The 144,179-nt window shown below is 43.7% G+C and overlaps 1 protein-coding gene and 1 long non-coding RNA gene across 4 annotated transcripts; one reads left to right on the plus strand and one right to left on the minus strand.

Moving 5' to 3' along the window:
* Positions 1-29,718: 29,718 nt before the first annotated feature.
* TET2 (tet methylcytosine dioxygenase 2) lies at positions 29,719-102,855 on the minus strand. 2 transcript variants are annotated; one of them, XM_057404598.1, is made up of 10 exons: positions 102,698-102,855; positions 50,113-53,497; positions 47,746-47,836; positions 44,049-44,142; positions 42,711-42,919; positions 41,743-41,893; positions 39,131-39,220; positions 36,465-36,602; positions 35,114-35,474; positions 29,719-33,810 (listed from the first exon to the last, which is right to left on the minus strand). In XM_057404598.1, exons 1-10 carry the CDS (start codon positions 102,725-102,727, stop codon positions 32,396-32,398), a joined length of 5,964 nt encoding a protein of 1,987 aa, XP_057260581.1. In that variant the 5' UTR covers positions 102,728-102,855; the 3' UTR covers positions 29,719-32,395. The 2 variants fall into 2 exon arrangements, with proteins under 2 accessions (XP_057260581.1, XP_057260582.1); XM_057404599.1 differs by having other exon boundaries at positions 50,113-53,371; positions 102,698-102,820.
* LOC130596711 (uncharacterized) lies at positions 35,174-57,490 on the plus strand. 2 transcript variants are annotated; one of them, XR_008971586.1, is made up of 5 exons: positions 35,174-35,313; positions 38,097-38,186; positions 54,944-55,002; positions 55,703-55,779; positions 57,308-57,490. It is a non-coding gene; the product is annotated as an uncharacterized LOC130596711 (long non-coding RNA). The 2 variants fall into 2 exon arrangements; XR_008971587.1 differs by lacking the exons at positions 55,703-55,779; positions 57,308-57,490 and adding an exon at positions 55,780-56,114.
* Positions 102,856-144,179: the final 41,324 nt, after the last annotated feature.

The following is a 144,179-nucleotide window of genomic DNA, read 5'->3' on the forward strand; positions in this document are numbered from 1 at the left end:
TGCTTCATAGAGTTAGGAGCAGAGCATGTGTGCTTTAGAAAAACAAGTACAGCTTCACCCCAAAGACTAGTTCAACTAGGAAGGGCTGATGCTGTAACAATTGAACTAAGGATGCACGTGTGCTTTCTGTACTACATCCTGTTTTGTTAACTTGTGTATTTCATCACGCAGGAAAGTCTCTCCTTCTGGAAAGCTTCCATTTTTAGAATTGTGTATGCATGAAGATTTTTGACAGGTCCTCATTCAGTGAGACAAGATTAATAAAGTGTATGGAACTGAACTTTGTGCTTTCATAGTAAAAATAATCTGCCATTTTTTTCTAGTGCAGGATTGTATCTGGCCTGGCTATACTTAAAGTGCTCATGAAAAACAAAACCAAAAAAAAGCCAGCTGTTAAGTAAAAAGAGAGGAAATGGTAATATAGACAGACAGCTTTATCTCAGCTTGTTACTGAGTCCAGAGGTGAGCAAAACAAAAGGTTAATATTGCTGGCACATGATGGAAATGGAGGATAAAGAACAGAAAAAGTTAGGTTGTGGCTTACAATAGAGGACTAACTTTTCCTTACAAATAGTAAGTTATTAGTGAGAAAGCTTTTGTCTTTGGGAATGTTTCTTTGATTTTTTTTTTAGGCAATGATTTTCCTGGTTTAGAGACTTTCCTCTAGTGTACTGTCTAGTGTAGAAGCACCGGTCACTCCAGAGGTCTCAGTTTGGGCCTCAGCACTTGGAAGTAGATGGAGTACTCGCCTCTGCATAGAGTTTTGCATTCTTTTATACATAGAGTTTAGGTGTGGTATGAAAAATGCAACAGAAATCTCAGATGTCAAGGACTACTTTTTTTTTTTTTTAGTCAAGAGATACATTACATCCAACATACATTTACAGTACTGATTTCCCATGCTTCAGAAATCTGAGTACATGTAGCATTATGCCTAAGGATATAATGGCTAAATGTTTCCCTGGCATCTTGGGTTCATGTGCAGCCTCTCTAAGATATTACTTTGGTTAGAGCTGAGCTCTTGTGGAGGGCAGAACAGCTGCTGTATTTACCCCTATGGTGTAAATCTAGGAGGCTTACTCTTTTGTAGAGTGCTTAGGGACAGCTGCACAATGAAGGGCACTATGTAAAATCAAATTATCTTCCCTATACAGTGGTCACTGCTGTCCTGTTTTTTCTTTTTTTGGGGGCATAGAATGGAAAGCTGTATGCATTTGAAAAAGTATTGACTACAAATGTACCCATGCTGAACTATCATGAGCAGGCCAGATCAGATGAGACTTTGTGCAAGAAAATAACAAATAGTACTTGGGAAAGCTGAAAATTGGAGTGATTGGAAATGCCTACTACTATCGTAAATTGAAAACTGTGAAAATATTTCTCACCTCATGGAGTATATAAACAGATGACTCTTGTCTTTAAAAGGCAAGAGCTACTTTCAGCGTGTGTTTATGTACATTTTCTAAAGACTTCTCCCAGGTGGAATAAAAAGATGTACTGCTGTGTGTAGCCTTGCTGCTAAAATATACTGAATGCGACTGACGTGGATTTCAGAAATGAAGCGTAATAAAATATCTGTGGAGAGAATATCTGCAAATAAGAGGATTAGGGGGATGGGACAGAGAGAGTAGAATATATTTTTCAGATCTCCTCAGGAAAAAGAAGTCTGTGCAATAAACACTTTTTATTTTATTCTGGCTTTTCTTTTTCGCAGACTAGCTCTTCTGTTTGTATTATATGCCTATATTGGTTTTAAAATTGGTTTCATTTTAGTGGGAAGCTTAGTGTAGCAGTGTCCACTTCTCAATAGTTTTCTGAAAAGAACTTTTTTATATCTGATACTAATATTTCCTGGGAAGATGTTTTGAAGAGAAATATTTTTATTTCCCTGCCGAGGAAAGAATTCCATCTTAACTGTATTTGCTGTGTTGAATATGTAATACACATTTCTTTCAGGGGTAACTCTGCATCTCTGCTTCCTCTTTGTCTGCTTTGGAGTGAAAGGAGAGGTTACTTCCCTCTTCCTCCTCCCTCTATTGTGATGGTAAAGGCTATTTTTACATGCATAAATCATTAGCTGCTGCTCAAAATAGTACCTTTTATTGACAAGGAGTCTTCACTTCAGTCCCCCAGTTGGGGTTTGAGTTTTACTTATGTGGAAATAATGTTCATTATTCTTTCAAGGGTGGAAATAAAAGGACTGTGAAAATAGTATGCTGTTGTCACTGTTGGGATGTTATTTTCATGCTGTTAGTAACAACAGACATCCTCCGAAACCCCCCAAAAGAATATAAAGTAATTGTGAAGTGTGTTTGAGAGAATTGTTCATAGATGTCATGCAAGGAGAGTGCCTTATGATAACTAGCCTGTGGTTGACACTTCTATTAACACTTGAGAACTGTGGCATGAAGCAGTTGTAAACTGACCAAAGTATTATTTCATCATGATTCTCTTTGCTTTTACTGGGATTGAATCTTTTTAATGTGTTGTAGTTCAATTTTAGTCAAGTTAAAAGGCAAAACTAATGTTGAGTCAGTAGGGTGCACAATTTTTTCTGCCCTTGCTGTGAAGGTGATTTCTTAGCCAGGTTTAGTAACCTGGGTACTTTCTGCCCCCTGAGGATAAGAGATCTGGGATTTAGAGAACAAAAAAGTGAAAAGTTAGCTGGAAGAGAAAAGAAAGAATGGAAGACATCTCGGTGGTCCAGTCCAATAAAAGTAATGAATAGAATATGAAATAGGAGTGTCTTAAATACTTCAAAACAAAGTTGCCTAAATATTTCAGCAATATGTAACAATGCTGATTTCATGTGTCCATAGAGGTCAATGGGATGCATTTGCCAAGGAAGAACGTTTACCTACCACACAGCAGTTGGAATTGTAAGCATCTGTCTTGGGCTGAAGAGGCTTAAGTGTAGTCACCGAAAAGGCTGCACTTTATAGCTGTTACTAGCTTTATGCTCATTTATTGCTAGATATATCAGGACAGCAATATTGGAATGTTATGAAACTGGTTTGTCTACTCTGTATATCTGACTGCTGCTCTTACAGCTACATGTTCGGGGTGTTCTTTAAACATTTTGTATTTAACATTGCAAATATACTGAAGAGTAAACATCTACCTGGTGTCAAAAGCCCTAGGTTGGAATACAAAGAATTAACTTTAAATTCTACTTTCACATAGTGTACCTTGCAGGCTTAGGCCGTATACTCTTTATTCTACCTGTAACATCGGTAGAAAAGTTTCTTCTGTGAGTGGTCTGATTTCTTCCAGAGACCTGACACTTTCCCAGCACTGAGAAGGGAGCTCCTTTCAGTGTCTAGGAAAATGTAGGATACATTCAGCTTTGTTTACAGTAAGAAAGTTAGCTATACTGACAGGCTTTCTGAAGGATTTGACTGAAGATCCAGGCTTGCTAGTCAGACTGAGGGTTGTCTGATGGTGTAATTGTCTTATGAGTAAAAAGAGCATTGGCGGTGAAAGTTCAAGGTGTAAATTGGCATCTTCATCCTTGTGGGTTCTGCAGGAGACTAGACTCAATTCTTAAGCAGGTCTTTAGGTCCCCTAATGGCCTTTGTGTGTTGTTTCTGGAGTGCAGAAAAGCCAATTTCAAAGCATAACTCATGACGACCTGGGAGTTCTGAGCATCTTAACTCTAAATTGTAGAAGGCTTGGGAACAAAGCTGGTTTAAGAGTTCAGGTGAAAATGTCCTGCTATTTAGAAAGTCTACTATGTGCTAAAGAGTCATGTCTAGCTGAGCAGTATTTGGTAGCCTGCTGCCCCTGGAGAGCTGGCATGAGAGGGAAGCCACAGTCAGGTGAGGACAGAATTCCCCTGACGGCTGTCCACTGAAATACACTTTTGTTTCGTTATTGTTTTGCTTTAACTAGATTATTTATTCATTGTATGTGATGATTTGGGAATCAGGTATTCACAAGCCTTTACTTGGGCAGTTTTCTGACTTGGACAAACCATGTAAACCTCTCTCTTGCCTCTTTTGTATCTATAAATAGGGACAGTATGTTTATGTTACAGTAATGTTGTGGGCATTAGCTGATCAAAAACTTTATACATCAGGGAAGCCTCATTACTAACACACATCTCTCTAGGCAGCACAAAGCTTCTGAGTGTTCAGATGAGGAGTTCTGGAATTCTGTCAAAGTTCTATAGCTATGTGTGTGTGTAAGGGAAATCCTGCAAGAGAAAAGGAGTCAGGGTAAGAGCAGGGCAGCTGAGCAAGGGTCATTGTGAAGTGCATATGTAAGAAAGAAAACTGTAGCTTGTTGTGAGACTAACTGGGAGAACAAGAGGACACAAATGTGGAAAAGGAAATGGCATTGCCTTATCCTAATACGAGAGGAGATTTGAGTTTCATGTTTCTGTGAACCTAAGTTTCATCAGAACATCTTTGTTACCTACCAATCATGTAATGGTGTTGCTCCCAATTATGATAATCTGCTTTGTAAAAGTAGCTCTCTGATTCACTTAGCTCTCTATCTTGAGCTGGAATGGTTTGTGGGACCTCCAACTGAAATGCAAGTAAGCCCAACATGTGTCTTCAACTCACGCTTCTTGGAAGAAGTGACACAATTCTTGAAGATTTCACAACGTTTCTGTGACGTGCAAGCTCTTTGTTAGATACGTAGTATAGCTAATCTGAATCATACCAGTGTGCTTATGGGCTGCCTGAAAGTGCAATGTATGCAAGTTGCACAGCATGTGATCATTTTTCATAGAGTGTGTGATCTGGTGATCTCATGTAAAAACAAAAGTTGGGTTTTTTTTAAGATAAAGGAGAAAAAAAGGGGTATGCGGAAGTGCCCTTTACCAGGAAGGGAGAAGGCAAACTACAGCTGCTAATGAACATATGCATACCAGCTCCTAAAACTTGCAGATTTTATTCCTTTTAACTTAAAAGCCTAATCCCTTTCTAAATATAGGATTATTAAAATAAGTTTAGCGAGATGGTTTCTTTGTGTTAATTAGTTGTATAGTGAATAGAGGTAGCTGACTCATTTCCAGTTCTCTTCTGTAATAATTGGGTTTTGTTTTCTGAATGTTCAGATTGTAAATTTTCTTATTTAAAAAATGCCTATTTTAAAATTCTTCATCTTGAAACAATGTTGTATTGAAATGTTCTGACCCATCAAATGAAAGAGTATCCACAAAAATGGAATGCTTATTCTGCATAACAACTAGGAAGCTTTTTTTTTTTCTGATTTTAAAGATGCTATTTACAAGAATGTGAATGAAAAAAAAACCATCATTTTGCAGCCGTAACCATTTCTGCATCTATTAGAATTTGTAATCATGATTAAAAGCATTTTAGTAAGTATGTCGAAATACGCGTAGCACTTCAAAGAGCTAACATTCTGAAGAGAGAGTGTGTGTGTGTATATATATGTAAAAGAACTGGTAGAAGGATTTAATGCTATTCCTGTTCTGCTTTTGAGAGAACTTGTGGAGTCGTGAATGTTAGGGGATAGTCGGGGGCAGTGTATATGTGAAGGAAGTGAACTCTGCAGAGACTTATCCTGACCCCTCAACCTCTATACTGTAATATCATAGTGTTATTGTTTAACATTTATATATGGTATTGAGTGATAGTGGCTGCTTGTAACAAAAAACAGTCATGTAAGCAGGACTAAAGTTTAGGTGATAAATTTAGCATACCCTAAATAGTAAAGATACAGGATGTTGGGCCCTTAGATTCACACTGTTGTATCTCAGTGTCTTGCTGGCCTATGTTGCTGAGGCCCAGAAAAGAAAGCCTTGTGTTCACAAAGGAGATAAAAGTAAATGAAGTGCGACTTGCCTTGAGGAAGTACTTTTCCTTGGGCTGAAACCTGTCTGTTGTGTCCTTTTGCCAGATGAATCCTAGAGCTTCCTTGAATGACACCAACCAACATGTGTTTCTCTAATGTGCAACCAAACTGTAAAGAGTTATCAAGCTAATAATCACTTGAAAGGTTTTTCACAAATGCTTTGAGCTGGCATTTAGAGATTATTGACCTATGCTATATTACAGTAAAATACTTCTACAGCACTGGCAGAGAACTGCCATTTCACACCAGGTGGAGGAGCTTAAAATCTTTTATTGCATCAAGAAGCTTCTGCATTTAATGCAGGCCTACTGAGATGTCATCTTTCTTTTTACTTTCAATCTTGTCATGCTGATGAAAGTGTAAACTAAGGGCAAGTCCTTTAGCAGAGTGACTGAAAATATTCATGTGATAGGACTGCAGTTGAACTATTCATATTCCCAGTAATTAACTATATTTGTTAGTCGTTTTCCATTAATAAGACATTCTGGTGTAGGAGTCTGTGTATTTGACTTTTTATTCAAGCTGATGATGTTTGTTTCAGTAAAAGTGTAGTGTTTCTACCATATGCTCAAATGTTAATGTGTTTAATGCCAGCAGCAGAATATTTACATGAAAGGACATGGAGCCAAGTTAAACTCAATTGCAGATTTATTAATTGGATTACAGTATTATTGGCAAAACCCAGCTGTGATAATCAATTGAGTGATCTCTTGCTTTTTTTCCTCTAATTTTCTGAACAGGCTGAGGCAGATCTGCCCTTGTTGGAAGTTGTGCTCTAATTACTGTCTTAAGTCCTAGTGCAGCAGAGTAGAGGGTTCAAGAGACATTCTGCTTGGATCTGAAACCCTTGAGAGGGAGGGATAGGAAGGTAAGCATAACCAGGGTTTTATTCCGTAATTCCTCCATGGTGTCAGGGGACAAGAAAATGTTACATGCTTTGTTTTAACAATGCACAATTTAGCTATGTTAAATTAAGCAGTAGCTCTGGAAGAGAGATTTTACAGGTAGGACTGAGGCAGTTGAGTAGATTGTGCCCAAGATACTGTGCATGCACGATATCTAACTGTAGCAAATGCTCCATGAGTTTTCCATCTCTCAGATCAGGCTTGCAAAGATTTACAGTTTTGATTGTATAACTGAACCAAGGGCATTTTGATAGAGACAAAGGATAACCAGACTAAAGAAGTCAGCAGATTAGAGGAAATGATAACTCTGAGCAAGGCATGGTGTGAGAAGAGATGGACATCTCTTCTGCTCTGCTGCAGCCAGGGGAAATGGTCTGTTCGTAGATGGTGTCAGCACTGGGACTGCAATGCAGGAATGAAATCTCTGTGCTTTGTTTTAAACAGTAAAGAGCAAGTTGTTGCCTAGTGGAGTCACAGCTAGTGGTAGGATGATGTGACCATGAAGCTCAGAATTTGAATAAACATTCAGTCTTCAAAAAATCCCCCAACCAAACCCCTAAGAACAACCTCAAACCCTGGATGTTCATCATGCCAGTTTGGAAAGAGGATGAGAAGTCTTTCTTTTTGCAGTTCCCTTTTCCATCTGAAAAAGAGAACCATCTGAGGAGCACAGAAAGAAGTGCAACAACACTTTTATGGCTTGTTTGTTGGCAAACACTAGGCCATTTTCTCCCCTTTCTTTCTTTTCCCCTGCCTCCCCTTTCGCATTCCAAAGTTGTTAATTCTAGGTAGGCTCATTCCAGATGATCTTGGAGACAGCTGACAGGGACTTAGCATCATAGCATGATCCAACCATAAGTGATATCTGCAGAAGATGGACCTTTGGCACTCTTGTGTGTATTTTGTATGCAATATGGCTGCCCTCGGAGAACTTCTGCCTTTTTGTTGAGACAAGAAGGCAGCAGAAGGGGCGCACAGTGGAGAATGAAAAGCTGAGGGACTCACATAGAGGAAAAATTGATTGCCACAAGGGATTAGGCAGCAGTAGAGCTGTAAAGAGTTTTCTCCTTGCTGAGCTGATGTCTCTGAGGCTGGGGTTGGTGAGTGTTCAGGTGAGGTGGGGGCTTGTGCACTTGTTTTTGGAGAGCACAGATTTGTAAGAGTTCTGGAACTGGAGTTGTCTGGGTGCTCAAGGTGAGAGGTGATAGCACTGTGGGATAGATGAAAATGAGACATCAGGGTTCCAAGATGACTGTGGAGATGAAAGAAGTAAGTGGGATTTTTTTTGAGGGATCTTTTTCCTACCTGTTGTGTTACTGCTCTAGTTTTATACTTGTGAGCAGATGAGAGTAGACCCCTCTTCCCTTATTTGTTTCTCAGTGCTCATCAGTTTTTCTGTATCACTCACAAACCCCTGTGATGCACACTTTGACTACAGCAGCTTTTTTCTCATTCTGAGAACACGGTCAGACTCTGGTGATGCTTAGAAAGGGGCTGTGCAGGTGGTAGCTTCAACTTCCCCAGTTATTTTAGGCCCCAGCCACTTCTGAAAGGAGGATGAGCTAGGGGGAACAGTTGATTCATTCGCTCCTTAAAGGTATTAAGTTCTCAAGCTGTCTTGTGTTATTTCCCTAGTTATAGTGTCTTCTTGAGAAAAGATCCTGTACGATGAAGGCACTGGCCCAAGAAGGAAAGGAGTAGTTGGAAATGTCAGGAGGAATGGAAGAAGTACTTCCATGTTTGCCGAAACATTTCGTCATTCATTTACCATGGTTTTCCAAAAAAAAATTTTAATATTTTCCCCCACCCTTTATTCTGTGACTTTGTCCAATTCCTTGTAACATGTTAGAACAGACAGTGTTTTTTTCATTCAGGTGATCACATGTGGAATTTGGTTGGAAAGCATAGGTCATGGTGCAGGGAAATCAAAAGAAGCCCAAACCATAAGAAAATATGTATGTGTGTGGGAGGTGCATAAAGATTAATTCAAAACAAAAATGTTATCCAGAACAAACAGTGGGCTTAAGTCTGAGTTAATTTTTCCTCTTGAAGTAGTTGGAAAATTCTCTTGCATTCCAGATTCCAAATTTAAAAGTGCAGTCGTGCTTTCTGAAACTGCAGACCTATTACAGATGTTGATTCCTTTATGTGATTTAGTGGTTAGGCAAGTGGCAGATATATGGCATAGGGACTTCCAAGTTTTATTGGAGACTGAGTCATTTGGTGACCTTTGGGTGACTCTTGGTTAAACACCTACATATGGAGTTTGATCTTGGGCAGTGAGAAATGGCTTCCCTAAGCGGCCCTTGAGCTTGGCCAGGACCCACTCAGAGGGGCAGGGGTGGCAAACCCGGTGCCCCGCACTTCTGCCCGCCAGCAGCAGGGGTAGCTAAGCTGCTGCCTTCTCTGGCAGTCCTCTTCCTTCCCTTTCCTCACTCTTGCTTGCTTGGCAGAAGGGGCCAAGAGAGTAGCCACAGAGCTTCTCCCCCCTGCTGTCTGCTCCAGGACGGGGATGGGAAAGGGGAAGTGGTGCAGTGTGTCAGCTTGGAGAGCTGCTTTCCTGGAAGTGGGCTGCTTCCTATGGAGGTATGCATGGAGATGGGAGTTACTGTCCTTGCTTTTTCTTCCCCTACCCCAATACAAGACTCATGGCTGAATATCCTGAAGTTTGCTTTCTTGATGAGTTTGTAACAATTTTTTTAATACCCTGAGTGGAAAAATGTCATCTGAATCTCTAGGAGACTTACAGGAGGTGAGGGAAGAGAGAAGGTAAAATGAGGAAAAATGACAGCTTCATCCAGATTAGCTTCGGATTTATGTTCATGCCACATGGCAGTCAGATGGCTGAGCACAGCTACACATTATTTACATCCTCACCATGTAGTTTGTTGCTTATTTTGGAAGGACAAGTCAGGGAATGAAGGGGAGGGGACTACTGGGACCCACTGTCTTGCAGCACTGGGGAGTTTCTGGTGCCATGCTTTTGTGCTGGGATGTGAAAATAGTGAACAGTGCATGGAGCCTGATTCTGTCAAAACCCAGGCTTAGAGGGCAAAGCAGTGGAAAGACTTCTTGTGCAGAAGCGTAAATGCTCCAAAGTTGCTCACTTCTATCTTCAGCATGGACTTCTTTCATACAAAGAGACGTCGTGGCAGGTCTGGGACTGCTGGCAGGCACAGGAAGAAGCGTTCAGCTGCATGACCAGTATTTACTGTCCCCATTTCCTCCAGAGAAACAACTGTGGGTGGGTCTGGTTTTAGCGTGTATCTCTTCGGACTGGCTTTGCACATCATGCATACCACAGTTTGGGAAGTCCTGATCTAGATGAAGGGAAGCCAATTAATTACTGCTATCAGCCTGTTTGAAACTACAATGCAGTAAGAAAATGCTGCTTCTAAAAGGAGTTGTTACCAATAAGGTCCAGCAACCTGGTAGTGGGGTTACTTACCTGATTATTAGCGAAACTGCTGACCAGACCCACTGTTTGTATTCTCTAAACTTAGTTCAACAGTAAGTATAAAAATCAGGTGGAGGAGGGAAAAGCAGACAGGGAGGTGGCTAATTTATTTCTGTTGCTGTAATCCTTTGGCTTCACAGAACATAACAGAAAAGGATGGGGGAGGCATGTGTGGCTGGATTTGGTGATGGAGCAACTCCTGGAGAAAGTGTAAATCTGAAAGCTGTGGAGTTGTTGAGACATCAGCTTCACTTTCCATAATTACAGGGAAAGAGGAAACTGGAATATGGGATCAGATGCTGGCTAAAGGCGAGTCCGTCTTCTACAAGGCAAAGAGTATCCTAAAGGGATGATGAGACTGGGCTGGCAGTAGGGCAGAATGGTGCCTTACTGTGTCAGGGATGGCCATGGCTGCTTCTGTGGAAGGGCAGGAGAAGTGAGAGGCTCTTCACTTGTGGCTGCGTAATGTTTCTCTGCCATTCTAGAAATGCTCCAAGAATTCAGTACCTTATGCTGAATGAAAAGAGCCTTGGTTATTTAATGAGGCTGTTATGACATGCCTTCCCTGCTATTTTTCATGAAAGACTTCTATGTTTTGGTAAAACAGGAATGAGAGTATATGAATTTCAGTGATATTGAACACGTAGGTGAGCTCTGCAGTTTTATTCTTCTTTCTTGAAAAAACCCCACCAAACACAAAACACACAAATACCCCCCTGAAGACAAAGGTTATTTTTTTTCATTGGGGAATTTTGAAATGTTCAAGTTAAGCAGCTGTTTTTTCAGCTGTTGCAGGTATTAAACAACAGCAAGAAAATCCTCTGCTATGACCTGTCACAGGAAATAATCCTTTCTTGATCATGGTGAACAGCTGGGTTCATTGCTTCTCCTGCAGTAGTAATCCTCAGCTCCTCAACTTGTTACTGCACAATGGCTCGACAAAATTTTAAGCTAACAGTATAAAAAAATAAAATGATGAAATTGCAGATGTTTAAGTGCATCCTTGGGATTCATAAATCATGGGAGCTGTAGCAAAGTGCTGTTAGGAATGAATAAGGTGTTTGGAAGTGACCTATTTTGAGGATAGTCTTCCTTTTAAAAAAATGCTAAATGTTTTTGACCTTTTTCCCCATTGCAATGCAAGTGACCACCTAATAACACCACTTCAATTCTGTTGTTTTTTTTTGTGATAATAAATAACATTTACATTTCGGTGGTGATACTTGAGTTATGCAGATCAAATTCTCACTAATAGCTTTTTTCAGACCCCATGAAACTGCAGTGTAATTTGTTCTTTACAGGGTCAGGGGAAATGCAGCAATATCAGGGGTGGGTACCTTATATTCTGTATCCTCTGTTTAACTACATGTATACTGTGTAATCACTTAAAACCCAAAACCACCAAAAAGCCCCCAAAACTGGTGACCTGTATAAGATGTGGAAATTGTGATTGGAATTGGTGTGTTCTGCGTTGCAATTGTCAAGAAGGGAGGTGTTGCCAATTTACTTAACTTGACAAATATCAGTGGAACCAGCCCTGAAAACCTTACTCTGAGAATATCCCATAGGCTTCCTTTACATGGAGACCAACATGTTTATTTCTGGCTTGAATCTGCTTATTGTTTAGATGAAAATCTGCTTTGCATGGTCAACATAGTTGAAAGCAAGCAGAACACCTTCTGACTCCTCCATTATCAACACAAGAGTAATTGCAATCACAAATAAAAAGGCAGGAAATAACATGCATTACTTGAAAAAGAACACACAACTTTCACATTCAACAGATTTTAAAGGTTAGCAGTTAATTTCCCTTCTCTTTCTCCTTCTTTCAAAACAGAACCCTTTCCCTGAAAAGCCCCAAAAGCTCAGGAACATGCAAACTACCCAAAAAGCTGAGAAGAAGGCAGCAGTGATTTGTAATTGCTGGGACAAATAAAAATGGACCTTTGCTGTGTCATTGCTAGGATCATATTTGAGATTGGTACTGTGACTAAATTGTTGCTGCATTACAGAAATGAAAACCCAAGGTCACACTGAGGCAGAGTTGCCAGACCCAGCCACACCAGAAACTGAATGCACTGCAGCTATGCTTAAATTGGGTGGTTATGTAGCAATAACAGTAGTTTCTGGATGATGTTTGTACTCTCACATGTACACCAGACAAGGCCATTTCTGCTGGCTGACTGCATGGGATGGGAGTCTAGAAGATAATGTGAGGAGAAGTGAAGATAGCAGAGTCATGAGGAGTGACTTGGAGGGAAAATAGTGCTTTGCACCATCCCGTATACGTTGAGGGTGGCGTGATAGCCATGGCCAAAAAGGGTGCATTTTATCAGACAAGATAGGTGTTTTCCACATCATGCTTGTCCCTGCCCTTTACCTTCATTTTGACATTTTAAGTTTTTATAAAGAAAATTAGGGTGTGAGAGCATGAGACACCTTAAAGAATCAGTGGCTGAATGCCAGTTCTTTGAAGGTAAGCACAGTCTGTCTCAGAGGACTTGTTGATTATCCAACAGCAATTTGATCTCGTGCTCTGTTGGTTCAGTGATTTGACACACGGTGTTGGCATTGTTACTTAGGGCGTTTTATGTAAACCAGTGTGAGCTGGTTTATCCTGTTTAGAGTGTAAGCTAGTTCTACCCTTCACGACTGCATCCAACAATTTCATTACAGTGAATGCTTTCCTTATTTGTCTCTGAACAAAATTATGGTCATGAACAAAACACCTATGACCTCTGTCTTTGACTTAAGGTTGTCAGACTTTTCTTAATACAAGGCTTAATGCAATACTGCCTTGCCTCGCCTTGCCTTGCTTTGGATATCTGTTCCCCGTTATCTTTGGAAATGAAATCTTTTTTTAAAGATGTTATGAAGAGCCTTCATAACATCCATGTTTCTCAGGCTACAGTCCTGGATTGCAGGTCTATGTGTGTGCTGTCACACATGTCAGCAAATAACAAAGTGCGAGGAAATCGGTAAATAAAAATAGGCAGAGTTACAGCCTCAGTTTTTGTTGGAAAATTTTAATAAGTTTTAATAAGGAAAATTTAACAAGCATGGCCTTGGATATTATTTGTTTAATTTCCTGAAGGGGCGGATAGTCCTTTGATTTATTTGTTTCTCAGTTGTCAGGAAGCATTGTTCTTGGATTCTGTTCCAGTGGGTCTCATTATTGTGGACAAGAGATGCCATCTTCTTTGATGCCTCTGATGTGTAGCATTGGTGCCACAGGCACTGGTCTGCAGGAAGAACTAAGTGTATCTCCCATAACAGCCAGCTCATGGTCATCTAAACTTGGAAACTGTTTGATCCTAGCTTTTCACATGTAAATAGTCAGACATGGACGATCCTGCTATTGCTGTTTCCTGAAACGCCTCCCTTTTCTTCAGGGCTAAGTGGCATGGCATGTCTGTCTTGCCTGAGCTATAAATGCAGGCAGCTTTCAGAGCAGTCTTTTTACATGATAGCTCAGAGATTAGTGTTTAGTTCTCCAATTTCTGAGGAAATTCAGCCCTTGCGAAACTTAACAGATGGATCTGAGTTCCAGCAAGTAGACAGGGAAGTGCATTCAATTCCCACATCCTGAATGAGTGCTCTAACTGTTAAGGAAGGGCAAGGAAACTGCTGCTTCCTCTGGCTACACCATGTAGTAAAGATGTTGCCATTCCTCACCAGTGCAAAGGGGTAGGGAGGGCAGACCTCAATGTGCTGAACTGCAAATGAACAGAAAGGCCTCCCATTGCCCTGCACGAAAAGCCTGAGTCCCTGGAAGAAGTGGGTTTAAGATGCTTCTCTCTCCCTAGTGCTCTCTGGTGCTGGTTGAACCAGCTGATATGCAATAAGCTGTTTTGCATGGATCGTGTTCTGAAGCACCAAGCCCTTCCCTGCACATGGAGAACCTACTTGTAGAAGTCACAACTACTGCTTCTGGTACATAATCTAAAATAGTTAAGTGCTTTTTGTGCAGCACTGCTGTGCCAAATGCCTAGGTCCACAAACAGATTAGTAATTTGTTCCTTAGGGGGCATTAACATCACAATACTCTTGAAGTAAGTGCTTGTACAGAGAAAAGTAGCATTTGGTGCTACGTTCTTCCTAAACCCTCCTCCCAGCAGTCTGCATGTTAAATGTACATTAACCCCCTCCAATAACCATGCAATTATGACAGTTGAAACAGAGCTAGAGGAGCTGACATAAAGCCAGACACTGTGCCCCCCCCGCGCTGCAGGCTGCTGTCAGAGCACCTGTCAGTCATTATTTGCATCTGTGATGGTTCCTTTCCTGAAAAAAGGCAAAACAAAAAGCAGACTTCCTTCCAGTCTTCCACTCTGAGAAAGCTTATCAGTCAGAGCAACAGCGAAGGCACAGCGAGGACAGCTTATAGCGCCTGCACTGCTTTGCTCTTAGAAGAGTAGATGGTTCAGTGCTGAAAATCAGTTCCTTGCATCTCATTGCACCTCTGCTGCTGGTGGGGTCAGCTACCAGCAGTTACAACAAATTCCACTGTAGCATATACAAAGCCTGCGCTGATATTTCTGTGCACTGAGAACAAGTTCTCAGTGTCTGACTTATGTGTAAAATAGATAATATTTGTACAAGAGAAAAACAGTCCAGTTTGTCTAGAAAGCTCTAAGCTGCTGGCAGTGGTCTAACACCCACAGGCCTAGTGATCTGCCCATTACTATAACTGAAGAATAGATGGCATCTTTCTCTTGAATGAGCAGTATGCCTATCAGGAGAAATAACCAAAAAGCACCTTTCCAAATGGCTGGTATAACGTATAGGCATTTTCAAAGGCGGTTCTGGACTGTCAGCATTTACTCAGGTAGCCCTGAACTCCGAAATTTCACAATACTGCATTCATTGCAATGGTCTTAGCTTGCTTTCTAAGATAAGACCAGGCACCAAGGCAGCTGTAGTTTCAAGATAATAATGTCTTTAGTTAAATAAACCCAGGACTCAGCCATTTTTTTAAATGTAGTTCTAACTCATTTGTTGCAAATTATGGCTTTCTGCCTTTGCACTGCTGTGACTGTGCTGGTTCCTGATGTGGGCTCATTAACAGATTATTTCCTTGTTAGCTGTAGGTAAAGCTTTGACCTAAAGCTGATTAGGGAAAAGAACTTCTGTAACTATTATCTTTTCTCTCTCATAATTAGTATAATTATGTTTCTGTGCCCTAGACAGAAATCTCAGACAGTCTGCTGTGGAGCCACAGAAACCGTCTGGACTGCAGGAATGGGAGTTTGCTCTTGAGCAAGGGATGGCTGGGTTCTGTCGTGTCAGGGAGAAGCTGAATTACAGCCTTACACAGAAAGTAACCAAACCAGCAGTGAGAGAGAGAGTTCCCTTCCTCCCCACCCAGTGAAATCCAATTAACTGGGAGGAATGCAAAAGCAGGTTCTGTCTTTTCCACTTTTTTTAAGCTCAGCTGGCACGCCTGCCGGACAGACTCATTTAAGGGCACAGTGTTTCAATTAACGGGTAGAAATCACCCAGGTAAAACCACTCTGGCCTTGACACGATACTACAGCTTTTTTAGTGCTGTGTTCACCTGTTCTCTGCTGGTCTGGGCTGACTGAGAGTGTTCATGGCTGTGCGGAATGGGTGGGACTGGGGCTCATCCAGCACTGGGGTGGGAGCTCCTCAGGTGGAGGTAGGGTTTGACCTTCCCAGGGTGCCATGGTTATCTGGCTCTGCAGGAGGTTGCAAAGCAAAAGCAAAGCAGGGGAGGACTCTTCTCAAGGTAGAGCATAGCCTTTAGGGGGAAACAAGGTGAGTTCAGTTTAGTACCTGTGGTTTTCATAAAGCTTTGGTGTTTTTTGAGCGCAGTGTTCTGCTCTTGAGATCTCAAATCAGCCTGGTTTGAGTTAGGGCTTGCTTTAAAAAGAGCATGACTAAGCTGCTGGTGTGACTGGGAAGTGTTGAGTTGCTTAACTGGCAAGAAATCCTTAAGCTTAAACCTTAAAGGAGTTCAAATGTATGTTGAAGGGTATTAGCAGCCATCTTTTTGTTGACTCTTACCATTCCCAATACGTTTGTACCTCAGAGTATGTGTTGCTTTTCATTGTGCAACTGGATAGACAAGATTTAACAGGACTGTTACTCTTTGCAGCCATCTCGGGTATCACTGCTGTGGTACAATGGAAGTGTAATTCCCTTCATGAAATGGCAGCTGTACCTGTGTACTTCCCAGCAGGGCACAAATGCAAAGCTCAACAGAAAGTGAAAGGAGATTATAGTTGTAGGTAATTGTGAGGGTGCAGCAAGTGTAACTTCTTCCTGGGGCCTCAGGGCTTGGGGTTACTCAATTTGTGCCTTGCAATGGAGCTCTGTGGTCAGGTGGGAATGGGTTGTTTTTCAGTGGGAGTAGCCTTCATCCGTCCTTTGGAATTAATTTTGCAACCCAAGAGAGTTTTAATCTGAGCACTTGTATCTGAAGCGGAGAGGGAGGCTCTAGTGTCTTATGCTCCTCTCGATATAATGATAAATGCATGAGCGGCCCCTGGAAGAGAGAAGGGTCAGGCATACTGTTAGCTTAAGTGTTAGGATGCTTTCCTGGGAACTGAGAATTATAAATCTGGATCCACTCCAGAACAGAGGGGGCTTAAGGCCTAACCTGCCACGTCTCAGCTAAATGCCGAAGTAGTTGTGGTCTGAAGGAAATAGCTCCTTCTCTGAGAGTACGACTCGAGGTGCTTACTTTTAATTAGAGGATGCACATCATGAACCGGTGATGCAGCTTTGTAATAAACCCCTGAAGGCCTCAGGCAGGCTGTAGGAACTTTTGCCAGGGATCCTGGGCTGTGCCACTTGCCTGCCCTTACATCTCCTCTTGAGGTACCTGATTGCCCCTGGGCTTTGAGTAAGCTCAGTAGTTGCGTTAACACGGTCCCAGGTTCCACTTCCAGGCCTGGTGAGCAGTTAAATCTTGTAGTGCTACCCGTGGGGCTGCTTGAGTCCCTCTTTGGGCTGAAATCCTTGCCACCAGCCCTGCCAGGAAAGAAATCACTGAAATGCGTGAAAATACTTTGTGTAACAGGGTACCTGGCAACTGACAGGGGATAGTTGGGTTTCTTTGTTGCTGTTTGCTTGTTTTTAGTAGAGAACTTCTAAAAAAATAAAAAAATAAAAACCATTAAATGAAAAAATAATCCAGTTATAAACAGCAGAGCACCCTGGGTTCTGCTGCTGTGTCCTGTGATGTTACTATCCGTGTTCTTCCTGTGCTCCTCCACATGTGTTAAAATGACCTGGGAGAGAGTAGGGTGTCTGTAAGCCCATGTCCCCGGCTCCTAGCCTGGAGGTGTTCCATAAGCAAAACCCAAGATGAGCTGTGATGTTGGGCGTGTCATGTATTATGGTTTGAGGTGGCAGGGAAATGAATGTGAGGCTGTGATTAAGGCTGCTCTTTACTATCCCGTGAGAAAGGAAAAGGCTCCTGTGTTATTGGTGGAAACAGAAAAGGAGTTTGGTGAAGTATGGAGGAGTCTGCTCCTGCGTTGAGCTGTTTTCAGGCTGTGATTAAATGCTCTTACAGCTAATGATTGTCTGTTTTTTGACTACAGCATTGATAGGGCCATTTTATTAGTGCAATAATTAACACATTTGGGAAGTAAATATGCAGCCGAGCACAAGAGTTTGTATCTAAGCTAGGTTAGCGTCTTGAGGCCCAAGAAAATGGATAGGACCCCTTATCAAGGGGAATGATACTGTTTAATCCCAGGTTACCAAAGATAAATTTGAGCTAGTAAGCGAAGGAGACACTGCCTGCCTCTGGAAAGGCTTCAGCTGGATTTTTACTCTTTTTTCAAGAGACTGAATTCCAGCTAAGAATTGTGAATTGGTTTATTAACTGACCTTCCTCTCTGCTTACTTATGCTTCTAATGCTTTCTGAGCATTACAGCAAGAAATGAGGGCTTATGCTTTCTTCCTGTGGAGCTTGCAAGCACTTACTTTGCAGGGTGAAACCTCTCCCTTCTGCTGATAAGGAGCAAGCTGTGTTAGGAGTGTAGCTGTTCAAACAAGGCAGAGCTCCCAGCTGGGCTGGGCAGAAGTTTGGCAGCACTCACTCACAGTGGTGAAATGGGTGCACCTCTCAATGGGGACAAGACTCATGAGAGCAAGGCTGGCACGGAACAGGTGGAGGAACTAGATGATCTTAACCTGCTTAGATAACTTACTGACAGTTTACCAACCAACCAACTAAATGAACTTGCATGCTGACTGTATCCAGTCAGGTCACTTCACAAGATGTCTGTTTTGGTTACAGAAGTGTAGGTGTTTTCTTCTTGGGAAAGATGCTGAAGAAGGGTGAAACTGACTCTTCTAATGTGCATGGAAGTTCTGACATTCACGCCTGGGGTTTCCTTTCTTCCTGTTTAATTGTTACCTTGAAGTATATTACTTTTTCCTAGACTTCTGAATATAATTTCTTTCATTAGCAATCCAGTTATCATGCCATCTTTCAGCCTAAAGGGAATTAGTTGTCCCCAGCTCCTTTTACTTTTTCATTTTCAAGATGTCTTGAAATCAAATATAAACCCCCACGCTTTGGGTGCGGCTCCCATGTGAGAGTACTTGAAGTGATTGGATTGATATGCTGCTCACTGACTTGGCTTTGAAAGTATCCAAAAGTGAGGGGCTTTCATGTTCATATTTTGGTGCTTTTCTTTAATATGAAAGCGATAAAAGGGTCAAAATGCGTATCAATGAATTTTGACTTCTACACAGCATCTTGGTTGAGATCCCATTCCTGATAGATGATAAATAGAAGTCACCCAATAATTCTCACAAAGCCTTCCCTGCTCCCCCTCCCCGAAATCTCTTTGCCAGCTAATGCTGCTGCCTCAGTCAGGGGGATGAGGCTGGCAAAAGAGTGGAGAGCTCTGAAAGGGTGCTATGGCTTCTGCAAAGCTGCAGTCAGCATATGGTGAGGTTTAGACTGCTGAGACTACTGAGGGATCAGGAGAGCATTATTCCTTAGTAGAAGGAAGAGATCTTGTTATTGATGCGTGAGACTCTGGGTGTCCCACGCAGAAATAACAGCGTGGGTAGTGTTGCTGACTAAAAAAACTCTGGTGCCTCCTGTTTTAGGACGAACCTGTTTCTAGTATGTGGGGCAAATAGATCCCTTTGGCACCTGAAAACAGATGCAGAGAGTCCCTGGAGGAATTTGGAAGCTGCAGAAACTCGGGTGGCCCCAAAGAGGATTAAGCCTCTTTGTGATCTTTATTGATGTCTTAGTAGTCCCACACTGCATGTGGTGCCAGCTCTGAAAGCTGTATTCTGGCTGCCCAGATGGATTTCTCTGCCATTCCTGTGGATTCACTTTACACCTGCTCTCCTACTGTTCGCTCCCAGGCATGTGCTCTGTAGGTAATATTGTCTGGTCACGGTTTGCATTCAGGTCCCCGCTTGTGGAGATGATCAGCTGGAGGCCTATGGGATAAAGGAGAAACTGGACACTCAGTGGATTGCCTTCACTGTGTAAATGATCCTTGTGTCTCAGCCTGACTTCCTGCAGTATTGCAACAGACAACTGTAAAATTGCATCCACAGCAAGAAAGTGTTATGGTCTCTCCGCAGGCTTTTCTTCCTCTCCTCTCCCTTTCTGTTGTATGCCAGGATTAAACTAATTTTCATAAGTTCTGTTTCTTTCTTTAAGGAGGAAATTGAATGAGGTGGAGCTCTCTCCTTTTTCTCTCTCTCAAGCCAGTCTGTTGAGTCCTCTGTCACTTATGATCCATTCAGAAGTGCCCAATCCATGTTTCGCTTTGATTGGTAGCAGTTACAAGACGGTGCTTCTTGTTCGGTACAGCTTGTGTGCACCTTGGAGTAAAAACCATGGCCAGCCTGGCTGGAGTTGTGCAGAAATTACTTGGTGGTTGTAGTACTGACAAATGGGCAAGGGTGAGTGCAGGGTGCTTCTGTGTCTTTGCTTATACCTTCATGGTTATTCTGTAGTACTCTGAAGAGCGGCTGCTTTGTCTTGCTGTGAACTTTCCACAAGTCCTGTATCCAGTATAATCTTAGTGCTTTACAACTTTATGAATTGCCTTTTGGGAAGGACTTTTGAAGAACTAAGCTGTTGTGAGGGTTCTTGGATTTTGAAAGGGCGAGAGAGAAGGTCAAGGCAGCACTGTCTTTGAAAGTTCTCACAATCCGAGCTCAGCCTTTTAAGCAAGGCTCTGAGAAGACTGCATTTCATAAACCGTCTCGCAGAATCTGTACTACTTATCCCAGGTTTTGCAGTGTACCATAGACTATTGCTTCATAAGCAATCAGAAATTTTAGGAACAAGTCCTACATTTGTATATCTGTAATTGGAGGAAGAAAAAAGACGTTTTAATAAGTATGGAAATAGATGTTACTGTAGTCTGATCTAGTCTGTACTCAAATATACTTTGAAGTGGCTAGCTGAGCCACTTGGGTGTAAAGCTAAGCTATGGATGGTTAATGTGAGACATTAAAAGGAAGCTGTCTATATTCCAGTAATCAGGTGGCTTTAAAAGGTTTCACGCTACTCATTCTGAAAACATCGGAAGGCTCCAAGAACTTGTAATGTATTTGGCCATGTAGTTTCTACAGACTTCAAGGTGTTTCTTCATTCTTTCCCTTAAACCGTTGTGATAGGAGTGGGAGGGAGGGAAAGTAAGGGATTTGCTTTCTACATATAAAGTTAAACTAAAGGCAGAGAATTAAGTATCTTCACCTCAAATTGTCTTACCTCAATGGACTAGGGAGTGCATTTAAGTAGGAAATACCCTATGCCCCAGAGGCATCTGCAGCCCCTACCAGCTCTTTAGGCATCACTACTGGTTAGTTGGCACACAGCCCTCCTGCCTGCAGAGCTCTAAACCAGTGATAAGGTGCACTTCTTCACTTTACATTTGGGGCAGTTCAGTGAAGACAGCTTGGAGAAGTTTTGCATGGTGGGCAGTTCTGCTTAGCATTTGGTGCCCTTATATGCAAACACAGCAATACAGCACGCCTGTAATGCTGAAACCTGGTCCTTTTACATTGAACTTGCTCTCCGAGACATCTAGAAGCATCCTTGTTGAATTATGTGGCACTTCTCTAGCTGAAAGTTGATTATGACCAGCGGGCTTTGGGTTTTTTCCTCTTGCAGCTAGCCAGTGCTTCATGTGGTATGATTAGAATCAGAAAAGAATAATTCTGTATGGATTTTTACTGAAGAAAAGAAAAAAAGCAGTCAGCAGATCTGCATCTCTGGGAGGGTATTTATGTCCCAGACGTGACAGCATCTTTGCTGTCTCTTGATGATGCAGATAGGATTTTATGGGTCGTAATGAATTATTTTATTGATCATATTATGAAAAACCAATGAAAAAGTTGCCCTGGCTGTCAATTCTGTGCTACCCACGAGGTGTGCAGTGACAGGTTTGACTGTTCGCCATTGTGGCTGAGAAGAGAATACCTTGGGGTGCCCAATTACAGCAGCAGAGAGGGGAAATTCAGAAGAGTAATTTTGGCTTCCTTCATTGCCTTTGTGTTGGCCTCTGCATGAGTGGCCCTTCCACTCCTTTCAGATTTCACAGCAGCAAGAGCACTAATGGCAGCTCTGTGCAATTCTGACTTCTCGTGTCTGTGAGATTTGAATCAATGCTTTTCCTTCCACGTTTAATAAAACAATTTTACACACACGCTGAGCAGCTGTTCTTGTCTATACCTGCTTTGAGATGGGCTAGATGAACTGGAAGGTTTTATAGAAAACCATCTCTTTCATTCTTCTTCTCCCCCCACCCCACCTTTTCCTTTTTTTAAATACACTGCAGATTGACAGTGGAACAGTTCTTTAAAGGAGGTATTTTTAAGGCAAAGATGAGGAAAAGCCAAGTGTTTTAATAGGCCTCATCTCATAAGGGGTGGAATTGTAAAGCAAAACCGAAGAAGGTTAACATAAACAGAATAAGAAGCACTTGTGTTCTCCTAGTTCAAGGACATGTAGTTCAGGTGCTGTTACGATAGTCTCTGAACACTCAAATAGTTAATGTATTTATTGCTATAACATTCCTATGTGGTTTGGAGCAGTCTCTTCTGCAAGGGTACTGCATCTCAGAAACCCAGTTAAGGGGCTTGGGTACCTAAAGCAGGTTCTAAGCAGAGTTTAGATGCTGAAATCCCAAACTGTGGTCTGTGTTCCCTGTGCAGTCACTACTTATCCCTGGAGGTGATGCATCTCCCTGACATCTGTGAACGGCTGGATTTTGCTTCCATATTTGCCTAGGGCAGCTCAGAATGGCAGTCCCACAGCACTGCTGTGTATGTTACCTGACCCCAAAGCAAAGTGTTCCCCTGCCTGAGTTCTGATCAAAGTGGACTCATTGTTCAGGGGAGCCGAGCTCCTCACAAGCATCATGCCTCTGTTTTGGCTGCTTCTAAAGCGTAGCTGGAGAAGGAGGAAGCCTTCTGGGGAGGGTGCTTGCCTATGAAGAGGAAGGCAAGGGTCAAGTGAGCACCGTCTTTTAATGTGCTGTTTAATATTAACATCAGATCCATAAGCAGAAATGAGAGCAGGCAGCAGAGCTCTCCATTCCCATACTACAAAGCCATGCTTCCCCTTAGGCATCGTTCTCTCCCTCTGGCCCAACAAGTACGTTATTGTAATTTGGGTAGAGTGGCAGGAGGAATCTCCTTCCTAGAGGAGGAGCATGTCTTGGACTCACACTCTCACCTGCACTGAAGGCTTGGGTCTCTTCTGGCAGTCATTTAAAAATGGTGACCGTGCTGCCTTTCTGGGGGATGTTTGTGTGTGGTAGGCAAGAGGTCATGTCTCGTTTATAGTCTCTTCTTAACTATAATTGATTGATCAGAGTTAACTGAACAAGCAAGAACTTTGCTTGCCCTTTCCCAGGAACATTTGGGGAATGCTTGCTAGCAGCAGGGACCTCTATGGACCACACAGTGTCTGCTCACTGCTTAGTCCATGATCTAGAGGCAAGCAGGCAGATACCAAATACTCAGCAAATCCCTCTGGTTTGTTTTATCGGCACAAATATTACATGTAACACCCCCAAAAGGGGGCAGTGGCTTTCATAGAGCGATAGTCCATGCAGTGGCGATCTACCTGCAGAGAACCGTAACAGACATGTGTCACTGGTGACTATCAACTGGCAGCAAACCACTTTCTAGAAAGAAAACAGCTGCTAACAATCCCAGCTAGTCAGATGTCAGCTGTACCTGACTGTATGCGAGTTGTTCTATAGCGCCTTACAAGTGCATGAAAAGAGCGCATTGGAATACTTGACGGAGTCACAGAAACTTTGCAGGTTCTCTTCAGACTTCATGGAGTTTTCTTCTTTCCTTGGCACTTAAAGTATGGGGGTTTTGGGAGGGCCTATGTGTGTGTAAGTGAGCTGCCTGCTGCCTTTCCCAAGGAGCAGCTGCTGCGGTGCAGCAATAGTGAATGTGGAGGGGGCCGCGGAGGCAGCATTGCTTTCTTCGTGTAACAGGCACAGCTGCAGGAGCTCCAGAACCTCATGGCTACCCTTGACCTGATTTCCTTTCAAAAGCACATCTGGTTTTCAATTTGACTGAACCTGGAAACCATGCCTCTGCCTGCGCCGGGGCTGGGAATCCCGAGTACAAACCCTTGTGTAAAACACCAGTGTGTTGCTGGTGGGGAAACTGAAGAGAGCAGATCTAACACATTCCCTGTGTGCTCTTGGTAGTGCTGGGAGAGGCTTGCTTACATTGTGTGTCAGGATTCGCACCCGGCAATTGGAGTGCTGCAGGAACTGTCAAGACCCCTTTTCCTCCTTGTACTGCCTCTGTTTGGCTGGTATCACCCGGCACCTCCTCACAGTGTCGTTGTCTCAACACAGATGAGTTTCCTCCGTGCTACCATTAGATCGGCTGGTACTTGTTGCCTGGAGTGTGGGACAGGAGTGGCACAAAGTGTCCTCTGCGAGGTGTGCGTGTCTTGTGCCACAGCCTTGGTCCCTGTCTTCCCGGGACCAGCTCAGCCAAGGGATTCCTGGAGCTCACCCGAGGGTGCTGTGGCATCCTGGGATGAGATTGGAATAGAATGCCTTTGTTTTGCATCCTGTACCTGAGACATTGGAGTGCTTTGGGGCAAGCAAGCGGTTGTTTTCATCTTAAAAGCTAGGAGAACACATGCCTGCAAACTGCAGCCCTCTGACAAAACGCATGTGTGCTTCTGGGATGGAGAGTGTTAACAGCAGAGACAGAGGGGAGGTTTGCTGGGGTTACTGATTATAAGACTGTACAAGCTCTCGAGGAGCAGGCAAGCTGGAGGTTTTAAGTCTCCCGTCCTTCAGCCTGAGGAAGGCTGAGTGGGTGCTGCGAAGGTTCACATATGGACCCAGTGTGTGGAGTCTGGATGTTTTAAAGCCAGCCCTCAACTGCTGGGCTGTCATGCAAAACAAATGTGCTGGGGGCAGTGGGGGAGGAGGGAACAGCTAATAGATGTTTTCCCTTTGCTTGACATCTGTCACCTCCCCCCATGCCAACCCTTCCTCTGTTTATAGCAAACCATTTGCTCCCATTAATTAGAACTGGATTCCTGCCATCTGACCAGCTTTGTGCCTGTACAAATATCAAGAGAGCCAGCACTACACAGGTGGGGAGAAGGCTACTCAGAGGAGATCTATTGTGCCTGTTTGGGCAGGGATGGATGGAGGGACACCCTTCCTCCTTCCAAATCAGGCGCGTTAGCTACAACAGTAATTGAAATGTGGACTGGGAGCCCCAGGATGCCACTTTCCTGTTCCTTTTCAGAGCAGCTTGCACTCTAAGCCATCCCCTCCAGTTAAATCTCTTTACCAAAGAGGTCTGTATGGAGGCTTACATATGGGAAGATAATGGTGCTGTCATTTGTACAAATAATCACAACAGGAGCAGAAAAATAAGAGGAAGATGATTACACCTGAAAATCCAGTGAGGTTCCAGTTGCTAATGCAGTGAGAACTAAAAGAGAGCTGAACCGCAATCCCAAACTGCTCCCGCCAGGCATGGGGCTGGCTTTTGTGCCGTGATTTAGGAGTGTACAGCTGCGTTGCCATGACATTTGAAGGAAATGTGCTTACCCTGGGATGGTTTTCCTTGTGTAAAGTACTATGAAGACAGGGTACTTACTGTGCTAGTTAAACCAAATCCTGGGTGGGAGAAACAGGTTAACCTTGAATAGCTTGGCTGGACTGTGAAAGAGAACCTGCGAGCCCTTTCTTGGCCTTCTCCAGCAGCGAGCGCTGTGTTTCTGCTGGGATTATGAATCCAGAGAGTGGCACTTCTTTTACAGTGAGGATTAAACCTATAGTAAAAGGAAGTGGCACAGCAGGCTCTGCCTTCCCCCGCTCCTTCATATAGTGGTTGGAAGTATTTTTTACGTGACACGGGCAGGAGAGGTGATGCGATGTGCCTGTGTGTGCCCCAGGATATTTCAAACCTTTGACATCCTGTAGGGTGGTGCTCTGAATCTGTTCAGGCAGGGAGGACCTGAGTGGCCAGGTCATGAGTACTCAAACAGCTGAACTAAAGGCAAGATGGCCTCAGGGAGAAAGTAATGCCTTGATCCCGTGTCTGAAAGAAATGGGTGCAGGCTCCAAACCTGGAAGGAAGGAAGGAGACCCTTTGAAGTCAAGGATAAGGATGTTTCTCAACTGAAAGGCCTTGTGTGTGTTTTTAGGAAGTATCTCGTTCCCTTCTCCATGGCCTGGCATCTGGGGATCTCTTCCTTGTGTTCCTCTGTGAGGACAGGGCCACCAGCAGTAATCTCTGCTGCAGGACAGCTACAGGTTTCAATGTGCAGCTTCAGGCTCCATCTTTCTCTCTTGATTGGAAAAAGAGCAGAAAGGATAGCAGTAGATCCTTAATAGACTTTTTCCTCCTCCTTTCTCACTTTGTTACCCTAGTGCATGGTTTTTCTTCCCTCCAAACAGAAGGCTGTGTGTTTTTTCTTTAAATCAGTAACACTGTGTGCTAACTTCACCCATATCAGTTATTCCTTTTGCTGGTTAGAGGTGAGGCAAGTAAAACATGAAGCTGTCCGACTTGCAATAAGTTCTGCAGGAATCTCTCCTGGTACAATATTTGCCCTAATTAAACCAACTTAGGGAATCATTTACAGGTCAAAGTAAAAGGACCGATTTAATACATAAACTTAGTTGAAAACCTAAATGTCTCATAGAGAGTGATGGAGAGAGAGCTGTTGCTGTAGCTGATGTGATGGGGGGGGTAAAATTGTCAGTCCTCTGAGACAAAATGGTCATTTACTGAGTGCCTCAATTAGCTGTTCCTGCCTTAGGTAAAGATAGTTGAGTGTAACAGGAACTTGACAGACACATGGTTTTCAGGGAAACTCCCCGTGTCACTGTCAGTTAAACAGTAGGTATTAATTTACTGATGAGATGATATCTACCAGTTCTGATCTTGGTGCACAGTCAGCAAGCTCCAGTGAGTCTGGTGTGGTGCTGGTCACGCGAGTGTAGAAGTATCGGGGAGCGCTGCCTTGCGGGTCCACGCCAGGCGCTGTGCTGTGCTCTTCCGACAGCCTGCAGGCAAGAGAACGTGCATTTCTACATTATCTGCTTTGTAGCTAGGCTTAAACCATGGGCTTTGCGCTTGAATCCAAGGACTTGCTCGCTTGATTTGAGTTTTACTGGGGTGAAAAGATGGGAGACTTTTTAAATAACTTCTAGTTTGTATTTGAAAACAGCAGTGAAAACGTGCATACAGAGGCACCATCATCACCCTCTGCTTCTTGATCCCTGCTGCCTTCTCCAAAAGAAATCCTTTTGTTTAAGTGGGCTTTTTTCCCCCTTTCCTCACTCTTCCAGGCTGGATACTTTTCTGTATCTTTGAGCACAGTCATCTGTTACTCTTAAATGTTGGCTGGGGCTTGTTCACCCTGGCTTGGCTCGTTGTCACAGGCTTTTCAGTTATTCCCATAGAAAAACTGTATTGCTCTCTCTATGAGAAGTCTAAAGGCAGAAAGTGACAGAACAGATGGGTAAGAGAGGAGGAAGGTCAAGGCAGAAGCTGCCTCTGGGCACCCCCTGTTGTAACTACTTTATCAGGCCTGTGATTTGGGTGGCGATGGTCGGGGTGCCCCCGTCAGAGCCAATGAGGCACATCAGCAGCTTGGGGAGAGCCCGTGTTTGCGGGAGAAGTGTGGTCAGGAGGTGAGTTTGACTTCCCAGCCAGTGGCCTCGGCTGGGAGCACATTGTGCCCACAACTGAAGAGATCCACTGATGTTAAAAGGTGACCGGTGGGAATGTTCATCAGTGGCAGGAGCGTTTTCCAGGGATGGCTGAAGGGTGACAGACCTTTGTTACAGCTACTGCACCTGTTGGTTCCAGCTGCCTGTTCCATTAAAGCGCACCTGTGCACGGAAAAGAGCAACACTTGTCTGCTGCAGTGCGCTAGCCTGCCTGAGGACATTGCCATCTGGGAACACGCTGAGAGCCAAGGGGGAACATTACTGGATTCTTAAATCACTGCTTCCCCCAGACAATCACTCAAGTGAATGTACAGAGTAGGGCAGCCTTCCCAAGGTGTGGATATTGACAAGGAGGGTAATGAGGGCTGAGCACAAACTTGGGGTCTTCAGAGTTTAAAAGCTTTCAAGTACCAGTTGTTGCAGAAACACTTTGTGGCCGCAGAGAGAGCAATTTCTGTCTCTTCCTACAGAAGAGAATTTTCAGGATTCAGTCCTGGTATCTCTTGAAGTTAAAAGAAGGGACCATGAAAACAGGCTTTTGCTTGGTGCCTGCAAGAATGTATGTCCTCTTGTTGATTCAGACGCACTTTCCTGTTGCTTCTCCTTTTCTCTAGATTATGTGTGAGGTAGATAATACATGAGGTTCTAGCCTTTTTCATTTTGTTTTTTCTTATTAATCATTTCTGTTAGAGAAGACTCTTTAGGTCATGGAGTCCTGCTGTAAACCCAGCACTGCCAAGTTCACTACTAAATCACATCCCTAAGTGCCACATCTGTATGTCTTCTGAATACCTCCAGGGATGGTGACTCCACCACTTCCCTGGGCAGCCAGTTCCAGTGCTTGACAACCTTTTTGGTGAAGAAATTTTTGCTAATAGCCAATGTAACCCCTTCAGTGCAGTAATACTGTCTGTTGGAGCATCCCACTGCTTGGGAGTATTTGGGAGTATTTTGAAATCAACCAAAAACTGCCTAAAGAGTTGGAGATAAATACCTCAGACAAACCAATAAAGCCCTTGTCTTGCCTCTGCCAGGTGTGCATTTGTGGCTGTTACTCAAGCAGTGAGGAAATTCCAGTAGTGAATATGCCGTGTTCATCCGTGTCCACAAAAATCAGCAGGAAATGAGCAACGATGCTTTATACCCTCTTCCTGCCCATAAAAATGCCACCCTCCTTCAGTGTAAGCACAGGATTTATTGAGCCATGCACTGGGCTGGGTAGCTACTTTCCCAGCCCATTAGAGGCAAGAGTCAAAACAGAACTTGGAATGAACATGCTGTCAAGACTTCCCATCCCGAAGTTCCTAGTGATGTGTTTCTTTGTGTGATGCTTGAGCTAGGGAAGATAGAGGTGGGCTAAATCCATGTGGTATGTGGGCCTGCTTCCTGGAAAAGTTGGGTTATCCTGGTATGTCAGTGGATGCGTTCCATTTCAAAGTTGCTGGAGTATGCAGCTTCCTCTGAGTCTCAGAGTGCAGTTTCAGATTTAAGTTCACCAGGCTAGCAGCTTCCCCAGCCATAGAACTGCCGTCTTGTTCTGGGGCTCTGTGGCTGGTACTAGGACCACGTTTCACTGCGCTGGCTTTGTTGTTCACTGATACGAACGGCAGGGAAAGACAAGTTTCTGCAAGACAGACTTAGAGTGCATTAAATAAATATAAATTTTATTAAAAACACCCACATCTCAGCGTTATCAGGAATGATATAATAATAAACAGCTTTCAAATAACCTGCATTACATTACAATACTTACAGTATTTATAACCTTCCTCAGATTCTTTTTAGAGATATACCAAACATCTCAAAACAAGGAAACTAAAGTAAAAAAAAAAAAAAAAAAGTAGAACATAAGCATAGAAAATGCACACAGAAGTTCATTACCTTAGTGTCAAACTGCTAAAGTTTCCTACACAAGTTAACCGCTAGCTTTAGAAGTGAACTTTTTACCACTGTGCGTCAATCAAGATGAAAAATTCATTCAAGTAAAGTTGACACCACTCAGAAGCATCTTCAAGTATGGCTATAGTCAACCTGATAATCCTATACGAGCAATTTCATGTCTGCTTTGTCATTCGTTCCAACTGAGGCAGGGTTCTGTACACCAAAAATTACATCTCAGGTATTTACAATACAAAACTGATTCACCAGGTAAGCTTTCTGCTGCCAGCAGTTTGGCAAATGACGGTGCATGGCATAGTCACCAACATCCGCTATGGGTTACATGAACAATAGAGGACTTAAACACAATCACTGAAAGATGATGATTTATGATGATTTATAATGATTTAATCAATCTGACATATAACCATCGTTAATTTCTTCCTTTAAAAAAAGGTGAAACTTTTGTTTCAATGCAGTGGGTCAAGTCACAGACTGAGAATTCAAAACCAAAATTGCCACAATAAATATTTGACCATTAAACCCAAAGGCCTCCTTTGATTTACTCACGTTGTGATTCTGTTAGGTAAAATTTCTTTTGACCAAACTTAATCTTACAGTATATTGCACAAGATACATCTGGGACATGGAGGTTTGCATGTTTAGGGAAGCCCTTGTACAGACTGTACCTTCTTATATCTTATTTTATTCATTACAGTATCCAAGAAGCCTTGTTTAGAGAGCGACTTGAACAACTCTAGCAAACAGTCACTTGCCAAACCCCTGCCTTACATTTTTCCCTTTAATCAGCTCAGTGCATTCTACTTTCTTTTTGTTTATTCGTTTGAAACAGGCAAAACATTCTAAATCTCTGAAACGCTTTCATTACAATAAAAAGAGCTAACAAATTTACAAAATTAGTTACAGCAATACAATGTACAAGAAAACTTAGAGAAGGGATTCAAAAGGAAAGCATCAAATCCCTGAAGGAAAAAGAAACAAAACAAAACAAAAAAACCCAAGAATAATATATTTAACCTACAACAGCTTTACACACACACAGGTGACACGTTGGCATAGGAGAACATGAGCTGAAATATCCCTGAATTTTTAGAACCAACAAGATAAAACAAAAACCAAAGCTGAAGTTCAAGTGATACTTGCTAAAATGTCAAGTATTGAGAGAGTTTTTTTGTGTTTTGTTTTTTTTTTTATGCTTTTTCTTTTTTCAAAGGCTATTGGGGGAAAAAGATGGTGTACAATATATAAACTTTCACACTCAGTTCAATATCCTATTGCCAAACTAGTGTTGAGGTATATGACAAGTAGGAACATCACTCAAACCTTTTTAATGTGTTTTTTTAGCTCACATTATGATATATTTGTAGCAGGCTGAGTAGCACCATGATGTGAATTCAGCTCAAAACCCAAATATATATAGATTTAATATTTTTACAGTACTAAAATACTAAAGCATCGCGTTAAAAAAAGTTTTGTTTACAATTTAATTTACTATACAACTCTCCTGCTTTTTTCTTTTTTTAATAGAAATTAATGGTTAAAACCACCACAGCAAGCCAGCTGCCTATGTTTTATCTATTTAATCAACGGAATCACACAGAACTAACCCTGTTTCATTCAGCTTGTGTAGGCATTGGTCTGCTCGATCTTCCTGGAAAAAGAGGACACTTGCACCGAGAAATGACTTACACCACAATGTACATAATTATCAACACAAAAGCAATCTGCCATTCGATAGTTGAAGAGCATACAGATCTGTAGAAACAGCAGAAGCCCAAGCTAGCTAGTTGTAGTCTGTCACATGCTGCTAATTATTACCTGTGGTTAATATAAAATCCTTTCCTTAAAACTGTACATATTTGAGCAATGAACTTGTCATAATAATTGTAGAAAACGGTTTTACAGTATAGCTGTGTGAGATGAGCACCAGAAAAACATGTGTTTTGTGTACTAAAGTATTCCCTTATATCCAGTAAGCCCCGTTTTTACCATAACTGACTGTATTAAAAATGGATATGTAGCCCACTAGCAGATGCATGGCTAAAACAAAAAGTCTTTAAAAGCTTTTTTTGTTTAAAAAAATTATCTTTGCATTTTAAAATCAAAGTAAACTCTTTTTTTTTTCCTTCTTTTTTTAAGTTTTTTTTTTTTTAATGTCTTAGTACCTCAGCATTGTTCAAGTTGCCAAGCTTAGGTAGACAAAGTGCTTTTGAAACACTAGTTCAAAAAAATATCTCTCTATATATTTTATTGTCCTTTTCTAGGACTTGACTGGATGAGCAAAATCCAGAGGTCTTTGCAATTCTCGTATGTTAAAAAGTAAGCTTATTTTAACACCAGGTAAATTCAATACATACATGAATGAAAAGGTCGTCCCTGTTGCTGAAGAACATCTGACTACATCACTGACATTTTGTTATAAAGGCATTAACTGTTCGACTGTTAAAATAAAGACAACATTCTCATAGATAGCACCATGGGTTTAGAATATCCAAATAAATTCAGTGTTTTGCTGTCTGTTCATTATGTTTTATACTTAACTACTTAGTTAAATAAAATCAAGAGACTAATAAGTTTACAGTAAAAACTGCATGTTAAAAAGTCATAATTCCAGTATTTCAGTACATTATAGATTCAGCACCAGATGTTATTTTAAGATTCCTGCAGTTGTAATACTACAGTATTATTTTTTAGGGGATTTTTTTGCTCCTGTTCCATGACTATGCAAACTTGATGACATTAAAAGTGGCCACAGATGTGCAAAACTGTAAGGAAAAAAAAATCCATTTGCAGATTATCTCTTTCAGTAATGGAGCCAGTGTTTTCAAATGTAAATTGTGAAACACTTTCTTGTTTCGTTTTTGCATAGGATGCTTTGGTCTTGTTTCCTACGTGCCATCTGTGGCCACTTAAAAACCAGTGGAAAATAAGTGCGCTAGTGAGATTACCTCCTTTTGCTGGTGTGCTGAGGCTTTTTCCACTGAAGAGTTTTGTAAAAACACTGTTTCCTTCTCCACCCTTGCCTTCCCCAAAACCTAAAGAGGAACTACCCTACTGACAGGGTGTTTTTTCAAATGAGGTAACCAACAAAGGTGTGAAGTTAGATATATCGGTTGTAAGGCCCTGTAACCCGTGTAAAGGCATATGGAGATGTAGTTACTGTGGAGTCTGTGGTGACCGACAGTGTCCTTTGTGCAAGAGACTTGATGAAGCGCAAGTATGTTGGCTCAGAGGGTTCGTGTGGCTCAGCAGGCTCCCGCTTTGCCTTTTTGCCATAAGATTTCTGAGGCACGTAGTCTGGACCGTACTTTTCACATTCTTCCTCCTTCTCTCTCGCCTTCTCAGCCATCTTTGCCTCCCACAGAGCCAGACCATGTTTTGGCTCATTCATACTCTTGTGCTGGTAAAAGACAAGGGAAATTCTGGTGGGATGGTTCCTGTTGGGGTTTTTTAAGGGAGTTGTTGCGTGGAGCTCACGCTTTGCGCACTCTATGAGAATTGACCCATGCGATGGAGCAACTGCCACTCCTCCAATTTCTGGATCCAGAAAGTTCTGCTCGCTATCTGACCAGACATCATCGGGATCCTCTGCTTTTTCTGGATTCAGCACATCAGTTTTCTCTAAACCACCCTGGGGAGTAGTCCTATCATGGTTTTGACCTGGAAGCATGTTAGACAAACCGTTAACTGCATGTGAAATTATTTCACTATCCTTATTTTGGAGATGCAGTGAACTGGGAGGGCCACTGAACATACTTGGAGCAGAATGGTAGTCATGTGCTAAATGTGGAAGGGGTTGCATGTGATGATGTTCACTGGTTTTAGTCATGGAGGCATAATCCATGCTCTGATTACTCAGATTAGATTTTAACCTTGAGGTAACCTCCATAAAATGGCCATCAGCCTCGTGGGTGGAGTAAGAGGAGAAAGACCCTACATGGTGTGCATTTGGTCTAATGGTGCAATTACTGAAGGAGTCTACCTGCATGTTTTGGTTTCCGTAATTCAAGTACTTGGGACCAAAACTCTGGCTATTCCCAAACCTATGCTGGTATAATGTTTGTATGGGTGGCAGACTTAGTTTAGACATATGGTCTTGGCTCTGGCAACTATACAAGTCAATGTGCTGATGCTGGGAAGGGTAGGAGCCCAAGTAAGAGGGGCAGTTGTCCATAGGCATGCTTCCATTGCATTGGTAAGGTGGATATTGGTTATTCTGGCTTAATGATCCTGAATAAGGGTTAATGGGACTGGAAGAATTCAAATAAGACCCCGCAGGCTGTGATGAGGTTGTATAGAGGTTCATGGGACTGGACCCTCCATAGGGATCTGAAGTGTATGAAGAGCTTGAATAAGCATTGGCTGGATTAGGCAACCTTACATAGAGATTTGCAGAACCTGAACCCGAGTATGAGTTAATAGGATTTGACTGAGGGTTGTTAGGGAGAGTGCGCTGTGGATGTTGCTGCTGCTGCTGCTGTTGTTGTGTGGCTGGTCCTGAAAGACGTAAAAGATCTGTAGATGTGAAAAGAAAAAATCCACACAACAAACAAGCTTTAAAAAACCCGAGCAACCAAACAACCAACTCTGTACTTTATAGACCCTTCACTATACATATCCATGACATTTCTAAGAAACGTATATCATATGATAGGTTAACAGAGGTTCCCTTTCTCATATCTCAAATACCATCCTTAAGAAGCTGAATAAATACTAAGGCTACTCATCCTTTTTGGCATGTATCCAGTGAGATCAGATGCTAGTGGCAACAGGGAAAAAGAGGACAGTGCAAGCTGTTCAGAGTCACATGCATACAATCCAAAGAGTTGAATCATCATTTAAGTAGCCCATGAAATGCAGCATCAAAGTGCTTCCAAACAGCCGTGCACGAAGTGACCTTCTTTTTCCAAAAAATAAATAGTTCTTCTCATCTGTATTAATAGAACCGTCTCAAAAAAATGTTCTTAGCTTTATGTAAAAAACCAATGGTGGCATTCACTGACAGAAACTACAGTTTAGTAACAAGTGAGATGAATTGAAGACGTAAGAGCAGAACCATCATTTGTTAAAGTGAAATGGTTCATTCAATGGTTATGACCCTAGCCTGGGTCATGGGACAACTGGCTTCTATTCATAGGTATTTCAGTGACCTTCTGGGTGACCTTGGGTGCATTGCTGTTTTCCTCTCTGAGAAAGTTGCTGTAACAATAAAACAGACATGACGAACTCCTTTGCTCAGGATGCTCAAATCTACTGGTGAAACTGCCAGGGATTGTTAAGTGGATTTTAAAACTCTTCCTCCGCTATGGAAAAACCTACTCTGCTTTTGGTCTTGAAGCAGAGAGTACAAATAGTAGGAAAGAGGTTAAGCTTGAATCCCCTCAAATTAGGAGGTTCTCTAAGAGTGGCAGACAGTGAGTGATGCGTAGGTCATTTTTAATTTGGCAGCAGCATCACAAACTCCTTTTCATGGCTTCTAGCACTACTATTCTTTTAAAGATACTTTACATTACACTGGATGGCAAGAGTTTGCAGTTTGCAGAAGCACCAGCTTTCTACAGGTGTTAACTATTCAAAACTAAAGGGTTTCTCCTACAACTTTTTTTTACCCTGCTTCTCCAGAGTTGACCACAATTTGGCACTCTAGTATTTATAAACCTACAATATTGCCGTTACTTTGAAGAATTCTCTTTTCTTTTTACTTTAAAATGGTTTTGGGCTGAGAACAATGGTTTTCTTGAGATTTGTTATAAATGGCCCTGATTTCTAGGAAGCTTACCACTGCTGATAAATATCCCAATCAGATTCACGTGTTTACCTGCTAGCTGCTTTGCATGACCTGCCACCTCTGAGTTGCCTTGCTTGTTGCGTGCTGCAGCAGACTTTTCTCTTTCAGATTTGCTAGACCCATTCTCCAAGGAGGAAAGCTTTTCGGCAGCTGCTTTCTTTGCTTCTAGCTTCCTTTGCCGACACGTCTTAACGGGCTCTGCCAACATCCTTACTTTTCGGCGAAAGGAGGTAAGGACCTGGATGCTGCCATTCCTCTTCTTCTCCTCCTGGCCTTCCGTGCTTCCGAACTCATCCACATCAGAGACTTTGTATAACGGGAGTACATGGAGCTGCTCATCTTCTGGGGTTTGACCAATTTCACGATTGTCTTCTCTAGTTAGTGTGCAAACCTGTTGGAAAGGTGTGTTAGACTGTCTCTCAAACCACTCAAATGACTAATTTATGCATATCACCAGAAGCCTGCAATTTAATTTCTTCCACTGCTCTGTTAGACAGTGTTGGTAGAAACAGAAGGTGTACATATATCTATATCTATTTCTTGTTCTTGTGCTGAAATTAACAGTATAGTTAGGGATTAGCCTAATGTGAAATAAACTGTGTGATCCATTGTACTATGATCAGAGAGATAAACCAGTGTAACCTGGGACTTTATACTCACCTGAAGATTTTTTCACTATAATACATAGCTACCTACTGGAAATAGTGTGCAATGCAACATACTGCCATTGTATTTCCCACCCTCTTGCAATGGCAACTTCCAGGAGCTTGCAAAGGAGCAAGTCACTGTAATGTTAATAATAAGATTTAAGGAAATTACTGTTATGTCATGCAGTGTGCTCATTGTGTTAGCTGCAGCTAAAACAGGTATTGGGAAGATTTCAGTGAAAAAAAGATGCTGATACAGAATTCCTCTGTAGCAAAACTGTTGCATCAGCCAGTTTTAGGAAGAAAGATCAGTTAGGAATACGTATTGTATTGGTTGTGGTTGACTTGTCAGTTAAGGCATACCCTGGACTATTTTTGTTTTATTTAAAGTTATGATCCAAAGTTGTTACAAAAAAAGATGTTTCAAGAGGACAAACATAAACCATTTTGTGCCAGGAACACCACATTTCAGCCCTGCGGGGACCTTCTTTCCACTGTCTCCACAGTTTCTTTTACCAGCTCTATATTAAACCTTTCTTAAATACATCGTAAGTCTCATTCATTTGAATGAAAAATTGTGGGGGGGGTAGTAAGTTAGCTCAGTTACTGCTTAATGTTTCTTTTGTTAGCAATCTGTGTTAACGTAAGCGTAAATTTAAACAGAGGGGAGATAATGAATTAAATGTATGAAATTAGTGCTGGAGTAAGGAGGCTTACATGCATCTCAGACTTACCAGTGTACTCCCATTCTGCATATTGTGCAAGTCTCTGTGAGCATGAGCGCAAAAATCCAGGCAGGCAGTGACCCCTGAGAATGGGCGACCTTCTTTTAAACCCAGGCGACACTCAGGTGCTCTGTGTTCATACTCGATCTGGAAAGAGGTGACAGATATCATTGCAGCTGAGCTGTGTGTCCCAGTACACAGAATTAGCACTGAACACTCTACTGTGACAACATGCAAGTCTACTAACATCTTGGAGGTGGCAACATACAGATTTTGAAAGCAACTAAAATCAAGTAACTTGATGGCAATTTAGTACCCATACTTCATTCCTTGCTGCTTTGCTCCCTGTTACCTTATGTCTCTGGTTTGATTGTGAAATTGGCCAGTAATACTTTTCCTTGCATATTACTTTTGATACTCTGCCAGTGGTTGGTGTTTTTACATGACAAATGCAGTGCATGGTTTCAGAGTCTGGCACTGTAAGAGTGATGTGTTTGTGTAGACTGGAAATACACCAAGCTATTAAGGGAAAATGGCTTTAGAAAACTGACTTCAGAATGACTTCATGAAAAATAATAATTTGCTTTTTGATTTGTAATATTTTGGCACACTAAACGTATATTTCGTTAGCTAAAGTACAACTCTAACCCTAGACCAAAAAGACAGATAATTGAGTCAAGACAGTGCTTTCTACCCAAGCACTCATTATTGAGCTTTACAAAGAGTTCATAATGAAAAAATAAACCTTACACAAAAAGAAAGGATTTTGTAATAGAAGATCAAGCCTTAGACAAATGATGGGTTTGTATTTTGTCTAGAAAGTAAAAAATTAAACCATGTTTGTAAAATGCTTTGCTGAAATTCCTGAACCTTTCAAGTGAGTGCAAAAAAATCTAAACTTAATGGAACATAATGGAATTTAATGAATCCCATTTTAAGTTAAGTTGAAAGTAGAAGTTTTTCCCTAAAAAGATGCGTAGTTTGCTCATAGACCTTTATTTTTTAAAATTTGGAATGTTTATGTCCCTGGAATCTGAAAATAACCACAAACCAAAACTTGAAACATGTAAACTTCTTTAGAATGAAATGAGAGTGATCTGAAATGTTAGCCGGACTATAATTGTCTGCTTAAAGTATCCTGGTGCAACTGTTCTCTGAGATGGTGCTGTTGGGTCCAGTTAGAAAAACACACCCTTTCCAGTTCTAGATTTTAATCCAGTAGCAATCCAGACCTGGATTAGAATAAACCTGGGAATTTAGAATTTCTTTTCAGGCTTCAGAGGGGGATTGGTTTTCAGGCTTTCTGGGTTTAGAACCTTTCATATTACTGTTCAAATTTAGCCTCAGTCACCTCTCTTAAAAGCCACTAACAGTAGCTTGATCAGGGTTTCCCCACAAAGTCTGCATAAAACTCCTGACTTAAGCCAAGCCATGCACACACCTTATTACACAAGGTAGAAACTGAAACTTGTAAAAGCATGTATCTTCAACAAGTGTTGGGCAGGACCGTGGCTTACATGGAGAAAAGTTCTTTTGTGAAGTTTTGCAGTAATGGAGAAGCAGACCAAGCAAAGAACCATTTTATTGTTCACCACTCCCTCGCTTTTTTTTTCTTCTTCCTCTTCCTTTCCTCTCTTGCAGAATGTCTCTCAGATATGTGGACAGATAACCACAGCTCGTGGGCACACGGCCACAGTTTCCTCCGTGAGGCTCCAAACATTGTCTGATCAGGTAAGCGAAATTGGGCAAGTCTCCCCTGAATCTGCTTACCCTGCCTAGTTGATACTAAATATGTAGTAAAGGCGTGAGATTTAAATGTGTCTTGTGGTGGTTGCTACATCATAACACTGTCAGCAGGACAGAAAGATGTCATAGTTTGCAGTGACGCTAATAGTTTGGGGACTCGTAACTTCTGTTGCAATGTTGTAGCAAACCTGAGCAGCAAAAATGAAGGCCAATGGTTGTGCGCTTGCAACAGGTATTAAATTTTGTTAAATTTTGATGCAAATACCTGAAGGATGTTTGGTAGAGGAATGCAGGTGAGAGACAGCCATGATGGGAACCTCATACAGACTTTGAATGTGCTAGTATCTGTGGAGACTGCTTCACAGAAAATACGCGCACGTGATGCCCTCATGCTGGAAGACTGGTGCAGGCACTTGTGCGCATAGGCAGGGCTGAGTGTGTCCAAATGTGAAACCTCTTGTTAAAAGCATGTTTGAAATGGCTGTTTTGGTGAAAACTAAATTCACCTGCCACTTGAGAGGGCAGAACTGAAACTGTGGCTTCAGGACTCGAGTGCAATATTACACACTGCCTTCTGGCTCTGCCACCAATCTCACACCATCTTCATGGCTGTTTTCTAGTTTGGCTGGTTACTCACACTAAATCCAGAAATTTGTGTTGTGGGGCTGAAGAGTTCTGATCAAATCTGAAGTAGCTTTATTGTGTTGATGCAGGTGAAAAGTTCTACTTGATGCACCAAATTCTGCTGCTTTTACTTTTGAAAGCATTTTAAGTGGAATTGTTCTTTTCCATTCATCTTAACTCCAGTGTCAAAGGAATACTGGCCCAAAATGTATGTGATAATCTGGGGCAAGGTTGAAGCACTGGAAAGTGTGGTAAAGATCAGGTTATTTACATGACCGCTCCAATTCCCTTTTTCCCCAGCATACCTGGTTGTTATATGCATCAGGTGCAAGTTTCTTGTAGGTAGGTGCCATCAGGGTTGACAGGTTCTGCAAATGGGACTCTAGTTTTTCTTCCTGTTAGGAGATGAAATAGAGATTTCAATGCCAATGACATTTCCGTACTGCATGTATGGGATCTAGGAAGTTAGGGTCTGTACACAGTTATGTTTACACTGATAGTTGTATAAAGGCCTAGACCGTTATTCCTGTTTAGACAATAACTGTTGTGACTCTCCTTTCAATTTTATTGTTTCACTGCACTTAAAGTAATGAAGTAGTGAAATAGTGTAGTGTGACCCTTGCAAGAGGAAATCACATACTATATTAACTTGGTTAATATTAAGAAGAATCAGTCTTTCACACAGTAATGTCTTAGATCTAAGTGTGATGATCCTCATTGTTTTCCCTACTGGAGTTTTTGGAAAATAATACTCTTCAGAAACTTGGGAGAAATAGTATCAGAATGGTCCATAAAGTAGATGTGTCTAATTTGAGGGGTTTGCACATTGCAATGACAGCACTTCAACATCTTTTCATGCAGCAATTTAAAATGGTTTAAATATTTCAGATTTCAGAAAGTTCCCAGTTCTTAAGCAATGAAGAATTGTGGACATGCCTAGTAGTTGGTGATATGGAGGTAGGAATGACTACACTTTTTTCCTTTACAGAGAGGTACACACTCTCAAAATGAAAGGCTCTTTAAAAATGAAGTACCATAATAACATACTCCAGAGTTGTTCCCATCCTTTCAGGATGAGAATCCCAAATTCAAAACCTCGCTTATATGAGGCCCTTATATTTAATTACAAGCACATAAAGAACAGTAGCATACTGAAGTGGTATACTTGCGTATTTTAGGAATGTGTGAACAGCTGTGAAAAGCCTGCGGGTTTGAGAGAGATGTGTTTGGTGCATTAAGTTTTTATTTACTCCTATGGGACTATATCCTAGTTTGGGACTCCAAAATGACATTATAAAATTGTCAGAAATATCTTGCTGTGGCCTTGTGCTGTTGCCAGAACTTGGACCTTTTGCAGGTTGCCATTTTTAAGTGTTACTTCTATAATTTTATTGGTGAAGATCCTGTTTGGGTTGTCCGTAAGCTGTGTCTGTGCTATGGCACCCAGTCCCTGCTCTGGATGCATGCTTTGGTTGCCCCCAGTTTTGTGTAGGAGCAAGACTGGAGGGTAAAACCATCTTCCCAGCCCAGATCTGGCTTCCATGGGAAGTAAATCCAAGAATGCAAGTTGGAAGAGTGCCCTGGTGAGCTCTGGCCAGGTATCCAGCTTAGAAAATTTAGAGAAGTTAGGATTGCAAGCTCTGATAAAGAAGGCTTTGTGCCACAGCACGATTGAAGGAAAGCTATTCTGTAAATCTTGGGGCTGTAGAAGAGCAGTGGTGGGGAGGAAAAGCTGTATGCTAATTATGTGACCTCATAGCAGCTTTCCAATATCCAAAGGGGACCTGCAAGGATGCTGCAGAGGGGCTCTTCACCAGGGACTGTAGTGATAGGACAAGAGGTAATAGGTTCAAACTTCAACAGGGGAATTCAGGTTAGATATAAGGAAGAAACTCTTTACTGTGAGGGAAGTGAGGCACTGGCACAGGTTGCCCAACGAAGTGGTGAATGCCCCATCCCTGGCAATGTTCAAGACAGAGCCTTGGGCAACACGGTCCAGTGTGAGATGTCCCTGCCCAAGGCAGCGGGTTGGAATTAGATGATCTTAAGGTCCTTTCCAACCCAAACCATTTTAGGATTCTATGATATTCTAAACAGTGTGCTATTCTCAGCACAGGCACAGGCCGTAGGATGCAGAAGTACCTGGCTCCCTGATTAAAGATGAAATTATTTCTCTGGTGGAAGAAATGTCTGGATTTGTGTAAGACACCAGAATACAGTGAAAATTGTGGACTCATGCATCAGTACATAACCAAGGGATTTGTATGTGCTTGTCAAAAACCAGAGTAGGTCACTGGAACCTCCCAGACATGTGACTAGCTGGAAGTGTCCAGGAGTCACTGCAGTCATGACTTCAGTGGTATCTTGTGCCCAGGCTAAGGTCAGTGATTTTTTTTAATTACTCTGACTTGTTTTAAACAGTTGCCAGTTTGCTGTAACACAGAGACCAGTCTGGAAACATTCAGTGGGACAGGACTGTATGTAAAATGAATCTTCCTATTCTCTTCCTATTGTCATTTCACAGTTTCATCATGTTTGTCCCTATGCTGTTCTGACTCCTCGCTACGCTATTATGTGCCTTCAGCTGGTAAACCATCCACTCTGCCACTGGGGAATGCTCAACTGCAGGCCTCATGCAGTCACAATTATTCAGGCTGTGCCCTCCCCTCTAATTGTGAAAGCCTGCAAATGTGGTTTCAAGTCTCAGGCTTTTACCAGATGTCAGAATTTGGACAGTCAATTCAGCTGGCTCGGAGACTGGAATCAATCAGTTTTGTCTGGCAGTTATTTAATTACCCTACATGTATGCCATGCAGGCAGGACTCTGGCCCCTGGTCTCTTGTACTGTATCTCTATTTGCAGAGTGACAGAAAACATCTCCTTGCAAATGAGGCTCATTTTAGAAATGGACACCAACCTCTTTTGGGTCATCCCCCATCAGCTTAAACTTTCTTGGAATCTTGCTTCGGGCAAACTTACAACCATTGTAGTACATGCTCCAGGAGCAACCAAAGGAAAATGAAGCACCACAAGTTTCAGGGTCCAGCCCTTGACATGCGCAAGTCCGCCTGAAAAACAAGAGAATATGGCTGTTAGGAGCAGGTGGGTCACCCCGGGGCGCTCCCGCAGTGGGCATCGGCGTTCTGCCAGCGCTCTGGGGAGTCATGTGTCTTGGATCACCTGCCACCAGTAAATAATGAAGAAATGAAAGAGGGAGGCACTGTATGCATTAGAACAGGAGAATTTATTGGAGATAATAATTTCATGGTTGCAAAGCAAGGACTAAGGGGTTTCTACACTTCTGTGAGAAACCTGGCTTTGCTCGAAAGCAGGTATTTTCATGTGGTGCCTTGTTAGGTAGTGATATTCATGGTACCTGAAAGGGGCATATGCTCATGGCACTGCAATAATGTGGAAGCACTCTGACAGGGCCTAGGCAATAATTCCTGAAATATGACTCTACCCATGAAGCCAAAGTAACATACAATGATAGCTATGTTAATTTGGGTTTAAATGTTCTTTGCTGTCAGAAAGACACGGGAAACAATACAGTGCAGTTTCTTCAGGTTCAGGCTAGCTTCTGTAGGCTTCCAGCATGATTTTAGTGCATCTAGTTTTTATTTCAAGGTTGAGGTATTTGCTGTCCTGGGCTGAGATCTCTTCCTTTAAATACACTGAGATGCTTCACAGCTCTGGGAAGATGTTTTTCCCAGATCTATAAGAACATTTACTTTGCTTTGATCACAAGGTTTGTGGGTTTTCAGACTTCCTGCAGTAGTTGGAAAGGTTATGTGTATTTCAGGGCAATAGCACGAGTGGAGGTGAATGGTCTGAGGCCAAAGGTGGGCTTGCAAGTTTGGCAAGCATACCCTTTGTTCCACTTACTCTTCATTCAGGGCGCAACGCCGGTTCGTGAGCGTGCCGTACTTCCTCAGGGTCTCGGTGAGTTCAGAGTAGAGCTTGTCAGCCAGGCTTGTTGGGATTCCCTCCCAGACCAGGATGAGAATCACGATCACAGCTGTCTCACACGTGTGGCCCGCTCGCTCACGCACCAAGCAGAGTAGCTTTTCCTCCTGACTGCTTCTGCGGACTACCTGCATGCACAGCAACACACACCCCCAGAGCCCCAACACAAACAGTGTGTTTCTTAACGTGAAGAGCAAAAGAATAGGAAGCCTCAGCATTAGTGCGCATCCGGGACGGTTGCTTCTGTCATCATCTTTGTTTCTGACAACTCAGTCCAATTTTCTCATTTAGCGATATGGGCCAGGGCTACCCTTTTTAATGAAGCTGACTCTAAGGGGCTAAGCTTGGCTAGTGGCGTGGAAAGCCATAGTGGTGGAAAACAGCTTTGTGAAGGTATTCCCCATGCTCTGATTCAGCAGGAACCCTCCCCTGAATCTGCACTGTGGTACAAGTGGCCCAATTTGATTAGTGGGCAAAAAGACATGAACAGCGAGATGTCCCCCTGCACAGAGATGGATGGTGGACACCTGCACTTAAGGCAAGACCCATGCGGGGAAAGGTGGGCAGGTAAGGATGGGACTAAGTAACTGGACATGGGAGGTCGCTCTCCTTCTCTTCCAGCTAAACTCATAATCAGCCACTCAGTTCTGTGACCTGCCCTTACTACATACAAACATCACAGTGATGGAAGTGGTAATGTTCAAATAAAAGAGCATCCTTGCTTCTCAGTGCTTGTGCTTCTGTGGGTATTTCTGAAAAAAAGGTGCAGTCTAGCAAGCATACAGACTACAATCATGTATCATTTTTTCCTCATCCTGTCTTTCCCCAGCCTACCCAAACCACTTGGTAATTTGTGAGGAAGTACAGCAGTGTTTGCTAAGAGGGTGTCCTAATGCCTCTGTCTAACTGGGAGTGCATTTGAAAAACATCACTGTGGTGAACTTACTGGACTTATTTGTAAGCTAAAGTTAAAGAGCAATGAGAATGTCTGGTGTGTGAATCTTAGTCTAAGTGAAGCTGCTTTCCTTCTCAGGTTTTCATAGCTTTAAGCCAAATTTTATTCTTGCTGTTCTCCATGCAAAAGTAAATGGACTGTGAGGGACGGGGGTGTGAGCAGGCCTTGGGGTACTGCTGCTGTTGAGCTCTTTTAAGTTTCATAGTGTCAACTAAGAGGAGGACAGACATGTCAACTGCTCTCTGCTTACACGAACCATCATACTGAACTCATTAGTCTTAACATTTGTGTACAACACTTACCCATTTAGCAATTGGACATCCTTGAGAACTTTTGCCTTCTTTCCCAGTGTAGACAACCCTCTCAATCCTTATAGCTTTACCCTTCTGTCCAAATCTTAAACAAACAAAAATACGCACAGTAAGTGGATTCATTTGGTTCTGCGTGAACACTGAAAAGATGGAGCACATTTGCCAGTCTTATCTTAAAAAATAAACACTGAGTTACAGGGAGGGATTTGCAGTGTGGTTTATCTTGCTGATTTTATTATAGTGGTGGATTGATACGTTAAGAGAAGCAAATGTCTTTAATACATTACAGATGTCAAAATTATCCATATCATATAATATTCCCAAATCTTTCAGCTGTTTCTGTAAAGAATTTGTTATAGATGACATTTTGAAATGTGGACTTGAAGTCTCTTATTTTGGGAAGGAATTTTACATTTTTCTTTAATTTCTGGATTAAACTTAAAGTTATTACTCTGAAATTATACAATTAAGTTGTCAGGGAACAGCTGGCATGCAGTAGTCACTCTGACTTTGTTTTGTGTGACTTGTTTTTTTCTGTGCTTGTTTCTGGCTTAGATACAGTGTGAATCAGTTAAGTCATGATTAATAATTGCATCATATCTACTTCCTTTACTTTCTCATCTGCTCATGAATTGTTACTCATTTACTGACTTCTGTAATGAATGAGGATCACAAGCTGGCCTCAAATGAGGCTGTTTGTCTGTGCCTTTTTTAAACAAACCCGGGCAAGCTCAGCCCCTGCTGAAGTGTTTAATCAAGGTGATTATGCCATGTCAAGGCAGAATCTAGGCCCATGTGCAAGTAGTGCTGTTACCCAGAGCAAACAGGATCTGCTTTCCACATCCTCTGATGGACCAGGTGCAAATATGCAGCAAATGTTAAGAAAATCTTGAAGCAACACAAAGCATCAGACCTATAAAGCCATTTCCAACCATGTTCGCTTGGCCAGGCCTCTCCCAGGGCTGCTGCAGCTCAGGGCTGCTCACCTGCTGAGCCCTAGAGCACACCAGGTCACAGGTGAGGATATGCATTGTAAACCTCAGTGTCTCCAATGTTATAGATCCAGCCACAATGTTGATTTGGCTGCATTTGGCCAGCTGGGTAAACTGCACTTCATCACTAGTTCTTGAATTCTGCCACTCTCATTCGTGTTACTTTTTTTTATTAAATAACCAAGCGTGGGGACTAAATCACAATCTCCTTGTTCTTTGCCTGTTACCTATAGAGCAATCAAGATAGTTCCTTCCTGTTCTGCAGCCATTTACTCATGCCTTGAGAACTTTTGACCTTTCAGCCCTCTTGTTTTTGCACTAAAGTCTTGGTGACATATTTAAGAGCAAATGTTTGTATTTAAATGTCTGTCCTGTAAAGGAAATGAAAATGCTTATTTTTAGATGTGATCTCATTGTGAAATTTCAGTGTCACAGGAAATTAGACAAATAAAATCAAGTTGTACTACACATGTTCTGCAGGCAACTGTTAGGTCAGTTTTTCCTACTTAGGTCTGGATGTTAGTATGCATTTGTTTCTTTAATTAACCACATTAAAAAACATTCTTAAATCTTAATATTTTCTATCAATTTGCTAATCTGGATTGCAGGACAACTGTGCAGATGATGCTATAGTAATACGTTGTACGTTACACACTGGAAATGAAATGGACTTTGTCTCAAATCTTTTCCACTGTCACAAAGGGATTTGTGCCTGATGTTTGTCACTTTTGGCTTACTTTCAGGCCAAAGCAGATTGGCTTTAAAACCAGTGCAAAACTGACTGAGCATGAAGTAGGAATTGGGAGAAGGAAGAGGTAAAATGTGTATATATATATATATATATCCACCAGGGATTTTGCAAGAAATTTGTTCTGATATAGGTAAAACATTAACTGCAAGTCTAGATCCAAATCCTCGTTTGTTTGGAAGTGCTGATACCTTAGAAGTCAATCCATATTCCTGGAAAGCCAGTTTAAAAGTGCTTCAGTTGTGATTAGTGTCACCAACTGCACACATGTGCTTAAGAGTATCTTTAAGTGCCTTTTTTTTACTTAGGAAAACAGAATTAACTAGTGTGGAGGAGTTCTGGAGTTCTTCAGTGAGGGAATCATACAGCTCATACCATATGAACAGCTGAAAACTAGCCATTGTTCAAGTGGCTGCTGCTACACTCTGCTGAACCTGGCTGAGTAGATGCATGTTATCTATAATCTCTCAGGATTTCCTTCTGCCAACATGAAATGAAATCAAATGCAAAAAAAAAAAAAAAAACGAAAAAAAAAAGAAAAGATGAGAAGGTGAGTTCAATATTAAGGATGAAAAATTACATTCCAAAGTAAAGAAATGAAAGAAGTTGCATCTCTAATTATTGACATCATGACGTGAATAACTTTTCTCTTTTCTTTCTTATCAGTAAATACTAAAGAATTAACCAGATAGTGAGAGCTCTGGAGATAACAAATTGTAAGAAGCTTCTCGGGAGGGTCCGTGTTCACTCCCCCTTTGCAAGAAGCGGATTTATGTAGCTTACATGCATTTGAGCTGCTCACAAAGCTGAAAACAAGTATTGGGGCAAGCCCTGCACTGGAGTCACAGGAAAGAAGGTGCTAAGAAAGAGAAAGGACTTTAAGAGTTGGAGGTAATCTGAAGGGTTTAATACCCTCTAAGTGGCTCATAGTCGTGCAGTGGTGAGCACAAGCTACAGAATGTTACTCCTTAGCTCAGACACAGCACTGCAGTAATGCCCATTTGCTTTAGATTCTGCAACTAGCTGGAGCTTCTTTGCAGTTCTGGAGTCCAGACTTTTAAGGTATTAACAAATCAGATTCCCCTCCATCCCTGACTTACTGGGTGGCTTTTTGTTTGTTTGTTCAGAGGGGAACTAAATTCCCGGATACCTCTCAAAACCTGGCTATTAATGCCTATGCACACTACAAGTAATGCAGAAGTCACTTTTGTGACAGTATCAAATATTTTAGAAGGGCTGGCAGGTTTTGTGCTTCCACATATTTTTAAATAGCACAGATCGTGTACCCATTCTGTGCCATTTAAAATTCCCAGTTTGGATGGTTTTGACATAATATATACATCACAAGATGCAGCACAATACAGGGATTGTCCACCATCAGGATAAGGCTGGTTTTCTGCAGCACTCTTGGGGTAGTGGGATGTTTTTCACAGAACTACTTAATCAGTTCTTGGGCTGAAATCCTACCCAGCAATTCTGTGGCACTCCTTTTGACATGACTGAGTTAGATTTAGCCCTTTAGGATTGTACTATATGCTTAGTAATTTGGTGGGGGGAAGCTAATTTGGGGGTTTGGTATTCTGCTCTTCATCTTCCTTCTACCTCAGCATTCTTCTACCCAGAGGGGACACCAGGTCCATGCCTGCTTTTGCAGCCATTGCCAACCGTCTTGCTTGGCAGGCTGGTGAATACTCGTTCCTGCTTGGGTTTGCTGGCATCTGTCTCAAAGTGCTCAGCCTGTGCCAGCCAGCAGGCTATTAGCCCTGTCAAATATTGTGACTCTCTGGTGAATAGCACAGTGCGTAATGTTGGCAACACTGGAGTAGCTAAGCCTACAAGTAATCACTTGATTTGCAATTGTTTATTTCTTTATGTGCAAAAGCTGGAAAAATTCTGACATCCACAAAAGGATAAACGTTAATCTGCCCTGTGCCTTTGCACTAATTACCTTTCTTCCATGATTTCTCTAATAGCTGCCACATTAGGACCGGCTCCTAGATGGGTATAGAAAGGACCTTCATCTTTTTCAATAATTTGCTCTGTTTAAAACAAAATAAAAGTTATTACTTTGAAGCTTAATTCTTTAATGTAAAAATTCACATTGTAAAGCTTATGTCTCGCTTGTTAGAATACTGCTCTTTGGGTCGGGTCTGGGGTCGGAGTTTTCAAACACTTCTGTCTAAAGTATGCCCATGCCATTTGTACAAAACATGCAAAGCACGTGGCTAATCCTGCCAGTAGCCATGATACAGACTGTGTGCCTTGCGCTAGCACAAACAGTTGTTTCACATCTCGGGCTACAGTGAAATTCAAAAGGCATTTTCCTGTTATCACCAAACAGTTGCTTCTCCTTCTCCCACTTCCCCCTCTCCCAATATCTAGAAAGGAGGACAAATGGGATAACAATGGTAAATATTGACATTAGTGAGCTGTACAGTACTTGCTTTTCAGCAGACATGTTACAGTGTAGGGACCTACAGCTTGAGAAAGTGGCCAGTAGGTTACATAGAGAATTTCTGCCACCCACAGAAAGACTCTGTGAAATGAAAAACAAAAAAGCAAGTTTGCTGAAAGAAATCCTGCACAAGGCTTAGTCAAAATGTTTGTATGCTAAGAATGTGGCCTCAGTTTTCTGTGTGTAGGTAGTTCCATGTCGGCATTCACATTATACACTATTATGTCTGGCTTGATACCAGGAGGCAGGCTCCAGCAGTGAGCTGGCCAGGCTCTGCCTGGGTTCAGGAGGAGACAGTGGAGCTGTGCTGACTTATCTGAGGGCTGACTTAATCTGAGGACTGACTGTGCTTTCTGCCATGCTGACTCCAAAGGCTGGATGAGGTGATGCTGCTTTTGACGTACAGCCTGTGGAAGCATGATGAAAGCATTCTATAAACCTCAATGTGTCAGTGGGGGAATGGCTTAATTTAATCTTCCTAAGGAGAAGTCTTGGTGGGAAAGAGCAGTAAACCCTATTGAATTATGCTGTGGCACTGGGTTCTTCAAAGAGGACAGGAACTAAGTTTCAAGCTCCTTTATTTCCTAGAGGTTCTGCTAAGATTTCAGAATTAAAATGCAAGTGAAGAGAGAATAAGCTCTTTTGCTTAGTTAGCAGTTGCAATACTGGCTAAAAGAAATAGTGAGAATAATTGATTGCCAGAAAATCTTGTGCCAACTACATTGGCAAAATCTTCTCAAGCAAAAGAAATAACAAACAAAATTTAATTTTTTTCCAAACCCCCTACATTTTGTAGGTTGTTTCTTATAAAACTACAAGCAACAGTAAGGAACTGGCTTCCAGTTTTCTTCCTCGGAGCATCACAAATCTACTACCTGCTCTTTTTGCTCCCATGGATCTTCTCTGAGACTAGCCCCAAGAGTTTGAAAAGGCAAAAAGGTACATTTTGCAGTTCTGGAGGAGCACTGGGTCAACTCTCCTCCTTTATAGTTGGTATGAAATCCCAGTAAGTGAAACTATAACAAGGATTTCCCCCTGCATGCCCTTTTTGGTGCTGAACCTTTTGTCTCAGCCAAAATAGTTCATCCAGTAGATTCTGAAAGTGCCTGTTAGACCTGTCTCTGTGCAGTATCAGTGCTGTATGGAAGCTCAGGCTATGGGCCCATACCTGTCACGCTACTTTGCTTCCGTTTGCTCTATTCTTCCAGCTTTTGGAGATCGGGTATGCCATGAAGAAATACTGAGGGCCCCTCTCACTGCTTTTCTGTCACTGCTTTCATGGCTTCTCTAAGAAACTGCTGATCTCTTTAGCCTTGCAGGAGACAGGGTGTGAAAGGGAGGATAAACTCCCTCAACAAATGAGGAATAATCCATCATCGCTTCTTTGCTTAGGCTTTACTGATGGAAACGTCTGCAATTTCACTCTTAGAGCAAAAAATGGCATCAGGATCTTGAGTTTTGGAGAGTTATTTTACAAATGCTGTATCTAACCTTGATGAATAAATTAGATTGTACAGTTATGACCTACTTTTTATCAGCATGTTGTCATTACATGTCTGCTGCTGAAGGAGAATGGATGTGAGAGGATACATTACTGGCCATAAGCATTCTGACTGAAGAAAGCAAATAGGTAATTGCTTTATGAATTATTGAGAAAGGGCCTGTGTGTAGGGTTGGATAAGTGGACTAGGCATAAGTGCATAAAATTGCAATTTCATATCTTTACTAATTAATGTTCTAAAAAACCTCCAACCCCCCAAATCCTCCAACAAAAATACCCAACTAACTCCATGATCCTAACTTGGAGATTCTTTTCCTTCCTGTAAGTTAGTACATTTTTTAATACATCGCAGCACTTACCCACGCAGCTGCACGATGGGAAATCATACTGGGTTTTGGCAGGTGTGTCCAACAAGTTTTTTACAGGAGTATCCAATAACTTGGAAGGTGAGTCTAAAAAATTATTGAGAACAGTTCCAGCTGTTCTTTTGGTCGGGGTTTTCTCAGCAGACAAGTTTGTTTGTTGATCTAAGATCGGGGTCTGAGTGTCAAAATCTGCAGCACCAGTATTTCTTGAGAGGATGGTAATAGGACCTGCTGTTTCAACCTTCACATGTTTAGGTGATTTGATAGTAAAAGTCTTATGATCAAACAGTGATTTGACCTGTATCTGTTTCAGCTGCTGTTCCATTGTCTCGATGATGCTCTTTTGTTGCATGTTCTCGCAGCCAAAGTGCTGATTCTCTTGTTTAATTGTTTTTTTCCAAATTTTGTTTTCCAGCTGTCCAGCTGATGGACGCATGCAGACGTTAGGCTTTGTGCCAGCCTCGAGTTTTATAGGCTTACGCACTGCACTGGGACCAGTCTCAGGTTTGGGTTGCTGGTATGCTTGTTGCTCTTGTTTTTGCAAGAGATGCCACCTTAGAGCAGCATGCTTTTGAAAATCCTTAGGGGGCTGGGACTGCAAATGACAGCTTCTCTGGTCTTGGGTGTGTGGGGCAGTTTGCTGGCTGTGTGGTAAGTACTGCTGAGGAATCTGTGAAGCTTGTTGGCTCGGGAGATCTTGGTTCAGTCTACCACCGTAGCATTGTGTATGCTGGAGTGGTGGTAGCTGTATAACTGAAGCTTGTTGCGTCTGCTGCTCTTGTTCTGGAAAACAGTGATTCACATCTTGCTTTGCGGTCAAGTTATTTGAAAAATACTGCACATGTTGTAAGTCCTGCATTTTGTTGGCTCCAAAGTGTTCAATATTTGCGGCGTTTTCTTTCTTCTCAGAAATCAAGTGCACATTGTTTGGGCAGGGATGCTGCAGACTGGCGTTTGCCTTCTGAGTGTAAAGGGGAGCTTTGTTGTTCATGCCCTGTCCCTGCTCTAGGCCTAGCTGAGGGTTATACAGTGGGAATGCGGGTGATTTCATGTACTTATTCCCAGTTTGAAAACATTCATTTACTTTATGCTGATTGAAGGATGTCCTGTTTAGTGACTGTTCAGCACCACTTTGGGAGCGGGATATGGTTTGGGGCAGGTCTTTATTCTTCATTTGCAGAGCCTGTTGCTGGTTTGGGGTTAGCTGTGCACTACACGGCAGCTGCACCTGCTGTGAGGGTTTCTTAAGCATCTGTTGCAAGAGGTGTGAATGCAGGAATTGCTCCTTTTCCCCTGGCTTGGGATTCAAGTGCTGCTGTTTCAGCAGGGCCCCTAAAGGCTGTTCGGTTTGTTGTTCTGGTCTTGGCTGGAAATGGAGCTGCTGTGGAGGGTGCTGCTGCACTTGGGACTTCAGTAGGGAATCCATCTTTGTGAGCTGTGGCTGCGGTGAGTGTTTCTGGAACAGCAGCTGCTGGTCGGCTGTGGGATGCGGCTGCAGCTGGGAGGTCTCGCTTTTGTACAGCAGAGGAATTTGTTCCTGTTGCATTATCTTCTGGCTCTGGGGCTGCCCTGAAGGCCCCTTTAATGCACCAGGACTTCCAGCATACTGTTTTGTATAGGCTATTTTGGCTCTGTTTGCCTGGAACTGAAGAATTGATCGCAATAATGCTTCGCTGTTTTTTTTGGGAGGCTCTCCCTGGTGGAACTGGGTGGAAACCAGTTCTATCCAGGCTGGTTTTGAATAACATTGAGCCTGTTTCACAGGTTCTTTCACTTGGTCCTTTTCTTTGTCAGGAGGAATCTCGGGTTCTCTCTGTCCTGGGAAATGCTGATAGTGTTGCTGCAGCTCACCCTTGTTTCCACATGCTTGCAGGCTTTGGAGGGGAGGCTCTGACACCGGCGCCATGTCTTCGGGGTGCTGCTGAATTGAGGCGGCCACAGCAGCTTGCGGGTTGCTTTCACTGTCATCTTGTGATGTTTGTGCCTGCTGTTGAAGTCTCTGCTGAGGGTGAAGTTGTTGGCTGAGGCTGGGACTTTCTGACATTGGTCCCTGCTGTTGCCCTTCATTCTTTATCTCCCCAGGAAGAGTTTCATCACATCTGTTGTTATAGGAATGGTGTCCTTCTTGCACCACAACGGACAGTGCACTGTTCATTTCCGGAGCAGGAGGAGTGGAGGAATCTTTGTGAAAGGTTGAGTTCTGTTTAAAGAGAGCACCATTATTTTCTGCTTGCTCAGAATATCTTTCCAGCATGACACTCTGAGCTTGCAGGTTACTGCTGGAACTTAGAGAGAGGTCTTGGTTGGGAACCTGCCCTACACTTCCACAAACAGTACTGTTTCCTATGGGCAACTGGTGTGTATCATAGCCTGGAATCTGTTGCTGTAGCTGTAGTTCTGGTTTCTGAAGTGAACAGCTACCTGGCAATACAGGCGGGTTACTGGAGTCTTCTGCATTGTAGACCTCAGTAACCACTACAGCTGGCACTTGAGGCAGCTCAGAGTTTGAGGTCTGTGGGGAAGTGATCTGCCCTGAGGTATGGGATGAAGGCGTTGCCTCATAGGACAACTCGTTAGTAGCCTGACTTGTAATGGCATTGATATGAGATGTGTTCTTCTGCATTGCTATGGAAACATGTTCTGGATAATATCGAGACAGTGTTTTCTCCAGGAGTTCACCATGCATGCTTTCCATGGAAGAGGCAGAAACTGTAGCACCATTAGGCATTGGCACTGCCTTGTTCTTAAGTAGTAAGACAATGTCCCTGTTGTGGCAATGAACATTTTCCCGGTCCTGCTCATCCTGAATCAGGAGGTCATGAGGGTTTTCTGAACCACCACTGTTGCATCTTGTAGACTGTATCAAATCGGAAACTTCATTTTCTTGTCCTGTAAAACTCTCGGGTTTCTTCTCACTGTAGCAATTGGAGACGCTTGGTTTTTCGTTATTATCCTCTGGCTCAACTTTTCCTCCATTTACCTCTTTGTCTTGTTTTACTTTCTTGCTTTCATGAAGTCCATACAGAGAGGGCTCACTAAAAGTGCGTTTTATCCCACCATTTTGCATATATTTGGAATATACTTTCTTTTCTTGTAAAAGGTCAGGGCTAACACGGTTGTTTGGATTTCCCTTCAGGTGGGGCATGCCATAGTTGCTTTTAATGAATAGCTGCTTGTGGTCTCCATTTACTTCAACTTCAGGCCTCTCTGTTGCTGGACTTCCATTCTGTAGCTTCACCGCAGAAGGCTCTGCCTGGCAAACGTGAGAAGATTGCGGTATTAGAAATGGACTCAATCTATTGCCGTCAACATGGTTGGTTCTGTCCTGTTCCATCTGGCCTGCTCCGGGGCCATCCACAAGGCTACCCTCTGAACGTATCTGAAAGAGGAAAGAAACAGGAGAGAATCTTAGTCAATTTTAGTTTCCATTGATGGGAAACCAATTATGGACAATTCCTGCAGTGTTCAAGCACCTCTGTCCTGACCAGCTCCACCACACAATGCAAGCTCGCAGGCACACCTGAGGGGTGTTTCACTATCCTGTCATGTTTTGCAGCCCCATGTCTCCCTTTTTCTTGAAGGTTTGTTCTTCAAGATGAAAAGAGAGTGAAAATACAGAGTGGTTCCTTACCCTATTTAGCACACACAGATATTTTGCCAAAAAAAATCTCTCCTAATGGTGAAAAAAATAGTCTTTGCTTTTGAATGATTTATATATACTCCTCTGTCATCACTTCTTGTCTGTGGTAAGGCAGAAAGTCATGCCGAAACCATGGTTCCCAGACTTGGTGCTAATTCTGTTACTTGATTAAGTGTGCCAAACCTCTTTTGTGTGACTTGAAGGATTATTGCCACCAAGCTTGCCAATTAGAAGGGAAAACCTCCTTTTTTCTGTCTTCAGCTGTCTGACAAGGTCTTTTAAGACCAGCATTCCTAAAGACCATGCAAGTGGTGCGATACATGTGAGACAAAGCCATGCCTGACTGGTGTCCGTTGGAACTCTTACAGTCCATCAACACCTTGGTAACGTTGACAGAAACAAAGCTGAAAGGTTTGGTTTCTGAAATACCTAAAATTGAAATCTGATTTCTGAAAGGTTTGATGGAAGTGGTATTTTTTTCAGGTATTAATATCCTTTCAAATTTACATGTAGACATCAAACATGGCCTAAACTATGCATTCCGGGTTTGAACTGAGCCCCACAGCTGTGGAACTGGGATTCTTTTCCTCTTTGTTTGGATGGAAAATCCCATTCTCTCATATACTCTTTACATTTTATTTATAAAATGAAGTTTTTCATTGGATAAAGTACAGACAGTGTGCAGTGAACAAATTCCATATAATGACAAGCTGATCCTGTTCACATGGGTCTTCCCAGGATTCACAATCCCAGTTAACTCAGATAAAGCCCTTGTTTGACTCTGCTTGTAATTTATTCTTTGTTGGCTTTAAAGTTCTTAACCAGTCGCGAATGACAGAAGACAGACTGACAGAGGGTTTTACAGATGTGAGATTGCACAGAGAAAATCTGGACTCATGCATGTCTTTGTCCTGAAGCTTTTGTTTTCAGTTTGCATAAAGGGGAATCTGAAAGGTTTTCCATCACCAGGTCACCTCTGGTTGGGCGGCAGTCAGGAGAAGCACTACACATGGTTGCTATTGCTTACGTATTTATGCCACACTAATTTTTTCTATTTTTCTTTAAATGCAAAGGAACACGTAATTTATACAGCTTTCAGTGCAGTATCTCCTTACTAAGTTGCTTTTAAAAGTAATATTAATTCATGAGATTCATTACATCCAGCAGAATTCCCTCTGCTTGCAGCTCCAATTTCAGTACCAGGATGATTCAAACATACATTTTGACTGGCAGGCACCTATATGGTAAGTTGTACCCACTTCCTTCTTATTCCAAATTTGGGTTTAGATTTACTTTTGACCTCCTAAAGTTTTTTTCTTTTCTTTCTGTACCCAATTTATGTTTTGTATGACAGAAGTAGAGATGTTCTCTCTACAAGTAACAGTACTTTAAAAAAGAGTTTCTGAAGGGAAAGCTAAGAATAGGGAGACGGAAAAGATTGTTTGTCCATCTTACCTATTTTCTTGACAAGGTAAGGTAGGCTTCTTCCCTTCTAGATATATTTCAATGTATTTCCCAGCCTAGCTTTAAAGTACCACAAGACAAAAGCCTTTTCGGCTTTCCAGGGAGACGATATTCCACACTTAACAGAAAAGCAGCATGAAAAGGATTCCTCTGATGTGTCATTCTAGGCTGGGCAGCAGAATGATGCTCTCGGAGTGTCTCAGAAATAAAATGTCAGCCTAATTTGGAAACCATTCTTTGCCTTCACACTTTTCATACCTAGAAACTACAGCTGAACCACAACTCAGACATGAGTGTGTAGGCAATACTTGTGTGTATTTCACAAGTATGAAATGAAATAAAAGACCCCACAGTAATTAACACTGTGCTGCCAAGCAGCTTCTAAAGCATTTATTTAAAAAAGTTTTAGTCTGCATGAATTAGCTGTGAGAAACTCTGGCTTTCAGAATCTGCCTTGCTGCTTGTGTTCTGGTGTACCAGAACCAACCATATAGGTTGCAACTAAATCCCTTCTGAGAGTTGCCAGCTAATCTTTCTTCTCAGCTCCTTACTGATAGGTAAAAACACTTTTCTGTTTAGAAGTGGGGGCTGCCTGACCTCTCTCAGCTTGGCTTGCAAACCCCTCAAAGGAGCACATCTGTGCTGCAGAAAAGAGTCTTAGGTTCATGCGGTCCTTGGAAATCACAAGGTGAAGTTTGCTGTGTGACATGGATTGTTATTCACAGTATTCTCAAACACCTCATGGTATTGGTCAACCAGTTCCCCCAAATTCTGATCACCTCCAGTGTAAAAGGCACCAGTGTTAGACATTGCAAAGGATGTAGTAATCATTTGGTTCTTTAAAATACAAAGTGAATCCATTGATTAAAAGGGGCAGATTTGCATTCTTTGAAATTCATCTGGGATTACGGTGACTTGATGTTATACTTCCTTCTCAGTCTACACTCAGTTATTCACAATCCTCAAGTCACACCTCAGTACAAATCTTGCTCCAGCAGCTACAAATCACAATGATTATTTGCAATTTAAAACTGGAAAAAAACAAATGGCAGCAGTACCTTACTACTGGTTTCAACTGGGACACCAGGAAGATATTCTTGATGCTACTACTAAGTAGACCTGGTTGTGCTTTACGAAGTTTCTGTGCTCTTCTTTGTAATTGTTGTGGGGTGAACTGTCTGCCTCTCAACGTAAATCTACCTTTCCCTAAGCGTAGCAGTTAGACTTTTTTCTCTTTTCCATAACTGAATTTTATTCAGGCCATTTAGAAGCTCCATGTATTTTTCTTCAGCTATAATTCATTAGATATTCAAGTCACATCAGCAGCATCTGTGAAACAATTACTGCATCTAGGACTGACTCTGCAGTCTAATCCATCATAATTATGACTGGCCTCTTTGAAGATGCCACAATGCATGACTTAAATATAGCACATTACTGTGCAAATGGATCAGCATCTCATCCCACCAATATGCATCAAGTTGTAATTCAGCCCACCACCATCTGACTTTTTCAGATGCAATCAATGTATATGCCTTTATTTCTTGCCACATGTGGGGCACAAATTGGAAACAAGGTACTGAGAAACAGTTTGAGATTTCTTCCTTTTTTTTTTTTTGTTTTGTTTTGTTTTATGGGCAAGTTTGGCTTATTCCTGCCATCTCTATCAATAAAGGAATACCAAAAGACTGCAGAAGGTGGTGTTACAAGTGTAACAAACATTTCTGTGGCAGCAAAAGTACTCTTAATTATGTCACTTTCTTTCACAGAAAATCTTTCTTTACTTTTAGCCAGTTCTAGAGGTTCATACCTTATTTTATATAACAACATATCTGGGGAGTTTGTGAATGCAAAGCAGCTCAGATGAATGAATGAATGAAATGGACAAATACACCCACTGCAGGGGAGTACAATCTCCTGCAAAGCTGGGCAGGATTCCCAGTAGAAAAACTAGGTGGGAGATGCTGTGTCAGAGTACTTGTAGCCCTAAAAGGACCAAAAGGTGGCATGTCAGATGAGTTGTTTCCCCCTCTGAGATTGGCTATGAGAGAAATGTATCTCCTCGGAGATTTTTCTCCCTGGCAGAAATATCCTCAGATCATGACCTCAACTGACTTGTGCTCAATCATTTACCAGGATGAGACTTAAGAAAGCAGAAGTCAGATACCTGGGAGCTTGTAGATAGCTCACTGGGTTGTTCCTGGCGTGCTGCCACAGCCTCCATCCTGCTGGCACCCTTCTGCCACCGCTAGATGACACAGAGGTCTAAATTGCTCCCAGACTTGTAGCACTTTTGAGACAGGAGGTGAGTTTACCTATATGTCTTGCTAAACTCCAGTTTGGTAAGTTGTACTTTGTGCTTACACTCTCCTGCTCCTGTTGCCTGGCTACAGTAGTTGGCTTCACTTCTGGCATAATTTGCTATGTATTTTTATGTGCCATTGTGCAGTTGCTTCTCTCCTCTGAACCTCATGCTGCCAACTTTCAACAAGTGAAAAAGCTCCTAAAGTGAAGGGATTTTCTTTCTTAATTCAAGAATGAATGAAAATTTGAGAAAAGGCATGAGTAGTTATTCCTAAGTAAGGACACTCATACATGGAAGTATCAGAAAGCTCAATTTCTGCACTAAACCAAATCTCCTGGATTTACATAGACGTGAAACTGTTTCTGATTAACTCTATACCAAAGTCTTCTCTTTTTTAACTTTGGGGAACAAGAAGTGCAAGCAGTTATGACACTCAATACCATGATTTATAGCCAGGTGGTCATTTTCCCTTGGCCTGTCTAACTAGTAGTTGCTTCAGCTGTGCCTTGGGTTTACATCTGTAAGGGAGCTGCGAATGTCACTAGAGGAGAAAAGATGTGCAGTTAACTCAGATGGCTAATGGGTGAGGCAACACATGAAAGCTCCTTATTAGTGAGATATTTCCATTCTTGCTGAGATAAAATGTTGCATGCATGAAAACTGTCGTATAGTTTAAGGATTACCTGTATGTTTTGTGCTTAAGGTGCACCGTGTCTATACACTGAGAAATAAAGCAAGCTTCCACACAGAAGCTAATGGGAGAGGCAAGACTGGGACTACACCTGTCCAGACTCTGGGTGATTTGCCATTAGCAGGACAGCTCCTTCCCAAGCCAGGGTTGCTGGCAGTTTGTAATAAATACAATACCATCAGAAACAAACCCCTGTGTGGGCCTGCTGTTTAAATATGGGTTCAATGTGCTTTTCTAAAGCCAAGGCACCCATGAGAAAATATTTAAACCCTGTTGTCCAAAGCAGATTTGAAAGAGAGGTTGCATTCATGTTCAAGTTGAACTGAGGCTCTGAACCCCACAACAGGCCCTAAGGGGTTTGCTCTGCTCTCTACCAGCATCACTGCTGCCCTCTGCAACGGTTGTAGCTGAGGAAAACACTGCAAAACTTCAAGGCAGATGTAAAGTAGGCCTCAGAAGGACAATAATACTCTGTTGTTAGTTGGGCTCCATGCCTTACAATGGGATCCTTTTGCACTACATTCAGCTGTCTCTTCATTTGGATAGTATATTTATTCAGTGCATTCATAATTCTTTGGGAAAAACTTGCATAAGGATGCCCCAACTTCACTGTCCCGTGAGGTTTTTTAAGTCTATATTTCTAATTGTATCGCTTTCTCATTGTAGCTTTAAGTAGCAGTTAAGGGTTAATCTAGAAACTACTGCATGAGACTGTATTCTGCAGGAGGTCATATTAAATGAATATAATTGTCTTCTTTGGCATTTAGATCTACGAATAATCTGTGTCAAACAGAAAAGAAAATGTGGAATAGCTAAAATTTGTGACCTGATTTATAGCTAACTTATCCTTAATTTACAGGGAAATGGTGACTAGCAAATATAGTTATAAGCAGACATAAGGGAATGAAGAGCACAGGATTTGTGAAATATGCAGATTAATAATTCATTAAATCTTACCCAAGCCAGAAGCCTTATAATTCATGCGTTTTTAAATCAACTAATGCTAAGGCCCCCCCTCAATTTATTGACACCAGTTCTTGCATTTCAGTGATGTGATGATCTAATCGCAAAAGCACTTGAATCAGTTTGATTTTTTGACCTTAATAGAGAAGGCAAGAGAGTAAAGCTGAAGTCTGCACAGTGATTTCCCCTTGCTACATTATATAACCATCAACAAGACTGGATACTGCATAATATATACCCAGACATGAATACTGCACTATTTTAACAATTGCATAAAATGAACAGGAGTGAAAATTAAATGCCTTAACGACACAGGTGGAAAAAAACCCAAGTATGTGAAGGAAATTAATTCAGGGAGCAGAGCATCTAAGTAGGAATTATTAATGTATCATCACACAGCTCTCCAGTTCCTATTTTTTTGTGATTTATGTCCTATGCAAACTTTGCACCTAACTGTACCATGTAGCACTTCTAACAGAATAACACAACTCTTCAAGTCACTTGTAATGCCACCCTATTATGACTAGATTAGAAATGTTTCCCAAACCATTGAACTTTAGAACCAGGTTGGATTTAAGGACCTTCCTGCTGTAATAACCAGAACATTCAAGATGAGGTTGGCACCTGTGCTTTTTCTTGCTGGTGGTGAGCTTGTTTCTGTGGTTTAGATGTGGAGTGTGGTGGATCTGGCTGGTTTATACTGACAAGCCACACCACAGAGCTGTATCACTTGTCAAGGTAGCCTATTTGGCATTAGACCGGGTGTTGGTATGCCAACACTGTTAAGATGAGGATTGCTCAATTTCTTGAGCACCACTTTGACTATTAAACATCTTTCAAGAATACAAGGAAGCTGCACTAAAACAACCTTTCACCTGGTTTTGAGAGTCTCTGCAGTTGATAATTGTAATAGGAAGGCTACAGGGATGGAAGGCATAGTCTGAAACACTGGGAAAGCTCAAATAAGCACAGGCTTAGTGAGATGCTTCTGTGCCTGGGTATAATGAGACACTTTTCCATGTGACTGTTAAGTCTGGACTAGCAGTATTTCAAATTGTGACCCCACAGGGCATCATTCAGGTAATTCACCACACTGAGGTAGGATCCAGGTAGACCACCTAGTCTCTTTTTTTCTTCATCTGAGCCAGTTTCCAGGCTAGGTTAAGCGTGTTGAGCAAAGGCTGGCAAGGTAGGGTGAGTGGTGTTACCAGGTACACAACTGGTGCTCAGACCTGGTTTTAGATTTCTGGAGAGATGCTGTAACTTGAGGGATGATTTTCCTCTCAGTACTTCCACTACCCCATGTGTCAGATGGTAATGTGACACTGGTCTCTGATTAAAATCAGCTACTGGAAAGCAGTAGCCAAGTGCTCATGCTACTTTGACTGATCTCTATAGTACAGCCTGCCTCTGTATGAGCATGCCAGAGTAAGCAAGTATTGGTGACTGAACCATTCTTTAAGACACACTTGATGTTATCAACCTGCTGTTTAGGGAAGGTTACTCAGAGGTCAGTGTCATCATTATCTTCCCATTTCTGTGATCTTTGTCCATCTGGCTTCAGACCTGGATATAGCACAGATTTATTGGGTTGGTGACTTCCTAACACCAGTCAAAGGTTAGTTATACATAATGATTTCATCACAGCTGTTGGTAAAGTTATTCTCTATCTAGTACATCTCTCTTAAGAACTAGAACCAGTGGAAGATATTCTCCTGGCTCTCTTCACCACATTAATAAAGAAGAAAGGGAGAACCCAAACAAAAAAACACTGGCAAGTTAAAGATTTCAGGGTTTCATTGTGTTGGGACACTAACATTAGAAAATAGGAACAAAAACAGTCCTGTTTGGTATGTGGGTGGGAGAACTGATAGAAAAGAGTAAAACACTGTGGGCTGTAGCATCCTCAGAAAGCGTCTTTATGCATCTCTGTTTTCCATTATCCTTTGAACTTCACAGTAGGAAGTCCTGTTAGTCTCCCAGTTCTGTTTAAAACAGAAGAGGGGAAAATGCAGAGACAAGGGTTGATGGCTCTGAGGATTACTATGACTGTTGCTCCCATGTGTGATACAGCATAGCTTTCAGCCCCTTCACTAGCCTCACTACAGTATCATTCATACCCCTCTACACATTTCTACTCTATTTTTTTTTACACCTCAATCACACCTAGGCTGGGATGCTGTAGTGAACTACAGGTTCTGCATGGTTTCCTACACCCTTCTGGGGATTTACTTCCAGGTGGTGAAGTTGGAGGAGTTGAGCCAAACCAAGGGTACTTGCTTTGGAAAGATCTTGTGCTGTTTTGTTGTGTGATTCATGTGTGTTTTCATGCCCACTTGCCTTTTTTTTTAATTCTTCCTTCCTTCCAGTTTGTGCCTTGTACAACTTACAAGTCAAACCAATTGCTCATAAATACATGGGAAAAACAGGTTTGTCAGGGGCCTGAGGATGTGAGTGCCCTGTTTCTCAGCTCTAGGGCAGCAGCAGCCAGACCTGTACCAGTCCACTCCAACTTGGTTTCGAAGGTCTGTAATGATGAGGGTTGTATAATAACACATACAGTGCTTCATTAGCCTTACTTATTAGAAAGCTTCTACCATTTAAAATATAACCCTAGATTGTCTCTTCCCATTTACCACAGACTCGCAGAGCAGCCTTTTTTCTTTGTGCTATGCCTCCTTTCTCCCTATGTAACTGAAGACTGTTATCAATGCTCCCCCTCTAAGACAAAATAAACAACCCAGTTCATGACATCTGATCTCCTCCCTGGGTAGATCTGTATCCATACCATTTGTTCCCTGACCAGATGCATGGAGGTCACAAAGCAAATGCAACAGTCTGTTCTTTGGAGACCTTAATGCACATGCCACATTCTGCCAGATTTTCCCTGGGTTCAGATATTTGATATACAAGCAGCTATAACATGTGCCTACATAATATTTCAAATACCTGTATGAATTAGCTTGGCTTTACCCCAGTAATTAAAATCAGTTTTATTCTGCCAGTGTGAGAGGGACTGTATAAATCACATTTAAATCAGCAGAACAAGCTTGTTACTTTACACTGCTTTACGGAGGAAGTTGTTTCCTTAAAACCTGACTTTGGCATGTTTAAGTCTGTGAGCCACTGGCACAAACACCTCAGAGGCACCACAGAAGATAAGAATCTAATGCATTTTTAGAGATCCATTAGAAGATGCTCCCTGGAGCTATGGTTGCCATTCAGCTTCTTTCTGCATTCGTGTGTGGTCTTCAGGAGCAGTTTTCATGTGGGTTATTGCAATCTACATGCAACAATGGCATGGATTATCGTGCTGAAATCTACATCTGAGAAAACAGTTACAATTGCCTCTCCAGATGTACAAGAGATGAAAGAGAAGGTGTTTTTGATGACCAGAGCCAGCTGACAATTTAAGAGCAGTCGAGATCTAACCTTGATAAAAGCACAGCTCTGGGAGAGAAATGAAAAGTGAGAGCCAGTGCTGCCTTACTATGGTTCTAAGCACAGAAGAGAGCCTAGCATGGGTACTGTTGTTGGCCGCCCCCTTCAGTTTTAGGTTGGAGATGAAGATGTGGGACTACATGTTCATTTTGAATGCTCAACAAACGAGCTTGAAAGAATTTGGTCATTGACTAATCTTGGATAAAATGACCCAGAGCCCAAATAAATTGTGAGTTAAGAGATGCTCACTTCACATCATGCCAGCATTTATCAAGGAGTTACAGCCTAGCTTCTTACGCTTGGCCTGAAAAACAGATTTCTATAGTTACTATCACGGCTACAGTCACTCCCCCCCCCCCCCCTTCTAATTTCAGGCTTTTATTACTTGGCAAGAGAGTTTTAAGTTTCTTTCTTTAGAAGGCCACTATTAATCCTGTTCTGACAACCAAGCGACAGGCTCCAGTTTGTGCTTCCATACAACTGAGGCCATTTCTGAGCTCCTTCTTATCTTGTTACATCCTTGCTTACATAGAATGCATTTTTTCTGTACAGCCATTTAAAGCATCTTCACATTTAAGCAAAAATGGGCAGTATAGGAGGAATTGTATGTATTTTGTGGCAAGAAACACTTTGTTAGAGAGCTAATAGAGAAAAAATCTTACTACAGGGAGACACACATTTGCTCTCCTGTGGGATCTCCTTTTGGTGTTTCAGGTTAACTGGAAACTAGTAAAAAGTCTAGATTTTGTGAACAAAATGTTTGTCTTAAAACACAGCTCTAACATGAAGGTTTCTCCCTTTAACCAAATTACAAGACTGGATAGTTAGGATTGTTGTGCAGAGAAAGGGTTGGGATCCCAGAATGAGCTGGCATTCCTGCTTTCCTTTAATTTCCAATAATTCAAAGCACATTCTTTCTCCTGTTTAAATTTTCCTCTTTATGGCGAGATGCAACATGAAGAGACAGAAAATTCACTGCCGCCAAGCTAAAAGAGGAGGGGGGTAAAAACTGGCAGATTGTGTTTTAGCTCTCACTAAGACTCTGAGACTCCTGCAGCTGACACTTGGAAGAGTGGTATTTGAGGAGTCCTGAAGGGAACTGCAACACTCCTCTCTCTGTCCTTCCTTTTCAAATATTTTCAAAGCTTTGAAAACAGTCGGTTATTCTTCATTCTGGCAAGTCGCCAGTTGCTGCCGGCTCACTTCAGTTCCTAGTCTTCCGAGGTATCCAGTGGCCCATGTGGATTTGAGAGAGTTTGAAGCTCTAATGAAAGACCTTTGATATTTTGGGATATTTAAGAGACATACAGAAAGGGATGAGTTAAAAGAGCTGTTGTCAGTCCCTGCAAAGCGCACTTCACATTCTCAGTCACAAGATATCATTTCACTAATTGATTATTGTCTGCCCATAACACAGTCACGCTCTCAGTGCACAAAGAAGCAGTGTGGATAAAAAGCTCACCATTGTAAAATACACACTCAACTGGATTTAGAAAGCTGGGAACTACAGACAAATCTAAGCCAAGGGAGTACTTTGTATGAAACTCATAAATCATAGCTGAGACTTCTTTTCAGCTTAAGTAAACATCTTCACTACAGATGGTGAAAATTAATGGAAGCATTTTAAACGCCCCTCTTCACCCTCCCTTGGGAGGGGGCAGGTGAGCTCTCCTCAAAAGGGTCAGGTGACTTTTCGTTAACTTAAATCCACACCTCCAGCAACGAGGACTTGAGTCCTGCAGAGCTGCTCCGAGCTGGCAAGGTTACGCCAAGTGTTTGCCAGGCGAGTCCTTCAGCCAGAAGTCTAATAGCTGTGGTGGTCTTGAGCTCAGGAATGCAGGTGAAGGGATGAACGCCTTGCATTGTGCTGGGCAGGTTCCCGTAAGCCTATACGTGAAGTGTGCTTGTGCAGCACAGTCGCTGCTTTTCTTGCCAACACAAACCTTCACTTCCTCTTCCCCTCCCCTCCCCTAAAACACATCAGGGGGAGAATAAGGTTGGGGGCAAAGCAAGGATGATAGGCATAAAGCTTCTGACATGCAACCGGTTTTGCTCAGAAGAAAATACACAGTGTGCACTTGGTAGTGTTACTTCCATACAGCCTTTGGGGGCAGTGAAAGCTGCTATTCCTTTAAAAAGAGAAAGGGGGGACCGTGTGGGATAAGAAAGGAGACAGCTATCAGGATACTAAATGTCTAGTGCAGTCATTTAAGCTAGCATGCATGCCACTGTGGAATGCATATAAGGACACTTTAGTTTTGGTTTGTTAACAATTTGAGGGTCAGCCAGGTTGATTATGAGAAAACGAGCTAATAATTTTACTGTGGGAAGAGTGGGAGACAATGATGAATGGCAAAGTTTATCTGCTTATTGTACTCCCCAGCAAACAACCCTTCCTAACAGCCTCATCTAGCTCACAAAAGCTTGCGTGTAATGGATGTGTAATAAATCAGAAGCTCCCCAAACTAATATAATCTTAAAAGTTTATGTTAAGTATTGATGATTAAGCAAACGTTCTGAAAAGTTAGTTGCACCCAAACTTAGAATTAAAAATGAGATGAGCAGAAACAGCTGTTCTGGAGTACCTGCAGTTACTCTTTAAAAAAGCATGTGAAGGACTAAAGCAAGTAAGGTGAGCACTAGAGACTGCTGTGATTCACCTCTGCAGCGTACCACATCCTTCAGAGAAATTACAGCATGAAGCTCTTTAGAGTCCACGTTTACAGTGCTCATGCCTCCCAGTCCATCCCATTTCCCATCTTCTCCCTTTGGCAACAGTACATTCCTTTCACTGGCCAGTCCCAACAAACCCGTGCTCCTCTCTTCAAGCAGAGGGGCCAGCCTTATATGAGGGCATTGGGCACACGAGTGGTACGGAGCATGTGTCAGCACCACCAGCAGGGACACTGAGGAGTAACAGAAAGTACTTCAAGTGCTTACAGAATATGTTTCCTAAATTTTGTATGTTGCTATGGATTGGTTACTGTAATTCTCTGTGAATCTGTATCTGCAGTTGTGGCCTGTATAAGCAAAGTAACTGGAGAAGGCTGATGCCCTGTTTCAGCTGTGATGTAAAATGAAGGCTAAGTGGTGTCTCGTGCAAGCCCTGGTATCATACAGTAACTCACTGCTCACTGTAGGGAGTGGAAGGGCTCTCCAGAGACAGCCTCAAAGGCTAACTATGAAGCTCAAAGGCTTCATAAATCCTACAGTTAGTATCTCAGTTCACATGAGCATGTCTCCTGGTACCAGGCTAGATTGGAGGAAGGATTTCAGTGCAAGTTGTTAGGATCAGGGAAACATAGAGAGTTGCTCTGCACTGGAAGATACAGAGGGCCATGTGGAGCATGGTTGATGGTTTCTCATGGCTGATTTTAATCAAAGTTATTTCAGTTACTTGTAAATGAGTGCCATAGTTTCAAAGCACAAGCTTAAACTTTTAATTAAGAAGGAAGGCTTTTCTCAACAGCCATATCTGGAGGAATTAGCTTGATTCTCCCGCCTTTTTCATCTCCTTAAATCACTATTGTAATTCTAAGCAACAGACAAACAGATAACACAGAAGATAAAATGCTGCAATCATTTCAGCCAGAATTTCATTTCAGTCCTTCTCTGAGTTCTTTGTACACACAGGTATTCTGTATGTATGCATTTGCTGTTTTTTAAGCAAAAGCCTGTTATAGCCAGTGAAAACAGTGATACCTTCTAGTTCCACAGCCTGTGCAAACTACACAGTAAGTTCCTAGCTGACCTGAGCAAGTGGGAAGCCTTGTGTAATAAACACCCAACAAAGGTCACCGCCTGCCAGTCCCTGAGGGACGAGCTAATGCTGGCAGGTGCCACAGGAGCATCCCAACAAAGAGAGACCTGAAGACCAGGTCAGTTGGCAGTGCTTCATAACTTAATCTCCAAAAACTGCTGTTGGTGTTTGTACTCAGCAAACTTTTTAGCTCCAGTCTCTAGCTGCTGTGCTGCCTTCCTCCAGCTTCAACTTCCTGCAGCTCTGTGGAGCACATTTCCCCATCCACTTCCTCTTCTTAACCTTGCCATGGAAAATCCCTCTTGAAGCCTCTCTCTCTTTTCCTTGCTGATATCTGAAGCACACCGATCTTCCCTCCAACACAAATACAATCTCAGACAATAAACAGAGGGAGAGTTATTACTGCTGACCACGTATTTTAATCTTTTATAGCAATTTCCTTTGTAATCCTGATGGAGCTTTTCAGTATTCAGTAGATACAGGCTCTTCCCAATGAGTCTCTTGTAAAAGGGACTGCAAATCCTTGAGCTTTGTATTTCCCTCCTCACAATCTAAAGCAATATAATGCTTACTAGAATCTAGTTATTTGCATGATGGCTTGTTTGAGTAAATCAGGATTTAAAACCTAACATCAAAGAAGCATTTCTTGTATCACAGAAATGTTATTCATTTGCAAGACTGTGCGCATTGTTAGAAAGTAGTTCTTCAGCCATCAGCCCACACTACCAGACAGGTTTTAGCATAATCTCAGGATATTTTCTTGAACTCACTGGCAGCAGTACCACTAGAGTTAAAGTGTTTTGGTTTTGTGTTTTAGTTTTAACATCTTTTTGCTGATTTCTGAGTATCTTGGTTTACAATAGCCTCCTCCAGGCAATGAAGTCCAGAGCAAAATTTAATCTTCAGAGAGCATAACAAAAGAAATCAGTCTTAGTTACCAAAAGATCATTAAGTAGTACCAGATGGTTTTAAGACATTGAATTTTTTCAATGAAGCCAGAAAAACTGAAGCATGGACTAAGACTTTGTGCTGCCTGGTTATATGCAGTATAGGAGGAAGTGGGACAGGAGGAAAAAGAGCAAACAAATATTTAACATCAGAGTAGCCAGCATCCTGATCATACAGGTCATCTGTCATAAGCTTCTGACAGCTCTGAAGGTATCCCTGCCTTCATGCCTTCAGGAACAAGGGCTGGGGCAGGGAGCTCAAGAGCTGCTGGGATCCCCATTGGTTTCCAGGTACTTTGGACCTAACCTGAGAAGTGGGAGGCTGTGCATCTGCCTTTTCAAATCACAGCTCGCCTCTCTGTGAAACAGTGGCTGCGGGCCACACACCGTGTACAGCTTGGCACGGAAAAATGTAGAGCACACAGTACAGGATATTTTCTCTGACCAGAAGTTCAGGGATGAACTATTCATAGACACTGGAAAAGAAATAGCTGTACTTTTAAGTTTTAAATCAACTGTGTTGACGAGATTTAGCTAGTTTTCAATAAGTAGACTGAAAAGAGGAGCAGCCATAACATCTGTCATTAACTTTTGTACTATTTGTGGCCTTGTCATTTATTTAGTTTTAGGTACAACTACTTAAGTAAGTGCAAAGTGATTTGTTACTTTATTTACACTTATGTGTGCTATACACGGAAAAGAGGAGCATAAACTTTTGCATCCATTGCGATGGACAGGAAAACTGGCACTGACTAGACCAGAGGCCAGATTGTACACAGAAACACTACAGACTCTAGTAAATTATAGGTGCTACTTTCAATAACAGGAAAAGTTGTCAGTGGTGGTATTTTTCATATTGGTCATGCCCCAGTAGCTCCCACAGTACTCTTCTTTTGTAAAACGGAGTCTTTCATTGCTTCACAATGTTTATTTGCATTCTTTGTATTTTTTGCTTGAAGGGAAATTCTTCTATGAGACTTAATTTTTTTTAACCCCACTTTAATTTGAAATCTGGTTTCTGTATTTCTCATCTTCTCAAAGGGAAAAAATAGATTTATAATATCTGAATAAAGAAAAGAATATGGATATTATTAAGTATATGACACCTCCAAAGAGCAAAGATCATCAGCTTTGCCTTTCAGTATTACAGATAGAAAGTGCATTTGACAACATTACGCTGTCAAATAGAACTTCTGCTGGGAAGATTTACACAGCTCTTTCATTTGTTATCTTCTAGTCATGATACAAAACTTAGTTAAATCAAGTCACCACAGGTGACAAACAAGAAACTGTGTTTCTTCACTTAAAAACATGGGTGACTTTAAAAGGCACAAAGTAGTTGCATTAGTTTCCTGCCCTGTACAATGTTGCTCTTGAGTGTGTATTCCAAAATCCCACTCATCTGTGTTGCTGCATTTCTGCTCATGCCATTTTAGTATCTTAGCATTTGAGTCAAAGCCCAGGGAAGTCAAAATGATATTGCAAGGTGTCAGATAAGAGGTATATTCCTAAAAGACACCCCATACCAAGAAATGTGTGTACTTTTGTATCCTGTATTACTTCAGCCCATGGTCAATGTCTGTCTTACAGGCACAATTGCAAAATGCTTTACAGCAGGAAACTGAATCAGTAACGGATGGTCAGAAATCTCTTTCTTCCCTCAGTTCCACAGTCCTCACAGTTGGTTGTTTTATTGTTTTCATTTCAACATTAGTTGTATTTGAGAGTTGCTGAAGAAGGAGGAAAAACTAGGCAAATCTCATGCTGATATTTTTTGCCCTACAGAAAAAGTTCTATGTTCCTTTTTATTTTATTATTCCCAGGTTTAGGGAAAAAAAAAAAAAAAAAAAGACTTTTCTTGGCTATCTTTAGGGGTGAAGAAAAAAGACCATTTCTTAATTTTAAATGGTATTTTAACATTCCAGAAAAACAAACCTCTCTCATAATGAAAAGCAGTATCTTCACCTTGTAGCAGATGATACATGTGGTGTAGCAAGATTATTGTTCTTGCAAGGGTTTTTCAGTTCAGATGTAAATATGAATCTTTCTAGATTAGGAGAAAAAGGAGTTACAGAAACACACAATCCTTGTCACAGTTGACCTTTTCTCTCCTTGAGCTTATGGGTGTTTTCTCAAGAAGAAGAAATTCTTGTTCTTGCTGTGTATGGAGGAGATAAGGACAGTATCACAGAGGGAGGCATTTGTGTTGTCCTAAAAGGTAAGTTACTATGTAAGAAGGGAGGGAAAGAACAGACAGAAACTGCATGGGGGAGAGGTTTTGCCCAGAGGAAGAAGAAAATACATAGTATCACAGCTGCCATCAATTACACTGAGAGGACAGTAAAAAGACATGGAGAGACTAGTGGGGGATCCAAAGTTTGCACAAGGAAAATGCACCCACCCAGGGTGGAATGGCAGAGATCAGAATTCAGATTTGAAACTCTTGGTTTTTAGAGATATAGAGGACTTTATGAGGATTTTTTTAATCATCATCTGATGAAATGTTTGTTCAACAGAGAAGAAACAAAAAATGCAAATACAGGAAATCTTCCTGTGCCTGGGTTAAGAAAACCCTCAGAGTCACTAATGCATTGAACAAATCCTATTTGGGGCAGGTAATGACTTGAAACTCCCTGCTGAAAACAAAGGTGGTTCACAATGATGCATGACAGATGCCGAAGCAATGTGACTGTGAGATGGTACAGTTATTCAGGTTTCAGGGACGATGGGAGTTTATCTAAGGATAAAGGAGGGAGGGATTCCCCATGCAAGGTCAGTCAGTGCAGGGGAGAAATCCATGGGGAGACCAGCTGTCTGTACTTACTAACCTCTAATCTAGGAGGATGGCTTTGCTGTGCTGCTCCGATACAGAACAGGTTAGGCTAAATGCCGATGAGGTACTAGCCATCTAGGAAGTAATTTTCTGTTTCACTGACTTTGGTTCTTGTTGTTTTGTTTTCCCCTCTTTTCCTATGTCAAATAAGCACTCAAGGAGATCCTGAACAGAGGTCACCCTGCTCCTCTGTGATAGCAGCACTTCAAGCAACGTGGCTGCTGCGGCTAGCTGAAGGGCTCACCAGCACATTGCAGGAAGCCCCAGCAGTACACAGATTCAGATCTTCACCAGATAGATAATTTTATGTGGTCTGCAGAAGAATAAGGCTTTGTCAGAATGAGATGATAGCTGACTTTGTTTGGGAGGGGGAGAGGAGGGAGAAGGGTGTTTTCTCAATTTCTGTGTATTTCTATTCAGCTGCTGCAGAAACATCCCCATCTGCTTTGAATCTACATTTTCATTCCAAACCCAAGCAAGAAATGAAGCAAGCTGGTTTGCTCTGCCTGGCAAAGTACACGCATAGCAAGTTGCTGAGCTGAAAGCTGTTCCAAAATCCAGGAATGTAACAGACTTAAAAGCCAAGTTACCTGGCTTTGTGCTCTGCTTAACTGTATGATGATGATAATCAGAAAATGAGTTTCATCAGTATGACCTTCACATGTTGTCACTTACTGAGGAGTACAAGAGTACGTGCTTTCTTTGTTATCTGCTGTCTGGACAAATTGGTTTGAGGAAGTGACAGCATAAATAAGAAAACCCAACCCCATTTAATTTCTCTGGTGAAAGCACTCAGTGGAGCTTTGCCTGCTTTCCTGCATGATTAATGGGTAGTGAAACAGAGGGTGCAAATTAAACTGCTGGTTACCCTCATTTATAACACCTATATCTGAAGTCATGTAGTATGACGTGATTTTTACCACTAACAGTAGAATCTTACATAGTATATATATGAATGCTCAAGGGCTTATTTTAGCTTTATGATCTGCACAGTCTGAGTCTTTGCTTGCCTTCCCTAGTGCAGGAAATTTTATCCCTAACTGTCAACAGGTGTCAGAAACAGAAGCAGCTGGAGCCAGAGCTGAACAACATTTCTGTGCTGATCTGATAAACTTGCAAATAAACCACATTTAACTTCTGTTATGGATGCCCAGCAAAAGCTGATCATGATGCAGACCCTAAGTTAATTTCTGTGCCTCTTTCACAAATTGTAATGGGGGATAGTGTGATACACACACTAACTTGCAGGCTGATAAGAAGCAGAACTGCCTCTTAAATTGTTTCTGGCTGAAAGAAATCATAGAAATGTAAGTTATTTGCATTCTATTCTGGAGAGAGTGTAATTTAGGGATTTTGTGTGTGTGTGTGTGTCTGTGTGTGATGGAAAGAAAACAGACAAGCAAAACTGTTGAAGCAAACTTAAGCTGTTGTGAGAAAAGACAGAAGAGGGTTTACTGTGAGCTGAAAGAGAAAAGAATTGAAAGATGTCCATTCAAATGCTTCATCTGTCTGCTAATTTTAATGAAGGCTCCTCCTTTGTAACTATGCCACAGAGCCTGAGCCTTTAAAAAAAAAAGAAAGTTGTCACTAGGCAGATTTCTGAGAGTCTCCTGATTGAATCATCATTTTAATCTCGTCACTGCCACCCCTCTCTCCTGAGCAGAAGCTACTGGCTGCATTATGTGACAATTAACATGCTGCAAAATGCTACTGCGCTCCTCGGGGAGTTTCAGTGATGCAAAACACTGGTGTTTTTGTTGTGTGACAAAATGCCAAAACCTTTCATACATTCTCTGTGGTAAAATAGCCTGTGTTTTCTGAAGCCTGGGTGCACACCTTGTTTTCACCAGGAAAAATATATTCCTTTCCTTCAGTTCTTCTCCTTTCTCCCTTCCAACCCCCAGTATCCCCTCCAAGTTTAGAGAACTTGATAAATACCAGTCAGTGACAAAAACTGCTGTCTGGCTATGTATGTCTTTGCTCAGTGTCCTTGTGCTTTCTCATATCCTTCCTTGTCCTTGTCTTCCCAATTCATGTTTCCCCTCTCTTCCCTTACAAAGCACTAGTAGCAGCTTCATGCTCTGTGCCTGGTGGGGTCCCAGCTGGCTCCTCAGTACCACCTCACTTCAGTCCCACAGAATCCAAGCCAGGTTTGCTGAACTGGGTCACTGCTCCCACACCACCCACTGTACCAGTCTCCTCTCCTAGCAACACAAAAAGGGGAGGAGGGGGAATAAAAGAAAGCAAACAAATCCTTTTTGCATCTTCTCCCTCTGACACCTTTGTAAGCCACAGATCAGCCCAAGCAATGTCTGCCCACAGGGACATGCTAATTGAGATGCTGTTTGGCAGCAAACTCTGTCCTTGCACAAATGATCATGAAATGACTAATTAAAAACAAGCCTCTTGCCCTGCTTCCTTCCCTTGACAAGTTAACATAGGCATGTTTTTCCTTTCATTATTTTATGGGCAACAATAACGAACACACTGAGGAAGGAGCACTTCAGGAACAGTTTTGTCTGGAGAAAATACCAAGGGTGGTTGTCCCTTTGTTTCCCCACACCCTGATAGCTGCCTGTTTTGCTGGCAAGGTACAAACCAGGAGCAAGTCGAGCAAGAGGGGATGTCTGGGGAAAGGGAGGTAATTTCAGGGGACTTTTAATTATAGTGAAAGAGGAGGAAATATGCTTAAGTGTTAGAGTTCTGTTTCTGTTGTCCCAAAGTACTTTGGGTGTTCAATATGAGAATAAAGAGGTTTCTGTGAAGCCAGGAAGGTTAGGTCTTGACGAGGAAGCCCTTTGAGTTCTGCTGCTCAGCTGAGTGTCTGTCCTCCCACGGCCCTGCTTGGAAACCAGAAGACACCAAGAAGGAGTGCAGAGTGCTGTGGTACTCCAGAAAGCACACATGATGCCAAATGGGCAGAGCTCTTAATTACATCATAGATAATCATGGTGTAATCACGGAAACATGCAAGGAATGGGAGTAACTTTAATTCAGGAAAAATAGCTAAGTGGGTTGTGTAATGGGGAAAACCAGCAAATGCAGGAGAAGAATGCAATGAGGAGGTGACTGCTGCAAAGTGAGCAACCGAATGATTTCCACAGTGATGGGAGACTGTGAAGCAACAGGCTGGATTTGTATGTGACTAACACGAGCTCTGTGCGTACGTGAAATGCCGAGGAACTGCTTTCACTGTTACTCCACTGCATGCGTGTTCATTGTTGTCTGAACTTGGGAATAACTGGTGTGAAACTTTCAAGCACATAAGAGTTTTCCTGTAGGCAGAGTGGACAAATCCCTAAGGGAGAAATGAGTTGGCTCCTTGTGAGGACCTTGATCTCTAGACTCAGAGAGGAACAGCTCTGCTGTGCTGGAAAAAGCTGCATGTGCATTCACGTGCTTTGGAGGTAGCCTCCTAGCTGGGTCTCTGCCAGCTGCCCGATAGGAACATGCTGAGGAAGCAGCTCTCTGCTCCATGTGCAGCCAGGCTGCTGGTCGAGTGCCCGCAATCACAGGGACATGGAGGGGAAGCCGTGTTTATTCCTGCCGAGGCTAGAAGGCATGACAGTGTGGCACAGGGCCCACCCTCCAGGTGGCTGGTGAGCCTTGTTCTTCCCAGCTCAGGAAACCTTAACAAAACTTAAGTGCGTGACTGAAGAAGTGGGCAGAAGATGAGCAAAAACTGCAGTGGTGTTTATGCACACAGACATGCAGATGGGCACCTCATGGGGCATTAGAAAATTATTTTGGTAGCTAATGTAATTAGAAACTCCATGGGAATTACAGAGGTACACATCTGACTCTCTAGATATTTAAATGTCTCTCTGGAGAGACGGTCCTTAGGGCCTGTTTCCCCAGAAGTCAGGTATGCAGGTTTGGTGACTACAGTACGTGTGGATCAGATGCTTGTGCATGCAACTGTCCTGCATGGTAACCTGAGCTCTGCTGTGTGCTGCTGGTGTTTTGGTGGGCACCCCTCTGAAATGCCTGCCTCTGGCATTTGATCAGCAGTCCTGTAGGAAGCTTATGGAACTGCTGCTGACCTCCGTGAGAAGTCAGTATGTGGACAGTTGCCAGAATCAGCCTCATGAAGCCGAGGTCAAAGTGTCAACGCGAAGAAAGAAAAGTGCAGTAGCATTTCACCTTGGGCTGTGACACTGGGCCTCCTTCACTAAGCAGGTAAATTAACTCAGTTACAAGGGAAAGCCAAATGCTGCAGGAAGCAGGGCTCATATTTCCATACGTAAACTCACCTTCCACTTACATTAGCACCAAACCTTCAACACAGAAAGAAAAAGTAGATTGACATACAGGCACAAAAATCTGTCTTCCTCTGAAATAGTTAACAACTGTTTTGTTCAGAGTAAGGAGAAGGCAGGGAGTGAAAGGGTTGGAGTTTTATTTATATAAACTATACAGAACACCTTGACGATCTTTGGGATACACAGAGCTATATATAGACATGTGAGTAACTTTATTAGTGAGCGTGACACTGTGTGCAAGCCAGAATATTCCCAAGTGATTACAGCCATGTGCTTTCCTTCCTCCCCTCTAGCCTGCATAGGTTATTCTAAATCACTTTAGCATTATCTAAAATAGGGTGGGTTTGCCTTTTACGGTAGTTATTTCTGCATGAATAGTACGCAGTCTGAAACTTCCTCAATACCTCCCAGTTTGTCTTGCAGTTTCTACTAAATAAATACCTTTATTAGGGTCTTGCAAAGCTCTACCTCTGTCCCATTAGAGTAGGTTATTCTGCAGTGAGCAGATTATATAAAAAATCATTGCTGCAAAAGCAGAAATGCTATGAGTCAATAGATCAATAACCCCACCTTATAATTCCTCCAGAGTTGGTACATACCTGTGATTTTCCTGAATTTTAGACCTTTTTAGACTTCTTTGAGCTTTTTTTAGACCTGAATGCTAACCTTAGAAATAATGTCTTTCCAGGCCATGCAATCACACAAAGGGTTTCAGTGCTGTTACTTGTATTTTGAGGTTTAAGAACACAATGCTATGAACTGGTATTTGTTACTCCTCAGCTGAAATGCAAATGCTAAAATGATTCTGATTGGAGTGGGAACTATTCCTCATTTGGGACCCATGCAATGCTTTCCAAGCAGGGAGCTCAGGGAGCAGCATGCTTCGGGAAGCTTAAGAGTCCCATGGGTTTGCTTTTCTCAGGCGACTGTGAGTCTCAGCAGAAGCTTTTCCTGTGGCTGGCACATATATAAGAACTCTCTCCCATGAGGATTCTCTGGTGTTTAATAACATGTGAAGTTACGCACTTGTTCCTTCACTTGGGATGTTTACAGGGTTTTTCTCCTTTACCCAGCTTCTGGTCTTCCCAACAGTTGGAGCACTGAATTGATTACACATGGCTGAAACCAGCCAGTTGACTCAGACACTCTTTGTGGGGGATGGACAGGCACGTATACATGGTACCATTCCGTATCATTCATTTTGCTGGGAAACTAGTTTAATACATATTTTTCTACTCACAAGATGGATGTATAACAGCAGTAGCTTGTGGTAGTGAGCAGAATGGTTGCTGGTCTTAATGGGTAAGGGAAATATGTTTAAACCAAAGAGTAAAAAGCTGTCAGATATACCACCTAAACCGCAAGTCACAGGACAGCGGGGAACACTACCTGTAAAGTAGAGAGAAGACAGCAGAGAAGAGCAATTTTTTAACAATCCTGGACAGTAGTTGACTTCTGCACCCTGCAAGGTCAATGGGGATTATGTGAGGAGATCATCTGGATGCAACTGGAACAGGTTCATGGAAGATACTGACCACTCATGTTCACAGAAAGAGGTGAGAAGGTAAGAGGTAAAACCAAGCAAGCTTTTTTAAAGCAACAAACTTACTGTAATTTGGGACTGTCTGGAGGACAGTACTTAGGATTGATAGCTTGCTTGTCTTCTATGGAGAGAAACTTGGTAACTGATATTTTGGGGAAAGCAAATCAGAGTTTAACAGTGTACCTGGAGCAGTGCTTCAGAAAGGGGAAAGGCAGAAAGGTGGTGCAGTTTAGAGAAATTTTGGTTTTTTTTAATGCATGTTAAGTCATGCAACTGCAGGGTAGGAATTTTATGCAGGTCAACAAGTTTTCCCAGTGAACAATTTCACACACATTCAAGTGACACACATGAGAAAGGCTGGAGAGCCTCCAAACCAAAAGTAACAGGAAGCTGGGAGTCCCTTCCTAATTTTTAGTTTAGGGAAGAAACTGTTTTGCAAACAGTTTGAAGGTAGTAGAAGGTAGTTGCAAAGTTTAGTGGTGGTAACTGAAGAGACAAGTTTGAAGGATGTGAAGGGAAGCAGGGTAATCAGACAAGCAGAAAGTGTGTAGGTGTTTTAGGAGCAAGCAGGCTGCAAAGAATTAAGTAAACAGAGTGCTGTTATGTACCCAGATACAGATGCTGACCTTGGTTAGATTAAAGAAATCAGATGTCTGGCCTTCTTCGGGGGAAAAAAAAAGGAGTAAGATAAAAGGAAGGATCTTGAAGGAGGGCAAGAATAGATGAGTGAGAATGGGAAATGAGAAAGAACAGATATGAAAAAAGAGGTTCTGAATACAGTGGAAGAAAAAAGCTTATGAAAAGTTTTGGAATAAAGCAGTGATGCTTTTCAGCTTGTAGAAAGCGAACAGAGCAAGTGAGAGGTGAAAGTTTATATAGCCAAGAAAGGAGTCAATAAAGAAATGAGACCGTTTTCTTCTTTTTAAAACAACGTTATTAACAAAAACCATGCGGTTTGGCTTTCTGTGAATGGCAGTTGTTGCTTTTACTGACTTCTAGAGCTACCATGGTGTGCCCAAATGGTAACAGTGATGGACATGACAGAAAGGTCTCTAGTAACTACACAGGCAAAAATACATGTGAGGAAGAATTTACCTGTCTAGCTAATTTGTAATAGCTGCTATGAACGTCCCATTCAAAATGATCAAGTGGCTGATACAATATCTTTCCTGTGACCCATGGAACCAAATCCATGTCACAGAGTAAGGTCACTACACTGTCAGCTGGGTGACAAACCTAGTTTGAGCATTGACTTGGGATTGCAGGCCATGGGCCTCGGGCCAAGGGATGTCAAGCGTGCCACAGAGGTGACGCGCGTAGTCCCGGTGGAAGGCTTCCAGCCGATCGGCATGCCGCCACGCCATCCCCACGCCAATTCATGGAAAGGCAACCAGGCTGCCTCCGAAAGGAGCAACTTGTCTGCCTGTCCAGATGGATGTGGCACAGTGCTGGCAGCAGTGAAAACCTGGCGGACAGGAGGGAGGGAGTCTGTTGCGTAGTTGTTGGCCATTCATGACCAGCTTTCTAAGGAGACTGAACACTTGCCGAAGATGCTTTGTTTACTTTGGCAAAAAAAAAACCAAACTATTAATTTTGCAAGAAATGGAGGAGACGGGGCAGATGTTGCACAGCTGTATATCGGAGTAGCGCCACTGATTTCACCGGATTCATACTGGTTGAGTTTTGGTTCAAGGTCTGAGCAATGGCATTAGCACAATGAGACTGTGTTAGATATGCAGCTGTAAAACGGTGCCATTCCAGCTATTTCTGGTATAATGTAGATGTAAGCCTGTCCCCTTGTGCATTACTGCTAAGACACGTTGGTGCTTAGAGTTTGTTTGGGGTTTCTGCGTCGGTTTGAACAGCAACCTCTTTGCTGCAGTTTAATCCTTCAAACAGTGCCATGACAACTGTACCACACAGTGCCTGCCAGGTTCAAGCAAGGACACAGAGGAGCGCGCGTCAACGGTGGAGCTGCAAATGAGGTAATGTGTTATCAGCAGACAGGTCAGAGCTCTGTGTATCGACTCCTGGAGCACAGGGTGACTAAAAATAACTTTCTATTGCAAGTACCCATTTCCCGAAGAAGGAAATGCCCTTGTTTAACACCTCCCACCCCAAACAAACCAGGAATGACTTATCACAGTTCCTGCATCCCTTGATATGCCAGTGGTCTAGCTGGATGACTGGCTCAAGTGCTCTGCTTTCATCTCCAGAAGGTGACCAGAAGTCAAGAGTAATATGAAGACCTGAGCAATCCCAGCCACATCCCCATCACCTGACTGTCACCCTGGGTACTATTACAGTTACGCACCAGACTCTCCCTTTCAGGAATGTGTCTGGAGCAAGTATGGGACTGAACTGCTCCTCGTGCCTTTTGAGGCACACATCACCAGATCAGGATCTAGATTACTAAATAACCTCACACGTCAACTTCCCACTTGCATCTGAACTGTGAACACAGAAGCCTCTGGCTTCTGTTATTGAGCCAGACTTTATACCTGTACACAGTCACCAGAGAGATCCAAGCAAACAATATTTCTATTCTTAAAAAAAAACCAAAATTATAAATTACTATTCATTTGTAGCTTATAGTGTGCTGTAAGAGGTTTATTTTACCCAATAAACTGTAGTGGATGTCTTGGGCCTTGCCATGTATGGTGAAGTCTAAGCACAACACTTCAGTGTGAAGGTTGTGAGTCTGTTCTCTGTGGCACTGTGGAGTGGCATGGGTTCAAGTCAAGGAGAGAACTGAGTGAAGTCCAGTTTGCATCAGGCAAAAGAAGTTTTGCACTTAGGTACTCGTATTTATGCATCTTCACAAAAAAAGTTTGTCTGATTTCTGTTGGCAGCATGTTTCATCACCTTCTCCAACAATTCTGAGGCTTTTAGTGCTGGCCAGGCAACTTCTATTCCCCCTGCCTCCTACTTCTTACTTCTCCAGATGTTTACACTAATAAGTCATAGAGTATGCTAATCCCGTCTAACAAGAGTGGCAGATTTACAGCTGTCCCACTACAGGCCAATGCAGTCTTCTCCAGAAGTATTTCTTTTTGGAGAACCCAAATAGCCTTTGCAATAGAGAGCAAAAGTCCACAATAAATAAATAAAGCAAGCCTCAAATGCTACTTGCATTAATATGAGGGGAGGAATCCTCTTCAATGTAAAAGCAAAAGTGTCTTGCAAAGGCATGCACTAATAGATACGCCAGCCACAAGCTTTCTCTGAAGTCAGTAATCCATGGCACATTTCCTAGTGACTGAAACCACAGGTGTTTTATTAACACACATGAGCAATGAGCTTAAGTACGGACATTGGATCAGGCAGGCCAAAACTCCTCTGTGTTTGCATTAGTTGACTCAGGACTGGGCTTTTTTCTTTTTGCCTGACTACAGACAGTGCAGCGAATATAAAAAGGACAATTAAGCACCACTGCTGAGCATGTCTCTTCTTCCCATGTTGCACACCCTGGCAACAAATCAATTTTGTCTCTTGCTGTGAGACTCTCTCTCTCTCTGCTAGTCAAAATTACTCTCCCAGAATCCTCTAAAGCAACTTTTCTTCCCTCCCCCACTTTCAATAGTTCATCCTGCTAGTTGCCACTTCAGTAAATTACATATAGCAAGCAATAGCTTTATTTTTTCCATTCCCTCTAAAGGTTAACTGTAGGTGAATGTTTTATTCTTTATAACAAGTAATTGACATGCATGAGCCAACTTTCTGTTCAGAACATAATCTGTATTCTTGAGAGATCTGTGCATATTCTTGCTCATATTGCTTCTTCCCTGAAGGGATCTGGGAGGGGAAGGAGAAAGAGAAGCTTTTAAAGTTTGGCTCACAAAAGTTACAGAGAAAGATCTAGGCTTTCAGCTCCATCAGATAAATGGTAACGTAACTGCACAGTGTACAGTACAGTGGCACGTACTGATAGGAAAAGAACAGAGTAAATAAGGGGGAGGGAGAAGGGAAGTCAGCAGACAAACAGAATATGCGGTGTCCAGGAAAGCTTGCTGCTAAAATATAAATCATCAGAAACTTTGATTCTGAAGGTTGGTGGGCTCATTAGAAACACAATTCAGGTGGGATTTTAACAGGAGTTTTCTAATGAAAAGTCAATGTAATTCTTCATATCCTTGCACTTTGGTGGCATTTGCTTAATCAAACTTAATTATTTGATCCCAAGACCACTGAAATCAGATTTGTTTCAGTCTCTTGACTGGGTTTAGGATTAAGTTTGAAAAAGCACTGGTTTCATGGAGGTGCAGCAGGAGTGTTTCAGAAGCATACTTTTTTCTTTTAGTTTTATAAATCAAGAGTCTTCTCATGTGGTTTCAGCTTCTTGTGAGAAGGTCTTTTCAGAATTTATGTGTAAAAAGAGTGTCAGCACGTATGCAACACCTATCATTTAGAGCATAGCTTGTGGGTTGTGGTCTTTTTGGTCAGGCTGGAAGGTGTGGTGGGTTCAGCTGCGTAAACCTTGCAATCCCCTAATCTGTCAGCTGCCACTTCTGGCTTTTAATTTTACCACATAACAGTGAAGGGGTTTTTTGTATTAAGGATCTTCAGCCCCCTTGCATTTAGTTGTTGTATTGTGAAATTACTGTGAAATTGCATTTAGACTTGATATTTACACTTTCATCTATGAGGGTAGGTCCTTCCTATCAGAAGTAACTCCCTTTGCTTGTAACATTCAAACTTGTGGTTTTAGAAGAGCTAAGTGTATTTTTACTGAAAAAAAAAAACAAACAAAACTTTACAGACAGAACTGGGACAGGATTACACATTAGTTGCACATTATCAGGCAATTTATGGGACTTCAGCTAGTGGAGAGTCTTCAGGCTACTTAGGTTATGGTATCCTCTTGTAGCTCCTTGCAGTTGCCTGCTGCAGCTACTAACAAGCATTCTGTGCACACAGATCCCAGTTGTCTAGTAAAAAGTCACTCTAAATACTAAGCAACTAAGAGAACTTAGCCAGACACAGACACCTATCTTGTACAGTGAAAGGCTGAAGGAGCACCATGAGGTTATACTTTCCACTCACACTTTATTTCAAACAGGTGTGCAAAGGGAACATATCAGAGAGATTTAAATAGAAGGCTAAGCAAACTGTAAATTTCCATCTACACTTGCTCTAATTAAAGCTATGAACATGCTTCAGACTGAGAATTTTGTTTAGAGTAATCCCCTTATCAAAACTGTCATATGCCAGGAAATGTTAGAAACAGAGTTTCTTATTCCCCATGTTCTTGAGCTACTGTGTCTGCCATTTAAATACCAACATTTCTCAACAGCTTTCCGTTTAACCCACAGAGGTTTCCCACAGTAACTACTGGCTGACTTATGAGCCCCTTACTCATACTGGTGAGTAGTTAATTCCATAAATAGCTGCACTGACTGTAATGGGATCTCATTTAATTATGACTAGCATCAACGTAAAAGATTTGCAGCCCTGTAGGACTAAGGCAGATAGTGCTATGAGATAATCACAACAGCAGTACTCCCAGAGGCTGTGATCACCAGACTGTTTTGCCACTTCTGCTCATGTGAATGATAAGCCACTGCACCACAGACAAGTGGCAAAATGTCACTATTGCAAGCTGTGCTAAAGCTGGGTTTGTTTTTTTTTCCTTTGTTACCTTCCTACAAAGAGCTTTCTGACTCCTGTATTCTCCCATAAAAGCAGTATTTAAAGTTCTATGGTGAAAGGATTTTCACAACTTTAGAATGTCTCACTCGGTGGGGTCCTGAGTTTTGCACCTCTGCTTTGCACTTACAAATAATTAACAGATTTTACAGAAAAAAAGTATTTATGTGCTATTTATGTGTCACAGCAATGTCTTCAGGCCTCAGCTCAGCTAGGGACATCCTTCTGTTAGACACTGTAAAGACATAAAATGTGCTTTTTTTTTTTTATTTTCCTCACTGATGGCTGTTTCTTCCCAGAGGGCTATATTGTGAGTTTCTTACATGGATGCAGTTAAAACCATAGTGATCTCATGGCAGTCAACAACATTATTTGTGAGGTTAACTAATCATTGCTGTGCAGAAGTGCTCATGTTCAGGTCTATAGTCAAGGAAGGGAAAAGTATAAAAGAGCTTTTCTGTTCAGGGACTACAATCCTACATGGAGCAGCAGTCAGAGTCAAAGCAGTCAAGGACTGGAAATAGGTGCTCGTGCATCAAGCAAGCCCTCCTGAGACCACCAAGGGCCTGAGGCTAAATCCACATATAGACCACAGGGTTACCCATTCCCCTAGGGCTCCTACTGCTGGAGTCCCAGGAACAGATTTCCCTGCTCAGCTTTCGCCTGCATGCTACAAAGCTTTCTTTTTTGAGAACTGCTATGTAATAACCTAAAATAACCTGCCCCATCCATCCTGAGTGCAGCTGGGCAGAGTTCCTTCATAATATCTGTCATGCCTAAAAATATTCCTGTTGTGAAAATAGAGACAGAGATACTATGTCTGGTTTAGTGTTTAGTGTACATGTAAGTGCATGCATAGTAAGTCTGAGGGTGAGCTTCCTCATCCACAGAGCATCAGTGCTGTGCTGAAGAGTTATCTAAAACAGTGAGCACCATGAAGAAGGGCCTGATGTTTGTTTCAGAGTATCTGTCTGTAGCTCTACTGCTGCACTATAAATACATCTAAACCAAGGCAGATAGTATGCAAAGCAGGGCAGGGAATACCTCCGACTTCTAGACTTGCTAAAGTTGCAAAGCTGTGGGCAGTGCTGCTCACCGTAATTCTCTGCAGTGGTGAGAGAGAGAAAAACACAACCAGGAATGAGGCAAGCTAAGCCTCAAGTGTAAGATAAGGTATAATATTTGAATGTTTCCAAGGGAAGAGACAGAAGGACCGTCAAAGTAGGCAAGATGTACTTTGACTGGTGTGTAGAGGATGATAGTGGTGAGGACCATAGTGACAAAGCAGAAAGGTGGGAGGCATTTTAGATCATGTGTGGTTTTCCTCCTCTGAAAGTTTTAAGTCACAGAAAAAGTCCAGGAGGAATCAGATATGACCATACAGAAACAGGAACCACAGAAACAAGTTCATTCTTAGGGTAGAGGAAAGCCCTATTAGTTGAGTGTTCTCACAGCTTTTTTCCCTTCTGTCTTTTTATTTAAATGATGATGTGTTCAGCTTCCTAAGAGGCAAGCCCTTCAACTGGGCCTGCCCAGCTTAGGTGCTTTAAAGTACAAAGAAAAGCAAAAACACATAAGCACAAACACCTGCGAAGTTCAGGAGAACCAAAGGAAGCATGAGAAAGCAAAGAAAATGCCCAGGTTGTCTTCAGCTGCCTCTGAACCTAGTCCAGGTCAGCACTGTTGCTGGCTACACCACAAGACATGAGTTCCAGCAGGATGCCCAGATTTTATGAAAGGATGGGTATTTCTCACAAGTGCTATCTCTACATCAGGTTACTGTTGCTTCGAAACCTTCTTTGCTTCATAGTTTCTGTGGTTCTACAACCAATATCTCCATGAATTCATTCTCTGTGACTGCTGAAAACTACTTCATTCCCTGGAGGGAGAGACACAGGTAGATGAGGCAGCACTTTCCTACCCAGTTCTGCAAAGGAGAAACAGTAACGCCTCCAAAAAGACTGCCATTTACCCCCCTGAATATCCTGATTTAGGGTGAACTCATACTCATGTATATAATTAACATTTAAAGGGATTTCCAAAGTCTGTGTCATAGCCTGTAAAATTCTTTGGCACATGCAGAGGAATTTAGGTACTTTCAGGTTAAAACAGTTTTGGCATAATAAAGAAAACTAGAAGCAGTAATAAAAAGCCCAAGTCCCTGAAAGTACATGTTGTGTCCTTCCTCATGTATTAGGCTGCAACAAGTGTGTTGATAGGCAACATTAGATATGCAAGGATGAAGTAAACAAGAAGCCTGAGGATTGCAAAGTAAATATCTGGGTGTTTAAACTGATTGTCTGTGGGTGTTTTGTGCTTTTAAATTTGTTTGTATTAATGTTTGAGTCCAACTCACCTTCCAAAAAAAAAGGTAACAGAAATGATCTGTCTCCTGCCCACAGTTGTCTCCTCCATCGATATTTTTGCTTATCTCTCTTCTCATGTTTCATGTTGTTTCAAGCAGCTATTTAGCGAGCCACAAAAATGTTAGCTATCCAGCTAGGTTTAAGTGGACCTCAGCTGAAGCAAATACTCCATGCAGGCATCCTAGCTTTTCTATTTCTTGGTTAGTTCTCTTTGAGCCTGCTACATGTAGATCAAGAGTCTTAAAAATGCTTAGTGAGGATACCATGCATTATAGAAACTATTGCCTTCACAGTGCTATGTTTCTATAGTAACCATCTTATTAAAGCACTGCAGCCATCTGCTTTAAATACTAACTTCACAAGACCATCAGGACTAGCTAAAAACAATATCACATGTTCATTAAATATCGAAACTAGAAACAAAAGGAGAGAACTACACGAGAGAGCTTTTTCCTCTTCCTTCAATCTAATCTTTATAAAACAAACACAACAGTGGTTTGCTCTTCTTAGAACAATTTCATGCCACTGCTTTAGAAAGAACTGTTTAAGTGACCACACTAGCTGCTGGTGGCATAAACTGCAACTTTCTGGGTGTTGCAAAAAAACAAACAAATGAAGAAAATAAGTTCTTTGGGTAGGTGGTCACTATGTGTATATTGCTCCAGTAACAGCTTTTCTTGACCCTGTTTTCATAACAGGACTCCCAAGCATACTGTGGAAAGTCTTTAGAGGAGGGAGGACACAGGGAAACAGCCAGCAGCACCTGGGAAGTGCCACACCGGAGCAAACAAGTGTCTGGTTTTATCATAGTCTGCTAAAGGGCAGATGCCTCAGAGAAAGGTATAAACATTCAGTAATACATTCAGCCAACCTCCAGCTTACAGCCAAAGCCATGAGACATATTTCCCCCCACCCCTGCATAGAGGGAGGTGTGTCCTAAGGAGCTGGAGCCTAATTCACAGAAATGGCCGCTACTTACAAAAGAATCTGCATTGGCAACAGGTTGACAGCAAGGTCCTTAGGTTAACCACACCCAATTGTATTTGTTTCCTTTCAGCAATGTGAAATATGTTGGCTGTTACTTCTTCAAATACTCTTGTTCTTCAAAACTGTGCTAGAGAGCCGAGGGTAAGCTCTTGAGAGCCCGCCCTTCTCTGCCTTTAATGTATGGTATCCAGCCCACCCTCCAGTGTTACTTTCACTATGCTCAACTTCCTCCTCCCTTGTTCTGTGCTGCTCATTTTGAGGCCCTGACCCAGCCCAGGAGTACCTGGAGTCAGAATACCCTAGCAGTGCTCATAATCTGCGAATTTCATACAAAAATTTCACTAGAACAAAAGGAGGAGAATTCAGATCTTCCCTTACATGCTTCTGGCTTTTGTAGCTCATGAGAAACCTCTTCTAGTGTTTTGCATTCTCTGAAACATGCTTCTATCTCCATCCACTACAAAACCAGCTTAACAAAATCATACATACTATTAAGTACTGCGCTGCATCTGGTTTTGCCACTTCTCTTTAGTGCCACATTGAGCAAGTACCCACACTAAGCTGTATGTGACATGGTCCAAATCTTCCTTGGGGGAGCGCTCTTCACATTATGCATGGGATACCAGCAGTGTGCCTGCACAGACATGGTCCTTCTCTGAGAAATGTGGAGTCTAGAGTATCACGGACTCTCACAAAAATGCGTAATTAGTTATTTTAAGATTCCCACAGTATGCATTTCCTCCTCCTTGATGATAGCAACTTCTCTGTTTTCACACACTAGCCTTTTTCCTGAAGTTGCTCTGGGGTTTCTCGTATGCAATGTCTCAGAAGGCAGGAATAATCATGAGTACAATCACTGAATGAGGAACAGCAGTTCCCGGAGTTACAGTGAATATCAATCTCAACAGTTGATGTCAATCCTTTTAAGAAAAAGGGCACTTTTTGCAGAGGTTGTAGCTGCTTGTATGGCTTTCTTGGGAATTAAGTTACTTTTCTTCTCAGCCTTGGCAAAGCCTCAGCTGGAATTCTATATCTATCCTAAAAGAAACAAAGTTGAACAAAACGAGAAGACTTGGAAGGACACAGGATCTGCGCTAGCAAAGGTCTTCTAGAGCAGATTATCCAAGTATTTGTCAAAACTGAAAGTTACAATTTATCAGTCTTGGAAGAAGAAAATGGATTAAATGCTCTCTTCCATGGCTATTCCATAGAACTTTTAGGAACAACATGTCCACCTTTCTCATCACTCTGCACTGGTACATGGAAACTCCATTTAGTTTCCTGGTAAAAATTTTCCTGGATGAGGGTGCAAGCAAATCTGAACAGGCCATAACGGGCTCACAAAGAGAAGACACTGACTATCCTTCCCCAAAAAATGAAACAAACCCCAGTTTTCTGTATCAGAACTTTACATTACATTCTTTTACATGGAGTTTCATGATACTTACCATGCTTGAGACACCCATTCTCTCCATACTCATGGACTTATGGCAAGGAAAAATAATTAGGAAAGAAAAAAAAAAAAGCTGCCAGTACAGTGAAACATGAGGAGAAGATTTTGCTCTGCTGGTGTATCTCTACTGAATTCATAAATCAGGGTTTCTTCTGTTTGCCTGTTACTTTATAAATGCTGTTCTCTTTCACTGATGTATAATTTGGCTTTTAGAAATAGGGGGTAATCTTACACTGTATTTTGAAACTTTGGAGGTTGGCCATGGCCAAAGGCAGGCTGGTGGGCAAAGCACAGTAGTGTTTCTTGTACTGGAAGACGTGGGAAGAAATGTCAGCACCTCAGTGGTATAATACCATGAAAATTAAGAGCCTTTGCTGTCATGGCTCAGAAAATTTTTATGTTTTTTAAACTTACTCTAGAATGTGGGATTTCCTTGCTTTCCTAAGAACATCTCTGGGCATTTGCCTGCATGCATTCCCTAGTACTTTGTTTCTTTCATTAGTTTTGTTCTCTTTTGCACACATTGTAGTTCTTGTGACTCTCAAATTAACAGGACTTGTCTTAAGTAGGGTGCTGGGAAGCATTTTCTGCCTGTGGCTGGTGCTGAGCAGATATTCTGCAGGCCTGTTGCATGTTCCTACCTTGCCTTTGAGTGCTGTGGGCAGTTGTTAATGTAACTTAATGTAGTGTCAAGCAGGTGTTCTGTATGTTTTCTTCTCTGTGCACAAAAAGAATAAGTAGTTGGTCTGTTAAGGAACTGTTTTCTGCTGAGAAAGCAATGAGTAAGAGAGACCGAGGAACAATGTGGTCCCTGTCTGTCTACCTTCTGGGTCAGGGAGTCCTCCCACTGCCTCATTCAGTGCTGCGAATTTTGGTAGCACAATTCAGATCCCAGCCAAGATTCCCAGCTCCAAGAGACATTAATGAAAAATCCCTCTGGCAAATACCACAGGCACTATTTCATCTCCATCTTCCCCTGCTTTTTTTGCAGATTGGCTTTTGAAGGGAGTGGGGGGCAAAGGGGATTGGCAGAAAACTACAAATTGGTGAATAATCTCTTGCTCTCTCTCACACACACGTTGCAGAAAAACCTATGACTGGGGATAGTTGTTTATTATGCTAAAGGATTCTTTTCCCAGACTATGCACCACTGACATGACTACTGATCAGCATATGTTCTAAGTATAAGAAAAATCAGAAGTGCCAAGCCTGTTCTCAGGTAGTTGGGTAAAACTCTTTAGTAAGAATTGCACCCATGCATCAAGACATAATTAAACTTTAGGTGTGCCTTTGTTGAACTTGTTAAACAAGATTTCCATTACTTTTTTACCTAGAGGACAAACCCATGACAGAGTCTGTATTTATTTTGAGATACTCATCTAAACTGACACAATGGCGGTATTCACCCTGTAGCATCCAATGGTAATCTTACATTATTTGCTTCTATCCTGCCCCCAACTAAAAGTGTTGAATAAAACAATCTTCATCATAAGCAGCATTTCTTTCCTTTTATTCTCTTCATTGGATGACTAAAAGAAGCTCTTTGTGTAACAAAAGAAAATGTCAACAAAAGAAAATGTCCAACAGTAAGAAGATTCTCTGAATCAAAGATTGTCCTGGGTTCAGCAGTAGCCAACAAGGTTTAAACCACGACAAAGACGTACCAGACAGAATTTGTATATATGCATAGATCTGGTTAACTTAAATGTACTGGTAAAGCCCACAGACAACATAAATACTAATACACTAGTCCTTGTAAACCTCAGTCCTTACTGATTCAGAACATTTTTTAAAGTTCTTCAGGGCTTCTGGAGGAGTCCAGATGATGTACGACGATGTACCCATGAGAAAAGCTTTATACACTTAGAGAAGATTTTATAGTAAGGCTCTAGTTCTCCTTTCTCAAAGTTTGCCCATACTTGTACAGTTTTACATTATGGTGGATTTGGTTTCTTCAGGCAGGAGAAATGCCACAAAGAACTCTTAAAATAACACACAAAAGTGGCCTATTTCTCCATTCTTATTTCTAGGTCTATTGCACACAGTCTAATGAACACTGTAATGAACATTCAGTAGTGAAAAGATATCAATAACTGATGCAAGCACATTTGCTCACATCCCAAATGCACTGTTAAAAATCAGCTGGGAGACTGGGCAAACCCAGCAAGGAGCCAGGGGCCGGCCTGCAGAGAGAGCACACCACCTGCTCAGGTTAGAGCTATCTGACCACATGGCATGAGTTAATGACCAGGCCAGAGTGGACATGTGTTGGCCTCTCCTGTTTTGTTTACACAGTGAAAAACTCTGCAGGAGCCTCGACACTCTGACGCAGAGCTGCCATGGGTATGGACGGGAAAGGTGAAGACTACGGACTGGCTTTATACCTACAAAACTTTTATTTAGTAATGAGATTGAATTGCTTTGGAGAAGAGGCATGGAGAAGCTTGTAGTGTACCTTTCCTAACGGCTTTGTCATTATGATAATTACAAATGCTGTGATGTATCATAGTAACTAATATAAAACAGAACTACCATCTTTCTACCATCTCATCTGCTTCTGAAAGGTCAATCTTTCTGTTTGGGAGGCAAAAGAAAAATCCTTCACCATTCAGGAGGCTTTTGCAAAGCTGGGATTAAATTCCTTGATTCCAAAAGTAAAAACTGGAAGTGATTTATTAACAAGCATGGGTTATTTCTGCTAGCTTAGCAGCTTTTTCAAGAAAGCTCTGTTTATCTTTGGCAGCCACTCACAGTTACATAGCCTGTCTTCCTCCACATATGGGTAATTCTGAGAAAACTTCAAGAACGCTAGAATCTGACAAAAAGTAATTTTCTGACCACGTACTTCAATTTTACAATAAACTGCTAACTTCCAGGAAAGAAGCTGCTTTAAAGTAATTTGGGGTACAATGCAAACTTCTTTGAAGAACTTCATGGGTGAGGAAGAACACTTTTCAAAAGTATGTATCTACTGCATCCAAAAGTGATTTAAGAAAAAGATATATGAAGATAGAATGAGGACATTTGACAGTTGAGCATAGAGTGCCTGGTTTGCTAAAGGGGCATTTCTATGCATTTTTCTCTTAAGGCTCATGTCAAAAAATCTGGTCAGCCATATAGTGGTATTCATATTTTGTAGATGGAGGTATGTCATTTGAAACTACTAAGGCATCTATTTCCTAAATGGATGGTCACAACCTGACTACACAGCATTCATTAGTGCCCAAGTGTTAATAAAGGAATAAAAAAAGGAACTGTCAATCAGGAACCACATGATTACAGAGTGTTCTTTTCCTTTAGCTAAAGTAAGTCAGCTTTGCAGTTCCTTCCCACTTTGAAAATTCTACATGCTTTCTGAGTCAGTTCAACACAGAAACAGACTTACGGAGCTGAAGAACACAGTCACTTCTATCCCTGAGCTGCTGAATCACTTACCCACCACTCCTGCTAGTTAATAGTAGCTATATTTAGATTACGGTGGAAAACTCTCTCATGGTGGCAATGATATTTCAAAACAGTTTGGGAGCAATATCATCTGCCTTGAACACCCTATGTGCTCTCAGAGCCTGCGTTCAGTCCGAGCGCTCCGCTATTCACTCCCAGCACCGGCGATCTCGGTCACCCTTGCACGCGGGATGTGGCATTCGCTGACTCTTTCATAACTGCCCGTAAGAGTTCTGGGGTCATGTTTGTAAACACTGCCGCCACGTGCGTGGGAACACGTGGTGAGACACCAGCATGACCTAGAGTGCTGAGCCGAGAGGTAAACCTTGGCGCCAGTGTCGATGTCACTAAGCCAACTAGCGCCAACACTCCCGGCACTGGCGTGCACCCCTTGCAGCCCTGTGAAACACCACGGTGAGTTGTCTGAAGGGCAAATGGGAACCTTTCTCTGTATGTGGCACACATGTGCAAAAGTTGATGGTGTCCAGGCAGGTTCCTTCTCTCAGCTCTAAGTAAAGGGCAGTGCTGAATTGCTCTCAAGAAAAATAAAACTCATTTCTGCCCTAAGTCACTGAAGTTGGAGCCAGTGTGGTCCCACAACACAATGAAAAACTATAGCTATTAGGAAAAATAATTGTATAAGGGCACATAGCCAGTTTCCAAAATGACTTCAGAAGCAGATAACTGAGACTTCGTGCCTGTAACAGCTTTCTGCTGGCTTTGCACTGATGAAATTAAGATCACGTTTCAGCCATTTGAGGAAGTAACTCCTAAATTATTTCTGTTTGTATCAGTAGAGGTTGCGTGAAGCTAGATATGGCCGGTACAAACAGAAGTCCCAAGTCTTTCATTTCCTCTTAACGAGAAATTAGCAGATACAGCCACCCAAAGCCTATAGAAAGTTTCGTCTCACCCTAGCCATGTACTTTATATGCTTCAGGAAAAAGAAAAAAAAAAATGGTGGGGTGCAACAGCCTGTGGTTGCTGTCCCTCCCTCCTATAGTGGCTCTGTTTCAAGTGCAGCTGTAAGTCTCGTTTCCTTTGACCTTTGCTGGGAAAGCTGAGAATAGGACAAAGAGTTAAAGTGTTACCAGTCCCTGCTGAGTCTGCACTTCTCAGCCAGGCAAGCCAGAGAGGCGGCTGGAAGATGGTGTGCAAGCAGCAGAGAGTGAGCGGGAGGGTTGTGGGGAGGGAGAGTAAAACAAAAGCAGAAAAATAAACAGCGCACACCCCGAAACAAAACAGGGGAGCAAGCACAGAAAAATGCTTGTCTTTGAAGAACAGGAACTTTGCTGTTTGGTTCCCTCCATGTAGCTGTATATTGTTATCTGAACTCAAGGTACAGTAGATACATGAGTCCTTGAACTCTGAACTCATGAGGGGAGTGGCAAAAAGTAAGTCAATACAATTTTAGCTGAGTGGCTGGAAAGAAGCATGCTTTGTCTTTTTGTGCCTCAGCTATGGGAAGCCATTTAATGCAGCAATACACAGCTGTTCAAGCCTCTTTTCTTGCTGGAAGCCAACGGCCTGCTGAAACAAAGCAAAACCAAGACAGTCTTCTCCCAGTGGTAATGCAACTGCAGTTTCAAATACTAAGTGCTCCAAGCTACTTGTGTTCCATTGAGACCCATCAACAACCTGGACAAAAAAGTGATCCTCCCCAGTTTGTTAGTGGGAAATTAAAAAAAAAGGGCCCATTCATTCCCACAGACTTTCTGAAATCCTGCCGTACTGTAAATGTTACCCAATTCCCTAACAGCATCTCTGGAAAGCAGAAAAGCACCTTCCTCGCTGGTGTGTGTCTAGCTAGTGCTTTCCAGTGCTACTACTCTATCAAGCAATGAAGTTTCTATTTTTGACTCAGCGTGGACAGCCTTGCTCTAAACCCCTGGCCTGAATTTTGCTTAAGTGTAAACTGAGCAAACCCATGTGAGCTAGTAGACTCCACCAGCCCACCGCAGCCCTGCCTTTGGCCACAATTGCTATGAGCAGCCATGAATGTGGGTGAAAACCAGGGTGTCTCACAAGCTACGTGAAGGGAGCTGGGTCCCACAGCGTGGCACCCTCTCGCCCTGGGGACACCTGGGATGGTGTTTGTAAACAGCGCAGCCACGTGCACGCAAGCCACGTGGGGACACGGCCGGCTGAGCCTCCAAACCGACATGGGGAGAACAGCAACTGCAGGAAGAAAGTCTGAGTGCTCCCGCTACATCTTTTCCAAAGCAGTTTGCAGCACTATTGAATCTCGAAACATGGCAGGGAAAAATCCATCTGTTCTTCACAGTCAGCTGCCTCTGTCAGTATCCAGAGATGCTGCATGAGCTAAATTACCCGTTGGATTTTATTTCCAAATGCATTTCATCGGGGATTGTATCACGAACCTGTGAATGTGCTGAAGTTACTTAGGGTAGGCTCCCAGTTAAATGCACTATGTACCAAAACAGGCGGGCTGAGCTATGACTACCCACAGCAAAAGAACTCTCAAATACCAGAGAGAGACAGTAAAGTTTCCTGTCTTCGATTCAGGACTAGGATAACAGGTGACTGTTGCACAGAAAGCTATGAATACTGTTACGGTTGTGTCACATCCCATCTCCGGCAGAAATTTCTGACAACAAATTAAAGTTGGTTTTGGCGGTGGTTCACTTCTTCTCCCTTGAGTTCTGCTACTGAGTATGATGTTAGTGTTAGGGTTTGTGAACCCTTAACAAACCTTCAATTGATAAAACAGATCAAAACAGGAGTTGTGTAGTAGGTTGGAGCTGATGTGCAGGAACAGTTTGCAGACTGTGGGAAATCTTGCCTGAATGAATAGGAGGATCAAGGGTATTAAAGGTTAATGAGAGTTATTGGAGTACCTACTTATTGAAATGACATTTCACAACTCTGTTTCACACACTGCAATTAACCAGCACAACAAACTATTTTTAATTATAATTAGCTCATTGTGACATTTTGCTTATTTATTTGGAGGCACCCAGAGACATCTGCAGCACTAGTAAAACTGAGATAACATCCTTTCCTGCACCCTTTCTCACTTGGGAGCGGAGGGTTTCAACAGTGCTGCAGTCAAAGCAGTGCACAAAAAGCCATCCTCTTTCCTAAGGAGATAAGTGACAGTAATTCATTTGCTGGGTTGTTTTGGATGAGCATTACTGGTTTAAAGGTCTGAAGCTTGATGCAGCAAAACCCAAGAACATGCTGTCAATCAACAGAAAATTCTACTGAAAACCAACTTGTGAAAGAAGTGAAAAGCTGCTGCTTTCTGAGTCTAGTTTCTGTTTCTTAAAATTGATACTTCTGTTATCTTAGTAAGCAGAGAAAACTATCTGTAAACCTCTGAATGAGCAGGAAAGAGAGTGTCATGGGTAAAGCACTCGGGCTTAGGAGATACGGGTTCAGTTCCCATCTACACCACAGCTTTCCTGTATGTCTTTTAGGGTTAAAAAAAAAAAAAAAAAAAAAAAGGCGCTTGAAACGAATGGCTTCAGCAGGGTTTGTGCCATGTTGCGTGATCTGTGTGTGCTTTGGCTCTCAGTTGTTGCTTATTAATTTTGTATCCTGTCTCTTACTCTTTGGATGTTTTGGCTGCTCATTAATATTGGCACCCTAGGGAAAAGACTGTAGCAATGCTGAGTAGGAACTCTGCAACACTCAGACAGAGAAGGTAGCAATAGCAGCTTTGCCTTATTTACTGCAAATATTTTGGGTTTTGGAAGGGAGCTGCCTGCCTCTGCTTTGCGTTATAAACAAGAGTTACTAACACTCTGGCCTCTTGTGCACTTCCAGACCCCTTTTCTTTGTCTACTGAATTAAACAGCAAACTGGGACAAAAATGCTATGTTTGTACAGCCCCAAGCACAGCAGGATTCTGTTTTGTGCCTGGGATATGAGGTGCCTCCTAACGTGCAATAATTAATTTCACTCTATCCACTCTCTTTATATTTAGAAGCATAAGAGTTGCCATCCTGAATTAAACTCATGCTCTATCTTGTCCAACCAGCTAGTAGCAGTTGTTTCAAGAAGAAAACAGCTATTCGGTAGGTAGTTACAGACTCACTCTTCCAGAGGCAAAACTTATTTTCAATCCATTAGCCAGAGCTTATATTTTAAAGCAAAAAAGCCATGTTAACTTGCAACTATTTTGAAAAGGTTGGGTTTTTCAAAAGCAAAAATTAGCTCGGAGGTTCTATACCTGCATCTTTCCGTCCATTTCCTCCCTGCTCAAAGAAGAAATATGTGACTAGGTGCCTCACTCCTGCAAGCGCCTCCACACAAGCAGGTTGTTGCAGCTCTGTGAGCCCAAGGAAAATGAACAGAGCTTTGTGAATATGGCAAGGACTGCCATCAGTTTGCAGGATCACAAGTCAGCTGACACCATTTGGGGGCGGGAGGGAAGCCACCTATACTTGACATCTTGTCAACTGTACAACATAGGCACAGTGGAAAAATGCATAGAAATCTGCTTTCCTACTTGGTTTCTCACTTCTTGGGCATTACATATGGTAACAGAGAAAGAAAATAGATTAGCACAATTTTTATTTTTTCTACTATTTTCTCACACTGACAAAAGCTTCTTCTCTGCAGTGAGGATTACAGGGAAACAGAAAAGTACAGGTCCAAACTTATCTGAAGAGAAAAAAATGTTCTGTGGAAAGTATGGAGAGTACCATAGAAAAAACAAGGAACTGAAACGCTGTATTTTTCTGTGTTGTGCATTTTTCATGTTTATGAATATTGAGAGTGCTCTTCATTCTTTGGTCAATATTTTCACTTGCTCCTGGGTATTGACGTGTACACTCACAAACTGATTGCATGTTGAATGGAGAATCACTAGCATAGGTTTTCTTTCCCCCAAAATGTCTACTGGTTATGTGTGTTAAATAAGTGTTAAGTCTGACCCTTTTCGGTTGTTCAACTTTCGTGGTTTTGATTTTTACCGTTGCCATTTTAGTAATACCTCAGACCTTTTTGGTTTGAAGTCAAACAGACAAATAAGCAAAGGAGTGCTAGGGGAACAGAAAGCTTGTCATTTGAAAAGACAATATGTGAAGGTCTGTAACACATACATACACACACGCCCACTTCTCCATGTTTCAGGGAGAGGTGAGTCCAATGTATTTTCCAGCTTTCATATGTTCTCTTTCAGGGACAAATTGCACTCCTTTTATGTTCTCTTTCAGGGACAAATTGCATTCCTTTTGTTAAGGTATACATAGACTTCAAGCTTCAAGGAAATATCTATCTCACTTCTGCGAACTTTAGTAACTTTGGGAGAAGGGGAGCAACTCCTGCTTTACTGCAACAATACATTTTCCTGATTTTACCATGAACAGGACAATAATGCTACTTGCACACAAGAGGAAATATGCAATCATTCTTTTCTCCTTTTTGCTTACATAAGAGCTGAAAGAGTTTTGTGTCCTTTGGCAAGTATAAAAATTGTATAACTTCAAAGTATGTGACTTCAAACACAAGTGAAGTAGTACTGAAAGAACAAATTGATTAAACAAAGATGGAAAAAAAAGTATCAGGGGCATGAAATGGGAGAGAGTATTGCACAAACAGCATGTCTCTCATGCTAAGGGACAAATATGGGAAGTTTTACTAAAGGACACTGAAGTTGAAGGCAAAACTCTTCTGTCAGCATTAGGCCCAGGGTTAACATTTGCCCTTTGATCTCTCTAACAGCACTAAAAGTGGCCAGAGAAGGAACAAGCAGTCAATGCAAACTCAGAAATGCCTTTGTCACATATTTTTTCATATATTATTTATTCTTGCCTTCTACCTTCTGCTAGCCAGCTGCTGCAAGAGTAATTGAAACTGTGGGTCAAAAAGAAGTCAGAAAACAAAACAAAAGGAGGTGAAGAGCTTAGTGAAACAGAAGCAGGTTCTGGATGTGACCCAAATAATTGTGTCTCATAAATGACAGGTGAGAACCACTGTAGTGTAATAACAAAAATACAGTGATGTAATCAACATAAACATAACATGAAAGCAGCCAATGTGAACATACAATTAATAGCAGAAGTTATGTGTATAACAAGGTCTGTGGACTGGCCTTCATACTGTGTTGTGTGATGGTGAATACCATGACTCATCTAGACAAATTCAGAATATGGAAGAGACACTTGGACCAACTGCTTAGGAAAGAACAGTTCTTGGGATTCTTTTTACATGGCAAGCAATGCACTTTGCACACCATCCCAAGCACTTGCTGCAAAACTGCATGAGAAAGTCTGAAAACTGTGCATGGGACTGGAAAATAATGTTTCTGGATAAGGAGCAGAATCTCTGCCCACAGTGCACGCACCGTACAGGCTTTACGTGTCTTTGGAGATGAGAACCTGTCTGACAGCTTTGGTTTAGGTCCACAGGGGAGGGCATGAAACATATTGTCAGTTGGGTGCTTCTGACCAGCTACCATGTATTTTCATCTGTGCTTCCTGAAACCATCTTGGCAACACAACCCAAATAATTTCCACCACTTTTCCCCCCTCCTTTTTCCCTCCCCCCCCCCCTTTAAACAACACATTCGTGGCATTATTCATTTGGTTGAGTAAATGCAGAAATCTTCACCAAGCTTCTCACGTCTAATGGAGATCCAAAACTTGCCTTGCAGTGGTATTAGCTTTCGTAACAGCAACGCCTCTTTGTGTCAACATGTCTCATTAAGTAATAAAGACTTTCAGCTATTTGATTTTACTTATAAAGTTAGTAGGATTCACTGTCTCTTTTTTTGTTCTTTAAAAAGGGAATTGTTCTAGTATGCTAACAGGCAGTGAGTCATGCCTCATTAAGGAAAAATATATACCCATTTACAGTGGGATTCTTGTATTGCAAGAGCTGTTTTGTCATGAAAACTTTCAGGGATTGAATTCCTTATAATTTTTTTAAGAGGGTAGGGGGAGGCACAGAAATCATTTGAAACCTTTGCAGCAATTCCCTTAACCCCCCATCTCATACTTAGGGTCAATCTGTTCCAGGCAAACATGTCAACAGAGCCCGCGTTGCGCTCGAGCGGGGGTAAAAAAACAGCAGCATCTGACAAAGGACCCAAGGATCTAGAATGCAACACAGATGCAGAAAGCTCAGCCAAAATCCAAAATGCGATACGTTTTCTTAAACTGTGAGGTTTTAGTTTTTCCTCTCCTCCACCGCCCGTGAGGACCAGGGACATTCCTAGAACTCTGTCCTCACTGGCTGCGTCGAGGCAGCTGCCGAGGATGCTGGGACACTGTTTGTAAACACTCTAGCCACGTGCGTGCAACCGCATGGAGAGTCATCCTCCTGACCTAAACATCTACCCGCTTGGTAAGCCAGACTATTACTGCAGTGGAGCCAAATCACTTTCCAACATGATGTGACCTAAAGCAGCTCACGCCAGGACATTAGAAGACAAAGCTTGGACTGTTTATGCATTATTAGAAAGGAGATTAAGCAGAGAAGTTGTTTAAATTTTTATCATCAAAATGTAACTTTAAGGATAGGGTAGCTCACGTAAAGTCATGATCTTCTTTACAGGCCTCCAAAAAATTTGACTTAAACCTGGGAACTTTTCCTCCCCTATGCATACACCTGGTGAAACCAATCTTCATATGCTGAGAACCCACACGGAGTATATTTGAGGTCAGAGGTAATGCTGTAGAGTATGTTATTTCATGTTGTCTACGTTGCATCACAGTAATTAACCAGAAAGTGCCTGGGCTACTGCCCTGTACCCATGGAAGACACTTCCAAGGGGTATTTGGTTATTTAGCTATTCCTGGATATCTTATCTAGCTGACCAGTCACTTGCTCACTTCTTTGAAATTGTCTTAAAAGAAATGGCATCCTTGATTAGGATTAAGATGCTGAATTTTCCTTTCTTGCTGAACTTTAGCATAGAACAAGCCTATTCCATCATGCACTGCAACAGAAATACTGCCTTTATTTTTTCTATTATTATTTTTAATAAGAGGAATACAACACACTGAGAATTAGGTCAAATTGAAGCCTCCATACTGCAAGTCTTTATTTCTCTGTAAGAATACTCCTGCTGGGGTTTCTTGTGATATGTATGCTGCATGACAATAACACTCCAACTTGAAATCCACACCTCCATGGAAAACTTTGGTTTTGAAGGACAGCCTGAATTTTGTTCAGGTTGCTGAGATGATTCAGCTTTTTGTAAGGTGTTTGACAGAGAAGAACAAGCCTGCTTGAAATGACAGACAGGAATCTAAATCTTTATGGCTTTTAATTGTTAAAATGTTTTTCTAAGTATAGCAGCTTTATTTAAATTGTCCCCAGATTTTAGTCCTCTACCATGAACAACTTGTAAAACACTCTTTCTGAGCCTCTTGTAAGGCAGGGCTTTAATTTTTTTTTTTTTTTTTTCCCAAGAACAGAGAGAGATACATGGGTGAAATTAGTTAGCCATTCTTCCTACTTCTCCTTCTGTTACTCCCTGCTACATAATGAGAGGCACACTCCCAGTATTTTAACCCAAACAACCTTTTGGGGTCAGTCATCAGCTTTCCTCGGGATTAGTCCATCTGATGCTAACGGTTCAGAATTTTATTCCTTCACCCACCACCTTTGTCTCCACCCACAGAGCAATTCCTTGGGAAATGGGTGGATTTTTCTTTTAAGATACTTGTCTACCCTAAGGGAAGGCAGAAGTGACTTCTTTCAATGGATGACTGAGAAGATGATTACTCATGGTACTTTCCATTTGTAACATTTTATTAACTAGGATATTGGGACAAGCTATGCAAATCGAACACGCAAGCAGTAATGATCTGAAACTGTACCAACTGGAACTATGGCAACTTGTTACTAGCTACTTGTTCAGTGTTCAAAAGGATATTTTTCCAGCAGAATATCATTAAATGAGTAAGAAGGTATTCACTGCCTTACAGAGTATGGGATTGGAATAATGCTACAAGTGTGATTGATTCATATAATTCCCTTTCTGGCATTCAGCCATGATGCAGTCATATGCCTTATCTCTGTTCAGACTACAGCTTTTATTTTTATTTTTTTTTAATAATGAATCATAGTACATCCCACTCCATTTCAGAACCAGCACATTGCCTTTCAGAATGATGTCACAACACTTACTGCTGCTGGCTGACTGCCTTAACAGCAATCAGAGAGCTGGACTACATAAATACTGTATATTATTTGGCAAAATCATCTGTCGTTGTGTTCTCCAGCACAGTTTCCAAAAGAACCACCAACTCTACTTGAAACTTGGCAACTTTGTCCTACCACTTTCAGGCTCGAATTGTGGAGCTGGCTTACAGATGCTGCTACCAAGCTTAGAGCTACTGTGTGGCAGTCAAGTGAGAGAGGCAGTAGGGTCACTGTCTGTGACAAGCCAAATTTGACAGCTCATCTGAAATTCCACCTTGAAAAATGGACAGTTTTTTAAAGAAGAACCTTACTTGTGGAAACACACAACACATCTCCTACTCAGAACGAAAGAGAGCAAAGGATTTAAAGTCACTGTTTAGGCACACTCTGAGAAAACCACTCTACTGCCCATGCAAGTAACTTAAAAGTGAAGCACTCTCTGTAATCCCAAACAGTGTCAGTAACATTAGTCCAGTCCCAACTTTGTGTTTTTCAACACCTGAACAGTAGATTTATACAATCATGGAATAGTTAGGATTGGAAGGGACCTTAAGATCATCAACTTCCAACCCCCCTGCCATGGGCAGGGACAGCTCACACTAAACCTTGTCACCCAAGGCTCTGTCCAACCTGGCCTTGAACACTGCCAGGGATGGAGCATTCACAACATGATGAGGTGGGGGGTGGGGAGTTGTTTTTTCTCTTCCTTTAGGAGACACAATACCAGCAGCATCTGGAGTGCTCTGGGCGAGAGGGAACAACGGTTCCTTCAACTCTGGCTGCTGAAATCTCTGTTCCAGCAACAACTTCAGGGTCTCCTGATTCTGCACCCACAAACCAAAACATTTACAACCTCCCATTTCTGCTACCCAGCACAGCACTGGTGCCAACAAGGGACCTTGGAAATCTGTCCGTCATAATAACTCCTCAGTGGGCACACGTTTCTTGTTCTTTAAACAATGTTGACATGCCAAAGTCTAGGACCATGCGCACTATATCAAAACAATACCAGTTTCCCTGGCTAAAAGCCAGAAATCAGTACAATGCCAAAGTCCTTGTTAAAAGCCTTAATATGAACAGTGATAGTTCGGCAAATTCGGGAGGCTCAGTGCCTCCCATTAAACTTTTTCTTCTTTTGAAAGTTTGTTAGTAATTAGTTCTGAAATGGGCAATACCTAGCCACTTTCTGAGGTTGCCTGAATGCCGTCAGGAAGGTTTTTTTATGTCACTTTCCAAAATGAAAGAACTATTTACACCAAAAGATGACTTTTGACTTCTTTATTTCATGTAAACAGCAGTTTAGTCCCACTACTGAAGCACTGTTATTTTTCACACCTTTGCCTTCCCTTTCTTTCCTCCTCCCTACCCCCTGTTTGATAAGTTTAAATGTTTTCTGACTTCAGTGGCAGGGTTCACACTATGTTTTCCATGACTCTGAGGAAGAGATAAAATATTGCCCAACACTGATTTATTTACATTGATTCCAAATTGTTGGTTTTCTCTAGGATAAAATCCAAGACATCCACGTTCTGTCAAAGTGTTAACAGCAGCAGATCCGGCAAACTAGAATTCCTGACTTGCTAGATTTACCGATGTTTTCATGACATAAGGGACTTACACATAATAGAAAGACTATAAATTGAGAGCCGGAAAAGAACTACACAGAACTGTCTAATGAAGATGCAACAAAGTATCAGTGTTTGTATCCAGTTTTGAGTCTTTTTTTTTTTTTTTTAAAACAGACCAGACAGATATGTAGCAAGTGAGAACAGAAAATGTCAAAGGACTGTAGCAGCTAAAGAGCCATGCGTTTGAGACAGAAAGAGCTCAGAGAAGTAGCGTTTCTGTGTGGCAGTCTATTAAAGACTGTTACATGGCCATTTTTAGTCACAGACCTTTAGCAATGAGATACAAACTATAATCTATATAGAAACTGCATAGGATTACCTTTACGTGGAGGGGTGCAAAAAATTAAGGCATATAGGAAAAGAAAAAAAAACACTAAGAATGAAAGAAGTTTTGGGAAATGTAACAGTAGTTGAGGGGCAGGCACCCTAAGAGCTCAGAGAAACGTGCTCATTTTCCGTGGCTACTGGTAAGAGGAACCAATATGTTCATCACACACCACTTAAGGAAATTTGTCTAACTCCCAGAAGAAGAGATGATTTATAATCTACGGTCAGCCTGACACGCCAAGGGCATCTCTTAAAAGGACACCACATCTACTACTGTGTTGTTTTCCCCCTCCTTTTAACTCTGTCAGATCCCCCCCATCATCAGTTTATACGCGACTCTTGACCATTAACATCTCCCTGTTGAATATCTTCGGCAACCACGTCCTGTTTTGCACTTTACAACCACAAGAGAAAGTGCCGTAGTGGAATACACACGCAGATACACATGTAAATGTACACGTTACTACACTCACCCCCTGCTGCAGTAAGTCAACCTGCCATTAACATGCAAATGGAACGGCCTCATTAGCCGACAAACAACACCCACTGACCTGCTTTCACTGGAGGGACACTACCTCCTAATCTCTGAAACTCCTAAACTTCACATTCAAAAAGGAAAAAAATAATAAAAAGAATAACGCTGAACCGATATTCAGAGCTGCTGATCACTGCTCAAAGCCCGCACGTTTCCATGCCGCTCATCATGGAAAACAAATCTTACGATGAGATCTTTGGTTGCAACATTTCGATGGAAGCAGCACACGCTAGACCACATCACTTCTCCCTTCACCTCACCCTCCGAAAAGGAAAATTACTTAGCAGAAAGGGGTCTGCTAGATTACCAAGACTCAGACCGCGAGCCGAAAAGCCTTCTTTTAACTAAGGGCACGAGAACGATTGCTAGTATCCGAGGGGGTGATTTAACGCCAATAAATGCCACGATGCGAGCGCACAGTGCCGCGCGTCCGGCTCGCCAATGTGGTCAGGTTCCTGCTCTTGTCTGTCATCTGGCGGGGAACAAGCCTGACCTCGCCGAAAGCGTTATTTTAGGGGAACATACACGAGAAACTAACTCTTTTTTTCCCCCTTCCCGTGGCCACATTGTGCAAGCGGCTCCGACGGCAGGATTTAGCAACGCGGACAAAACGCGCGTGTAGATCGCACGGCAAAACGAAGGCCCCGCAGCGAGGCCCCCTCCTCCCCGCCGCACACACTTCTCCCGAGCCCCCCAGCACCGCGTTTCGCCTGTCCCCCCGCTCCCGTCCTCCCCAAACTCCGCAAGTCCCCCCTCTCTTCCCCCTTCCCCGAGGCTGCGCCCGCCTTTGTGTCCGACCGGGGCCGGGGAGCGGCACAAAGCCGGGACCCGCCGCCGCTGCTGTCGCTCGGGACCCGGGAACCCGCGGGTTGGGGATGGGAAAGCCGGTCCCAGCGGGGCAGTCCCGCGGCAGGGAGCCGCCGGCCGGCCGGCCGACCGGAGCGGGCTCAAGCAGCGGGGCGCCTGCCGCCGCCGTCCCCCGCCGCCGCCGCCGCGCAGACAAAGGCGCGGGGAGGGGCGGCGAGGCAAAGTTGGGGGCCGGCCCCGCGGGGAGGGGGCGGCTGTGGCCCGCGGCGCCCCCCGCCGCCTCTGTCAGTCAGCCATGTTGGGGGAACCGCGGCGGCGCCCACCCCCCAAAACGACGCCCGGCAGCGCGGCGCGGCCCCGCGGACAGCCCGTGGTGCCGCGGGGAAAGCGGGCGGTGGGGGGGGGTCCCGCTCTGACCTCTGCCGCGTCCCTCAGCCTTGCCGACATCCAGCACGCACAGCCGGGCGCCGCGCTCCCCGCTCCTATAGGGCCGCCATCTTGCTTCCTTCTGCTCCTTGACGAAAGCGGCCGGGCCCCCGCATCAATATGCACGCGGCGCCCTGACGTCGGTGCCCGCCCCGCGCGCCGCACCGCCCAGCGCGCGATGCACACCCCCACCTTTCCCCCCGCCACCACCCCCCACATGGCACCCCTTCCCTTCACGTGGCGCCCCCGTGCAGCCGGTGCGGGAGCGCCCCCGTCACCGCTCCCGCGGCACCGCCTGACGGGGGGTGTCCGGTTGCTGCCGTTCTTTGCCCTTTCGGGGGTCCCCGTCCCCCCCCTTTTGCCCTCTCCTCCCTCTCCCCTTTCTCTTCTGCTCGCACCGCTTTGCGCCGCGCGGGAGCCGGGTCCGCGGGGCACCCCGTCCCGCATCCCTCCCCATCGCCATTCTCTTCCCCCGGGGGCCGGCGGCGCTTTCCCACGCCGCGGGAACCCGCCTGCTTGTCCCCCTGGCTCGGCGGGGGCTGGGAGCCGGTAACGCCGCTCGGTAGCCGGCGGGCAGCGTGAAAGAAAAGCTCCCGTCCAGAAGAGACAGAAAACAATCTAAAATAATAAAATCTGCCCAGGTTTCCCCAGAATGAAGTCCCGTGTCCGCAGGCAGCCGGGCCCGTGAGCGGGGATGTCCCACCGCAGGACAGCGGGACACACAGAGGGCTATAACAGCCCGCAGCGCCGTGTGAGCGGGACTGATGGCACCGCTCCGAACTTCGCTCCCGCTGTTCTCCGCAGGAGAAGCGGTTCCGTGCGTACCGCGCGCAGGAGGTCTGGCTGCTGGTGTCAGGGAGCGGAGTTCGGTGCCCTCCCCGGTGTGCCAGACCTCGCCCCAGGGGAGCGACAGGTAGCCGCTGCCGTCCCCGCCCTGCGCCGCCCCGCTTCACCGGAGGAGCTGGACCCCTTCCAGCCGGGAGGCTGCGGGGAGCAGAGTGAGCAAACCCGCCTCTCCGGGAACCGGCGCTGGGGTTTCACACCGACGAACCCCGGAGCCCTGAGCGCGTACTGACCCGCTCGCCTCCCCTTCGCCGCGCAGACCCCGAGCTGCTTTACTCCGGCCTGTCCGGAAGGCGTTGCGAGGCCAGGGGGGGAATTTTAGGAGAGCATTAGGTTACCGGACAGACCCTCTCCCACCCGCAGATGTGTCCTTCACCCCAGGAGGAGCAGGAGGAGGTCTGCAGCCTCTGTGCTCATCATTCCCGGGATCCCCGGCTGTCCCCTGGGCTGGTGAGCAAGAGCTTTAGCAAGATGCCAAACCCTGCACACTCGGTGCATATCAGAGTGACTTCTAGGGAGGTCAGATCATCGCGGGTATTAGTTTTTCGCATCGCAGGTTGTTCTCCGGCTTTTGGTTTTGCTTTAATTTTGGTGAAACATTTCAGGAGCGGACTGGAGACCGAAGGTTGCCAATACCACTTGCTGAAACAGCCGTGCACTGGTGGCAGTGTCATTCCTGCCACACCTGCACTGGGCAGCCCATGCTCCCCGGCCCTTGGAAAGGTGCTGATCTGGCTAGCCCTGTCCCATAGGAAAATACGTGGGGTTTCTAGGCAAAGGTCCTTGTGTTTGCCTCCACAGAATTGGCTTCAGAGTGTCTTGTGCAGCCTTAAACCTGTACAAATAGGCTCAGCCTCTGCCTCTGGAAGAGTAAATGATGCTAATAACCGTCAAAGACTGTCTCAACTTTGCCAGATTTTTTTTGTGCTTTTACAGCTCTTGCTTGATTTCCATCAGGCTTTAATCAGTATTTGAAACTCTTTCAAGTCTGCTTTTAAAGCTTAGGGTTGCGTTTTCCACTGGTGTGACACATCCAGCTGACACTGCCGAGATCGAGCGCATTTAGCGATGTGAAGCGCTGTCTACTCCTGAGACACTCCTGGAGCACCTGCAGACCCCTCTATCCTGTGCATGTCTTGTTCTGCCTAACCAGGGCAGGGCACCAAGGGGGTTTGGCTGGGCCTCTGCCTCTGTGCTGCTCTCCCTTATTTGCGCTGTGCTGAGTGAGGTGACCCTCCTTTGCATGGCTCAGATCCGTCCATGCCCGCACTCCCGTCGCTGCTGGGAAAAGCAGGTGGCTGGTTTTGGCAGGACTCTGCCAGACCAGCTCCCTACTCCAGTGAGAGCACAGCCCTCTCTTCCCTTTGCCCCAGCAAGCAGCTTGCAAACCTGGCTGACTGGGTGTGTAAAGTGGCAAAAAGAAAGAAATAAAACGAAAAACAAACACCAATTCCAAAGCCACAAGCAGGAGTTTCACACTGGGCTGCGATTCTTTTCTTTTCCGGCTGTGCTCCTGTGCTGAGCATAAGAAAGCGGCAGCTCATGCGTGTCTGACCTGCACGTATGAATGTGAGAGAAGCGAGCATTTTTGAAATGCTTCCTGCCATAGGTGTGGTTCACTTCTCTGTTCTTTTCTTTCTCTTTTTTTTACCTTTTTAACTTTACTGCCCTAATGACAGCCTGTTGCAATCACCAGGCTCAATAAACACGGGATCCATCCTGCTGAACCAGCAGTGCTGTCTTCCCTCCCGGAGCACAAGGCTCATTTACCAGAGCCTCTCCTGCTCGCCTGGGGTTGTGCTCAGCTATCTTGACCTACAAGCCTCCTAATTGACCCGGTGCCATCCCATAGTCCTGCCGCATTTCAACAAACCACAGGATCTTTTGGCTCCCGAATCAACACCTTTCTGTTACGCATGCCTCTGTCAAATGCATCTTGCTCTACAGTGCACGTTTCCGGGTATCTGTTAGCAGCCTAATGAGAGAGACAGGGATCTGGTTTCTCCCTTGGAGTTCTGTCGGCCTCAATGTGTTTATTGAATGAAAAAAATTTGGTCCGTTTTGCTTTGCCGTACCTTTACTTATCAAATGGGCAGAAAAAAAATGCCTGAACTTGACCAATAGTGAAGAGGGACTTGAAAAACCCTCTCATGCTCTCATCCTTAGAGAGTTGAGGGGGGGAAAGCCTTTTACTGCCCAAACGTGCTGCTCCCAGCCAGAAGTTGCAGGCATTTTTGAAACAAGTGTCTGCTGTAAAGAATGGGTATGCAGCTTCCTTGGAAATGTGCTGAAATGCACTTAGCTCTTGTGGTATTTTGGAGCTATTTCTAGGGCTAATCCAGAGACATTTCTTCTTGTTTGGACTTTGTGAGAAATGGAAAGCAAAAACAAACAAAATATCTCTACAGATTAAGTGCATGGAGTTGGGAATCTTATCAAAAAACCTCACTCCAGACTGAGTGTCTGCTGCTATCCTGGGCAGGAACAGCTTTTGCTGTCCTTTGAGATCTGCTGGGAACAGAATGATGTGTTTCAATCTCTTTGAGCAGGGAATTAATAGCGATAAAGCCCAGAGGTCTGATGGTCACTGTGCGACCGCAGGACAGGCACTTGGGGGTGTCCTTGCAGTGAGGCAAAATGTCAGGTGAAAAGCATCCTGCCCCTTGGCAATTAGATCATTTGTGAGTACAACGCATAATTACATGCAATTATAGCAATGGTTTAGAAGAGTGTGGGCCTTGCCCCTTTGCTAGAGGGAAAGCTCATTCACCACGAAGGATGTTGGGGCAGCCAGGGTATGAGCCACAGCCAAAGGTTCCTCCTAACTCTAGAGCTGCAACAAGCAAGCCTGATTTACTGAAGGAATGTGATTGCCCCCCTCCCAGACCTCTGCACAAAACATTAGGGAAGACGTACAGGGCAAATAATTTCTCACTCTTTACCCTGCAGTGAAGAATCAGGGGGGTTATATTAACTACCTGCTCCGCATAGGTTGCTGGGCCTAATTCAGCTGTAGCTTAAGATTTCTGTGCAAAACCCAGTTCAGGGACACAGTTAAATTTGTGTTGTTTTAATCATGGCTCTGAAGGTGACTGTAGCCTTGTGACTGCTTGGGCATTTGTGGCTGAAAAGCCTGGGCAGCACCCAGTGGGCCGTACCTGCCTTCAGGGCTGTGGCTGGGACACATGCCCTGGTGTGAGGAAGACCCTGGCCCTGGAGCAAGGGTAACGGAGACGAGAGGTGAAGCAGGAAGACCTCCTCCAGATTTGAAGGTAGAGCTTGTCCTTTTGGGGGCCCAGGCTTGCTTTTCCATGGCTGTGGGAGTAAAATCTTGAATCCTTCACACAAGAGAAGCAGAGACCCCTCTCATGGGCCTGTAGGAGAAGGTGCAGGCTGAGGAATGAAGACCTGGTCTCTGGTTTCTCCTGAGGGGTGGCACTTTACGGTTGACTTCTGGTGTCTTTTTGGAAACTGAATCCGGCCCTAAATGGCAGTAGAAGATGAAGAGTGACTGAGCACTTATTTCCTGCAACCACACTTTCAAACTGGGCGTCTGAAGACATGCTCTCTGTGTCTATAGTTAGGCACTGAGGAAAGGTGGCTTTGTTTCAGGTAAGCTTGGTGTCTGTTGGTGTCTCCAGTGACAGTCTCAGGGAATCAGTACTGGTCATTTATAGTTAGATACTTTCCAGTGTGTAAACATGCACCTTTAGATGTGAGAAATGTGGTCGTTTTCTACAGTTCATCTACCAAGTAGGTGGAAGAGGTCTCGCCGTTGACTTGGAGAAGCCAGGGAGATGTGCCACTTCTTGCAGTGCAGCCTGCCATTTCCTGGCAGATATGTCCTGAAGACAGTCTGAGTTGAGGTGATTTAGCCTGGAGAAGAGAAGACTCTGGGGAGACTTTATAGCAGCCTTCTGGTATCTAAAGGGAGCCTTCAAGAAAGCTGGAGAGGGGCTTTTTACAAGAGCATGTTAAGAAGAAGTTCTTCACTGTGAGAGTGGTGAGACCCTGGCACAGGTTCCCAGAGAAGCTGTGGCTGCCCCATTCCTAGCAGTGTTCAAGGCCAGGTTGAACAGGGTTTGGAGCAACCTGTTCTAGTAGAAGGTGTCCCTGCCTGTTTCAGGTGGGTTGGAACTGGGTAATCCTTAAGGTGCCTTTTTATCCACCTTAAGGTGTCTGGATCAGAATCATCGTAGAATCACCATTCTATGGTTCTGTGATTCTGTGAAAGCTGACTGCTGAGAAAGTTCTGCAAGGGGAAAAGGGCTGAGGAAAAACCAGCAGGGGTTGATGAAACAGCTAAACTGGGTGACACACAGAGAGTTGGGTGTGATACAGTAAATGCTGCCCTTTGGAAGGAGCCTTAGCTGTGTGTCTGGACAGGAGTGTGAAAAGGCAGGGGTTGCATGGCTGTGAGACTCATAAAGAGCTTTACCTTTTCATTTCTAATCATCAAACTTTTTAACAAATTCAGTGGCACTCTCCTTGTTGGTTCCCTTTCTCCCAGCACACCCAAATGAGAAGCCTAAATATAATCGTGGGGTTGTCATTGCCCCCACGATTAAGAAACTCTCAGCCCCTGAGCAGAAGCAACTGTGTCATATTTGTTCATACCCTTAGTGCAGGCACAACTGTGTTGAGTTAAATACTCCTTAAATCAATTTTGCCCCATAAATAAAAGCTATGTGCAAAGCTAACATCTTTGCAGTGTTCATTTAAGCAGCTAAATGTAAATTCAAAAGCGATGTAAATGTGTGCATACCTGTGATATCATTAGTGCAGATTTTCTAATCTAGAAGCAATGTATAAAGAAGGTAAATGTTATACCTGCCTCTGTCTCTTTTGATTTCTTTCCCTGGTAGAGCAGTTTGTCTGTGGTCCTAGCTGAGCTATCAGCTTCTCAGGAGCAAGACACGAAGCTCCTTGGCAATAGCCTGAGGTTTTGCAACTGGATAAGGAGCTGTGCATTTGATCCTTTTTTCTTGGGTGAATGTGGGGCTGTTCTATACGGTCTCTTTCTACTTTCTTCAAAAAGTTGTAGAAAAGAGTGTGGTTTAACCCCAACCGGCAGCTAAGCCCCACAGAGCTGCTCGCTTACTGTGCCCCGGTGGGATGGGGGAGAGAATCGAAAGGGTAAAAGGTAAAACTCGTGGTTTGAGATAAAGACAGTTCAAGGTAAAGCAAAAGCCACTCATGCAGAGGAAAACAAGGAATTCATTCACCACTTCCCATGGACAGACAGATGTTAAGCCACTTGAAGGAGAGCAGCACTCTGCCACATGTAATGGTTACTTGGGAAGGCAAACCCCATCACTCCAAACATCCCCCTCTTTCCTTCTCCCCCCAGCTTCATATGCCGAGCATGACATCATATGGTATGAGTATCCCTTTGGTCAGTTTGGGTCAGCTGTCCTGGCTGTGTCCCCCCCAACTTCTTGTGCACCCCTAGCCACTCACTGGTGGTGTGTGAAGCAGAAAAAGGCCTTCACTCTGTGTAAGCACTGCTCAGCAGTGAGGAAAACATCCCTGAGTTATCAACACTGTTTCCAGCACAAACCCCAAACATAGCCCCATGCTAGCCTCTATGAAGATAATTAGCTCTGTCACAGACAAAACCAGCACAGAAAGCTTTACTGAAAGATGCAGACGTACATCAGACACACCATCACCACATTATAACTATTTAAAAGTACATTTTTGTCTGAGGATTTGAAGAACGAGAGGAATAGGCTGGCAGTGCTCCACAGCTACAAGGTACCAGCAAAAGTACTTGCCACACTGAGCAACTTAAAAAGAAAATCCCAAATTCTCCCTTCTTTTGGGATATTTGGACAGTGGGGAAAAGCTGGCTGGCTCATAGGCACAGCTTTCATTCTTGCCAGCCTTTCTCTGTGGACAAAACATACTATCTCACTTCCCTTTTTGGTGGGCAGTGGGGCAATGCAGTAGCAGATGGGACTTGCTTTTGGTCAGTGGGTGCCTCGGGGCATGGCTGGGGACCAAAGCATGGCCTGTGGTCAGCCTTAACCCAGCATCGTGCACTTTTCCACACAGCTGGTGCCTCCAATGTAAAATGCCACTGGCTGTCAAAATGAAAAATAGCTGCAGTGCTTCTCGGCAATGACAACCTGCCCTGTCTTCTCCTTACCTTAATGGGGAGTTGGGAGACAGTGGAAAAATGATTTTATGAAGCTAGTAAAAAGTAAAAAAAAAAAATAAATAAAAAAAAAATTGGAACAATCTCTGCCTTGCTAATTCCATCTCTGGAAAATTAGGAGATGTATTAAAAGTGATTGCTGTAAGAGAAAGAGATTGTCTGTGGCTGCAGACACCGATTGCCATGTAGTCTGCAATGTGTTCATTTAATTTCCATCCAGAAAAAGCTGTGGATGCCTGCATGACAGCATCCTTAGTTTTCTGCTGTGTTAAGCAAGTGGGGGTGCTACTGACCAGAGGTCCCTAAACTGAAACAGCTTAAGGGGCAGGGGTTTTAGAGGGCAGTTCTTTGGCATCTTCAGAAAATTCAGCTGCTGGATGCTTTTAGGGCCACCTTGAATTAGGGACCTGCTTTATGAGATTTTTACTTCTATACAGACTTTGCTTTGCTTTTCTGTTTGTAAATAAGACCCTTATCAGCAGAGGAATTTAGCAAAGATAAACAGATTTGTTATTAAATCCCTCAGAAATCATGCCAGAAGTACAGAAAATAAACAGGAAGTATTTGGGCACTCCGCAGAGGAGCAAAGCAGGATTTAATAGACACCATGGAGACTCTGGGGGACAGACTGCAGCTTGGAAGGACAGATAGGAAAGGGCACAGGAAAACTAAGCTGAGAAAACAGGAGTTAAATTTTGCAGCAAATACCAAGGAAGGCTGTTCTTCATCTGACGTTCAGGAGGAAGCAAGGCGAAGATTTATTGAATGAGTTTGGAGGTAGATAAAGAGGGAAAAGAGGAGGGTGTCAAGAGGAAGGTTGTTACAGCCCACTTGGTAGGAAGGGGGATGCTTGGGAAGGTACTGTGTGAACATCTGCTAAGCAGTCACCCACTGGCAGTGAAGGACTTCACCTACCCCCTGCCCATGGGGGGATCAGTCCCCAAGAGGGGCACAGGCTCAGTGTGCCCAGGGACACCAGGGACATACAGCAGAAAAGAATCCAAAGGCACTGGTGGCTGCTGTGCTGGAGCCAGAAGCTGGACAGTGCTGTCTGAGGGCAAACTGCGCCCCACAGTGTATTTGCTTCTGATGTTCACAGCTTGGCGAAGCGTCAGATGGATAAATGCAGCCAGCTGGAGAGCCGTGTGTCCAGTTAATATATTAGATGCAGGAGTTCAGAGGTGGCCTGCAGGAATGACAGTTTATACAGCAAAGGTCTCCCCCAAGCAGAAGGGTTTGGGACTTCTGAATTGTGATTTGGCAGCCAGACATGGTATGTCATCTGCTCTGTATTGAATTCCATTAAAATGCTGATCATCAACTGCCCTTCATATCCACGGGAAATAAAGCAAGAAAAACCTGGGATAATGGGCAACAAGGCACATCTATTGCCAATATAATAGTTTCTGACTGTAAAGAGAGTTTTGCACTGAAACAAGTTACCTAGAGAAGATGCTGCATGGGGAGCTCAGTAGGACGGAGCCTGTCAGGATACATCCACCCATGCAGGACAAGGGTGGACTAGGAAATGAGCTGCAGCCCTTCTAGGATCCATGTTTCCATCACACCAACAAGTTATGGACTTTTCTAAGTGTCTCAGGAAGAACAGCAGCATCCCAGTTGGAGACCATGCAGAAAATAAAACCTGGGTGCTGAAAGTGAGATAAATCGTGCAGATGTCCTGTTTGCTGGGCTGTCTGCACTCACAGAGTTACAGGCCACGTTGTCACAGGTGAAGGAGGTGGCACAATTTAAGTTACTTTTTTCTGGGATGCTGGGGCTTGGACTGAACCTGGAATATTAAAATATGCATTGAGAAAATATGGTTATCTGTAAACTGAGGAGCGAATTGAATGGACAGCGTTCTTTGATTTATAAAGATGGTAGTCCGATAAAGCCAAGATTCATCTTTAAATGACTTAAATATGATAAAAATATGTAAATGTGAGATTAAGGAGATAAAATTCTGATGGGAAATACATAGGGGAACAGGGATATTCAAAGTGATTACTGGAAGGCTATATGCATTTGGGAGTGGGGGATGCACATCTGAGTGATGTTGACAGGTTGGAAAGGGTTCAAAGAGGTTGCTGTCAGTTCCTGACCTTTTTCCTGAGGTCAAAAAATCTTGTCTCCCTCTGAAAGATGTGAAGAAATTCAACCTATTTGTTTTAGGAAAGGCAAGGTTGAAATCACAGTCCTCAAATGGAAAGGGAAATGTTCTCAGTAGCTGCAAGTTTGGGCAGACAAAGGCAAAACAAAACACAGTGGACAGGGCCTAAAGCTAAGGAAAATCCAGTCCAAAAGGTTCTTGTTTTCAAAAGCACGTGGCATTCTTTTCCTAAATTGTGAAACAACTTAGCAGGGGAAGTGACAGAGTCTTTCCATCAAGGGTTTGTCTAGAAGACACACTGTGGTTCTTCAGCTGGTTACCTAAAGGCTGTGCTGTATGACAGGTCAGGCAAGACAATTGTGTGGTCTGATCTAGTCTGTGGATCATGATTTTATGTCATTTGTGTTGTTACTGTGATTAAAGCACAACATGAGCGGTTAAGCTCAGGATGTCTGCCCTGTCACTGGATGTCATTGCAGTGAGCAAACATCTGGTGTTCAAGAGCAAAGATGTGAAGTGCACAATGCTCCATGCAGAACAATTGTAATGGTATTAATTGCACACTCCTTCCAGGGCTTTTGAAGCTAGGGATTGCTGAAGGAGTCAAGAGAGGTGGCTGTTAGCTCACCAGTGAGCCTGTGAAGCTCCCACCTGTGTCTTGCTTCGTAAAAGAAACTCTGTGGGCTATTGTTGCAAGGCTCCCGTGGCTTAGACCATTTCAGCTGGCCGTCCCTCCCTGCCAGAGCTCTTCTTAATCTTCTAGCAACAAAAAAAGGGGTGCTCCATCTGAGGGAGGTCAAGAGAGCAGCAACTTTGTGATAAGGGCAGGACTCAAATTAATAAATGAAGATGGTGAGGTGCATTTGTCTTTCACATCTAGTCACCCATGTTAATTTGTTCTAATTGCATTAGAGGGAATGAACAGGCAACAGAGCTGACGTTTGCCGAGGCCAGTGCTTGTAGCAGCTCTGAGCATCGGCTGGGAGAATTCACAGGGTCAGCTGTGCTGAAGGCAAGGCACCTCTCTCAAGCGAAAGCAGACACCGTATATACACATGTGCGTATTAGGTTAGTGACAGGATATGTACACATACACATGTATTCATAAATGCTTTCAGGAAAGCCCCTGTGAACTGGTCAGCAAAGGCCTGTGAGATTGGTTTAAAAAAGGTGACTTTTAACTTTTGTGATAACTTTTGTGTTCTCTGCATTGAACCACTGGGGTTTGAGCAGGTAATGACTCCAAAACTGGAGCCTTGAGCAGCAGCTTTCTGGATCCCCCTTCAAAGGTGAGGGTGCTGGGAAAACAGGCAACTCCAGAGCCCAGTTCTTGGGGTGAGTGTGGGTCATGGGTGCATTAGGGTTGGTCCTGGGGTGACTCAGGCACGCTGACCTGTGTATAAAGGGTGAGGTGTAATGAAATCTGACAGAAGAAGAGCTTGTCCTGGCCTCATCTTCCTCTGGTCCTCCCTCCCTCCCCTCCCATGCTCCCTTTTTCAGCCACCTTCCTGTTCCACGCTCTGGTCCCACAGAAAAGCATCAGCCTTTTCTTTCTGGGGGAGCTTGTTGGCAGCCCCAACACTGCAGCTGCAGCAGTATCCACAGGCTGCAGCCGTGGAAGCCTTCTTTTTTAAGGCATGGCTCCCCCAGAGGAATTGCAGAAGTGGGAGACCTACATCTGTCTCCTTTTCCCAGCTCTGTTTTAAGGGGTCCCAAATTTTGCCCAGCCTGAGTGTGGGGCAAGCAGGACGCTGTTGATGTTACCGTCCAGTGAGGGGAGGAAAAGCGAACCAGGTGCCACAGGTGGGATGTTGCAGACTCCTGAGGCAATGGGGTTGTCCCTCCGAATAGATTTATTGCTTGCCACTATCGTGTTGTTTTCCAGGTTGTTGTTGTGGGCTTTTTTTCCACTATTCCCCACTTAACTTTTAGGCTTCCCTTCTGCCAGTGGATTTTGAAAATATACTTACCGTATGCCAAGCCTCATCCCGAGGGAAGCGCTAAATGGGAATTAACAATTAACATCTATTTCCAAGCCCCTGATAAAAAAGCATTGACACTCTGCCTGCTGTTAGGTGCCACACAATAGGCACGGAGCTGTCATTACTTACCTCCCGCTCACTAATTAGTCTCCTACATGTGACTGGAGTGTACACGCACGTGGTGGCCATCCCCACGTGCCTGCTCTGTTTGGTGCTGCTCCTCCCAGGATGAGGGTTTGGAACCTCTTTCCAAAGTGCCTCTGCGCTGGCAAAGGATGAATCATGAGGGCAGAGCATCCTGAAGAAGGACAGGCACCCACTAGCACAGCTCAACAAGCAACAAAGCTCACATCCCAAGCACAGAGAAATGCTTTTAATTTAAACGTACAGATCTTTAGTCAGAAGAGAAATCTCAGAGAGTTCATTTCCTCAACATATTTATTTAACATTGAAGTGTTGGAGATATATATCTCAGAGAAGGCATCCATTCGACAGTCAGTAAAATCCCTGATGGTCTCCCCCAGTGTTGAACAGAAAGTGTTGCTCTCTGTGCATCGAAGCCAACACAAATCAGTGCAAACAATTGTTAAGTCATTAGCAAAGGCTGAGAATGACAGTAGTCCCAGTATTAAGCCTTCTGGTGCTCTCCCTTGAATTGCATCCTGTTACACTTGCAATCTGCTTTCTGCTATCAGCAGATAGGCTGGCAGCCACTTAAGTTTTCATTTAGAAACATCCAAGAGTGGTTGGGTTTTGGATTTATTTTTTTTTATCCTGGCTTATTCTCTTGCTCCAGCAAGAGCATTGTGGTTCCCAGAGGGCAGTCTGGGGAAAGGCTTCATCGCTCGTGGGGCTGAGCACTGGCAGCCTGATTTTGGGCTGGTGTAATCCACAGCAAGGGCAGCCAGGATGGACGTGAGCCTTGCTGTGTGCTGGGGACATCAGCCTGCTGGTCCCACCCGTCTCTTCATCCTCATCCTCTGTTCCTGTCCCTTATTGGGTTTGTTTTCCAAGGAGACATGGGTGAAGGTGATGCTGGTGTTCCCATAGCCTGTGGAGGCTCAAGCCTGTTTTGAGGGGTTGCCTGGCCTGAGGGAGCAGCATGAGGGACACAGGAAGAGCTCACTGTCATGGAGCTGAAGTTTGGGTCAGGCAGGAAGATAATCCTTTTGGAAAAGAGAGATGAAGACAAGGTGTTGTTTAACATGAACAGGGAGGTTGTTCCCACTCAAACCCTTCCACTCTCAACACAGAAAAAGGGAGAATGGGAGAGCCCCCTCTTCCTGGCAGCCTCTCCTTCATGCAGCCCTGGCCCTCGTTGGCGCATCCCAGAGCTATGCTAGCCAAGCAGAGAGGAAATTCTCCTGAGCCTCCCTGCCCTCCTCCTCATCCCCTCCAGCTTGCGAGGGCAGCCTGGAGGAAACACTGTGTTCTGGAGACGCTTCAAAGAGCCAGCTCCTGGCGCTGCTGTTTGTCCTTATGGAAGATTTCCCTTCGCAAGCCTCCCCTGGCTGTCCGAGGTGTGAAGCTGCTGGCTGCTGCCTGCACTGCTCAGCGCCTGCCATTTCGGCATCCTCAGGCATGAAACGCTGTTGGGGGTGTCAGCTACTGCTGCAGCCTGTGGTAGTGTTAAGCATTAATTCATTTACGCCATTTAACTATAGGCAAGGCAGTTTAAAAGGCTTTAAAATGCGCAGGGACATAAATTCTGCCCCCCTGGTGCTTGTGCGTAAGTGTCTCTCTCTCTCATTTGCACAGCTATGAAGATGTCAGGAGGTTTCCTGTAGAGATTTGGCTGGGATGCTGGCCCTGAGGCCAACTTTTGCATCCCTATATCTGCTTTGCAGGAGGGATCTGCATTCATGGGCAACCTTCATACGAACGCCATCTGCCTGAGTCTTGCTTTTGGGAAAGCTTGTCCCAAGGGAATGTTTCTTGATTTTCGGTCATGGCTTCAAAATGTGGTGGACTGTAACCACCTCCTCTGAAAGTGTCTTGTCAGCATGGAAAACCTGGCATAACTATCTGTGTACAAATCGTTAACCCAGTGTGAGGAAAATAATTTGCCCAGCAAAGTTGAGCTCCTTGGTGTTACTTTACACACCAAAATCGATGTAAGCAAATAAAACCTGACAGCTCCACTTTTGTCTGTAATAAACCACAGTAATCCTATTGACTGCCTCCTGAGAGAGGGCTGCACACACCCCTAGCCAAGGAGAGTCATTGGATGTGGCTGGCTCCTGCTCCAGGACTTGAGGGATGCTTTGGTGAACACATTTCCTCCATGGAAGACACCTTTTCTTGGAGGGGTCTGAGAAGTGACAGAGGCAGATACACCCAGGTAGCAGCGCATCCTTTGGTGTGAGAACCATCCTCCCCTGCTCCTTCAGCTCTGTGCGCTGGTTGGACTTGGCCTGGTGGCTGGTCCCCATGTACATGATGGGATGGAGAACTGTGGGGTGGTTTGGACTAATCTCATCTGCCAAAGATGATTTCAAGGGAGGCTGAGTGAATAAATAAGTTGGGCTTGCTTAGTCATAGAATTATAGAATAGTTAGGGCTGGAAAGGACCTTAAGATCATCAAGTTCCAACACCCCTGCCATGGGCAGGGACACCTCACGCTAAATCATATCACCCAAGGCTCTGTTCAACCTGGCCTTGAACACTGCCAGGGATGGAGCATTCACAGCTTCCCTGGGCAACCCCTTCCACTGCCTCACCACCCTAACAGGAAAGAACTTCTTCCTTATATCCAATCTAAACTTCCCCTGTTGAAGTTTTAACCCGTTACCCCTTGTCCTATCACTACAGTCCCTAATGAAGAGTCCCTCTCCAGCATCCCTATAGGCCCCCTTCAGATGCTGGAAGGCTGCTATGAGGTCTCCACGCAACCTTCTCTTCTCCAGGCTGAACAGCCCCAACTTTCTCAGCCTGTCTTCATATGGGAGGTGCTCCAGTCCCCTGATCATCCTCGTGGCCCTCCTCTGGACTTGTTCCAACAGTTCCATGTCCTTTTTATGTTGAGGACACCAGAACTGCACACAATACTCCAGGTGAGGTCTCAGGAGAGCAGAATAGAGGGGCAGGATCACCTCCTTCGACCTGCTGGTCACACTCCTTTTGATGCAGCCCAGGATACGGTTGGCTTTCTGGGCTGCAAGCGCACACTGAAGCTGGTTCATGTTCATTTTCTCATCAACCAACACCCCCAAGTCCTTCTCCAGAGGGCTGCTCTGAATCTCTTCTCTGCCCAACCTGTAGCTGTGCCTGGGATTGCTCCGACCCAGGTGTAGGACCTTGCACTTGGCATGGTTAAACTTCATGAGGTTGGCATCAGCCCACTTCACAAGCGTGTCGAGGTCCCACTGGATGGCATTCCTTCCCTCCAGCGTATCAGCTGAACCACACAGTTTGGTGTCATCGGCAAACTTGCTGAGGCGCACTCAATCCCACTGTCCATGTCAGCGACAAAGATGTTGAACAAGACCGGTCCCAACACTGATCCCTGAGGGACACCACTCGTTACTGGTCTCCAGCTGGACATTGAGCCATTGACCACAACTCTTTGTGTGCAGCCATCCAGCCAGTTCTTTATCCACCGAGTGGTCCATCCATCAAATTGATGTCTCTCCAATTTAGAGACAAGGATGTCGTGTGGGACAGTGTCGAACACTTTGCACAAGTCCAGGTAGATGACATCAACTGCTCTACCCCTGTCCATCAGTTCTGTAGCCCCATCACAGAAGGCCACCAAATTGGTCAGGCAGGATTTCCCCTTAGTGAAGCCCTGCTGGCTGTCACCAAGCACCTTGTTGTTTTTCGTGTGCCTTAGCATGCCTTCCAGGAGAATCTGCTCCAAGATTTTGCCAGGCACAGAGGTGAGACTGACTGCTCTGTAATTCCCCGGGTCATCCATTTTCCCCTTCTTGAAAATGGGGGTTATATTTCCCTTTTTCCAGTCATCAGGAACTTCACCTGACTGCCATGATTTCTCAAATATGATGGACAGCGGCTTAGCAACTTCATTCACCAGCTCCTTCAGGACCCGTGGATGGATTTCATCAGGTCCCATGGACTTGTGTACATTCAGGTTCTTAAGATGGTCTCGAACCAGATCTCTCCTACAGTGGGCCTAAGGTCTTCATTCTCACAATCCCTGCGTCTGCCTTCCAAGACTTGGGTGGTGTGGTCAGAGCCTTTGCCACTGAAGATCGAGGCAAAGAAGTCATTCAGAACCTCAGCCTTCTCCAAATCCAGGGTAGCCAGTTCTCCCCATAGCTTCTGGAGAGGGCCCAAGTTGTCCCTAGTCTGTTTTTTATTTGCTATGTACCTGTAGAATCCCTTCCTGCTATCTTTCACATCCCTAGACAAGTTTAGTTCTAACTGGGCCTTAACTTTCCTAACCTGGTCCCTAGCTTCTCGGACAACATCCCTCTACTCTTCCCATGCCGCCTGTCCTTGCTTCAACCTTTTATAAGCCTCTTTTTTCCTTTGAATTTTCCTCAGGAGCTCCTTATCCATCCAAGGAGGTCTCCTGGCCCTCCTGCTGCCTTTCCTTCTGATTGGGATGCAACACTCCTGAGCTTGTAGTAGGGGATCCTTGAATATCAACCAAGAGTCTTGAGCCCCCCTGCCCTCTAGGGCTATATCCCATGGAGCCTTACTAAACAGGTTCCTGAAGAGGCCAAAGTCTGCTCTCTTGCAGTCCAGGGCAGTGAGCTTGCTGCACGCTCTTCTCACTGTCCTGAGGATCTCAAATTCGAGCATCTCCTGAGCGCTGCATCCAAGGCTGCCCTGGAGCGTCACATTTCCAATGAGCCCTTCCCTGTTGGTGAGCACGAGGTCAAGCATGGCACCTCTCCTTGTCAGCTCCTCTATTACTTGCAGAAGGAAGTTGTCTTCCACACAATCGAGGAACCTCCTGGATTGCTTGTGCCGGGCCATACCGTCCTTCCAACAGATGTCAGGGTGGTTGAAGTCCCCCATGAGAACAAGGGCCTGCGAGCGTGAGGCTTTTCCTATCTGTCTGTAGAGTGCTTCATCTACAGAGTCCTCTTGATCAGGCGGTCTGTAACAGATCCCCACAGTAATGTCCCCCATCGCTGTTCTCCCTTTAACCCTGACCCACAAACTCTCTTGACTGCTCACCTGTCCCCAGACAGAGTTCCATATTCTCCAGCCTATCCCTAACATAAAGGGCAACTCGCCATCTGCTGGGCCTGTCTTTCCTAAAGAGCCTGTAACCTTCCATTCCAACACTCCAGTCACAGCAGCCATCCCACCATGTTTCTGTGATATCAAAGACCATAATCCCAGGGAGACACCCCCTAAAAATCCTCCTGCAGATATAGGGAGAACAAAAGGGCATTTTGGTAGATGCTCTGAGATGCTCCGAGATGCTCCAGGACAAAGTCAAGGCCACCAGTTAAAACGAGGCTGGAGACTTCAAAATACAGCCTCAACATGGTTTTCCTTGATCAGCCCACAAACCTCCTGCAGGGTAAGCCTCCTCATCCCTCTGGTACATGGAAACATGGGAGGTAGTTTTGATCTACAGCTTCAATCAGTTGGGGTGGCAGTGTACAGGGAGGCTGGTCCTGCCTGGAACCAGCAGAGCCCCCATCCTTATGAGTGGGACTACGTTGCTTTTGCCCGAAGCAGAAGCTGGCATGAGATGTAGGCATTCCTTGCCCCATCTGATACCAACAAGCCCAGCCATTGGTGACATCGAGGAATAAATGCCTGCTATTTTTAGGAAGGCAGCGTAAGGAGGGGAAACTGGAGAGGAAAAGGAAAAGCTGCAGAAGGGCCTGCCCATGGCAGGGGGGTTGGAACTGGATGATCTTAAGGTTGTTTCCAACCCAAACCATTCTGTGATTCTAGGTTAGGTGACTTTCCTCCAGGAAAGCAGCAACGGGCACCGCCACCTGGGAAAGAGGCAGCAAAACCCCTTTTGCTGTCGGTACTGCAGCACCCCAGTGCCAGCAGGAGAGATGTGGGCCCAGGGATGTGCTCCAGGGAGGGGCTCCCTTTCCTTGCCTCCCTCCCCCAGTTTTGCAGGAGGACAACAGCAGTGACAGCAGCACCTGCTTGTCCTTCCTGCAGCAGCTCTTTTGGGAGGAGAATGTGATTGAGCCATCAGGAGGGAAGGGTTGCATGCTTGGAGCCTTGGCAATGGGTAACCTGAAGCAAGAACAGTGTACATACAGATGTATATAAAAAAATATGTGTGTATGTATGTGCACAATTTTAGCTGGAACAGTGAGTCGGGGGGGATGGGATGGGGGGTGGGAGGGGCTGATGGTTGTTGCCTGGATCCCCTCTCAGTGTTTCCCTTTCCCTGCTCTCTGGGCTTCCTTGCCCTGCCCTGTGAGGGACCAGAGCAAAACAGTGGCTCCTGCACCTCTCTCCCCACTCCCTTCCCATTGCCTTGTGCTTTTGCTGGGGTGAGAGAGGTGTTGATGGTTCTCCCCCGCTGCAGCTGAGCATCTGGCTATGTGGGCAGGTGGGGGGCTTCGCACCTGCAGCTGTTCCTAGAGGCCAGGTTTGTTCCTTGCAGCATCTGTTTGGGGAGGAAATGGCACGCGTATATACAGAGAGATAAACACACACACATGTGTATGCAGCATTTATACACCAAAACATTTATTGGTGAACAAGGTCTGAGTCAGTGACATCAGGAGATGAAGTGGGCACATCCCCCACCATCCCTGGCTCCTTCTCTCCAGCAGGTTCATGGTGGTCCCATCCGGTGTGCAGGCTCAGGGGTTCAGCAGCATTGTTGGTTGTCACTGACTGCTTCCCATGGCATGTGGCTGCCACTCCTGTGAGTCAGTGCAGGTGGCAGATGATTCATCTGCATCATCAGTACAATGCTCGTCTGCACGGTCTCACATTCAATGGGGGTTTTTCTATTTTTATGGTTTTCTTCAATGCCCAGATGATTCATCTCCTCGTGCCGGCACTTCAAAAGCTTCAGTCCCAGGGGTACTGTCTTCCGTGGTTGGTCTTCTAGGAAAATCATGCCACCACTTCCCTCCCACCATGCTGATCAGCGCCGACTGGGCTGTTTGTACTCTTTGCTTTTTGCTTTCTTTTTGTCTTACAGATGAGGTTATGTGGTATCCAGATAGCATTAGCTATTCATGAATAACCATCTTCCTTGCTATCTCATCCCTAATATTTTAGGAGGGCAGTGATTGCCACAGCATCTTCCAGTCTCACTCATGTAGGATTTGGCTGAAGCTGGTGAGATGGTTTGCTTGCAAATGCCATACTACTGGAAGAGTCTCCCCAGATGCCTCTCCTTGGAGTGAGTGGGGACTATGAAGTCCCTCTATGAAGGAAACCAAAACACTCACCTGGAGTGACAAAGCACATACTCAGCTTTCAGTTGTCAGCAGTAAAGCTAGTTAGATATTGGTCCTTTGCTGTACTTGTTGGCCCATGAGGTGATGAGAAAGAGCTGCTGGAGTTAACAAGGGTGGGGGCATGAGGGCTTTAAACTGGGTGTTTGCGAGCATCAGCTGGAGATGATGGGAGATGAGCAGATGGACATCAAAGAGCCATGAGATCGGTCCAGAGGGTGAGAGGACTTTGAAGGTAGACATATATCCAGAGTAAAGAAATATCCTTCCTTCTAAGAAGGAAATACCCCTACAGATGTGGGGAACAGCAAGGGAGAGGGGGAAATTCCAGCCCCTGCATGGAAGCAGCAGAGACCGTGTGGGTTTGTGGTTTAGATTTTGACTTCAGCATTTCTTGAAAAACAAGTCATAGTTTCTCAGAATACTCTAGCAGGTGTAGCACGGGTCCTCACCATGGGTATGTTTTCAATGCTTGTGTATGGTGCCTCTGAAGGGAAGAGAGCTGTAAAAAAGTCTGCCTTTCTAATTGAATGTGTATGTAGATGGAGAAGGTGCAATCTAAGATAATTAATGCTAATTAATTATTACATGGTCAAATGAGCAGGAAATGAACATGGAAACTAAAAATAATTGATTATATGAAAATAGAATAATTGCTTGTGTGTTCAGATACACGTTTACCTGGGGAAGCATATACTCAGCATTCTAAAAAGGGTTACTACAGGGGAAAAAGAAGCTGTGAAGAGAAAACATTTCCTAAAATATTCCCTACTGCACATTAAAAAAAACCCAAGGCTAGCAAAAAATAGATGAAGAAAAAGAGGCTAGTTTCAGTATCACTTGCCTTCAAAGGGGAAAATATTGACATCGCAGAGCCTATTGCACTCTCGCTATACAAATACACCTGGCCTGTGAATTTAAGCACTAACAGTGAAAAAAACCAGAGAAGACTAAATCTTGCTAACTGTCCTCAGGGTGTGCAGTGCTCTGTTGTGCCACCCTTTGCAGTGAGGCTGGAGAAAGCAAGGTGGGAAGGCTGATGGGTGAGTGACTGAAACCCGTGGGATGGGAGACTGCAGAGCCAAACCAATGGTTTTTACATCTGCCCCAACTTGGCACGAATAACCCTTGCAGCTGCATGAAGACAGGCTGGTTTCCTTACAGATATGAAAGTACTCACTTAGAAAGTCTCCAGAGCTACCAGGATCCAGGGAGGGTTCCTAGATAGCTTTTTCCCTGTCAGTTCCCCAGCCACAGTGCATAGTGAAATGCTCTTCCTCAGCAGCCGAGAAAGGAAAGGGGTTGATGCTGGTGGAGGCAGGGAGAGATGGTGGCTCCAGCCTGGGAATATGGGGTTCCTCAGACTGACCAGTGGGGTCACCTCCCTGGTCTCCACATGCTGTTGTACACCGGGTGTGTGGCATTGCATTGCTGAGCAGGTACACTGACTTCTTCAAGCACCACCTCTAGGGTTACTGGTGGGATGTGTGGGACAGCCCGTGATGAAAAATGCACAAGTATGTCTGTCCAGGGAGCCTGAGGTGTGGAGGCAACAGTGCTTGAGAAATAAATTCCAGCTTCTGTGAGAGGGATTTAAATTATAGAACTTTATAGCCAAAATTTCTCACTTTCTCCTTCCTCCTCATCCAAGGATTCTGATTTTAGATGTTTTAATGGAAAAGCAAGCTTACCAAATGTTTGCAGAAGTATTTCTTAGTGGAAAATCTGATGTTATCTTAAAACTGTGTTTGATTCAGAAATTCATCCTAACCCTTGTCTGAAGACTTGCAGTGCCAAGACACGTGTGTTATCTATCTGCTTACATCTCTCCTCTGAGGAGCAACTGGGAGGTAGATGAACAGAATTTGTTCTGTTCAGGAAGAGCACCACAGTTTGCTGTTGTTGTGCCTCAGTACAGACTTTCTATCACCTTTGGGGGAAAAGGAAGAAAGATGAAGGAACTGTCCTTGGAAATGGATAATGGTCTGAGCACTTCCCAGGACCTGCTCTCGCACAGAGGGCTGGAGGAGGAGCTCAGCACTGCACCTAAAGGAATAATCAAGTCCTCAGAAATATGTAACGGCTAAATTTTCATCTGTGAAAGGCAGCAGCAACACTGATTTGGGATTCATCGTGCATTTTATCCTGACACAGGCATTAGGCTGACCTTCAGGAAGCAAGTGGATGAAAGTGTGAGGAGGAATGTGTTACTTGTATTAAATCGGAAATAATCAGTTAAGCCAACAGCGGTTCCAGGGAGCCACAGCACTCTGTTTCCAGTAATTGATTTTGGGGAGCCCCACAGATAGAGCTTTCCTTTGTTTTTTATAATGGATCTGTCCCCTGATGATTAACTAAGTAACTCCTCTGGCAGTTACATCCTCCCTGAAATGACAGTTCCATGGCTTAGAAGTTACCAGGAGCAGCTCTGATCCCTATGCCCATGCAGCTTACTCCTCTGAGTAAAGTCCCACTCTATCTCTTCAACACCCTCTCGATGTTTGCTGACACTGCAGATCAGCGACACTGTGCAGTAGCTCAGGCAGGAGCGACTTGTCTTCTCTCATGTGTGTTTGCAGTTGGAGGTGGGACAACTCATGGAGGAAGGGTCTCTAACTGCCTATGGGGGCAAGTGGGACACAAACGGATTGTCTGGATGTTGATATTTTACCCTGTCCATCCTGCTCTGTTTCAGGATACATTTCGGGCATACACAGGAGATAGAGGGCAAATTTCTTCAATTCACTTTAAAATTGCCTCTTTAAAAGAGCTAGTGGAGCATGATCACCCACTTTCATCCTTGAGTGGGAGCTGCACAGGCACAGCTTTTCCCAGAAGAAAGCTGTAAACTTGAGGGCGTACCATGAAGACAAGTCCTTATGGCCACTGGCCAAAGGCAAATGATTACAAACTAGCAGGGGCACCCACTTCCCTTCAGCTTCATATAAACCGGATAATTATTCTTTGGCTTTGATGCTGGTATCATCAGTGCAGTGTTGGCTTGTCAAGTTGGCAGGAGCCTAAGCAGTCTTAGCAACAGGAAGTTCCTTCTGCAAATGCTTAAAACTATAATAATTATTTATTGAATAGGCAGGGTGAGAGCCAGGACATAGCAGAAATGTGAGGAGTTTCCCAGGGGATCTTCCAACATCTTCAAGATACTAGCAGGTCCAGCTGTAAAGTTATTAAATGGAAAGAAGATCTCTAAAGAGCTTTTGGCTATTTTTCTTTCTCTCTTTCCCTTTCTCGTTTACCTGGCCAAGTCTCTTCAATCTGCCTTTATTTAGTAGCTAAGGAAACCATTTTCCTTCATAAACTGAATCCTTCCTGAATAATCTTGGTGGAGGAGATGTTAGAAGAAGAGAATACAAATCACAGCACCAAATTTATTTGTAACAATGGGAGCTGTTGCTGCTAGTCCTAAGACAAACAGATAAGTCCAGTAATCACAGATAAGTGTTTTTGTTTGATCTCTATAACAATTTCTGCATTTTCAGGTAATTTCCCTTAGGCATTCACAAGCAGGTGGGAAGCTGTTCTTATACAGGCTGTATTTTAATCTATTTTAATCTATTTTAAATTGACTATTTGACAAGCAAACAAACAACTTTCTTACTTTTTTAGGACTAAACCTTTTCCTGAGACTTCATATGAGCTGAAGTTATGTTTGATTTTTAATATTATCCTTTCTGTTTTCTGCCCTTTCCCTCAAGTAAGTCAGCAAATAAAATAAAATACCCTGTTGCTTCGTTCTTGGTTTTCCCCAATAAAAAGAACTTCAAAATGCCCTAGCATCTTGCAAGGCCTTATTACAACTTAGGGGCCAAAAGTCCTGGCTGAGATTCATCCTAACTCTGCTAGATGCTATACAAACTTCTCCAGAAGTGAGAATAGTGGGTGACTAACTCAAACTCTTCATTTTCACAGCTTTCAGATTCCTATGAAAGCCCACCGGGATGTTTTCCAGAGGCATAAACAGAGACACAGATGCCTTTTTAAATCCTATGCACCCCATGCACTTAGCAAACTGACATGCAACCAGGACTTTACAGCTGATTGCAGGAACATTCCACTGGCCAAGATATTCTAAAGTGGACGTGAGCTGAAGCCAGCTTCACAACTAAGTGATGAATTCAAGCTTCAGCTCCCTGAAACAAAGACAAAACTATGGGTCAGGTTGGTAAGCTAGCAGTATGGCCCTTGCAGTTGTTCAGCAAATGCTCCTCTGGCTGAAATCTTCCCAATGGTATTAGTGTTTCTGAGACGATTGTGAGGAAATTCCAGGGGGTTCTGCTAGGGAAGGGTGCATTTTTTGATGTGCAAGGTGAGCACAGTAGTGTCAGCTTGACTGGAAATTGTTCTTTTAGTGGTGGAAGAGCAGCTATTTGAGAAGGCCTAAAGCAAACCAGGTATCTTGAGCTTTGCATCTTCCTCCTGTTCTCCATTCTTTCTGGGCCTCAGTCTTGGCAGTGCTGCGACCAAAACCATGTCTGAATTGGTTCCAGCTCTGCTTCTTGCAATGAAGCTTCAAGGATGTTTTGATGAAGTTTCTAAGGCCTGATGAACCCTGAAGTATCTCAGCTATGTTTGGGTTGCTGCTACCACCACACTGAAAAAGCTGATGTTGAACTGTGTGAATGTCGGTATAAGACAAAATTGTTGCTTTTGCTGCCATTCTGCAAGTCAGACAGTGAAGGACTAGCCAAGAGGACATTTCTCAGCTGCTGGGAGGTGTGGACAGGAGCAGGGACAGTTGCTCCTTGGGCCACCCCATGGTGGTTGAGAGCAGGGGGTCTGTGTGGGATAGTCACGTCTGTGTGACAAAAGGATACATACACCATGTAGTCAAGCAGCAACCGCTCCCAGATGGTGTTGAACTGTGATGAGTTTCCTGGGTGCAACCCTTGTCTGTGCACAACTGTGCTCTCCAAGTTGGTCTGCAAGGAGGAGGTGGCTGCAATGCCTGGTGGGAAGGAGAGCTCAACTTGCGTGCCCACAAGACATCAGCCCTTAGACATCAGCCCTTCCCCTTATTAGCCCAAATGCTGCCTCAATGTCTCCTCAAGAGCAAGGTGTAGCAGAAACCCCCAACCCAATGATGGTGATTTCACTCTATTTCGGTTTTGTCACCAACGTTTCACTGATGGTTTTGGCTACCTCTGGGTGTACCTAAACCAGTTCGACCTGCCATACTCACCCGCGTTTTGTTCTTTCTTGGACAGTTTCTGGGGCCAGACAAATGGACTATGACACATATCCCACTTAGGAGCAAGGAATAGCTAACAGGATCATGTTTGACAGCATGATTGTGTCTGGCAGTGAGCGAGCGCTGGCACTTAATTGCGGGCCATGTTGGTGTCAGCTAGGTGTAGAGGGAATGAGTATCTAATAAGTATTTGACACAGTTCATTATCAGTCATGGTAGATTAAATAACAAGACATACATTAACTCATTTAATAATTAGCTACCATCTTATCAACTTGATAAAAGAGTACTATTAAGTAACACTGACACTGTATTAATACAGTCTTTAATTTTTAACATGGAAGATTAAGATAAAACAACTGCCAAGTATTGCATTTGTAACACCTTTTCCAGCTATGTTGCAGTAAACATCGTTTCGACAGCATTAAAACATCCTGGGAGCAGTTAATGTTAACTCCCGTATTTTTCTGAAACACTTAGTATGTGCAGTAATTGCTCCCTTGCCTCCCATTCCTTTGGGAAAGAGCAAACTGGGAATGGATGCCTGCTTCAGGAGAGCTGGTTTCAGGGGAGGAAAGGCAAGTATGTGGTGAAACCACACAAAGTAGGGACTGTCCCATGCAGGGGAGCACGAGGAGGAAGGACAGATGGAGGACCTTGTTCAGGTCTGTTGTGGGCTTCCTCTGTGGTGCTTGAGCTCTTCCTTCACCTACCTTTGCATCACTCTCTTACCCGTGTAAAAATAGGAATATTGATCTTCCTTTTTCCATGTCGTTTCATTTGCTGTCTCACTGCTAGCTTTGCTGTACCACTTGTAGGGTTAACCACATTTCCTGGGCTGGTTCAGAAGGTACTGAGAGAATAATAGCTGCTGTGTGTGCTGCTCTGTATGCGTTTCTGTTGACCATATGGAAAGTCCGGGTTGACACTAGCGTAGAAACAAAAGCAATACGTGGTTTAAGCTGATTATATCTAGCAGATCTCTTCTTCATAGTGAAATACTAGTAGGAAGCGGGATGAGAAACAATCACTTTGGTTACAGCCATGTTGTAAAACTTTGGTGTATGTATATTTTGTCTTTTATTTTGCTTCCATTGTTGCTTTGTGCTAGCAGTGCTTTTTTTGAGCCACTTGTGTAGCACATATCCTCCAGCAGGACCTTTGATCCCTTGCCTTCACTTCTGGGTGTAAAAGCCATGCAGGACAAGACCTGCTGGTGGGAATCACACCCAGCAGTAGGTGGAGGTGTAGCAGTGGACAGCATTTTCTGTCTGATGCACTGGTGGGCACCCAGGGAAAAGAAGAGCTATGGCAGGGTTTCCCACCAAAAGCTCCCCAGCTAAAGTCACTGTGTAATGGTACTGGAGGGATTTCTCTTGTAGGGGTTCATCTGATCCTTTATCAAACCTCTGAAAGCTTCTGGCACCCACAAGATGTGCTGCCAGGTTTGCCCAGCCACCGTGCAGGTGAGTATCTTTCCGATTTTCAGCCCACTGCCTGCTAATTCCTTTCCATTCCTGCTCAGCTCCTATGTTAAAATGGTTGTGAACAATCCCAACCTGTTGATGTGTACCAGCTTGTTGCTGTTGCTGTTACTGGTCAAGTCACTCCATATTAATGTGTGGGGTTTGGGGGTTTAATTTCAGTTTAACTTCAGAAAGTAGCTTTAAGTTATTTCTGGGAAAAAAAAAAACAAACAAACCCTCCTGGAAGATGAGTATTTGGTTTGCAGATATTTACTAAGTTGAGTATTCATTTCTGTGATTTATCATTGTGCTGACAAGAAAGACTAAGTGACTACGCCATAGAGGGGTTGCAGACATCTTTATGTAGGGGGCTTAAATATTGTTATTTAAGGTGCATTCCTTGTTAAATGCTGCAGTAATGCCAATGGTCAATATTAAAAAATAATGGTAGGCTCAGAAAAAGCGTCATCAGCTTAAAATCGTAAGAATTAAAAGAATATGTATGTATATGTATGTATATCTTTTTAGTTCTTATTTACCTTCTGGGTTTTGAGACTGCTGTTTATGCTTGCAAGGACTTTTCCTACACATATGGTGTATCACCACGTCTTTATTATACTTGAAACCAGGTTCCCATGATATTAGTCAGCTGAAGGCCCAAGGCTTTAAGAAAGCATGGTAAGAGACCTGGTAAAATCATGGCAGGTGGCAAGCTACTGTGGCTTCTTAAAGCATCTTTAATGGTGAAACAAATTGACCAGACAGCTGGGGGAGGGAACAGGTAGATTTATTCTGAAAAATCACATTAATGGTGTTCCTGCAGGAAAACAAGCTCTTGATGGGAGGTGCTAATTATTATTAATTAAACAATTTACAGATTATATGATTAGTATTGACCCACAATATTAAACCAGTAAATTACTTATAGAGTGGGCAAAACTACAATGCAGGGAATTGAATAAGTTAATAAATCAAAATTAATGGGTGTCTGGAACAATTACAGTCATTAGTAGAACTACAGTCACTTTAAATATGTAAAGGGAAGTTCATAAAAACTAATAACGTTACCATGGAGCGGGATTTCTAGGGTTGAAACAGAGAAATAGATTACCTTAGACCCCATGTTCGATATTGAATGGGGGCATCAAATAGGGGTGCACCTGTGGAGAGGAGAGGCATCTCTGTGTCTTTCTTAAGGTGTCTCAGAGAATCTGTTTCCAAGCTGTATGCAATATGCACCTCTTCACAGAAGCCAATGAAAATTAATGACTAAATACCTCTCCAGAGGAGGCTTTGATGTTATGTCCTCCCAGAGATTTACAAAAAATGAATGACACTATCTAATGAACCCAAATCCTGCTCCACGCTCATAAAGGGCTTTTTAAAGTGCTCGGAAACTTGGAGAACTACTAATGGTTTAGAAGAAAATACACCGCTGGCTGCTGCTGGGACCCTGGGCTGCTGGTTGCTCATGTCGCTTTTGCTTTCCTATCAGACTGTGCTGGTATGGCCATTTTGCTCCAGCTCAGAGCCAGGGCCTCAGTGCATAAGCCTTCCCTCTCCCTTCCTCTGAGCACAGCCATTCTCCACCTGGAGAAGTGATCATTTTCTGCACCATGGAAATGTTTTGCTGCCCATCACAAGAGGGGCCTCTCCCAGCAGGCATGATTTGGGAGAGGGCTTAAACTATGGTATGTGAGATTCCCTCCTCTGAAAGGGAGAAGGGCTTGCACTCATGGGATGAGCTATTTCTAACGCTAAGGACACAGGACCTTGTGTTCAAAGATGATCTTGCTCTTCAGCATGAAGCCATGGGTCCTGGTCTCCTCTGGAAACCGTGACCACAGCTTCTGACTGGGGATATGCAGTTATGTAAGGCTACTTTTGAGAAGAGAGAGGGACAGGGACACAGTGTGAACCCACAGCACCAAAAAAGGGGTAGCCTGCTATGGACCTGATCTCCCTTATTTGTGTTAGCTCATGTGAAAACACAGTGAAGCCTTAACACCCCTGCACCAGGAAACTGAAGATCTCCAGCCATTTTATGTCCAGAAGCAAAGTTGTACTCTGTTACGGAGGCAGATTTAATCAACAGGAACCAATGCTGGAGGGCAGTAACAGATAAGGAGAGAAATTAGTCCCAGAGTCATTGTAATTAAAAACATCTGGGTGATGTCAGGCTGCCTAAAAGGCCATTTTCATGAAGAGTTTGTGAGCACTCCTGAAATCTTCGTGCTGATTGGCAAGAGCAAGCCTTTGCATTACATGCCACACTTTTTTCCTGTGTGCGCGAGTGTCCATGCAATATTTATGGGTTTGTGTTTTCCCACAAATACAGTTTCCTTTCTTTTTCAGTGTTGGAAAACCAATGCCACTTAAGAATTTACAAGGACAAATTGATAGCCAGACTTCTCAGCAGATGGAAGTGTTTAACAGATTTCTATATCCACTGGAGAGACTTACCACAGATGTATCTTACCCAGGGACTTCAGCCAAGGCTTTATTTGTACATGGGGAAATGTTCTTTTTTATATATGAAACTTTGCTTTTCACTGATGCTGAGCAAAGAAGCTGTCCCTGTCATCCCCAACTTCAGAAAAGCAGAGTTGGCTCTGATGGATGCAATTCAAATGGAAAATGGACAGAGTTCAACTTTTCTTCCCTGTATATCAGTACCTTTCAACCAGAGAATATGCCCTTCACCTTCTTATTAAGTTAGGTGAAGACAAATAAGCTACTTTAGGTCCAACACTGGAGTAGTAGTGAGTTTTCCACTAGGACACTGGGAGGGTTGAGCCAAGTGCTGGGCATGGGAAGGGATGTTGAGCTGGTGCTTATGGGAACTGGGTGCTGCCCTGCTTTTCTCCAGCATGGGAAAGAAAGGAGTGGCCATAGTTCACACACTCCCTGAATCTCTCCTGCATCCAAATCTCTGTCTGTCATACTAAGGGGGGCAAATGTAACCTGGTCTTCTGCAATTCTTGCCTTGTGACTTTATTCCTCACCTCTGCCCGCATCTTCAGGTGGCACCAAAAATCCCTTTTGTGTGAACGTGGGTCAGAGGTGCAGAGGTGCAGACACAGGGCGGGGATGCTCTCACAAGCTGCTGTGATGCACAGTGACCATGGCTTACCATGCTGCCTTTTCAGTGACAAATGGCTTAGGGATGTCCCAAAGACTTCCCTGCCAGAGAAACTGGCCAAAGCAGGTGTAATCACAAACAGGATTTTTTCCGTTTCTGAAAGTCAGTAAGACTTCCTGGTGAGGAAGAACTAATACGCTCAATGTCTTTTTACTATTTTTTTTAATTATTTTTAATGGGCTTTTTTATTATTAATTATTAAGTTTCATTGACAGACAACCTTGATTTTTATTGTTTATAGGACTTGTGTTGCCCCTGCCAACAGCTACACCTCACAGCTTATTGGTTTGTTTTTCATCCTCATTAATGTTAATGTGAGACTGTCAAATAAAAGGAAGCTCAGTCCTTTTCCAGATGCTCTCCTTGTTATTTTATGGGATTCGGTGCAGGAGAATGGATGCTTCTGTGCAAACTTACTGCCACTACAAGGACTGGTATGAGAGGGGCACCAAGGGTCACTGGGAGTTACTGCAAGATATGCTGGACAGTAAAATGTCACCGACATCTGCATTAATGGACTGCTGCAGGAAATTTTAACTGCACTAAAATTAACCTGGGGTATTGTTTAAGCATCTTATCAGACTGACCTAATCTGCTTTTCCAGGTGTTTATAACATAACCGTAGTTGTGGTATTTATCCATGCTGTGAAACTCTTTGAAACTCTGCAAACGTGTTATGATGGAGGTTGAGTTTTCTCCGTGTAAACATCTCTCTGGAGCAGAGGGGGTTTGCCTTGTCTTTGCTGTACAAGAGTATAAGGGTTTTTTTAGGGTGAAGCTGCTAAAACACAACCCAAGCTTGCTGCAACTGACTTTATGGTTCTGTGCAGCAGAAAAGCTCATCCCTTTAGCCTCATATTTCCCGGAGCAGCCTCTAACATGCGATGCTGTGTGCATGTTCTAGTGTTGGCTTGCAGTGGTGTGGAACTGTGGCTGCCCCGGGCTCTAGTGGGATCCTCTGCAGCTCTGGAGCAAGCCTGAGGGCTGAGCACGCCATAGCCAATGGCTGGAAAAAATCGCAGCCACTTTGTAGATGTTTCAAACAAAAGGGAAGAAAAGAGCCACAGGCTCTGACCTCTTTGCTGCAATGTGCTCACCACATTGCTTCTCCCAGCCCAAAGGAGAGCCCATTTTGTAAAGTGCACAAATAGCAATCTCAGTAGCTGGGGCTATTTTAAAGACTTTTTCTTTTTCTTTTCCTTTTTCTTTTTCTTTTTCCTTTCCTTTTTTCTTTTTTTCTTTTCCTTTTTCTTTTTCTTTCTCTTTTTTTCATTGTTCTTTTTCTTGTATGCAGTGTCTTGAAAGTATTTTAAGTTTTTGCTAAAGAGATCTATAACAGATTTCCCACAGAGGGAAACCTTGCCAGGCATTAAACCGAACAACTTCAGTTTGTATCTAAGTGTGTCATCAATACCATGAAAGCAACAGAGTGCATTTGGGTGAGGTCAACCGAGCTTCAAGACAAACCATGTGGCAGAAAAGTCCACCTATGCAAACCTTTAGAAGCAAAGAAAGGGCTCCTTGGAGGGAGGTTTATTGCCAGCCCTGTTGCCTGGTCCTGATCTTCCTTCCCTTGCAGCCCCTGGAAAGCCTCTTCTGCAGAGAGGGTGAGGGTGTCCTGCTGGCAATGCCATGTGGCAAGGAGGGTGCAGGATTGTTGCTGCCCTGCCCTGCCAGAGCTAATTCTCACTGCTGGTCCCTGGATACCACAATGTATCCCATAAACCCAAGGAGGCCAAAGGATGCCCTTAGGACAGGCAAGGAGGGCTCATTTGGCTGTGTTTGCTGCTTCCCTCCCTCTCAAAGCAGCGGTGGATCGGAGGCACAGGGACCTAACTTCTGTCCAGCTCCAAAGCCTTGTAAGACATAACAGACCAGATCAAAGGCCTCAGCAGCTTAATAGCCACTTCCCTCCTAGCTTTTTGCTAAGGCGGTACTGGGAGCACAAACCTGAACCAACAGGTTGGGAGCAAAATCATATGTTTCCATGGGGAATCACGTTTGCGCTTCAGCAACCAGGCGAAAAAAGCCCGAGACCAACAATTTGCTGAGCACAACAGCTAACGAGTTATTAGGCATGTACAAACTTGAGGAAGTGGCTGCTCCTGCAGCCTCCAGCTTTCCTCGCTGGAAGAGGGCTGGGGAGGTGGCACGGCTTTTGCTGCCCTTTGCATTGTTCATCAGTCCCAACCCTTCCCACTTTGGTGCTGCAAAGAGGCAAGATCCAGGATACAACATTTCTAACAGCAAAGCACCGTGCAGGCTGGTGGCCATGCACTGGAGGAAAAAGAGGTGAAACAACACGTCCTTGTCACTGAGGTGAACTAGAAGTGTGTGCTGGTGCCTGGGAGTCAAGGGGTCTCTAACAGGGGTGAAGTGCTGTCATTACAGCACAGCATGGCTCTCAGGAGCAATGACTATCTCACACCTTACTGGTTTCCCATGCTTCCAGTTACGTCTGAATCACTTTACCATGGGGGGCTATTGCCAGACAGCTTGTTGATCACACTGGCTGACACAGATGCTGTTGGAGGGTTTTAAACTACGAAACATCACCAGTATTTCCAATGCTCTTGTCAGGCTGCACTGGAAACAGTAAGTGAAACTCTTAAAAATTACCTTATTTTCACTGAATATAAAAGTGTGGGACAGCTTAGACCCACAGTGCAAGGTGACAAGCCACCATCAGATGACCAAGATCAGGATTTACACAAAACTGACCTGAGGCTTCCCATGAATATCAATTCTTATTTAAAAAGTGAGTTTACATTGGCCTTTCTGAGATAGCTGCTGTCTCTGGAGAAGATTGTCCACTTACAGATCCTGGCTAACTCGTTGGCTTGAATTTTCTAAAAGCAAATTTCCTTTGCAGTGAGTTTCCAAGTGAGCCTGTTTTGTTTTTTGTCAGAGATAGGAAGGATGAACAGTGCCTGGGCAGGATCCCATCAGTTGCAATAGCCCTTGGATCTTTTGGCAACGTAGATCTTATCTTTGGTCCTCGGAAGTGTGGCTGGCATAAGTGCTGAGGTCACTGCTTTGATTGCACCTCTTCCCCCTGTAGACTCCCCCAGCACACCCCCCTATACAAACACACATGTATATACATCACAAGTGCAAGGGCTGGCAGATGTGGCAGGTAGTTGTTTGGAAGTACCCCATTAGAGGGCTGAGTCTGCAGGAGACTTTCACAAAGGGCCAAGGGGGCAGTGACTGAGAGCAAGATGTACAAAGGCCCTTCAAAATAAGGCTTTGCCAGAAGTGTCTCACTGTCAGGTATTGACCAACCATGGCGACCTTCAACCAATAGACACCACCTACACAAAAGGCACCTCCATGAAAACCTGGTTAACTTTGCACCCCTACAGCTTGTGGTGGGGCCAGCAGGAGGGAGATTATGATGTCCTGGTGGTGATGGCACATCTGTATGTGACGGCACACAGATGCTTTGTGCCCCACAGGGTGCCCTCCTTCAGCCTCATATAGAGCAGCAGAAAGCCTCCCAAAAGCTGGGGTATGGGAAAGACTTTTTACCATGTTAGCAGAGGGAAGTGGGGGTGAGAAATTATGGCTGCTACTACCTGTTTGAATTTGGAAAGAAATCATCTTGGTATTAGGTTCCTCCAATATCAAAAAATCCTCCAATTTTTTCCAATTTCATGCAACAAAGTCGTTTTGTTGTTTTTTTTTTCCAAATAGGGACATCAGAATTCAGGTTAATAACTAGTAACAGTGCTGGGTTAGGGCTCTGTCCCAAATACTGCTCTCAGGCTGAGTGATACCCCTCAGCTGGGCAGTGGTGTTGCTCCTGATATCCAAGAGCATTACACAAATGGGAACACAGGACACAGATGAAATGTCCATCTCCGGAGGAGGCTGGTTGCCAGTACGCAGATGCCCAGGTCCAGCCTCCTGGAAGGTCCGGCCTGTTGTGTCGGAAGGGCATTTCCATCCGTCACTCCATCAAAGCTGGAGATCATCAAAAGCTAGAGGTGCTGGCCATCCTCCGGAGGCCCCACTTGCTCCTTCCCCACTCCTCCCATCTGCCTCGCAGGTAGGGGTAGCTCCGGCAGCCGCCGGGAATATGTTGGGTCTAAACATTTCCAAGTGCTGTTCGGATCGTTAAGAGCCTGTTTGCATTAGAACAGGGGAAATGGTGCCACACAGCAAACAAAAGAGCTCCTGCAAAGCTTGTAGTGCTCTCCAGCTTGGGGGCAGGTGGGCCGGTTACAGAAATCCCCTCGGATTCAGAAATCACCTCCAGTGGGTTCCGAGGTGCCTTCAGGAGTGAGAATTAATGAGCTGTTTCTTCTTACAGCCCATGAAACAAGGGGCAGCTCATCAGAGAGACCTGAGCCTGCTCCCAGCTAACTCTACTGCACAGCAGCTATCCCACCCACCCACCCTCCCTGTACGGGGACTGCGGGGACTGCGGTGCAGTGGGTCAGCCTGCCCCAAGCAGGGCCTTGTGCCAGTCCTTCACACCCGCCTGCTCTGTGCTCAGTGCCAGCAAAGCCAAAAAGCTCACCCCACCCGCCCGCACTTCTGGATCCTGCAGGGATGCTGCTCCCTGGGGCTGGTCCCTGCACTGTGGCTCCTTGTCATGCTCCCTCCCTGCGCTCCTTGGGGGCAAACGTGTCTGAAGAGTGTGAATTGCTGGGATTATATTTGCGCATTTGGGGAGGGAAATGTGTTGCTTGGGTGAGCATGGTGTTATTAACCAGCTTGTTCAAGGCTTTTGGTGCTTTGGCTTATTCCTATACAGCATGTCTACACACAGCACAGTCAACTAGGACAAAATACAGCACAGCTTACCAGCAACAGGCATATGCCTCTAGAAATGACACCTTATTCCGCTGCTCATGGGGTCAGAGCAGGGACCAGCTGCAGCCATGTATGTTGGACCATGAGTTACTAAAAACGTGGGTCAGCCTCTGCTTGGGGGCCTGGGTTTGCATAGCTGCGAGGCTGTCAGCATCTCTCTTGGGCTGGTCCTACCACAGGCTGCAGCAAGCCCAAGTAGGGAACCCAGGGAGAAGGATGCGAGGAGAGGCACCCCAGGACATTCCCCATGCAATGCATTTTCCTTGGGCTATTACTGTAAGTTGGTTATTTGGGTTGCAAGTTTGGGTTTGTTTTGGTTTTTTTTTTTTAATGCTTACAGCATTAATAAAGAACATTTTGCAGGGCTCAGCTTTTAACAGAAAAGCAAAGCAACTTTGCAGGGTGTTGCCAGCCCTACCCACTCAACTACTTTTAGCTCTAAAAGACCTTATCAAGTTGAACACAACTGACAGGTCATATTTCGAGGAAGTGAGCCAAAAATGTTTTCACTATTTAGCTGGGTAAATTCAAGTGCTGAGCAGTTTAACCCCCAAAGCACCCTCCTCATCTGCTCCCCACATGCCTTTTAAAATTGGTTTTATAAAGGACAGAATGTAGCTTGGCTATTTGTGCACTGAAACGTGAGTAAAATGCCACATTTTCCACAGCATTGTAAATAGATGGGAGATCATTTGGTAAAAGGTAACCAGGGGGGACAAGGAAAGAAAACCCCCAAAGGTGAATTCCATCAGTGTTTCCAGGCTCCACTTCCACTGTTGTGCAATTAAGTCCAATTCAGTTGATGCATTGGTTACCCAAAATGGAAAGACAGAAGGTTTATATTGCGTTCCATTATTACGGGTATGATGAAAGTACCACAGGACCCCATCCCTGATAGAAACCTCTATTGTCTGAGACACAAAGCTGAGTAATAAACACAGTCCCTGGGGGAGATTCTCAGCTGGTATAAATTATCACAGCAATTAATGTGCTATTCTGAAGTATGACAATTTACAACAGATGATAATCTTCCTCCTGGCCTGGAAGAAATACCGACTGCAGTGCAGGATTCGATCAAGCTAGCTACAACTGCAAACTGCCGTGATTTACACGCTCTGTTAAAACCATTCTCTGCCACGTTGCTCTGACTTAAGGGGTTTAAGTGCAACGTTTAGGTTCCCCCTCTGTCTTAAAACAGGCACCTGCTAGCACCCACTTTCCAGGTGCAGCCGGCAGCTTTTAGGTAGCCTGGCTGTGCCCTGGAAACCAAACCTTCCTGTGCCGGTGTCATGGGCATCTGCTGCTCTGGAGGTGTGGGGTTTTCCAGGTGCTGCCCTGAGGAGTCTCTGAAATGATCTTTGGAAATGGGATGGGAATGCAGTAACAAAGATGTGTTTCTGCGGTTGCATCATGGCCTGAAGGATGAGGTTTGTGGGAAAGCTTTCTGTATTCTCCACCTTAGCACAGTAGCTGCCACCATTGCCTTCTCCTTTCCTCACAGGTTACTCTAATCCAACACCTTAGGGCATGTGAGCATTTATCTGCTGTTATTTTTGTTACCCTGTTAGGGCTTTGCTGCAGGTAGGAAGCCAGCAGGATCTCTGCCATGACAGGAATACTCCTGTCTCTCCAGAAGCAGAGATGAAGGCTCTTGAGGAGCTATGCATTTTTTTAAAGAGATGCATAGACAGCTCCCACAACATCTAAAGGAGGAATTTCAGGATCTGGCTGTGGATTTAACATTTTTGTCTGCTGTTTGACCTTACAGCAACTTTCCAGTACCTAAAGGGGGCCTATAAGAAATCTGGAGAGGGACTTTTTACAAAGGCATATAGTGACAGGACAAGGGGGGACGGTTTCAAACTGAAAGAGGGGTGATTTAGATTAGACATTAGAAAGAAATTCTTTACTGTGAGGGTGATGAGACCCTGGCACAGGTTGCTCAGAGAAGCTGTGGCTGCCCCATCCCTGCCAGTGGTCAAGGCCAGGCTGGACAGGGCTTGGAGTAACTTGGTCTAGTGGAAGCTGTCCCTGACCATGGCAAGGGGGCTGGAACTGGATGATCTTTAAGGTCCCTTCCAACCCAAACCATTCTGTGATTTAGGCACCTAAATGATCTAAATCCATCCTTAGCAAAGTGATTCTGTTTTTTTTTTCTCTTTGTTGGGGGCGGGCCACTATTATTCCTTCTGTACACATACATCTTCAAGCCGAGGAATTACACTGTGGAAACTCAAGAGTACAGACCCCTCACATGTGCTTTACATATAGCACAAATACATACCAGGTTAACTCCTGACTTGATTATTGTTTAGCCTGGAGATGTTCCAGATGCCACTCCTGTTACACATGTGCAATAGAAACAGGATTTCTTTATCTGGTTAAGCATTTTTGGATCCTCCCAGATGTAGACATTACTATTATAATAACGGTTATGGTAATTTTCAAGGTAGGTGATAAATCTATTGCTTAATCCATCTCTTTCTTAATTAGACAGCGAGTATAACATCACTATCTGGAATAGAAGGAGACTCAAGTGAGATCAGCTTTTGAAATCTAAAATTCAGATTATTTTTTCCTTTGTGAACATGGAGGGGGGGAAATGATGACTGTTTAACAAACTCCAGTGATTTATTTGGTATCCTCTTGCCTTATCAAGAACCCACAGATTCAAACTGTAGAAGCCTTAGAGGACCCAGTGGAGAAAAGTCTTAGATTTAATCCTACGAGGCATTTTAAAACCATGAGGTGATACAGAGCACATATTTTAGAAGGCAAAATGAAATGCTTAATCTTCATCAGTTAAACAAAGGCCACTCCAATAACACGGAAGATTATATAGCTTTGAGGAGAAGGTTTAAGTGGTTACTGCAACGCAGCTAAACTGGGATGATGAGAACTGGGAACAGGAGACATGAGCAGGGGTTTTGGGTTTGAATCAATATCTGTGGGTCAGTCCATGTGAAACCTAGACCTGACCATGTAAATTGAGATTAGGGCTCATTCAGGGACCTCTTATGCATCAATGGCCCAAAGTGTTTCAATAACCTGAAAGGAGCAAGACAAGCTGTGTGTGTCTCCACAATGCTAAAGTAGGGGTCAAAGCAATGGAGGGGATGTGGCTTGGCCAGTGTAGCTTGTATGGTGATGGATTGCTCCTCATGCTCTCTATTTCTGTCTTATCACCTTCATTTTAGTTTGTTGAAAATAATTCTTTTGTAAAGATTTTGCATCTAACTTTCCTCTTTTTGAAGAAGCCTTTCAGATGCTGGCTTAGAGGTCTCCTGCCCGTGCACTACAAACCTTGTAGAGAGCTCTGCAGTCTTGCCAATGGCTTCTAGATTAGTATTATTATTACCATGCACTTGGCATCAAACCCATATGAGCTGCTTACTCAAAAGAGCTTAGAATAGAGAATAAATTACAGTTTTTACAGGGGAAAAAAAAAAAGGGCAAGTCAATCAGTTTAAAATTTCACCCAGTTCTAGCAAGCAGAGCATCTGCAAGTGCTGTGACTTTTTATTCCACGAACTTTAAACAGGATGTGTTTGAAGCTGGGCTGTGGCTGCAGCTCAGCCTTTCCTCTCTTAGTTTTCACTTCTGTAAACTTTTTTCTTTCAATTAAAAAAAGAAGTGCTTTCTATACCCAAATTGAACTGTTTATTAGACTCTGAGTGCCTCTGATGCAACAAGTGGCTTAGGAAGACAGTGGTTTGCATTTGGGGTATTTTTAGCTGATTTGCAACATAACAAGCAGCTTATGTCTGTGGCCTTAACTGTGAGTGGCAGGAGCCTGTCACTCATAAAGCCTTATCTGATGCGGAAGGCTTCCTCCATCTGGAGCTTCTCTGTTCTGCCAACTTTTGTCCTACTGTGGAGAAGCTGTAAAGATCAGATCATTAATTAATAATATCCTAAGGATATTGTCTTAAGCCAGTGCAGTAAAACAAAGCACTGATTTATTGAGTTGTTTCTTTTTCCTGCCTTAAAAGACTTTAAAACACTCTCTTCCTCTCCTCTGCCAGCCAAAGAAATCCACACAAAACCAGAAAAAAAACCCAAACAAACCAAATCCCAGAAGTCTTGTTGTAGTGCTGAAATCTAGACCTAGTGAAACTGCTGCATGTGCTTGAGGGTGGCAGAAGAGAGGGACTTCCCAACCTCTTGCTTACCCCTCTGCCAGGAACAGAGTGTGTATAAAACAGCTAAGCTAGTTTACAAAAGAACCCGTGCAAGCTGGGCTGAAAGCAGCATGCAGTGCTGCCTCAACAGCAGCCCCTGAGACTGGAGACACAGGGCTGCTGGCTGTCTCCCTGACTGGGATGGACACGTTCAGTCAGCATCAGCCTCTGCAGAAGCACATCTTTTGGAGAGGATGTGCAGGTTAATGGCAGCCATAGACCTTCCTCCCACAGCCACCAATTATTTTCTTTTCAGGAGAGCTACTTTTAATTTATATCAGCTTAACTCAGATCAAAATCAGGACTGGTGTGTCAATAAACCTATGGACAACTGTCCTGATGGGTTATGTATCGGTGCCCTTTTACATAGACCTTATTGCGTTCATTTCATTTACCAACATAATCATCTGGCATCAGCATCCAGATGAGGGTATTAGAAGAGGAAAATTACCATGACATATCAGAGGTGACATTCAAGTACAAAGTCCCCACCATTTTCTGACTCAAATTCTGCAATTACAAAAAAAATGAGCCCATTACGTGCTGGGGGTGCTTTCAAACTGTAGGGCAGCCTTGCAGGCAGGGAGCATGGCAATAACACGAGCTGCACTTTGTGTTCAAACAATGTTTGACAGCATTAAATATAACACAGGCTCATCTAACCTTCATGTCTCCATTCAGGTGTCTGACAATGGCAGCAGCATTGTTTTATTATAGATTGAAGTGCATTTTCCTTTTCTTTTGACAGGCTTTTCTTTCCCCTTCAGAGCACACTGAAGAGATCCAGACGTGGGGGTTTTGGTGTATTGAGACAGCTGGGGGTATTTTCTCATCTCTCTTGTCTTTCCCACGGCACGGGCTGTCCCCTGCAGCCAGCCACATGGCTCAGGATCTCTATGGCCCTATCTGGGGCTGAGCCTCCCGCTCCTGTTTTGAGGGCAGCATTGAGTGAGCGGCGAGGGGCGAGAGGCTGTTTGGAGAGGATGAGAAATGAAGGTACAACAGATCTGCCACAGTGGTGCTATGTGACTTTTCATGCAACCAGCAGTGGCATGAGGGGGAGGGAGGACAGGATCCAGGGCTCTATATGGCTGCGGGTTAATCTATCCTGACAATAGAGCTGTTAAGGTATCTTTGCTTAATGGGACCTGGGGATAATTGGATTTAGCAGTCAGGGCCAAGCTGAGAATCCCCGGGGCAAAGGGGCTGGTAACTGGGATTTCCCCCTCGGGGGGGGGGGGGGGGGGGTGTCAGGGTGTCTGCCTGGCTGGAATGTGACTGGGGAGAGAGAAGTCCTTGCCACAGCCCCTCTCTGCTTTCTGCAGAGCTTGGGGTAATGAGCCAGAACCCGCAGCTCCCTCCTCAGGGTGAAATTCCTTTCCACATCACCTTAGTTCGCTCCCTCTCATCTTGGATGACTTTGTTTCCCTTAATGGTTAATCTCAGAGGAATATTTTAAGGAAAAAAAGAATCGTATTGATATGAAATTGTTTTTTCTTTTTTAATTGCAGAGCATTTTGAACCATCCTTAGGAAATAATGAAAGGTACAAAAGTCAGAGTGAAATGAAAGATGAAACACAATTATACCAAAACGCAATTTAAAATGCAAATCTGCCGGCGAAACTGCACGCCCCTAATTGCGGTGTTCTCTCTTATCGCGCTTCAAAAGCTCTGCGTGCTACCTTCCTCCCTCCGGGAAGGGCCTCAGCCGCGGCTGTGCTGCCACACTCTGACCTCTCCAGTGAAATACGGGTGACCCGAAACAAAACCGGGAGGAGAGAGGGGACGGAGGGGGCCGGGGCACCTGCGGTCCGCGGCGTCCGCATCCCATGGACAAGGGAGGGAGAGAAGCTTTACAGGGCAAGAGAAGGGTGTGAATGTGTAGGTCTGGAGAATGCCAACCTGCTGTGTGTCAGTCTCTAACGGCAAAGAAAACATAATTGCACTTAAAATAGAGTTTAGGTGAGAAATTAAAAAACAGCTATTGATACACCTTTGCCCAGAGCCTGGGAAGTGAAGACGCAACAGGAATGTATTTAGTTGTTGAGCAAAGCGTCTGTAGCTCTTGAAAGTTGTCCATGGGGGCTGAAATTCCTGGTTGGGCTGTGTAGCAGGCAGCACCGATGTACTGCATGCACCACCGTGGCCTCCCGGCCAGCACCTCTCCCCGCTGCAAACAGAGGGGGGTGTCTCTGGTGTCCTCTCCCCTGATTTAACACAGGTATTGATGTAGAGGTGCCAGTCTTCGCCAGCCAGCAGGTGGATGTGTGACCACATTCTGGCCATTAAAGATGTCCTCAAGGATATCAAGGAGGCAATTATGCCTCATGGTCCCAGGTAGGCTGGCCTTTCATGAGCATGTCTAAGCAGTTTCTGAAGCTGTTTGTACTTTAACCTTTGCAATAACTCTGTGCAATTAACCCCCATGGTTTTACTCTGATTTCTTGCATGGCCTTGGAAGGTTCTGGGCTAGGCTTTGGCTCAGCATCTCACAGGGAATTCAGAGGAACTGGGTATTTCAACCTGTTCAAGCTTTTTAGGGTTGCATCCTGCATAGCTGCTTTTCAGCTACATGGGGCTGAGTTTCTTCTGTGATTTCCCGCAATCTTCATATGAGCAGGATGAAGGCTTCACAACCTCTATGATAGCTGTTACAGGATAGGTTTGTCACTGCAAGGCATCAAGATGCTCTAAAACAGTGTACTCCTTGGGGTGGCTGCTTGGACCCTCCTCTGCGTTCATGTGTGCTGAGGGACACTTGTGACACAGCCAGTCCCACACTATTTTGGTCTGTGGTGGAGAGGGGACAGGGCTTTGCAGGCAGGCTGGCATATGTATTACTATCCAGGCCGCTTTGGGAAAATGACTGTTGCTTGGCACATACAGCTTTGTTTAACTGCATGAACAGCTTGCTTGGCAGGTACGGTGCCAGCTGGACACACGGTTACGAATGTAAACTCAAGGAAGAGGTAGTTGCATAATCTAAGAATCAAAACCTGATCCTTAGTGGCCAGAGTGTGTTGCTTGAGCTAAGATATATGCTGAGATCTTGAATTATTAATGCAACCTTATGCTGGAGATGTGTATTCGACGTGGAAATATTTGGTGTTACCACCTGCTGCTGACCTTTTTGAGTTGCATTTTGCCAATCTCAGACTTGATCTGTACTTTATTGAACAAAGTCTCACATCTTCTCTGGAAATACTTATCTAGCACTACTGACCTAATGATATGGTTTCATGTGGCACTTATTATTACTACTGTTACTGTGCCCCTAAAGCACTGTGGTGTTGCCTGGAGTCCTCATCCTGCAAGGGACAGCCAGGAGGGTGGCAGCATCAGACTAAAGCTTAAGGAGATTAAAGCAGCAAATTAAAAGTTTCAAAATGAGCTTCCAAATGTTATTCCTGCCCTGAGCCTGAGTTGTGGTACCCATTCTAACACAGGCATCACTGCAGTCCTGAAAGCTTCTAATGGCTTTCATCCGAAGGTCTCAGAAAGCCAGCCACAGTGCATAAACACTAGTTAAAAACTATTCATGAAGCCAAAACATGGCATCCTTATTTCATGTAGATGCGTGAAGGCAGCAAGCACCCGCTCTCATGTTAGCTGTGATGTGACTCAAGTTTTAGAGCTGGAGGTTGGGTGCTTACACGCAGTCAAGGGAGCTGCAGCCACTGGTCGTGGCTTGACAGCAGCACAGCTGGGTGAAGATTATTTATTTCCACTTAGCAGAACCATAATGAAAAATGCCTTGCCTCAGACAGGCACGGTGCTCACCTGGCTCCTTCTGCGCTGATGGATGGGAAAACGAATGAGGTTTTACTTGCCTGCGGAAAAAAACATCCACAAAGAAAGCCAGCCTGAGCTCACCTCATTGGAAGGGCTGCCAGGGACTTTTAAAGCTCGTTTTTGGGGGTAGGGCAGTGGTGAAGCAATCATCATCTGAATGCGTGCATGCAGTAAAATCGGTATATGTTCTAAATGGTCTCTTTTAAAGCAAAACTGAGTAGTAAGTAGGAATGATTCCCTGCAGGCTGGCAGAAGGACACAGTTGGTATCACACGTTTTAGCAGCTGGCATGTTAATGAGGCCATTTTTATTGAAATGAGCTAAATACTATTAACATTTGTGGGCTCCCAACTGATTTCTGAAGCATTTATTGAACTTCAAAAAGTGCTTCAAGAATC

The sequence above is a fragment of the Pezoporus wallicus genome, unplaced genomic scaffold (genome assembly GCF_028554395.1).
Source record: "Pezoporus wallicus isolate ANWC-B61680 ecotype Strahan unplaced genomic scaffold, APGP_CSIRO_Pwel_v1 contig_1583, whole genome shotgun sequence".
Classification (NCBI taxonomy): domain Eukaryota; kingdom Metazoa; phylum Chordata; class Aves; order Psittaciformes; family Psittacidae; genus Pezoporus; species Pezoporus wallicus.

Coding starts and splice junctions, on each gene's coding strand:
- TET2 (XM_057404598.1), bottom strand. CDS start 102,727: ATGTCGGCAAGGCTGAGGGACGCGGCAGAG. Junction 36,603..39,130: donor CTGATGCATATAACAACCAG/GTATGCTGGGGA, acceptor ACCTCTTTCCAG/ATCGAGTATGAACACAGAGC. Junction 35,475..36,464: donor TGCAGAATGGGAGTACACTG/GTAAGTCTGAGA, acceptor CCTTTCCAACAG/GTTTGCACACTAACTAGAGA.